This window comes from Miniopterus schreibersii, assembly GCF_964146895.1.
Source record: "Miniopterus schreibersii genome assembly, chromosome: 18".
Taxonomy (NCBI): Eukaryota; Metazoa; Chordata; class Mammalia; order Chiroptera; family Miniopteridae; genus Miniopterus; species Miniopterus schreibersii.
The window spans coordinates 1434968-1540443 of NC_138121.1; the positions used below are offsets into that span (position 1 = coordinate 1434968).

The 105476-nt window shown below is 58.9% G+C and overlaps 12 protein-coding genes and 1 long non-coding RNA gene across 22 annotated transcripts; 8 read left to right on the top strand and 5 right to left on the bottom strand.

Annotated features, from left to right (window-relative positions):
* Positions 1-2637: 2637 nt before the first annotated feature.
* On the bottom strand, positions 2638-5775 carry RPL28 (ribosomal protein L28). Of its 3 annotated transcripts, none has more exons than XM_081118659.1 (4): positions 5074-5775; positions 4626-4714; positions 4408-4531; positions 2638-2894 (listed from the first exon to the last, which is right to left on the bottom strand). In XM_081118659.1, exons 2-4 carry the CDS (start codon positions 4704-4706, stop codon positions 2686-2688), a joined length of 414 nt encoding a protein of 137 aa, XP_080974785.1. In that variant the 5' UTR covers positions 4707-4714; positions 5074-5775; the 3' UTR covers positions 2638-2685. The 3 variants fall into 3 exon arrangements, with proteins under 3 accessions (XP_080974785.1, XP_080974787.1, XP_080974786.1); XM_081118661.1 differs by having other exon boundaries at positions 4820-5079; XM_081118660.1 differs by having other exon boundaries at positions 5018-5074.
* A 684-nt stretch (positions 5776-6459) lies between these two features.
* On the top strand, positions 6460-9190 carry TMEM238 (transmembrane protein 238). The gene is made up of 2 exons (XM_081118662.1): positions 6460-7084; positions 9101-9190. The coding sequence occupies exon 1, from the start codon at positions 6544-6546 to the stop codon at positions 7075-7077; it is 534 nt and encodes a 177-aa protein (XP_080974788.1). The 5' UTR covers positions 6460-6543; the 3' UTR covers positions 7078-7084; positions 9101-9190.
* A 1242-nt stretch (positions 9191-10432) lies between these two features.
* Positions 10433-11291, bottom strand: TMEM190 (transmembrane protein 190; the record flags this gene model as incomplete). Its single annotated transcript, XM_081119001.1, has 4 exons — positions 11194-11291; positions 11065-11100; positions 10664-10789; positions 10433-10581 (listed from the first exon to the last, which is right to left on the bottom strand). Exons 1-4 carry the CDS (start codon positions 11249-11251, stop codon positions 10433-10435), a joined length of 369 nt encoding a protein of 122 aa, XP_080975127.1. The 5' UTR covers positions 11252-11291.
* Positions 11292-15252: 3961 nt separating this feature from the next.
* Positions 15253-18312, top strand: IL11 (interleukin 11; the record flags this gene model as incomplete). The annotated part of the gene is made up of 5 exons (XM_081118474.1): positions 15253-15274; positions 16549-16721; positions 16896-16982; positions 17104-17265; positions 18142-18312. The coding sequence occupies 5 exons, from the start codon at positions 15253-15255 to the stop codon at positions 18310-18312; spliced, it is 615 nt and encodes a 204-aa protein (XP_080974600.1).
* A 1804-nt stretch (positions 18313-20116) lies between these two features.
* Positions 20117-24717, top strand: GARIN5B (golgi associated RAB2 interactor family member 5B; the record flags this gene model as incomplete). The annotated part of the gene is made up of 10 exons (XM_081119002.1): positions 20117-20266; positions 20429-20583; positions 20678-20936; positions 21238-21262; positions 21461-21525; positions 21615-21718; positions 21795-21847; positions 21937-22013; positions 22499-23842; positions 24640-24717. 10 exons carry the CDS (start codon positions 20117-20119, stop codon positions 24715-24717), a joined length of 2310 nt encoding a protein of 769 aa, XP_080975128.1.
* Positions 24718-25248: 531 nt separating this feature from the next.
* On the top strand, positions 25249-26180 carry COX6B2 (cytochrome c oxidase subunit 6B2; the record flags this gene model as incomplete). The annotated part of the gene is made up of 3 exons (XM_081119588.1): positions 25249-25354; positions 25912-26012; positions 26111-26180. The coding sequence occupies 3 exons, from the start codon at positions 25249-25251 to the stop codon at positions 26162-26164; spliced, it is 261 nt and encodes an 86-aa protein (XP_080975714.1). The 3' UTR covers positions 26165-26180.
* Positions 26181-29554: 3374 nt separating this feature from the next.
* Positions 29555-36734, bottom strand: KMT5C (lysine methyltransferase 5C). 3 transcript variants are annotated; one of them, XM_081119612.1, is made up of 9 exons: positions 36612-36734; positions 34916-35134; positions 34607-34772; positions 34146-34255; positions 33295-33458; positions 33158-33177; positions 31183-31319; positions 30928-31097; positions 29555-30720 (listed from the first exon to the last, which is right to left on the bottom strand). In XM_081119612.1, exons 2-9 carry the CDS (start codon positions 35023-35025, stop codon positions 30215-30217), a joined length of 1383 nt encoding a protein of 460 aa, XP_080975738.1. In that variant the 5' UTR covers positions 35026-35134; positions 36612-36734; the 3' UTR covers positions 29555-30214. The 3 variants fall into 3 exon arrangements, with proteins under 3 accessions (XP_080975738.1, XP_080975739.1, XP_080975740.1); XM_081119613.1 differs by having other exon boundaries at positions 36663-36732; XM_081119614.1 differs by lacking the exon at positions 34607-34772 and having other exon boundaries at positions 36612-36720.
* An 8482-nt stretch (positions 36735-45216) lies between these two features.
* On the bottom strand, positions 45217-49617 carry LOC308548301. Its single transcript, XR_013997593.1, has 3 exons — positions 49527-49617; positions 48351-48626; positions 45217-47371 (listed from the first exon to the last, which is right to left on the bottom strand). It is a non-coding gene; the product is annotated as an uncharacterized lncRNA (long non-coding RNA).
* On the top strand, positions 47719-52956 carry TMEM150B (transmembrane protein 150B). Its single transcript, XM_081119615.1, has 7 exons — positions 47719-47979; positions 48374-48449; positions 48554-48613; positions 48695-48762; positions 49501-49628; positions 50472-50655; positions 52478-52956. The coding sequence occupies exons 2-7, from the start codon at positions 48382-48384 to the stop codon at positions 52684-52686; spliced, it is 717 nt and encodes a 238-aa protein (XP_080975741.1). The 5' UTR covers positions 47719-47979; positions 48374-48381; the 3' UTR covers positions 52687-52956.
* On the bottom strand, positions 52951-68624 carry BRSK1 (BR serine/threonine kinase 1). The gene is made up of 19 exons (XM_081119610.1): positions 68374-68624; positions 66474-66568; positions 66278-66363; positions 64234-64374; positions 61799-61915; positions 61685-61718; positions 61533-61601; positions 61136-61282; positions 60632-60663; positions 60150-60320; positions 59553-59650; positions 59233-59392; positions 58953-59013; positions 58154-58523; positions 57717-57765; positions 57416-57539; positions 56721-56925; positions 55360-55449; positions 52951-53626 (listed from the first exon to the last, which is right to left on the bottom strand). The coding sequence occupies exons 1-19, from the start codon at positions 68507-68509 to the stop codon at positions 53469-53471; spliced, it is 2343 nt and encodes a 780-aa protein (XP_080975736.1). The 5' UTR covers positions 68510-68624; the 3' UTR covers positions 52951-53468.
* Positions 68625-72037: 3413 nt separating this feature from the next.
* HSPBP1 (HSPA (Hsp70) binding protein 1) lies at positions 72038-78730 on the top strand. 3 transcript variants are annotated; one of them, XM_081117506.1, is made up of 8 exons: positions 72038-72338; positions 72672-72968; positions 74478-74682; positions 75011-75235; positions 75843-75998; positions 76115-76211; positions 76708-76819; positions 78417-78730. In XM_081117506.1, the coding sequence occupies exons 2-8, from the start codon at positions 72765-72767 to the stop codon at positions 78489-78491; spliced, it is 1074 nt and encodes a 357-aa protein (XP_080973632.1). In that variant the 5' UTR covers positions 72038-72338; positions 72672-72764; the 3' UTR covers positions 78492-78730. The 3 variants fall into 3 exon arrangements, with proteins under 3 accessions (XP_080973632.1, XP_080973634.1, XP_080973633.1); XM_081117508.1 differs by having other exon boundaries at positions 72193-72338; positions 72669-72968; XM_081117507.1 differs by lacking the exon at positions 72038-72338 and adding an exon at positions 72544-72599.
* Positions 78731-80771: 2041 nt separating this feature from the next.
* On the top strand, positions 80772-100870 carry PPP6R1 (protein phosphatase 6 regulatory subunit 1; the record flags this gene model as incomplete). Of its 3 annotated transcripts, XM_081120003.1 has the most annotated exons (24): positions 80772-81364; positions 88146-88378; positions 89957-90143; positions 90226-90363; positions 90462-90527; positions 91979-92091; positions 92181-92294; positions 92715-92877; positions 92978-93130; positions 93218-93358; positions 93875-93939; positions 94019-94134; positions 94219-94304; positions 94405-94494; positions 94575-94672; positions 95826-95883; positions 95969-96132; positions 98508-98683; positions 98764-98941; positions 99045-99115; positions 99226-99307; positions 99678-99788; positions 99871-99942; positions 100020-100870. In XM_081120003.1, exons 2-24 carry the CDS (start codon positions 88152-88154, stop codon positions 100021-100023), a joined length of 2673 nt encoding a protein of 890 aa, XP_080976129.1. In that variant the 5' UTR covers positions 80772-81364; positions 88146-88151. The 3 variants fall into 3 exon arrangements, with proteins under 3 accessions (XP_080976129.1, XP_080976131.1, XP_080976130.1); XM_081120005.1 differs by lacking the exon at positions 99871-99942; XM_081120004.1 differs by lacking the exon at positions 100020-100870 and having other exon boundaries at positions 99871-99946.
* Positions 100871-101552: 682 nt separating this feature from the next.
* Positions 101553-103522, top strand: TMEM86B (transmembrane protein 86B). Of its 2 annotated transcripts, none has more exons than XM_081120006.1 (3): positions 101553-101767; positions 102005-102251; positions 102845-103522. In XM_081120006.1, the coding sequence occupies exons 1-3, from the start codon at positions 101717-101719 to the stop codon at positions 103225-103227; spliced, it is 681 nt and encodes a 226-aa protein (XP_080976132.1). In that variant the 5' UTR covers positions 101553-101716; the 3' UTR covers positions 103228-103522. The 2 variants fall into 2 exon arrangements, with proteins under 2 accessions (XP_080976132.1, XP_080976133.1); XM_081120007.1 differs by having other exon boundaries at positions 101556-101767; positions 102008-102251.
* Positions 103523-105476: the final 1954 nt, after the last annotated feature.

Sequence of the window (105476 nt, forward strand, 5' to 3'; positions counted from 1 at the left end):
GGCGGGAGCAAAGATTTTTAAAAACTTGTAAAACTATACACTTCAAATAGGTGTATTTCACTTTGTGTAAAGCATATTTCAAGCCGATTTAATATTTTTAAATCATGAACTGTTTATCTAAAGTAGAGTAAAAGGCAAGTCAGTGGGACAAGAGCTGCAGGTCCCATAACTCGAAAGAACTAATCCAAAGAATACATATGCTCTGGCTGGGTGGCTCAGTTGGTTAGTGTCACCCCAATACACCAAGGTTGCGGGTTCGATCCCTAGTCAGGGCACACACAATAACCGTAACCCAGTGTATAAATATGGTTTATGCACTGTTCTGTATTCCACTCGACTTGAACACTTTGAAAACATGCAGCTCATTATGTACTGATAGGGACCAGTCCCCAAAATACGGTCTGAAAAGAGCAACATGTAGTTTATAGAACATGCTACCACTTCTGTTCAATTTCTAACGATTTTTGTTTAAAATAGGATGCATGTCTTTATTTTTAAAGAACTTTATTGATCTTAGAGAGGGGGAGAGAAACATCGATTTTTCAGTTGCCTCCTGCACCCAGCCTTGACAGGGATCAAACCCACACCCTAGGCATGTGCCTGACCTGGAATCGAACCCACCTGTGGTGCAGGGGATGATGCTCCAACCCAGCCACACTGGCCAAGCTAGATGTGTCTTCGCTTGCGTATGTATTTAACGCCTCTGGAACATCATATTAGAACCTGCAAATACATCTCAAGGAAGGAGAGCCTGGAACACCTTGTGAATGTTCCCTATTCATAAAGCAGACCTTTTTTAAACTTAGGAAAACAAGTTCCTACAAAGAAATGGCTCCCTCTCAGTCCTTTCTTCCCAACTCTCAGTTCTCTTAATCAGGACAACCAATGATAGAACATGCTTGTGTATTTTTCTGGGGAAACTCTAGCGAATGTGAGCAAATTTAAATATCTATTCTTCTAGCCCTGGCCAGGTAGCTCAGTTGGTTCCAGCATCGTCCCCATACACCAAGGCTGAGGGTTCAATCTCTGGTCGCAGCACAAACAAGAATCAACCAGTGAATACATGAGTAGAACAGCAAACCAATGTCTCCCCCCATCAGCAAGTCACACACTTTGCTTTCTAGACTTAATGGCAAGTCTGGAAGTCTGTCCCTATCAGCACTACAGCCCTTCCCTGCTCCTAGCTGTTTGGTATCCAACGTGGAGGTGTGTCTTACAGGTGTGCCATCCTTCGGGTCACAGGTTCTGGACCCACTGACCGTGCTGGAATATGGAACCTTTGCCGGTGCAGATGCCCCAGGACACTGGGTGCAGGGAGGCGAGGTGGGTGGGCCTTTGTCAGCACTGCCTTCACCAGGAGGGTTCTGCTAGTGGCCAAGGTGGTCATGGACCACATGTTATCACAGGTTGCGATAAACACCAAAAGACCCGAAACATGCAGGCAAGGACTTAGAGGGCAACGGGAGGGGTGAGAGGGCCAGTATGTTCTTTAGATGGGCAATTAGAGGAGACCCGAGGAGATAAGAACTGACACCCTGGACAAGATGCAGCTGCGGGATATGGGGACGCTAGAGGTAGCAGGTGGAGTGGAGTACGCAAAGAGCTCAGGTAAGGCTAGAGAAGCAGGGCCAAACCCGGCAGGGCCTGCAGGCAGCTGGGTGGCTGGTCCCCCAGGGGCTTCTGCAGCAAGACCAGGGAGCAAGTGAGAGACAGCCTGAGGCTGACAGATGGAGTGTGAGCACTCCCAGTTCAGCAGGAGGTAAAAAGTTGGCTGGTCAGGTCCTTAGACAAGAACAGGCTGCTTAAGGACATGGCAGCTGGTCGGTGGGAAGCCTGGGTGCCACATCCCTTCTGGGTGGCTTGAGGGCCTGTGCCCCTCCTCATGGGCACTCTTGGCCCAGAACCAGCAGCCACGGCATGATGGGGCCCCAGGTCTGTCCTAGGATATTCCTCACCTCACTCCTGTGGGGGTTTCTGGAGGGGCTGCCATCCGCCCCAGGACCACAGCATGGAGGGGGCCAGCCTGTGGCCTTCACGCTGGAAAGGGGCCACTTCTCTCCCAAATTCCATCACAAGTGTCTACAGACAGGGTCCCCAGACAGCAAACACCCAGATGGTAATCACGTCCACCTTCAAACAGCTGGAGGAAGGTGCAGGTGGGCGGATCTAGCCCAGTGTGCTGACCTCGGTCCAGATCCCCACTCCTTAGAAAATTTATTCTAAACGTTCACGAATCAAAAATTGTCATTTAAGGTCTTGAAGCTGTTATGTTCCAACAGTGTGGGATTCTGAGGACTTTACTGGTTTAATCTGCACTTTCTGATTAATTCTGGTCATCTCTGATGCGCTGAATGTAGGAATTTACACCAGCCCCCAGCCCACTGCCAGGAGCAGAGAGCCTAGACCTAGTCACACGCTGGGACTGGGCTCCCGGACCTGGCCCTGGTCCCTCCAGTTCCAACACACTTTGACCTGTTGGATGGGGGAGGGAGAGGGGGAGGAGGGAGCTCCCCCCCCCCAAGCTGACAGTTCCAGTGACATGGCCTAGGTCTGTCTCACACTCTCTCTCTCTGACACACACACACACACACACACACACACACACACACACACACACACGAAGCCTGGGAGAGGCAGTTAAGGAAAGTTGGCTGATACCTTTATTGTTTTGGGGGGAGGGGGTGCTCAGGAGCTCTTGGTGGGGCGGGCCCGCTTCCTTTTCACCATCACAGGCTTCTGGCTGCGCAGTATGGCGCTGGCCCTGCGGATGGCGGCCATGCGCAGATCCGGGCGGTACTTGTTCTTGCGGATCATGTGCCGGATGCTGCTCAGGGTGGCCCGGGCGTTCTTGTTTATGGTAGTCCGCACATAGGAGGTTGCGGGCTTTCGCTGGCCTGGTGGGGGAGAAGGGGGCCCCAGGGGGTCAGTCAGATGGCCTGGGCCTTTAACGCACCTTCCAGGTATGAGGGTACAGCACTGCCAGAACCCGAGCGCCATGGCTGTGAGCCTGGGCAGGCCCCAGCCTCACCTTCACACACAGATTTACGGGACACTAACAGTGACCACCAAGGCTAGGCCATGGGTACTGTACAGGCATCTCCCTGTCACTGTATCCGAGACACATCAATCGCCATCATCTCACTTTACAGAGAGAGCAGACACAATGGATGAGGGCCTCCACCCAAAGTCACAAACACACAACAGAGCTGTGGGAATCCAGGCTTCCTGGCTCCAGGCACAGCGAGGTGAGGGAGGCACTTGGCACCACGTTGGCCAGACAGCGAGCACTTCTACCACTGCAGCTGCCCTCCTTTCTCTGCTCCACCCCACCCCCGGGCCCAAGGTACCCACTCTGCACAAGGGTCTGAAATGCCAAGCTGGGGCCTGGCCCCGATGCTGGGGTGACGGGGAGTCAAGAAGGGCCAGTGGTGAGGAGCCACACAGGTGGAACTTGGGCTCCACTGCCCAGAATTCAGCCAAGGACCCTTTTCTCCATACCAGGGGTATGGCCAAGTCACTGACCCTGGAACAGGACCCACATTAACTGCTCACATCAGCCCAGTTCCTGACAGTTGGGGAAGGCCACTCAACAATCCAAGAAGGGAAAGTCTCTACAGGACCCAACACACCAGAACGAGGAGTGTGGAAACCTGAGAAGCCCACTGGCCTAAGTGACTGGGCACTCTAGAGCTGTGCTCCTAAGGACAGACAGGAGTCACCAAGATCGGGAGCTGGCCGGCAAATGGACACGGACGACACTGAACCAGATGCTGAACCCTGACCACAAACAGACACTGGTCATCATCAGGGACCTGAGAAAAGCTCATTCCTCTCTTAAAAACGGCAAAGAACAGAAATGGTGGAGGTACCATACCCCATGACTCAGAAAAGCCTCTGAATTCTCCAACATTCTCTAAGACACTAAAATGGCCCATTTGTGCCTAAGGGTACAGTTTATGAGGATGGGTTATCTGTTTGGGTCCACACAGCAAAAACGGGGTCAGCCTGCTGCTTCCTACAAGTGGGAGCTTGGGGGGCGGATCAACTACTTGCCTAAATTTTCCCACCAGCATCGAGATGGAGACATCCACCTCCACCTGGGCTGTTTGAAGGAATTAACCTTAAAACATCGGCTGGTGCAACCCTGTAATTTAATCCTAACCACCACCACCACCAGTACATACAGCTCAGGTTATTAATTTCTCCATTTTACAGAGGACAAAGCAGGTTTGAAAAAGACTCCACCAGCTGACAGAGGGCGGAGTGGCCAAGAGGTGAGCAGCGTCCCAGAGGAACATCCTGACCCCAGGAATCCTCGACTAAGTAGCAGAATCACTCTTGTTGCCCAACACTGAAAAAACCCCAGCTCCCTGCCCCGATGGGGGCCAAGCCGGGGGACACACTCACCGGATCTGCGCTTCATGACGACCACCACGCCTTTGCCGTCGGCCGCGGGCTCCACGCCCACGGTCTTGCGGTGAATCAGCCCGTTGTAGCGAAAGGAGTTGCGGGCCTTCAGGTTGTTGGGTTCCTGGGAGGGAGGACGTATGAGGGTCGGGAAGAGGGAGGGGGCCGGGCGCCCGCGAAGCCGCCCCCCTCAGACCCGGCGTGCGGGTCCCACTTACGGTGCTGTACGTCTGCTTGTTCCTCTTGATCAGGAAGCTGGAGCAGTTCCGCACGATCATCCACTGCAGGTGGGCAGACATGGCGGCAGCTGCGGAGAGAGAGGCGCGCGCGGGGCGATGTCAAAGGGAGCCGCAGGCCGAGGCCGAGCCCCGGGACCCCCCCAGGACAAGAGATGGAGGGTGTGAGCGGGGACCTGGCGAAGGTGGGCAACCCGAGGGCGGACAGCACCCAGGAACTTCCCAGGCGGGGCTGGGCGACCTAAGGCGGCGGGGCTGAACGCAGGCCCGGGACTAACTGAGGAGAACGTGAGAGCCCACAGCGCCGCGGGCGCCGGGGCCGGGGGGAGCCAAACACGCGAGGGACGCGCCGGGAACCGCTGGCGGGAACTAACACGGGACCGGGGGCGCAAGACGCGGCCACGCGGGCGGGCGGAAGGCCTGCGCTCACCTCCTCACGATGCTGCTGCCGGAGACGGAAGAGGCACGCAAGGGGCGGGGCGACGTCTTTAATACCGACACGCATTTCCGCTTAGCCTCTGGGCACGCGCTCGCCGTCTCCTGACCCCGCCTCCAAGGGCGGCTCGGCGACGTTCGGCTACTTCCGCCGGTCCGTCACACACCGCTCGGGAACCTTCGGAACTCCTCAGAGACCGGAGGGCGCGTTCTCAGACGCGGAGCTGTACCATTCCGGGGCCCTTCGTGTGTTTCCGTAACTCCACGGCTGGGTACAGCTAGAGCGGCCCCAAGCCCCTTTCCTCAGCGGCCTCTCCCCGGGATTGGTCACCCAGCGCTTGACACAGGATGAGCGCTCAATAGATATGTTTTAGGGTTTATGCTTATGAACGAACGTGTGAGTGTGCGAACTATTTAAGCCTAGCTCAAGGCCTCGGTGCTTCCGGTCTTCTTCGTATGCCCTCGGCTATTGCCGAAGAAGGCTCGCTCGGGCATCTCCGGAAGTCTCCGGCAACGCTCTTCGGAGAGGGTGGCCGCCTTTCTTATTGGCCCGTGCCCGATTCGGGCCTGTTCGGAAACACTCGGTCCCTCTCGGCCACACTAGGAAGCCTTCGGAACCCCCGCAGTCTCCTCCCGAGGGGAAAACAAACTCCAAGTGTTGGGTCTAGAGGGAAAGCGACCTTACTCCTCCAGGTTCGCACCCCGGGGAGCGTGGGTGTCCTCTAAGGGCGAGTTGTTCGGAGGGAGACCTGCCTGGGAAAGCCCTCGAGTCGTTCCTTCAGGGGTCCCGTCCCTGCCCGCCAGCGCCCCACCTCCCCTCGGGGCCGCTTCGTCCCGCCCGTCCCACTTCCGGGAATCCTGCTTTCGGTCCCCGGCGACCCCGCGGCTCCCCGGGGCGCCTGTGAGGGCAGGGCCGGACGAGGCCCCAGCCGAAAAAAGCAAAGCCGACGCCTGACGTCCATCAGGGCGCCGCGAGTCCGACGGCGGGGCGGCCCGTGACCGGCCACCTTCGTGCCGTCCGCTCGGCGGTGGCTCCCAGGACGCTCCCGGGGCAGGAGCGCGTGAGCGGAACCGCGGCCCCGCAGAGCCCGCGTCCCGAGCCCCCCGCGCTGAGCGCCTGTCCCGTCCCTATTTGGACACCGCCCGTCCCCCCGTGGTGCCTAGAAGGCCCCCGGAGGAGAGCGGAGCGGAACGGGGCCAGGCTTCCGCCCGCCCCGCCGCCTCCATCAGGGCGCCCCGAATGTTGACCGTGCTGCCTCCGCTCCTCGGGGCGCAGGGGCCCCGGGCCACCCTTACGCCTCGGCGCCAGGCCCTGCAAGGAAACCCCGGGCAGGGCCCCTCCAGAGCCGCCCAGCTCAGGTGACCCGGAGGCCGCGGGGCACACCTGGCGCCGGCCCCGACCCCGCCCCTGGACGGGCGGCACCCGGAAAACTCCCGGCCGGAGCCAGCGCGGCGAAGCAGGGCCATGGCGGCGGCGCCCGCGGCGTGCGCCTCGCAGGGCCCCCCGCCGGGCGCGCCGTCCCCGCCGGCCCGTGCGCCCGCGCCCTCGGCGGGCCTGGGCCGCTGCCGGGTGGCGCTGCTGCTGGCCGTGGCGCTGGACGTGGCGGGCATGGCGGCGCTGCTGACCGGCGTGTTCGCGCAGCTGCAGGTGCGCGGCCGCGACTTCGGCGACCTGCTCATCTACTCGGGCGCGCTGCTGGTCTTCCTGAGCCTGCTGGGCTGGATCCTCTGGTACACCGGCAACATCGAGATCTCGCGCCAGGAGCTGGAGCGCGACTACGGCCTGCGGCCCTCGGCGCTCGCCCGCCTGGCGCGCAAGCTCTCCCGCCGCTGGTCGGCGCCCGCCTCCGCCGCCGGCCCGCGCGCCGCGCCCGGCTCCCGGGGAGCGCGCCGCGGCGCCCGCGCGGCCCCGCCGCCCGGCGCCGGCTCCCGCCGCGTGCGCCTGCAGCTCGCCACGCTCGAGGCGGCGCCCGGGGCGCCCGGCGCCGGCCCCGAGTGAGCCGGAGGTGAGGCCCGGGGGGCGGGGCGGGGTGAGACCGCGGGGCGGCTGGGGGACGGAAGGAGGGAGGGTCCGAGGGAGGGCCGGGGGGAGCGGGGGCCGCGGGAGGGAGGGAGGGAGGGACTTCGGGGGAGGTGGGATTGGAGAGACACTGGGAAAGATGGAGACAGAGAGGCAGGGAGAGACAGGGGAGCCAGGGAGACACAGGACCCAGCCAAGATGGAGACGCAGAGAGTGGCAGAGGCCCAGAGGATGGAGAGAGGGAGCAGGCCTGAGTGCGGGCTGGGGAAACGCGAATGAGACCCTGCTCCCCCACCCCCACCCCAGGAGGTAAGGGACAGTCACTGTCACCTGGGAGGTCCCTTCCCGCGCTCCAGCCCCAAGGTGCATCAGGTCCCATTTAATCCCCAGTGTAACTGGGTCTCCGAGGCCATGACTCCTACCATCCCCAAGCCAGCCGAGGACACTGAGGCCCCAGAAGGTACCACCTCTTGCCCAAGGGCACACCGCTGGGATTCTCCTGACAAAAAGTCTAAAGAGATTTAAAGTAAAAGTGGGAATGACCAATGGAGGCAGGAGAGCGATGGCGGCAGGGACCAAGGCTCCTTCCCTCCCCTTTATCCCTCCTCTACCATCTGTTCCCTTTCCTAAACACACTCTTCCGCGTGCACTCCTCTGCTCAAAGGCCTGCTGAGGTTCCCCACGCCAGTCACTGACATGCCCGCCCCCCAAGTCTCAGCACCACATTTCCTGCCTTCTCTAAAGTCGCTTGGCCACGGGCAGCCAGGCGCTCACACCAGCTGGCCTCTGTTCGCGCTCTCGCCACCGCAGGAGTGCCACTGCTGTCTCTACAGAGAAAACTTCCCATGTGTCCTCTAAGATCCAACCCAACTACGCTGCCTTTCTCTGGGTCTTCCTATTGTGAGTTATCCATTATTGCTTGTATCATCATGTGCTGTGTCTGTGTGTGTTGGTTCTGTTTCTCCCAGCCAACAGGGAGCCCCTTGAGGGTGAGGCCCGGGTCTCTGGTGTCTATGTTCTTAGAACTTCCCAGCAAAAAGTTAACCCAAGAAATCAGAGGTTGATGGTTACCTGGATGGATGGATTGGTGGATGGGTGCGTGGGTGGACAGAGAGATGAGTGGATGAGTCAGTGGATAGATGGATGCATGGATGGGTGGATTAGTTGGTGTATAAGTGGATGGATAGATTGGTGGATTGGTGGATAAGTAGGTGGATAGAGAGATGAATGGATGAGTTGGTGGATGGATGCATGGATGGACAAATGGATAGTTGAATGGATGGGTGGAGGGATTGGTGGATGGATGAATGGATTTGTTGATGGATAGATGGACAGATCGGTTGATGGATGAGTGCATGGATAGATGGACGAGTGAATGGATGGATGTGTGCATGGATTGGTAAATGGATAGGTTGGTGGGTGGATGGATGGATGGATGTATGGGTGAATGGATGGATGGATGGATGGATGGATGGATGGATGGAATCCAGACACAGAATTCCTCCTCAATGGGAAGGGTGAGGTGCTCCCAGCACATGAAGGACAGAGAACTTGAATTTTAACGGAGGGTCCCATAGGTCCTGGCTCCAATGCCTCCCCTCCCACTCTGGGACCAAAGTTAGTTGAGTGGCCATGCAGACCCACCTCCACTCTTTGTCACTTGTCCCCTCTCTGTCTTCTCTGTCTCTGCCTGCCTGCCCGTCTCTGTTTCAGTCTCTCTCTGTCTCCCAAGTCTCTTTTTGTCTCTGCGCCTGTCTCTCCTGGCCTCTCATTCCCCACCTGTACCATGGTGTTCTGGTCACTTAAAGTCACACACACTCTGCAGCAAATCAGGGCATGAAAGGATGAGAAGCCAGTGAGCAAGTGGGTGAGCCAGTGGGTGAGGGGCTGAAGCAGGTGGAAAGGGCTTCCCCTGTGTCCCTTGCGCCCCTGGGTGGTGGATGCAGAGAGCACATGGATATGGGGTCCCCAGCAGCCACTAACACTGCCCTCCCTCCTGCAGACAAACCTGTGGATCCACCTGTCGGGACCTGACTGTAATGTGCAGATGCCCCCAACATCACGAGGCCACCAGGATGCCTACCTGTGCTCCTTTATCACCTGCATAAATGACTGCCTCCCAGCTCTGTTTGTCTGTCTGCGAGAGGGCCATCGCTGGGGCAGGGGTGCTGGGAGGGCCAAGTGGACTAAGTCACATTCACATATACTTGAGGATCCCAAAGCCACTGGGGACATAGGAGCCTGGCTTCACCAGGATCTGGAGCCCAGACTCACCCTCTCAGTCCAGACCTCCCTCTGCCCAGGCTCCTGTCAGTTTGGGACCCTCAGAGAAGCAGACAGAGGGACAAATTAGACTTCCAAGGTATTTATTGGGGGAAAGTCTCATGGAGGGGAGGTTGGTGTGAGTCTGGTGCTGAGAAAGGAGGGGAGGAAGGAAGGTTCAGGGTTAGGATGAGTCTCAGAGAGAGGAAGGGAGAGAGAGAGGGAAATAGAAACATCAATGATGAGAGAGTCATTGATGGGCGGCCTCCTGCATGCCTCCTGCTGGGGATTGAGCCCCCAACCCGAGCATATGCCCTGACTGGGAATCAAACTGAGATCTCCTGGATCATATAGGTCGATGCTCAACCACTGAGCCACGCTGGCCGGGCAAGATGCATCTTGAACTGTACCGCACTTCAAAGAAAATTTCTGCCAGGCCACTGGGGGCCTGAGAGAGCTGAGGTTGTCTGCCCAGGAGGCTCATACCCCATAGGGAACCCCGCTGTGCTCAGACATTGGTGGGAAGACTGGGAAATACTGGGTGCTGGGCACATGATACCATGTTGGTAGTTAGGCTGTCAGGCAGCGGCGCTCCCTATAGGAAGAGAGCTGAGGGGTACAGCCCCCTAGCTGTAGCATGCCCCCCAGCCCGGTTCAGGCTACCCCCAACTTCCCCATTTCAGACCCCTTCAGTCCAGACACCCCATGATCACCACCCAGGCCCCACCACTCCACCCACCCTCTCCCCAAACACGCACACACATTCCCTGCCTGGGGCTTCATCCACCTCTGGCTCCCATGGCTCAGAAAAGAGGCCATGTGTCTATATGCTATGTCTTTATTGAGGGGTCCCCCCAGGGGTGCCCCTAATCGTCTTCCCCTACTGTGTCTTCCCCTTCTGAGACGTCCTGGGAACCCTTCAAAGGAAGGGTGGCTGACTGGCTGCCCTTTTTCTTGGCCTGGGATGACATAGAGACGGATCTGGACGGCTGGTATTTGAACCCTGGGAGCTGTATACCCCGGCTCTTGACCCACCTGGCGGGAGGGGACGTGGAAGGGAGCATGCTCAGCCTTAGCCCATCCGCCTGCTCCTCTCGGGGCAGGGCGCCCACCCAAACCCCACTGCCACTACTCGCCAATACAAGAAGACCCCGAAGATCACGAAGAGAAGGCCCGCACACGTCCAGCTCAGCGCCCACAGGTGTTTCCTCCGCATATTCTCTGGACAAAGTTCAGACCTTTGAGACCCAGGGGTCCTGGCTGCCAGCCCCGTCCGCAGGGACCCTGTCTTACAGGCACTCACCGTCCGGCCGCTGGTGGTAGCAGATGCCATCTCGGTAGCAGCATCGTAGACGCAGACAGAGATTGGGGTTCTCAATGGCCGCCTCTCCCCCACAGTTCTCCCGGTTCCACACGTCTCCTTCACAGCCTGGGGGCAACCATAAGGGATGGCGAGGTCACAGGCCCAGGCGCAGAGGGCCACAGAGCCCAGGATCCCAAGGCCAAGTTCCCTGGGCTCTGCCTAGTGCTTACTCTATATGGACCCAGGATTCCAGATATCCAGCCTCCTCCATTAGACCAGGAATCCTGATCCCAGCCCCTCCTCCCTCAGACCCAGGGGTCCAGGCATCCCCTCCTCCCTTTGGACTCAGAGCCTAGTCTGGGCCCCCAGCCGTGGGAGCCCAGGATTCATCCACTGCTCACTCCACGGGTAGAAGAATCCCTGGATTCCATTCCCATCTGTGAAGGAAAATAGATGGTGTCAGGCACACAGTATGGAGGCTGGGGACGCCCCCTCCTCGGCTCTCTGACCCTCTCCCCGGGCCCCCTCACCTACTGAGCCCTGCATCAGCAGTAAGAGGCTCAAAGCTGGGATCCCACTGGCCGCCATGTCTCCTCCCCAGAGCCCTGGGGCCTCTGTGGTGAGAGACCTTGAAGGCCATCCCCCAGCAACCAGCTGGGCCCCGCCTGCCTGCCCACCCAGCCCCCAGGGTTCTAAGTTCTGTTGCTAGGGGCCCCTCAGCAATGGGGAAGAAGGAAGGGGGTGTCACACTAGGCCGGTCATGCCTGGTTGCTAGAGTTGCTTTCTTAGCAACCAGCTAGACCGGGCTTTAGGGTGGGTGGGGGTCAAGGCCTCTCCTCCTTACCTTCCAGGGGACCTGAGAGGTAGGCAGCAGAGTCCTCTCCAGGGAGCCCCTGTTAGTCACCTGAGGCCTGCGAGCAGCTCCAGGTGGCCCAGTCTTTCCCCTGGCAACCAGGTGACCTAGGGAGTCAAGGAGGCAATGGGGATCTGACATTGCTCAGAAGTCCCCTGCTCTCTGTGGCACTCAAGGCCCCCTGATGGGGACTATGTAAGCAGGTTGGCTTGGCCATGCCTGTCGGATGGATCTCAGGGCCCAGGGCTGAGGGTGACTCATGGGCGGGGAGACCCTTTCCCTTCCTAGGCTTGTCTCCCCACCTGCAAATGGGGAAAGGGGATCCAATGGAAGGTCTTCAAACTCCTGGCTTGGTCTCCCCCAGCGGTGGGGCCTGGGCTGGGAGCGTTCCCCAGTTCACCAGGAGTGAAACTCCATTCACAGCTCTGCAGCCAGTGGTGGGTGCTCAGCTGTCCTGGGGCAGTGAGTTTTTGTGTCCCAACTCGGGAGCTAGGGAAAAGGGGCCTGAGGCCCGGGACACCTGGGTTAGAGGGGCTGGGGGCTCAGGACTCCTGAGTCTGAGGGGGAGGGGCTGGGGTCAGGTCTGAGGGCAACTGTCCAGGAGCCCAGACCCCCTTTCTCGGGAAACCCCGGGAGGCTGACTACTCCGTCATCTATAAACATCCTGGTGGGAGCTGAGTGGGCCCTGGGCTGCCTCCGTCAGAGATGACACAGGTCAGAGGGGGCTCGGCAGGGGGCCGGGGGTGGGGGTCAGAGGGGTTGTGGGGCTGAGGCCGGGCAGCTGCTGACCGTTTCCTGTGTCAACATCATCTGGACCCATTTCCAATTCCCGGGATTCCTCAGGGATCAAGGAGGGGGTGGGGGGTGGGGCTGCCGGGCCCTGGACCGCGGCTTGGGACTGGGGGGGCCCCACCGTCAGGGCCCTCACCGCTAATGACAGGTTTGGGCTGCCTCTGCGGCCCGCCTGCTCCGTCACCCCCCAGAGGCCAGACAGGACCCCCCAGGGACAGACAGACGGACACACACACACACACACACACACACACACACACACACAGCCTGGGACCTGCTGACCTCACACCAGCCAGTCCCGCCTGGCCTGAGGGCCAGCACATGAGCGAGGACCCCGGGCTCCCTCCTCCTCAGGTCCCCGTGGTACCTCCCCACGGCTGCTCGCCGAGCGTCTGTCTCGTCCTCAGCTGCTCCCTCTGCACGGCTAGCTTTCACTGCCTTTGCATCTGTCTTTTTCTCACCTCGGGTCTCTGTGTTCTTTCTCCCTCTTGCCCTCCTTTCCACAGAAGTAGCCTGAGTGTCCCCAACCCCGGGGAAGACCCAGGAATCCTGAAAATACCCCCTCCTGTCCTGCACCCCTCCCTTCTCCCTCAGCCTCTTGGGGCCACCTGGGAGAAGATGGCCCCACAGCCCCAGGGCGAGGGTTGAGGCAGAGGGGAAACTGGTCCCAGCCAGGGACCACTGCCCCACCCCAGGCTCCTGACCGCCCCAGCAGAGCATTCCCCAAATTGCACTACAGTTTGCCTCCCCCTTTCTGGACACTAGGGTTTAGGATTCCTGCCTCCTGGGTCTGAGGGAGGAGGGTTTGGGCGCCTGGACTCCTGGGTTGATTCTGGGGCCTCAGGCTGTCCCCCCAGCTTCTCTATAGGTAGAGGGGCTGCTGTGACCAGATCCCTATTGTTGCTCTCAGACTGGCCCCAGGCCCAGGCCCCATCCCCTCAGGCCAGTCCACCCCCCAGGCTGGTGGCCTGAGTCACCTTGGCTGGCCCCCGCCAGTCTGGGGGGGGCTACGTCAGTTCTCCCCTCACTGACGCAGCCTCGGGCCCCCCACGCTGACTCAGCCGGAAGTAGGCCCCCTGAGGGGTGGATTCCCAGTGGTCAGAGGCCTGGGTCCCAGCGGGAGCAGGGGCTGGGGAGGGCCCCTGGGGGGCCGTGGCAGGGGTGGCCATGGCAGACCAAGAGAGAGCAAGCATGCTTACCTGGGGAGATGAGGTCATGTACCACCATGGGGGGGCTGTGACCTCACCTCCCTGGGGACCTGAGCCGTTGCCCCCCCAGTGCTAGGGGAATGACTCCAGCTGCCATCCAGCCCCAGAGCCCCCTGCCAGCTCAGCACAGTCTGGGGGCCAGGAGGGGGTTCTGCAAGGAGACTTTTAAAAAAATATATGTATATATCTTTATGGAAGGGAGAGGGAGAGAGAAAGTTGAAACATCAGTGATGGGAGGGAGTCGTTGATCGGCTGCCGCCTGCGCGCCCCTGACTGGGGGTCGAGCCTGCAACCCGGGCTTGTGCCCCACTGGGGTCGGAACCTTGAATGTCCTGGGTCCTAGGTCTTGACTCAACTGCTGAGCCACGCCAGCTGGGCTACAGGGACACCTTTGGAAGTGCCTGTCACCTTTTGCCTTCTCATTCCCATCTCATCTTTCTGTGCCACCCTGGGGGATGGGGTGCCCTTGGGGACTTGGGTTCTGTCCCAGTCCCTCACTGGCTCTGCCTTGAACCCCAGGGCCACCTCTGCCCCATACGCCTGGCACTTACCACCTGTGTGCCTGTCAGCATCTCTGTCCCTGAACCGTCTCCCCCCTTCACTGAGCCCTCTGAGTCCCCATCTCCGCAGGGTGTCCTCCCTGCCCTGTCCCCTCCAGCTCCCCGCTGAGCCACGCTCGGCACCTCCCTCGCTCTGTCTTGCTCACGGGCCACGCGGGTCTCGTTGCATCTTCCTCTCTGTCCCCCCGAACGTGTTAAATAAAACCGAAGAAACCAGCAGTGGCCCACATTCATTGAGAGCTGGCTGTGTGCTTTACACGAGTGAATTCACCTTTGTGCGCATCGAGGCGTTTGGGCGTTGGAGGCGGGCACACAGCCGTCCCCAATCTCACAGGGAAACTGAGGCACGGAGGGGTTGAGCCTCGCGCCTGAGGTCCCACCTCTGCTGGGTCTCTCATGGTCTCTGTCTTGGTCCCCCGTCTCTGTGTCTGGCTCTCTCTCACCTCTCTGTCCCTACCTGTCACCTGGAGGAAGGCTCTCCCTGGCTCTGTCCCGCTGGCTGACTCCTGGCCCCGACCTCTGTGTCTAGGGGCCTCTCCCTCTTGGCAGCCCTGCCTTGGTGTCTCTTCTCCGTGAGTGTCTCCTGGCCCCTGCTCCCCTCTCCCTGAGACCGAGTCTCTGCCCGCCTTGCAGAGGGGGTCACTCGGTCTCTCCAGGCCTCAGGTGCGCCTCCACCTCTCTCCCTGACCCCTGACTCCAGACCCTCCCCTCTCTGAGCCCCGGGCCCCTCTGCTCGGGGAGCCTCTGGGCTGCCTCCGCCTCTCTCTGCATCTCACTCTCCGCGTCTCTGCCCCAGTGTCCCCATCTGCCCGGGTGACACTCTCATCCTTGCCTGGGTCTCAGTCTCTCTCTCTCAACCCCTGCCCCTCGGGATCGCCCCCCCGAGCCTCCAGCTCCCCAGGCCCGCCCCTCTCCGGTGCGCGTCACCCCTCCCCCTGCCTCCCCATCTCTGCCCACCCGGGTCCAGGGGACCCCCCGCCCGCGGGCGGCCCCAGCCCCTGAGCCGCGGTGTCTGCCCCGGCGGCGGCCGGCCGAGGAGGTGGAGGGAGGGGACGCCAATGACCTCACCAGCCCCTCTCCGACCCCCCCTTTCCCTTTCAACTTTTCCAACTTTTCGTTCCGTGCCCTCCTCCGAGCGCGGCGGCGGAGCCCTGCGCGGCGGCCGGCTCCGTCTGAATGGAAAAGGCAGGCAGGGAGGGTGAGTCAGGATGTGTCAGGCCGCCCGCCCCGCGCCTGCCCCCCGCCGCCGCCCCGGCCCCCTATATAACCCCCGGCGCGCGCGCTCGCTCACTGCGAGGCCCCGGCTGCGCACCGCACATGCCTCCCCGCCCCCGGCCCAGGCCCAGCTGACCCCTGGGGCTCCCCCGGCAGCGGACAGGGAAGGGTTACAGGCCCCCGGCTCCCTGCCCTCTGCCCCGGGGAACCCCGACCCTGCGGGGACATGAACAGTAAGTCGGGTCGAGTTCGTGGGGTTCGGCGGGGAGGGAGACGGGCAGGGAGGAGGGAGGGGCCGTCGGGGGGAGGGTGCGGAGCGGACGGACGGCGGCATCGGACCGCGGGACGGGAGCGAGAGGGAGCGATGGGGAGGCGGGCGCGGAGGGGGAGTCTGGGAAAGTCGGAGGCCCGGAGTGGGACGGGCAGAGGGCGGGGTGGGGGCCCGGGGTCGGAGCCACGGCGGAACGGAGGCGCGAGGACGGACGGGCAGAGGCGGCGAGGGGACCCCCGAGGGCCCAGGACCCCCAGGCAGACAGCGGGGACCGGAGCGCGCTCAGCCAGGACCCGGGGAAACTGAGGCAGAGGCCGCGAGGAGGCGAGAGCCAGGCGGAGGAGGGGGCGTGAGGCAGGGCTGCAGACGGGGACGGGAGCCGGCCGCACGGACGGACGGACGGACGGACGGCGGCGGGAGCGGCGCGGGGGGCGGGCTGGGGGTGTGCGGCGGGAGCGGGGCGGCCCGGGGGGCGCTGATTGGCTGCGGGGGCCGGGGGTGGGGCGGGGGGGATGGGCCGCGGGGAGGCCGCGGCCGGAGCCGCAGCGCTGCCCCGCGGGGTCCGGCTCTCCCGCCAGGTGCGCCCCGCGTCCCGCGCCGCCGCCGGCCCTCCGCGCCCCACCCCGGGGGGTTCCCGGGGAGGAGCCGCGGCCTCTGGGGCTCCGGCCCCAGCTGCCTCCTCTGTTCTCAGTCCGGCCCGGGTTCCCGGGGCCCGGGGAGGGGGCAGGTTCTGGCCTGTGCCTCCCCCTCACGCCCCGCCCCGGGGCCCAGATTCCGGCGTCCGGGGGCGGACGGGAGACGCCCGGCCCGTCTACCCGCCCGGGGCCGCGTCTGCTCCGACGGGCGGGGCAGCCAGAGCCGGGGAGGGAGAGGGAAGCCCGCCCCGGCCGGCAACCTGCCCCGGGCGCTCCGCCCTGGGCGCAAGACCCCCGGGTCCTAGTCCCTGCGGCCAGCGGAGCCCTCCGCCTTCTCCCCCACCCCGGCAGGTGTTTGCTGCCTGGTCCTGGTCGCGCTGAGCCTGTGGCCAGATAGAGCCGCTGCCCCGGGGCCACCTCCCGGCCCCCCGAGGGCTTCGCCAGACCCTCGGGCCGAGCTGGACAGCGCCGTGCTCCTGACGCGCTCCCTCCTGGCGGACACCCGGCAGCTGGCCGCACAGCTGGTAGGAGGCTGCAGAGGCTGGGCGGGGCCGGACCCAGAGCGACGGGGGGGGCACCTGGGCTCCCACAGGTGGCAGGCACGGAGGACCGAGGAGGGTGAGGCCCGTGGTGCAGGATGGAGGGACCCCCAGAGCTGGGCAGGGTCCCCCTCATAGCTTCTTTGCCCCCCCCCCCAGAGAGACAGATTCCCAGCCGACGGAGACCACAACCTGGACTCCCTCCCCACCTTGGCCATGAGCGCAGGAGCGCTGGGCGCCCTGCAGGTAGGAGCGGGAGAGGGATGGGGAGAAGGGGCGAGCCGGGCCCTGGAAGGGGTCCCCGGGGAGCTGGGGCCGGAATGGGCATGGGCCAGGGGCCCCTGACCCCGCACGCCCTGTGCCCTAGCTCCCGGGGGTGTTGACGCGGCTGCGGGCAGACCTGTTCTCCTACCTGAGGCACGTGCAGTGGCTGCGCCGGGCGGGGGGCCCTTCCCTGCGGACCCTGGAGCCCGAGCTGGGGGCCCTGCAGGCCCGGCTGGACCGGCTGCTGCGCCGGCTGCAGCTCCTGGTAGGTTGCCCCTGCTCGGGGGCCCTCGCCCGTCCCCAAGGCCCCGTGGTCCTGAGACCCCGAGGCCCCAGACTCCAGAATCCTGCCAGGAAACTCCTAATATCACCCCAAAAACAGAGACCCTGTGATCTTGTGACCCCCAAACTCCCACTCTGAAGCCCTAAGACTTGACAGTGCAAACCCTCACCCTGAAATGGAGACCTGGGCCCCAATACACCAAGTCCAGACCCCAAGCCCCGGAAACGGAACCTCCAGACCCCGAGATCCCCGGATCCGGGACTAGAGACCCTGATGGCAAAGCCCAGACCTCAAGACCCTAGACTCTGAAACTACAAGACCCCAGGTCTTGAGCCTTGAGTCCCTAAGACTTCAGATCCGGGTTGTGAGTTCTTGAGACCCCAAGGTCCTGATCCACAGAACTAAGACCCTAAGACCCCTGGGCTTGACCCCAAAGACCCTGGACCTCAAACTCCAGCTCTCAGTTCTGAGACCCCACACTTGAGACCCCAGCCCTCGCCCAGGAGTCCTAGAGATCTAAGACCCGCCCCTGAGATCCAGGCCCGGCCCGACTTGAGTCCACAGCACCCACCCTCACCCAGCACCAGGATCCAGCCCCGATTCTCCAGACCTTGCCCTCAACCCCCTGGACATGGCCCTGGAACCCCAGCCTTAAGATCCCCACCTTTTGGAGGCACAGCCTCCGTGTTCTGAACCCAATATTCTGAACTCCCAGCCAGACACCCACCCCACAGACCAAAGACACTGGAAATATGTAACTGGGACCCCTTAACCTGATTCAGCAGAGGCTCCAAACACTCCTTCTCAGACCCCTGCTGCACCCCTGGCCTGTAGCTAACCCTCTGTCCTCTCCAACAGATGTCCCGCCTGGCCCTGCCCCAGGGGCCCCCAGACCCACCGGCGCCCCCGCTGGCCCCGCCAGCCTCAGCCTGGGGCGGCATCCGGGCTGCCCACGCCATCCTCGGGGGGCTGCACTTGACCCTGGACTGGGCGGTGCGGGGCTTGCTGCTGCTCAAGACTCGGCTGTGACCCACCACCCAGAGCCACCAGCATCCTTCACTGCCAGACCTTATTTATTTATTTATTTTGGGACTGGGGGCGTGGCAGCCAGAGGACCCCCCTTCCCCATTATCTCCCCCTAGTTAGAGACAGTCCCTCCAGGAGACCCGAGCAGGGACACCTGTGCCTTATTTATACTTATTTATTTCTGGGGATGGGTGGGAGGCAGGTGGACTCAGGGGTTCCCAGTGGGAGGGGACTAGGGTCCCTGATTCTTGGATCTCTAAGAAGTCAGGCCGCCGTGTCTCCCTGGCCCCCACTCTCCCTGAGCAGGAGCATATGTTATTTATTAAACTATTATTTTTTTGTGTTGGGGTGGGGAGGGAGGGAAAGGAGGCTTGGGTTTTTGTACAAAAACATGAGAAACCTCTGTGAGATGGAGAAGGGGGAATTAAATTTGTCATACACATCCATTCGAAGGCTGTTTCTATGGGGGCTGATGGCTGGGGGCTAGACGATGGGGCCCCTGGGGCAGGAAGAGGGAGGGACTCTGAGTGGTCAAGGCCGTGGAGGAGAGACCATTGGTGTCTGAGACCCTGAACCCTGAGGGGCTGGGTCTGAGCCTCACCTCGTGCCCAGCACTTCAAAGGCATTCAATAAATATTTAATGGAAGCCCCTGACCAGTGTGGCTTAGTTGGTTGAGCGTCGGCCCCATGCACCAAAAGTTCGCCAGTTTGATTCCAGGTCAGGGCACATGTCTGGGTTTTGAACTTGATCCCCAGTAGGAGGATTGCAGGGAGCAGCCTATGTATGATGTTGCTCTTTCATCGATGTTTCTCTGTCTCCCTCTCTCTAAAATCAATAAAAACTTTTTTTTTTAAATTCTAGACAAAATATACCAAAATATTGACAATAGCCACCTCCGGGTAGAAGGTGTGGGGTGGGATTGTGTGTGACTTTTATTATTTGTGCTTGTAGTTACTCTCCAGAATTTCTACAGTGCCCATGTATTTTGCATGACATTGTCAAAAAATAATGAACACTATTTTTAGGTTAACAGCATACCAGTCCCCCCAAACCCCCTCAAAAATAAGCTCTCAGAAAGGGACAAGAAGAACCATTCACTGGGCACCTGCTCTGGACTGTGCCTTAAGTGTAGGGTCTTACTCACATGATCCCCTGGATCCTCCAGTACACCCCATTTACAGATAAGAGAAATTGAGACTGGGGTTCAAGGTTACACAGCTAGAGAGACACAATTGTGATTCTGCCAGAGGCCTGGCTCATTGCAAAGGGTGTGTTCCTTTCTTTACAACTCAACATACAGCAGCTGTGACCACGGACACAAATGCATTTGATATGGGGAAACTGAGGCTCTGTGGGGGTATGGGTATTACTCAGCATCTAGAGAAGGGTCAGTCGTGAACAGGGGCTGTATTCAGGACTCCTTAGGTCAGAAACCCTTTGGTTAACTATCCATCTGCAGCATCCCAGACAGACCCTCCCAGGGGGCCCTGTCTTGTCACCAGTATGAGTCTGGGGAGGGGCCTTCTGGTTCACCCTCCACCCCCAGCCCTCAGGACTCCAGGCGAGAAAGGAGCCCTTGGCCCCAGGGGAGTTCCTAGGAAGAGTCCTACCAGTGTCCGATGAGGTCACAAAGCCCCTCCACGGAAGGCTCCTCCCCCAGGCCAGGCAGACCACCCCGCAGGGCCATGGCCAAGCCCAGGGAAGCTCCACTGGCTGGAACCGCTGAGCTTGGGGCCAGGGCCCGTGGGCTGGAGGGTGCAGGGTCCCTGACTCCATGCCCCGGTTGACCCCATTTCTGCAGCCGCCATGAACTGGCTTTGGAACATCAGGCGCACGGACCCACTGCCAGGCCCTCCGAAGTGGGTCCCCATCTTGGGCCAGCTGCAGAAGACCCTCCAGCAGGCCGAGTACCTGCCCCTCCACCCGCTGCCCATGTTCGAGAGTAACTTTGTCCAGGTTCCCAGCTCCCTGAGCCTCGGGGGTGGAGAGGGGCAGAGTGACAACCCCGGGCTGGGAGGGCTGGGGCAGCTGGGGGCTCCGGGCTTTGGAGCTTGGTGTGGAGGTGCCTCAGGAGCATCGAAGGAAGGAGTGGTCTCAGCCCCTCTCCCTGGCCCCCAGGTGACCAGCCGAGGCGCCCCAGTATACGTGCACCACAAAACCAACCGTCTGACCATGGGTGTGGCCGCCTCCCTGCCTGAACCGGTGCTGCCGGACCTTCTGCTCATAGCGCGGCCCTCTGAGAGGAGGGACTGCTCCAACCTGGTCCTCACCAGGTGCCTCCATCCCTCAGACCCCCGCTCCGCCGCCATCTCCGGCTTTACCTCCCCAACCTCCTGCTCACCTCCTCCCTCTCCTGCCTTCCCCCAGGATGATCCCTCTGAACCTGGTCCACCTCTACGTCCACAACCTGTCCACCTGGTGCCTGAAGCTTCGCTTGGTCACAGGCCGCAACTACTACCTGGAACTGGATGCCCCTGACAGGGAGATTGCGTTTCTGTTTGACCGCTGGGTCAGTCTCATCAACCTGCTCCAAGAGCCGGCCACCCACTGGGCCCCCAGGACCCTGAACACACCCCTCTCGGACCTGGCCCAGGTGGCACCTCCTGCCTCCACCTGGCACCTCCAGGTGGGACCATGACCACACAGACCCCAGGGGGCAGTTATGGTTCTAAATTCCAAAGGGAGCCAGGACCAAGAGCCTGGAGTCCAGGGTCCCCAGGAATGGGGCTAGAGGCTGGGTCAGCTGATCTGAGGGAGGAGGGGCTGGGGACTGGGTCAGCTAGCCTGAGGGAGGAGGGGCTGGGGGCCTGGTCTCCTGGGCCTGAGGGAGGAGGGGCTGGGGGCCTGGAGTCTTAGGCTGGGTACTGACGGAGGTGTGGAAGCCAGGAAGAGGTTGCCCCTCCTGACTGTCCCCTCTTGGTCCGCAGGACCAGCCCCGCACCAGACGCCCAGGTGAGCAGGCTCAGGCGTCCACTGGGTTGGCTGCATCTCAGCTTCTCCTGCACCAGGCGTGGGCGGAGCGTCCAGCACTGGCGTCCTTGGTTCTTCCCTCCTGTCCCTGGCCAAGCCCCCCACAAGGCTCCTCTCAGCCTCTCCCACTGCCCTCCCCATCAGGGACACCCTGACACAGGTCTCCCCCCCTCTTTTTAGTTATGATTGCTGATCGCACCTTTCCTTACAAGATGCTGACATCTCAGAAACAGAGGAAGGCCAAGGTGAGCAGGTCCCGGCAGGCCGGGGTCTGAGGGCCCGAGGGGCTGCACCTCCTCACCGCCCGCCCTCTCTCCCCCGTCCCCCCCGCCAGACTCCGAAGGCCAGATTCAAGTCCCAGGCTATGGGCAACTCCTTGCCTCTCATCTTGTCGAAGCTGGAGCATCCTGACACTCGGAAGAGAGCCACAGAAAAAAAGTAGGCTTGGGGCCAGGTTGCCGGTGGGGTTGGGTCATGGGGATGCTAGCCATGTCTCACCGAATTGTGCCTGTAGGTCCCACCCAGATCCCTGCCTTCGCAGCTCTCAGACCAAAATCTCCGTTTCTGGTGAGCACACCCCTCCCTCTGCCGCCAAGAACGGGCCTCAAGGCCCTGGCCTTTCCCCTGAGAGCTCAGGCTGCTTCCTTCCCTCCCAGGGAAGCCCAGCATCACCATCCGGACCATCTTCAGCATCTTTTCCAGCACCATCAGCCAAGATCTGTCTACTCCCAAGGCATCTATAGGCTGGGGGCCAGGAGCCCAACTCGTAGATCTGAGGGAGGAGGGCTGGGGGGCCTGGATCTGAGGGAGGGGGGGCTGGGGGCCTGGCCTGGGTCTGAGAGGCTCCCCTGGTCCTGACCATCCTTCCCCTCACCTCCCTGCATCTCCAGGGTTGCTCACTTGAATGTGATAGAGCAGTGGTCTTTGATGGTTTAGTTGGGACCCATTCACATTGTGTCTTGAACAGACCTGACATGTCCTTGCTGGTCTCTGATGATCAGCAACAGGATCTGGGAGCCCTGATGAATGCTGAATCTAGCTGCCTGCCTTCTAGCTCCTTCCACCAGGCTACCTACCCTCCCAACCTCTACCTGCCTACCCCCTACTCCCTTGTTCCCAGGCAGGGCAAAAAGGCCAGGCAGGGCCCTGGGCTCTATGCAGAGGTCATGGCCTCCGCCCTCCCAGAAGACCCCCTCTGTCCCTGCTACCTCTTGGAAGGCTGCATTCACCCTTGACCAGTCCCAGAAGGTCTCAGCTGAATGTGCTCCATTTCAGAAGGCCCCAGCTGGACCCGCTGCTCTCCAGAAGATCCCGGCCATACCTGCCCCATCCAGGAAGACCCTATGTCTACCGGATACTCCCAAGAAGACCATGTCTCATCTTGTCCCAAAGCAGAAATCTCTGTTCCTACCTACCCTATCCCAGAAGGCTCTGAGCTCCGCCACCCAGTGCCAGATGACTTCAGACCCTGCCAGTTTGGCCGTGTTGTCTGCAGGAAGTTGTGTTGGGAATGTGCTTGAGAGAAGCCAGCCTGAGGGGAAGACAGAGCCATTGATGCTGTTGGGCACCCAGGAGATGGAGGTCATGGAGGTGCGGGCCCAGAAAATGTCCCTGGAGCTGCCCTTCAACACCACCAGGAAGGAAATGAAAGAGGTCAAGATCAGCAAAGCCCAGGAGATCACCCTGGACGGCTTGAAGGGCAAGGGCAAGCTGGAGGACAAGGTCCTCAGCATGAAGGAGGAGAAATTCGTGGACATGCCCAGCCTCAAGTCCAGGGTAATGGGGCAGCTGAAGAAGTGGGTCAAGATCAAGGAGCTAGCCGTGGAGGGAGCCTCACAGAAGCAAAGAAGGCCCCTCTCTGTGGAGGAGCTCACCATCACCAAGATGATGATCCTGGCCAATTCCAAGGAGGAGCCCTTGAGATCAAGACCGCTCAGCCTGCCATCCTGTTTCTTGAACCCCCAGGTGTCTGCCACGTCAACAATGGGCTCAGAGTCTCTCAACCCCAGAGAGGTGGTCATGTTGGAGGGGACACCCGTGGTGTTCAGAGAGCGGTCCCAGTTGGGCCCCTGTGCGAAGGGGAGCGCGGGCCCACGGGTGGAGGAGACCGTGCATCCACCGGCAGAGGTAGAGGCAAAGAAGCTGCCCTCAGACCAGAGGGGTCCTTCCAAAGTGCGCCTCCGCTCCAAGCGTGCTCCCAGAAGCCCACGGAAGGAGACAGTCTACCAGGAACCCATCCCTCTGCCCGCAACGACATGGGAGGAGGTTCAGTCACCCATCTTGCCGAGCCCCATCTCATTGATGGAGGCCAGGAGGTCCCAAAAGCCTAACAGAGAATCTCAAGAGACCATGGAGATGCCGGACCAGGGCCCCCTGGCCAAGACGGGGTCGTCCTTGGAGATGCTCGGGCCCAAGATCTTGGGAATGAAGAATTTGAGGAACATGGCCAACAAGATAGAGAAAAAGAAAAAGCTGAGTATCCTCAAACCTTGGCCCAGGTATTCGGGGAGAAAGGACCTCTGGAGTTATCAGCAAGAAGGTGGGGACAAAGACTTGAATGGGGTGGGCTTAGGGGGCACAGAAAGCAGGGAATCACATATTGCAACCCTTGAAAACACGGTCAGTGAAAGTAGCCAGACACAAATGCCAGCTCCATGGTGTATGATTCCACTTGTATGACGTCCAGAACAGGCACATCCATAGACACAGAAAGGCGGTTAGTGGTCGCCAAGGGCTGGGAGGGATGAAGGAATGGGGAAGACTGCTTCATGGCTATAGGGTGTTTTTTTTTGGGGGGGGCGGGTAATGAAAATGCTCTGGAACTAGATTAAGGTGGTGGTTGCAGGACATTGAGAATGTTATTAATGTCCACTTTGAAATGGTTACAGTGGTAAATTTTATGTGAAGTGTGTTTTCCAACTACACGGTATACACAAAGGGGAATCGGAGACCAACTCTGTCCCAAGTAGTTTGCTGGAAAGGGCGGGGGGCCATGGAGAGGCCGCTGGTGTAGGACGTGGGACCAAGAGGGGCCTCTTAAGAGGAAGAGATATTCGTGCATTTGGATGTTGGGGTGAAGGATCCCGAGTCAGGCTTGATCAGCGAGGCAGGAGGGCGAGAAGCCTCGGAGGGACGGGGAGGCGGGTGGAGGACTCCTTCGTTCGACACGTGCTTACTGAGCGCGCACTGCTTTCTCTCCAGCGAGCACCTTTAAGTTGCCGGGACTCAACCTCAGTCGCTAAAGCGTCCAGAGGAGCCCAGCGTGGCCAGGTAGCCCCTGACACCCTCAGGCCCGCCTTACACCTGGCGCTGAGTCCAGGCGCTGGAACCCCACCAGTGCTCTTTGCTCTTCCCCACAGGCCCCAGGCGCCATGCGCCCCTATTGTAAGAAGCAGGGTGCTGAACAGGCCGGGCAGGGGGAGCTCCCGCTCCGGTAGAGGCCAGAGCTATCTATACATTTATATATTGGGGGGCGGGGGGCGGGCCGGGGGAGAACTCACGGGGTGGCCCAGCTTTGCAGAGATTAAAAGCCTGAGTCTGAGACGCAGCAAGTGGAGCCTCGTGCCTGTGGGTGCGCACGGAGTCCCCTGGAGGGGCGGTCGGGCTGGAGGCTGGGGGGGGGGCGGGAGGAGGGGCCCACGTGGATCCCGCCCCGCGTCCCAGACCGTTTTTTCTGCAGCGCAGCGGCTCCCATTGGCTGGGGTCCCGGGGTCCCAGCCAATACGGTCGAGGGGTCGTGGTTTCCCTGGGCTGGGACCCTTGAGGCTCAGAAACGCCAGGCACCCGGGACGGAGCCGCAGGCACAGGCCACCCAGTGACGCGCTGACATCAGCCTAGTGAGGACAGGACGGGTGGGGTGGGGGCTGGGTTTCGGGGTGGGGGTCGGGAGGGGAGTGCGAGTTGGAGCGAGGGGCGCCCCCTGGGCCCCACGGAGCCCCTCCTCCCCGCAGGAGCTGCGGGCTCAGCGCATGTTAGACATCGAGAAGCCCCCCAAGGGGCGATGGTCCACGCCGCCCTTCGACCCGCGCTTCCCCAACCAGAACCAGACCCGCAACTGCTACCAGAACTTCCTGGGTGAGCCCTCGCGGGCAGAGTAGGGGGGCAGGGTGAGACGGGCAGTGAGGAAGGGGCGCGCCCCAACTGCAGAGGGGCCGGGACCCGCGGTGGGAGCCGAGGCCGTTGGGATGGGGGCGGAGCGAGCCGAGACTGAAGGGGCGGGGCCTGCTCGCGGGGGCGGGGCCGGTCCATGGAGGGGCGGGGCGATGGCGGGAAAGGCGGGGCCTGGCAGGCGGTGGGCGGGGCCAATGCGGTAGAGGCGAGGTTAGAGGGAGATGGGGCGTGGCCCGGGGGTGGGCGGGGCCTGTTGAGAGGTGCGGCTGAGTCCTGCGCGGCGGGACGAGGGGGAGCAGGGTCCCCGGAGGGGAGAGAAGAGAACGGGTCTTGGGGAGGCGGGACCTATTCTGGGAGCACCTGACCAAGCCGTGAAGGGGCGTGGCAAGGGAGCCCCCCGTCTTGGAGGGGCGGGGCGAAGGACCGGCGGCGCGCGGCCGAGAGGGCGGGGCCAGGTGAGGAGGGCGGGGCGTGCAGCGCGGCCCCGCCCACCGCCCGCCCCGCCCCGCCCCGCCCCGCAGACTACCACCGCTGCCTCAGTAAGATGAACCGCCTGGGGAAGAGCACGCAGCCCTGCGAGTACTACTTCCGCGTGTTCCGCGCGCTGTGCCCCATCAGCTGGGTGAGGGGCACGTGGGCGGCGGCCGGGGCGCGGGCGAGGGAGGCGGGCCCGCTGGGCTGGGCTGGGCTGAGCGCGCCCCGCCGCGCCCCGCCCCCCAGGTGCAGCGCTGGACCGAGCAGGTGGAGAACGGGACCTTCGCGGGCAAGATCTGACGGTGCGAGCGCGCGGCTCCCCCGAGGGACCGGCCCCGGTGGCCCCGCCCCGTCTCCCGGAGACCCGGCCCCCGCCCGTCGCTGGGCCACCAATAAAGCGATGTCGTTGCCGCCGTGTGTCTGCCCCGTGCGCCGTGCGGGCGGCAGGTCCTCCCGGTGGCCGCGCCCCGGAGCCGACCCGACGGTTCTGCCGAGGAGGGAGGGGCGGGAGGACCGAGCTCCGCCAGGGCTGGGGTGGCGGGAGCGCCGTCGGGTCCCAGGTGGGAGCAAGCGGGCCCGCCCGCCCCCCAGCTGCAGCAGCGCCAGCCCGCCAGCCCCGGGTCGCCCCAGGCTCTCCAGGGCGCCCACCTTCCGCCGCCCGAACCCTCCCTCCCTCTCCTTCCTCAGGACCCCTTCTCCTCTTACCTGGACGGCCTCCCAGACCCCTCCCAGGCTCCGTGCCCCTCTGTCCCAGTCCACCCCATCTCAGGTCCTGAGGGGACTCATTTGTGGACCACGCAGCACTAACCCACCCCTGTCCCTCCTGCCCTGCTCCAAACTTTCCCCGGGCGCTCCGCCACTCCCCGGCCCCCATGCGACCCCTTTTCCCTCAGTACATCTCACTCCTGCCAGGTGAGCCCCCTCCAGGGTCCCAGGCATTGCTGGCCTGTCCTACAGCACCACCCACAGCCAGGAGGGACCCTCTCCAGACCCTTCCAGACAGCTCCAGGACACTCAGAGCTCCCGCCTGAATTATTCTTTGTTCCCACCCCATAGGCCGCTGGGTCTTCCCCCTGCCAGGCTCTCAGGTGTCAAATCTGAAATTCCTTCTGATCCCAGACACCTCCTCGAAATGTCATCTCTCCAGCCACCTCCTCCCCAGGCCCCAGGCTGAGGAGTGACCCTGGACCGAGGAGCATGGAGCGGGTCCTACCCCAGACAGCCGGCCATGATACCTGAAAGTGGGAAAATTGGACTCCGCAGTTTCTGCCTGAAGCTGTTGGACCCCCAGCCTGAAGCTGTCTCACGAGGCCCCGCTCCACCCCAGGGTTCGAAGGTGGCTGTTACTAACCCTGACAACTTTCTGGGTGACCCTGGACAAGCCTGTTGACCTGTGTGCACCTCAGTTTCCCCAGCTGTAAACAGGATAATGCAGAGTCCGGTGATCCAGAGGGACAGTGGGAGGGGCTGGGTGAGCTCAGGGGAGGGCCGGCTCCATCCCATCCCATCCCCTCACCCACCTCGATGCCCTCATCACCCCCACCCAGGGCACACCCCAGATGTGTCATCTCCCAAATAGTTCCACCCCGAGATCTTGGCCCCCAGGGATCCTCTCTGGGACCACGACCTGAGAGGCAGGGGGATGAGTGAGGGCATAGGGTGTGCCTGGGCCACAGACCTGGGAGCTACAGGAGGGGACCTCCCGGGCTGCTGCAGGAAGGAAGCAAGCAGTGGTGCCACGCAAACAAGGCAGCTCTGTCACAGAATGGGGCGACGCTGTCTGAGCACTCGGTGAGGTCACCCAGGTAGCGTCTAAGCACAGGGCTGACACCTGTGCAGCCGTGGCCAGCCTCTGGATCTCACCAGAGCACGTGCCTGGAGTGCATTTTGCCCCGTTGGCCAGCAGCCCCTCCCAGCTTTCTTTCCTTCCCTTTTGGGCCCAGGATCCTCCCGGCCACCATCCCTCAACCACTTCTGGTACATTTTTAAAAATATATTGATTTCAGAGAGAGAGAGGGAGAGGGAGAAAGAAACATCAATGATGAGAGAGTCATTGATCGGTTGCCTCCTGCACGACCCCCACTGGGGATGGAGCTCACAACCTGGGCATGTGCCCTGACCGGGAACTGAACAGAGAACTCCTAGACCATAGGTCAATGCTCAACTGCTGAGCCACGCTGGGCAGGCTGGGACATTTTTGTTAATTTTAATTTTTTGTTAATCTTCACCCAAGGATATTTTTTTCCATTGATTTTTTTTAGAGTGGGAGACATGGGTGTGAGAGAGACACATGGATTGGTTGCCTCCCACACGCATCCCGAGCAGGGCCAGGGATCAAACCTGCAACTACACTTCTGGGACATTTTTTAACTCCCTGCCCTGTTCTCCCTGTGGCCACCAGTGCCCTATAGATGCCTGAGCCTGGGCCAGACCCACCCAGCCTCCAGCCGGCTGGACCAGCACCACCACAAACTCCCAGCCCTGAACTCCAGGTCTGAACACCTCTCCACAGCTCTCCAGCCAGCATTGCCAGCCATGTCCTGAACCCCCAATGTCAGCCTCACTGCCCTCCAGCAGCCTCCCAGGTCAGAGGAAACTGAGGACACACAACTTGCTGCACCCCCAACCAGCATCCCTCCTCCCCCATCGCTCATCCCCTCCCAACCTCCCTCCATCTGTTATCCCCCTCCCCTCAGAATCAGCTCCTTCCTCCCAGTCTAGACTCAGGTGCTTCCTGGTCAGAATCACAAAAACATTCAGCTGCCCTCTGACCTTTGCTCCAGGAACCCTCCCACTCTTGAGGCACCCTCTCTCCCTCTCTTCTCCCATCCCACCAGCTAGCTGTCCCTTGGTCTCCAGTAGGCGCAGCTCCAGCCTCCCTGGTGTCTGCCTTTCCTGAGGACCCCAGAGCCTGGAAGAGGGTTTGAGTCCCAGCTCTGCAGCTTCTAGCCATATGACCCCAGACCCCTGGGCCATTCCTATAAAATGTGGTTCACAGCCCTGGCCCATGTGGCTCTGTTGGCTGGGCGTCGTCCTATGCACTGAAAGGATACCCCAGTCAGTGCAGTGCGTGTAGGAGGCAGCCCGTCAATGTTTCGCTCTCACATGGATGCTTCTGTTTCTCTCTCTCTCCCTCTCTCTCCTCCCCCCTCCTCCCTCCCTCCACTCTCTAAAAATCAATGGAAAAATATCCTCAGGTGAGGATTAACAAAAATAAGTAAATTAAATAAATACAATAAAAAAATTAAAAAAGAATCAATGAATGCATGAATGGTGGAACAACAAATCGACAGCCCCCCCCAAAATCAATTTTTAAAAATTAAAAAGATACTGAACTGGATCTGAAGACACAAGAAGATGCGTGTGGTCCCACAGGGCCGGGCCAACCAGGATGACAAAGGTGGGCTGTGGGAGGAGCGTCTGACTGTCGCCAGCCCTGTTGCCTCACTTGCAAAGTGGGGAGAATCCTCCGCTGGGAGGGTGGTCTTTCCATCCCTTCTCAGTGTGATTTGTAGGGTGATGGGACTTGGGCATTCCTGAGTCATTACCCCTTCACACTCCCAGAGCTCTCAGGGCCCAAAGCCTGGGCTGCTTCCCCTGGGCCTGGTGTCCCCAGCAAGGCTGAGGGTCTCACCCTCCTGATGGGTATCCCCTCAAAACATAAGCCAAAGCGAAAGACTTCTGAAGGTGAAGCTTGTAACAAGGTTTTAATAAAATAAAAAGTTCAAGTGCTTCCAATCCCCCAACATATCCCATTCTGGTGTGGGGGAGGGGAGGGAGCCCCCACACCCCAGTAGCACCAGGGATAGCACCATGAGAAAGATGAGGTCACACCCGGCCTCCCTGAGACCCACAGGGGTGGTGAAGATGCATGGACACCCCCCACCTTGCCCCCCACCTCAGACAGTCGCAGAGCTGAGAGCTAACACACTCCCCTCCAGGGGGCAGTCTCCAGAAACTGCTACCCCCAAGTCAGTTCCCCTTCTCCCGAGGCCTGGGCTTCTGGGGAGATGCCAGGGGTGGCCCCCACCCCTTATGGCTTTACTCCCTGGGCAGGAGAAGGTGGTGGGGAAGGGAACGGCTTCTTCAGTCCTGAGGCTGGGGCTGGGGGACAGAGGGCAGCAATGGCCAGGGCTCCCTGCTGGGGTTGGGGTGGCTCAGGGGTCAGCAGTCACAAAGGGTCAGGGGTCCGATCCCTGGGGGTGTCCAAAGCAACCTCACCCCCAGGTCAGAGCTGTGCTGGGGTCAAGGGTAAGCTCCCTCTTAAGAGGCCCAAGAGCTCCTTATGGAGGTCAGTGAGTCCCGAGAATTCGGGGCTGGGGAAACCAGCAGGGTGCCCCGTCCCGCCCATCACGGCCCGTCACCATTCACATCTAGGTCAATGGAGCCGTGGCTGACCACCAGCCGCAGGCGCTTGGGTGGGGAGAAGGGTACAAAGGCGAGGGCCTGCTTGGGGATAGGAACAGAGCCTGGTGTCCCAGTGGGTGTGGGGCTGGGGGTGGGAGTGGCAGGAGGGGCTGGGACCGCCCGGCTCAGGTCCACACGCAACACGTAAGGCAGCCCATAACGCCGGGCCCAGTGCCAGTCCTGCTGGGGGGTCCAGCGGGTGCGGGGGACAGAGCCCAGGGCGACCAGGGCCTCCGCCTGCAGGCAGCAGTGGGGGCCACAGCCTCCCCACCGGTGCAGGGAGACACGGGCAGCACGGAGAATGGGGGGCATGGGGGCCCGCCGGGGCTGGGGGCGACGGCGCCTCCGGGGTCGTGTCCATAGTTGGGGCTGCGGTAGCCACTGGACCCAGAGGGGAGAGGCATCAGGGCGGGTGCCACAGGGCAGGAGGCGCAGGGGCTGGCAGGTGGCTGTGTAGGTGGGGGAGGGGAGACAAAGAGTGACCCTGTGAGCAGGCCCTCTGGAAAGGGGGATACCTCCTGCTCTGGCCACCTCCTCCACCCCACAGGGACACCCAGGAACAGGACAGGAGGGCAGAGAAGGGATGGAGACTGGAGGGTGGGGGGAGCAGCTAATAGAGACAGGCTGACAGGATGGGGCCCCTGCCCTGTGCTCACCGCAGAACGGGTCCTGGCGCAGAGGAGACTGGTGGGCACAGGCCCAGGGGCTCAGCCGACTGCCCAGGCTCTGCAGCAGCCTCCGCTTGGTTTCCCGGAGCTGGTACTTGTCCAGGGGCTGCGGCGGCAAGGGCTTCTGGGGCCTCAGGCGGAAAGCTCCTTCCCCTTTCCTGGGGGATGTCAGCTTTGAGGCTGTCCTTCTGGGTTCATGAGATCCCCAGGTCCCTCCTGCCCGCCCCCCTGCTCCGGACCCACCTCTCGCAGGTGTAGCATTCACAGTGCTCGTTCTTTTCACCAAAAAAACCTTCCCCGTAGAAGCAGGTAACCTCATCCCCTGGCTCAATATCCCGAAGCACCTTCACACAGGCTGCGTTCCCATCTGCAGGCACAAACTGGGGGCCCGGCTGCTTAGTACCCTGGCCTCCCTGGCCACCCGGTCCCTGAGGGTCCTCCCCTGGCATGGACAGTGGCGAGGAGTCCCTGGGAGGTGGCCACCCTGCACAGGGCCTGCCCTTTTCACGCAATCTGACCACTTGCTGCCTATGGCTTCCTCCCCTCCTGCGGGAAGATGATCTAACCCCTCCCTGGCAGTGCACAGCAACCGTGCCTTCCCACACACCTGCCCCAGCTTCTGCAGCCAAGTCCCATCCCCCTGACCCTCCTAACCTGCTTCTCCCTTGTTCTCTGCCAGCCTGCACCCTTACAGCCACCCCTCTTCCTGGAGGCCACTCCACAGCCCCATCCAGGCCTGCTGCCCCATGGCCCCCACCTGCCTGCTGCTCCTGCCTCCAAGGTACCTGTCTGAGAGGGGCACGACTCCCACCCACCCATCCATCTATCCACCCACACACCCATCCATTTATCCACCAACCAACCCATCCATCTATCCACCCATCATCCATCCATCTACTAGAGACTGACACAAGCTTGAGAGTGGCCCTTGCCACCCACCTGCCTGACCCCAAGCCAACTGGTCAGCGCCTCCCGAGGAGTGCATGGTGTCCTGCATCCTACTCTTCTCTGTCCCAAGACTCTATCTGGACCCAGCCCCTCATCACCTCTTTCTGTTATAAACCAGGTTACACACCAGCCTCTTCGTGGCTGCCCTGCCTCCAGTCCCTTCACTTCCTGCCAAGCCTCCAGCTCACCAGCTGGTGGGACATCTAAACACCTAGCTGTTATTCACTGACCCCATGGGGCAAACCCGAGCTCATGCCGCATCTCAGACTGGAGTCCCCTTGTGGGTCATGCCTCCTACCCGTCTGGGACACCCTAACATATCCCTGTTTTCCTATAACACCTAGGAAAACCCTACTCCTCCTTCAATGCCTGCTCCTGTGCCCCAGGTGGCTGCCACCTGCCTTGGCACAGAGCCTCTCACAGAGCCTTGTCTTGTTTTCTGACCTACCCAGCGCCTGTGCATAGGGCCAGGCCAAGGCCAAACCAGGGCCAGACCAGGGCCACATGTATGTCATCCACCCCGAAATCCATGTAATTACGGAGGCCTGCAACCACAGGCACACTTCCGACAAGCATCAGTGTGCACAGTGCACCCGATCCTCTTAACCAGCCGGGAGGCACCAGTCTCCCATCTCAGAACTGGGGCCCAGGACAGGCGGAGCCAGGGCACAATCCCAGCTCTAACTCCAGAGCCTGGGACCCCCGTCATGCCTCAGGGCTCCAGGAGACACAGGTGAGGCCCACAGTTGGCAGGGAGCACCCAAGGGGCTGTCTCTCCTCCATCGCCCCTCTCCTGGGCTCCACCACAGAAGCAGCAGGCATCAACCCTGCCTCACTCCCAACCCCACTCCCAGTGCAGGGAGCCCTGCCGCCCAGAGGTCCCCCTCCTCCTCCTCCAGGGCTCTCAGGCCTCATTCCGGGGAGCATGAATCCGCAGGTTCCTGCCACTCAGTCCCCTGTCCCTGTTTTCACGGCTGCACCGGTGCTGCCCTGCGAGGCCCAGGGCTCCAGGCCCAGGGTCACCACAGGCCTCCCTCAAAGTGGCCCAGCCCCCACCTCGGTTCAGCGAGGGAAGAACACCGCCAGCAGGTGGCAAACCGTGTTCCAATGTGACTCCAGCCAAGACCCCTTCCCCCCTTCCTCCCTCCATCCCTCCCTCCCCACGGTCACATGGGGAGACCGTGGGCAGTTTCCGGCTACTCGCAGACCAGAAAACCCTCCCCTCCTCATTTCCCACGCGCCCACTCCTCCCGGGGCCCCCAGGTCTCACCTTGCAGTTGGGTTTGCAGTCTGGAGACAGCGGAGGGAGGGTGCGGACAGGGGGAGAGAACAGACTGTGAACGGAGCCATAGGGTGGGGGCGTCGCCCTCCCTGGCCACGCCCCTCACTAGACCACGCCCCACGCACCGTGGTTGATGAAGGCGGCGGGGCCGAGCCACAGCTGGGCGCTGCGCTTGCGCGTGGAGTACATGATGCTGAAGTCGTTCTCGCCCGCCCGCAGCAGCCCCTCGTCGGCCTCCCGCAGCTCCGCGATGCAGCCCACCAGCAGCTCCAGCTTTTCGTTCTTCTTCCTACCGAGAGGCCGAGGCCGGGCGGCGGCCGTGAGCAGCGCCGGCCTCCCTGACCACCCCCGCGGGGACTGGACTGCGGCCGCCTCCTAACTCTCTACACCTGCGGGGCTGGGCTTCCCATCCAGAGGGCCACGCGGCACGGCCTGCATCCGCTCCCCTCCCCTCGGCTCGGCTCCTCCAGGGCTCCCTCCTGCCTGGACTCAACGCCCCGACGGCCACCGACGGCCCCTCTAGACCAGGCCCTCCAGTTCCTCCTCTCCGTTCCAGCTAAAGCCGGGCTCCCCTGAACACCTACAGTTCCTCGGCCGGCTCCTGAAGCTCAGAGCAGCTGTGGTCAGTATCTGCATGCTCGCCCGGCTACCACCTGCCTTCCCGCTATACTGAGCGCCCTTCGGCCCAACCTGCTCACTGTCCTGCCCCGTGGCACCTGGCACCTGCTACGAGGCAGGGCTCGGGTCAGAGTAAAGAAAGGATGGCACAGTCCCTGGCCAAGGTCTGGCCTTGGAACCCTGGGGCCACATGGGGGCATCATCCCCCCCCCCCTTGGGCTGTGGTGTTCAGGACCAGGACCTGGTCTCCTGAGCAGGAACAGGACATCTCTCTCCTCCTCCACCCCTCCCCTGATAGGGACAGAGGTCTCACCCAGCCACCTGGAAGAGCCTCCTGTCAGGAGTTCTGCCTTCTTACCAAGCTCGGGTAGACACAATCTTGGCTCCATTCCTCTCCATGGAATAGCGGGTACAGGGCAGGATGGTAAAGCCGCTTTCAGGCAGGAAGGCACGGAGGTAGCGATAGATCTGGGGGAGGTGGGGGGGTGGGCAGGGTGAGGTGGCGGGGCAGGGTCGTCCTCGGCCCTCTCTCTCCTGGGCTCTAGTCCTGTTCTGCCACTGACTCGCTGTGTGGTCTCGGGGAACTCACGTCCCCTCTCGGGGCCTCAGTTTCCTCATCTGTCAAATGAAGAGGTTGGACTCCATCTCAGAGGGCCCGCCAACTCTCCTCTCCTAGGATTCCCTGAGCCCCGTCTCAGATGGTCCCAATAGCTAGAAGGTCAGGGAGCCCCAGGAGGGCTGCGCTGAGGGGCACAGTGCCAAGGGGGCTCTGAGGTGAGGGAAGAGAGCACACGGGTGAGTGGGGAAGGGCGCCCTCACGTGGGTCTTGAGGGCAGCCTCCTGCCGCGGGCCCCGGCTCTGGAAGTAGTGGGTCATCCAGCCTCCCAGCGTCAGGGCCCGGTATGCAGCTTCCAGGTCCCGCTGCCTCAGGAAAGCCTCCAGCGCTGAGCGCAGGTGGTGCTGTCGCCGCAGGGGGGGCACAGGGCTGGGGGAGAGGGCATGCCTGGGTCCCAGGGCCTCGGCCTACTCCCTCCGGGCCTTCCCGGGCCAAGCCCCCGCCCGCACTGGGGCTGTGTGGGAAGGGAAGGAATCCCAGCCCTCAGTCCACCCTCCCCCAGATGGCCTCACCTGACATTCATCTTATGGGTGCGGAAGCCCAGGTAGGGGTCCAGGACCAGGCTGGTGGCCAGGTCGTCGTTCTCGCACAGCTCTCGGGCTGTCACTCTGTCTGGCCCCATGGTGCCCCACAGACCATGCTGCCTCAGGCTGAGAGTGGGGAGGGCCTGCACTTGCTCCAAGCCACTCAGAAGCTGTACGGGACTCTGTCACGGCCTTCCGTGTCGTCATCTACACATCAGGGGGCAAAAAAGCTCTCAGTGCAGCTGAAATGCAACAAGTACTTCTGACAGCGGGGCGGGGAGGGGGCATGGCCCCAAACAAGTGACAGCAGTCCCCTTCGTTAGCGTCTCCTCCTCATGCTCTGGAGCCCAGACACAAAGGCCGCACACGCACACACACGCACACACCACACACAGGCCACACACAGGCATACACACACGCGCACACACACACAAGGGGAAGGCTGATAATGACTGAATGCCAGTCCGAGATACCCTAAAGGCTTAGCCCAGCGGGAGCTGGGAGTCAAGAGGCTCAGCCCCACCTCTGGCCCTCAGGGAGGAGAGAGCCAAGGCGCTCCCCCACCAAGGGCAGGTTGTTCCTCCCTCCACCCAGTCTCCACCTCCCCTCCCCAGCAGCCCTGGGAGTCTACGGGAGGCCCTGGGTGAAGCCCCAGGCAGCCTGGGGGGGAGGGAGCGGAGGAGGGATCCCAGCACCTGCTCCTTCTCCAAGGATTCCGGGGGAGGGGGGGCTCAGAGGACAATGCGGGGGCGGGGGGGGCGCGGAGAAAAAAGGAACGGTATAGGGAGGCAGAACAGGTTCATAAAAATGGGAGAAAGAAGGGATTAGCAAAACGAAACGAAACAAGACCTCTAACCCTGGCCCCGGAGGAACTGCTGGGCACCCACACCGCGGGCTTCAGGGAGAGTCCATGGGAGAAGCAGGGAAGGGGGGCGCTAGGCGACTGGGGAAGGGGTCTGGAAAGAGCGGAGGGCTGGGGAAGTCGGAGGGCGCTGCGGGAGGGCGCCGGGCGGGCGGAAGCCCGGGGGGAAGGGAGTCAAGACCGAACGGGCCGCGCGGAGGGGAGCTGAGGCAGGGCAAGGTGGGGACCTGAGCGCTGCGGGGAGGGGCCGGGGAACCGGCGGGGCACCTGGGGTCGGGGGGAGGGAGAGCGGAGAAGGGCCTGGGGTCCGGGGAAGGTCCTGAGAAGGGAGGAACCGGCGCGGGGGACCACAGCTTAGGGGCTTGGAGGAGCAGCGGGGCCGGGGAATCCCGGGGCTCCTGGGGGGAGCGTGGGAAGGCCGCGAGGACAGAGCCTGGGGCCCTGGCAGCGCCCCGGGCAGGCAGGGGGGGTGCAGCGAGGAACTGGGGGAAGCAGGCGGGCGCCTGGGGAGGGCCAGCGGCTCCAGGGACCTGGGCAGGCAGCGAGTGTGCAGGGAGGGGGCCTGGGGTCCAGGGAGGGGCCTGGAGCCTGAGGGCGACCCCGGGAAGGCACAGGGTGCGGGCAGGGGACTGCTGCGGAGGTACAGGGACGGCTGTGCGCCGAGACCCGCAGGGCGCTCGCCTAGGGGCCGAGAGGCGTGGGCGCCTGGACACGAGGGGCCGGGCCGGGCGGGGGCAGTCGGGGCTGGGGCGACCGGGAGCCAAGGCGGCGCGGGGCGGGGGCCGAGGGAGCTCAGACGTCGGGCCCCGCGCCGCCCCTCACCCGCTTCTCCTCCTCCTCCTCCGGCGCCCGCGCCGCCGCCGCCGCCACTACCTCCCACAGCCTCCTCCAGCGATCCTCAGACTCGGCCGCCGCGCCTCCCGTCTGCCTTACCGGGCCCGCCCCGCCACGGCCACAGCGGCCTGCCATTGGCCGAGGCCGCCGCCACTCTCCAGTTGCTGTGGAGCTCGCGCCTCTCCCATTGGCCGAGCTCCACTCTGCCTCTCCGCCCGCCCCCACAAAACCCTGTCATTGCCCCCACAAAACCCCGCCGCGCCCGCGTCGTCCCTCAGCACCGCCAACTGCAGCGGTTGGTTCCCGCCGCTGTCCTTCCGACGCTGCCATGGAGACGTATCCCCGCCCACGACCCGAAGTCGGCGTCCTCATTGGCCAGAAGCGCCGTAACTCGGGGTTGGGTCAGGTTATTCGGGTCCAAGTGGAGAGAAGGCGGGCTCCGCCTGCTCCCAGAACTTGGGTGTGATTGGCTTGCCTTGGGAGGGCTCATCCTTCCATTGGCTGAGGCCTCCGCCCGTCACCAAAAGTCGCGACCTCCCTATTCTTTCTCTCCTGTGAAACCTTTGGCCGCCAGAGGCAGAAGGCCTGGGAAGACTGGAGGGATGAGTGCGCGCGCACCTCCGTGCCCCGCCCCGCCGCCCGGAGAGGCTGCGGTTGCCAGGGCGACAAAACTTTATTGACAACCCTGTCCCGGCACAAAGGGCTCTCACTCTCCCTCCTGGATGACCTTCTCTCCCCCAAACACCCCATTTAATTTCGGGAGTACCCACAATAACAGGTCGGAAAAGGAGACAGAGAAGCTTTGGAGAAAGCCCTGACTCAAGAGAGCCTCCCATGGGGCACCCCCCCCCCAATTAGTATCCCCCCCCCCTCCCTGCGCCAGTCTTAGAGGCAAACATAATTAGCAATGCATCCTAATTACGCCCGGAATAATAAGCTCCGCGCTCGGAGCAGGTGGGCTTTGTTTGGTCGACGGCTGTATATCCTGCACCGAGTAGGTGGTTTCTCCGCGCCGTCGCTCTGTGTCATTAGGGAAGTGGCTTGCCCTCTCTGGGCCTCAGGCTCGCAATTGTAAAACAAAGACCACACAGCTCCTTCGCTGAGGGGGTCCTCCTAACACCTTCCCAGGTGTCCTCCGTCCGTGCTTCCAGCCTCCCACCCTCCATTATACTATTCCTTTCTCTGAGACACACCCAAACCCAGGCACTTCACCCCCCTCCCCCCCAAAAGAATGGCCTCAGCTCCAGGGGAGAGAAGCACCCTCGGCCAGCAGAAAGGACTCTCCGCAAAGCCGAGCTGTCCAGAACAGCCCCCTTGGCATGCCTGAATCTTGAGAGATTTACCCCTTCCACTCGCGGGTGTACACCTCGCAGGAACTCTGGCAAATGTGAGCAAGATAAGCCCAAGACTGCTCCGGACAGCAGCGTTGGTAACGGTGAAAAACTGGAAACGGCTTAAATGTCCATCGCATGAGGCCTGGATCAATGGGTCGTGGCGTGTTCATACCGGGGACACCGTGCGGCAGTGACAGGGGGCACGGGCACCCACAGCACCTACTGCTGGTGGCAGACGTCTCCATAGTCAAATGCAGAAGTTGTGAAACACAGAAAACAAGGGTTGTGTGTGGATCCATGTAACTGTGCACAGACGTGCAAGGGTGTGACAGAGGGGCCCTAATGGTGACCCCAGGGGAGGGGCGGGAGGCAGGCAATCAGGAAAGCTACAGGAGACACTGCTCTGTCATTTTTTGTCTGTTAAGCCCGGAGGTGGAAACCATAAGGTCACTGTGTTCACTACCTGTTCTTTTTCTATGTGTCAGAAATATTTCATCATACAAACCAAAGTTTGACCCCACTCCCACCCCAATTCCACTTCCAGGCTTTTTAGTCTAAGGAAATAACTGGACAAGTGTTAAAATATTTATAAAAATGTGAGTCTGGGCATTGTTTAAAAAAAAAAAAAAACACCTCGGGAAAAGCCTGACTGTCCAACAATAGAGGATTGGTTGGGTCAAGTACAGCATCTCCGCCACTTTACAAATGGCCTTGTGAGGGGTGGGCTATTACCCCATTTTACAGATGAGCAAAGAGAGGCTGCCGGAAGGGCAGTAAGTGGTCATCGGACTCTCAAGCTCTGGGCTTTATCGCACACACAGGATCCAACTGGTTCTCAGCCTTCAGAGAGCAGCACCAGGGGCACCTCAGAAGAGGTGGCCCAGCGGCAGCCGGCAGGTCACCTGGCAGCCGGGTAGGGATGCAGAATCTCGGACGCAGGGCTGCAGTGCCCTGGCTGGCTGGGAGCTCAGTCGGTTAGACCATTGTCCTGATACGCCAAGGTTGCCGGTTCGATCCCCGGCCAGGGCCCAGACAAGACTCAACCAGTGAATGCATAAATAAGTGGGACAACAAATCCATGTTTCCCTCTCTCTCTCTCTCCCCCTAAAAATCAATAATTTTTTTTTTAAATGGAGCTGCCAGCCCTGGCTGGTGTGGCTCAGTGGTTAGAGCATTGGCCCAAGCACCAAAGGGTTGCAGGTTCCATCTCGGCCTCTGTCCAGGTGGGTGCAGGAGGCAGCCAACCCATCCGTGTGCCTCTCTCACATCGATGTTTCTCTCTCTCCCTTCTCTCTCCTTTCCCCACTCCCCTTCCCTTTCACTCTCTCTGAAATATAATGGAAAAAATATCCTCAGGTAAGGGTTAACAACAATAAAAAATGGAGCTGCCCTTATATATGATCCAGTGATTCCACTTCTGGGTATATATCCAAAGGAAATGAAATCAGGATTTTGGAGAGATATCTGCACCTCCCCCCCATGTTTATCGCAGCATTATTCATAATAGCTAATATACAGAAACCATGCATAACCCATGGACACAGACAATTGTGCGGCGGAGGCCTGGGGGGCAGCAGGAGTGGGGTGGTGGGGGACAGAGGGGACAAAAAGGGGACATCTGTAATACTTTTAACAATAAAGATAAATTTTTAAAAAAGAAAAAAAGGACATGGAACCACCTAAACGTCCCTCAGTGGGTGAATGTATAAAGAAAATCTGGTTAATAGACACACTGAAATATCACTCAACTCTGAGGAAGAAGAAAACCCTGCCGTTTGCAACTAGATGGACCTGGAGGGCATTATGCTGAGTGAAACAAGTCAGACCAAGAAACACAAATACAGTAGCAGTACCACTTATATGTGGAATCTAAAAGAATATCGAACTCACAGAAACAAAGAGTGGAATGGTGGTTACCAGGGGCTGGGGGGCTGGGAAAATGGGGAGATGTTGGTCGAAGGGCACAAATTCCCACCTATACGATGAGCACATTGTGCGGATGCCATTTACAGCATGGTGATCATAGTTAATAATAATAGAGTGTGTATTTCAAATTTTCTAAGAGAGTAGATCTCCAGTTTTCCCCCTACACACACTAAAAAGAAAGGGGTAACTATGTGAGGCAATGGATGTGTTCATTAGCTTTATTGTGGTAATAATTCCACAGTGTATACATAGATCATCACATTGTACAACCTAAATATATACAATTGTTTATTGTCAATCATAACTCAATAAAAGTGGGGGGAAAATAAATGGTGTGAGGGGGAGTTATCTCTCTGTTTTCATGTGTTACTTTTGTAATAACAAAATGTATATAATAATAGAATAAAATATAAGTATTACATAGTATATGTTGTTATACATGTATCTCCATCTATATATACCTATGCATATGCATACATACACACATCTATCTATATCGTCATCACCATCATCACCACCACCACCATCATCACCATCACCATCACCATCATCACCATCACCATCATCACCATCATCACCATCATCACCATCATCTCCATCATCACCATCATCACAATCATCATCACCATCACCACCACCACCACCATCATCACCACCACCACCACCATCACCACCATCACCATCATCACCATGCTCAAAACTCTACAATGGATTCACACCTTAGTACCAGCCTCCAAGATCACCCTCAGCCACCACCTCCAGTTCTAGGATTCACACCCTCATGTAGCTTCTTCCACATTGAACAGGGCTGAGCTGTGTAACCAAGAGCATATTACAGAAATGAGCGCATGTTCAAGGCTAGTACATCAAAGACTCGTGGCTTCCTCCTTGCTCTTTCTGAGATCATTCCTCCGGGGGAATTTGGCACCATGTCAAGGACATTGAAACCACCCTATGGAGAAGTCCACAAGTCAAGAAACTGAGGCCTTGTGCCAACAGCCAGAGAGGAACTGAAACTTCCTGCCAACATTTGGCAGTCATGTGAGTGAGTCAATGAAGACCAATCTTCTCTCTGCCAAGCCTCTAGATGACTATGCCCTGATTGACATCTTGCTGAGAGCCGCTCCAAGCCAGACCCACCCAGCTTAAGCTGCTCCCAAATTCCTCACCCACTGGAACCAAGGGAGATGATAAATATTTATTGTTGTTTTAGGCAGCTGTAGTTAATTGATACACACCTAGATTAAAATCTGACATCCTTACAATGCCCCCCCCCCATTATTTCTCTGATCTTATCCTTAACTATTCTCCCCATCGCTGCTCACTCTGATACAGTCTCATTGGTTTTGTTGCTGGATGCTGAACTTCCCTCATGTTAAGGTTTTTCTCTGTGGTTACCTCTGCTAGGAAAGCTTCACCCACAGATACCCTCTCTTTGAAGTCAATTAAAAACAATTTTTTTTAAAGAATTTTTTATTGATTTTTTAGAGAGAGAGGAAGAGAGAGAGGAAGGAAGAGAAACATCAATGAGAGAGCAAAACATGGACTGACGGCCTCCTGCATGCCCCCTACTGGGGATCCATCCTGCATCTCGGGCAGGTGCCCTGATGGGCAATCCAACCGGAGACCTCCTGGTGCAGGGGATGATGCTAAACCAACTGAGCCATACTAGCTGGGCAAAATATATTTTTTAAATTTTTAATAAAATCTCAGAGTACCTTGTTCAAAACGTATTAAGAATTTTTAGCCTGGCCGGGCATGGCTCAGCAGTTGAGCGTTGACCTAGGATCCAGGAGATCTGGGTTTGATTCCTGGTCAGGGCACATGCCCGGGTTGTGGGCTAGGCAGCCGATCAATGGCTCTCTCATCATTGATGTTTCTGTCTCTCTCTCTCCTCCTACCTTTCCTCTCTCTGAAATCAATAAAGATATGTTCAAAAAAAGAAAAAAGAATTTTTAAACGGCGACAGCAGGACATTAAACCAATGTGGGACCGTGGGTGACTGTATGGGTCGCGCGCCTGTGAGGTTGGCGTTGCATAGCACATACCACCCCAGCCTGGCATTCTATATTTCACTCTTTGTTCATTGTGTTTCTCCCCAGCTGGAAGGTAAGCTGTAGGAGGGCAGGGGCCCTCGCCATTTCACAGCTGAGTCTCCAACTCAAGGGCAGTGCCTGGCTGGCACGTCATTGGCATTTGATAAAGATTTGCAGAATGATTAAATAACAACTAAAGAAGTCTGATCCGGGGGGCTCTGGGGGGCTGGGTGAAAAAGGTGAAGGGATTAAGAAATACAAATTGGTAGTTACAAAATAGTCACAGGGATGTAAAGTACAGCATAGGGAATATAGTCAGTAATATTGTAATAACTATGTATGGTGGGTTTTGGAAATATCGGGGGATCACTTTGTAAAGAATATAAATGTCTAACTACTATGCTGCACACCTGAAACTAACATAATATTGAATGTCAACTGTAATTGAAAATTTTTTTAAAAAAGAAGTCTGATCCTGAAGGAGAGAAAGTGCCCTCAGTAGTGGGCTGTTACTTGTCCTGGCTGGGTAGATCAGTTGTTAGAGTGTCATTCAGATGCACCAAGGTTGTGGGTTTGATCCCTGGTCAGGGCACATACAAGAATCAACCAATTAATGTACCAATAAGTGGAACAACAAATCAATGTTTCTCTCTCTCATCAAGCAATAAATAAAAATAGGAAAAAAAGAGCTGTTACTCATAGAACAGGAGCAAATTTTTGCAAAGTCTGTAGGACTGGTAATTCAAATATATGAAGGATATTTACATCTTATTATTAATAAAAAGACAATTATAAAAGGGGCAAAAGACTTGAATAGACATTTCTCCAAAGGAGATGTATACATGGCCAACAAGCACATGAAAAGATGCTCAACATAATTAGTCATGAGGGAAATGCAAATCAAAATCACAGTGAGCCCTGACTGTTGCGGCTCAGTTGGTTGAGCCTCCTCCCATGCACCAAGAAGTCACTGGCTCGGTTAGATTCTGGGTCAGGGCACATGGCAAGCTTCCTGGCTCCATTCCCAGTAAGGGTCATGCAGGAGGCAGACGATCAATGATTCTCTCTCTCATCAATGTTTCCCTCTCTCTCTCCCTCTCCCTCTAAAATAAAATCAATAAAAACATATTTTTTTAAAAAAAAAAGTGATACTAGTGTTTACACTCCCTAAATAGCTATAATAAAAAATCCAGATAACACTGATCGGGTAGCTCAGTTGGTTAGAGCATCATCCAGATATGCCAAGGTTGTAGGTTTGATTCCTGGTCGGACACATACAAGAATAAATCAATCAACGCATAAAGTGGAACAACAAATCCACATTTCTCTCTCCCTCTCCCCTTCCTCTCTCTTTCTTAAAAAAAAGAAAAGAAGAAAGAAAAAAGACGAATAATACCAAGCCCTGTTGAGGATGTGAGAAATTGGAATCCTCATGCATTGCTGGTGGGGATGTAAAGTGGAAAACAGTCCAGAGGTTCCTCAAAATGTTACCATATGACCCAGAAATTTTACTCCTAGGTATATATCCAAGAGAAATGAAAATATATATCCACACAAACACTTGTACATGAATGTTCACTGCATCATTAGTCATAATAGCCAAAAGGTGGAACTAACCCAAATATCCATCATCTCGTAAGTGAATAAACAAAATGTGGAAAGGAAATTCTGACACCTGCTACAACTTGGATGAACCCTGAAAACATTTTCCTAAGTGAAATAACCCAGAGGTCACCAGTTGGATTCCCAGTCAAGGCTCCTACCCAGGCTGTAGGTTTGATCCCCAGTCGGGGCTCATATGGGAGGCAAATGACCAGCGTTTTTCTCTCTCTCATTGATCTCTCCCTCTCTCTTTCTCCCCACACACACTTCCTCTCTCTCTAAAATCAATAAAAGATTGATTTTAAAAAGAGAGATTTTTTAAAAAGAGAGATCTTAAGGTAGACCTAAATAAATTAACATATATACTATGTTCATGAATTGGGGGTGAGAAGGGAGGTTGTGGGGCAGAAGATTTAAGGGCAGTGAAAACTGGGTCATTCTATTCCCATCATTTCCCTTCCCAATGTGGAAGTGGTAAGGGGTGGGAACGCAGGGGTGGTGAGTAGCAGAGATCATCAGCTCAATATATTTACTTATTTGCTGAATGTAATTAATCTCGACCACGTCAGCCATTGTAACTGTCTCCTTACAGGTTTGCTTCCTCCAGGGTTCGAAACCTCTTGAGGTCTCAACTGTGTGTTTTTAGCATTCAGAATCTGGGTGAAGAGATTGAGAGAGGGGAGATGTGTGTGTGTGTGTGTGTGTGTGTGTATAATTGGATGATGTGGTAGACAGAACAATATAACCCCAAAGATATATTCACCTCCCAATCCCTGGGACCTGTGAATATTACTTTATATGGCAAAATATGTGGTTAAGGTAGGGACCTTGAGAGGAGGACATTATCATGGATCACCCCAGTGAGCCCTACAGGCCACCACATGTACCTTATGGGAGAGATGTAGGTGATTAGACACAAAGAGAAGAATGAGGAGAGACTGGAGTGATGTGGCCACAAGCCGAGGCAACCACCAGGAGCTGGAACAGGCAGGAAGTCCTTAGGGCAGGGCCTGCCAACATCTTTATTTCAGCACAGCAGAACTGATGTTGAGCCCTGGCTGGGTGGCTCAGGTGGTTGAGATTCGTCCTGTACACCAAAAGGTTGTGGGTTTGAGTCCCAATCAGGACACGGGCGGGAGGCAACTGATCGATGTTCCCCTCCCATAGCAATGTTCCTCTCTCTCTCTCCCCCCCTTCCTCTCTCTAAAATCAATAAAAAACAAACTGATGTTGAAATCCTGCCCACCAGAATGGGAACAAATATCCATTGTTTTTCAGCCACTTTGTTTGTGGGAATTTGTTACAGTAGCCACAGAAAGCTGTTACAAATGGTTAAGTGGATTGGATCAATGGAAAGTGGAAAATTGAATTGACTGATGGACTTCAGGGTATGTGGGAAGAGGGATCTGAGAGAATGAATTAATGAAAGAATGCAGGTGCATGAGAGAATACTTCAGTGGATGGATAGAGCCTTGGAGAGCTGGAGGATAATCTGAATAAATGATGACTGGGTAGAGAGGCAGGTGGGTGGATAGGCAGATGAAGTACTATTTGGATGAATGCATAAAGGCAAGAATACCTGCCTAGATGAATGTTACCGGAGAGCCACCCAAGTTGGAGGAGGCTCTCCCCTCCTGGGGTTTTGTCATGCTCATGAGAAAGAATTTAGGCGAGTGACAGAAACCAGTGTTGAAATAAAGCAAGCAAATTTATTAAGGAAGCAAAGCAAGTGAATTCATTAAGAATACACTTGGCATAAAGCACAAGCTAGCAACTCTGGTAGTCTGAGCGTCCCACCTGGTGGGGGTTCAAGGGTTTTATACTTTTCTCCCCTATAGTTTTCAAGGTTCTCCTGCTGGATATATTGGGTAACAGACTAGATTTCAAGATCCCCTTTTGCACGCTGTGGCTTTCAGAATTTGTGAGAATACCTGGCTATTTTATCTTGGGAAGTCCCAGAACTCTGACTTCTTTGTTCAGTGGGTGAGATAAACTCCCCCTTCCCCATCCCCTTCCCCTCCTCCTGCCCTAGCAGCTATCTGTCCTGACTAACAAATGGATGGTTGGATGTGTGGACATGTGGGTGGGTATTCAAGGAGGAGGAAGCATGGCATGTTGGAAAGTACCAGATTTCAGAATCAGACCATCCTGGGTTCTGACCTCAGCTTCTCCACTCTGTAACTGAGTGACATTGGACAAGTATGGTAGCCATGGGGTGCTCCCTTCAAGAAAGAATCCATCACCTAGGAAGAGTGAATTTGGCTGACATCCAAACAGTAGCTGCAAGTACAATGTTTTTGGTCTGAGGTCACTTTCTTTTCGAGCAGCCCTCAACCAAGGACTAAGCATAGTGGTGGTGGCGGCAACCTTGTCATGGCCATTTCCATCCAATGTGGGACTTCTCTGAGGGCAATCTTTTTTGTTTTGTTTTGTTAATCCTCACTGGAGGATATTTTTTCCATTGATCTTTAGAGTGGAATGGAGTGGAGCAGGGGGCGGGGGGGGAGGGGGAGAGAAACATTGATGTGAGAGAGACACATCGATTGGTTGCCTCCCAAATGTGCCCCAACTGGGGCAAGGAATCGAACCTCTAACCCGGGTACGTGCCCTTAACCGTGACCCTTTGGTGCACCGGCTGACGCTTTAACCACCGAGCCACACTGGCCAGGGCAAAAGCAATCTATTTTTGAAAAAAACTGAGACCACATTCACATAACACAAAATTCACCACTTCAGCCCTTGAAGGTATATAATTTAGTGGCCTTTAGTAGTTACACTGCTGTGCAACTGTCACCTCTTTCTAAAGCATTCTCAGCTCCCCAAAGGAAGTGATTAAGCAATCACAGACCGCTTCCCCTAGCCCCTGGCAGCCACCCATCTACTTTCTGTTTCTACGGACACGTGCAGACGGGAAATCTTAGCACTTTATCTGCCCATTGGGCTGGGCTGGGTGGGCTTTTGCAGAGCTGAGCCACGGTCTGAAGCTCTTCCTACCAGTGACTACCCCCCCTCTCCTTTTATAGGTGGTTGACCCATGTCCCAGCCTGAAGGCTTTCACTGCCTGTCCCTGTTCTCTGTCCCCTTATCTCGCACTGGCATTCCCAATCAATTCCTTGTATTTCTTCCTGGAGGACCTAGTGACACAACAAGACTGTGCAGCCCAGGTATCTACAAACCAGAGCAGCCTCTAGGCCTGCACGTGGCTCTTTAGCAAAATTCATCGGCACCTGGAGGACCCAAGGGTTTCAATACCCAACTTTATGTAAAATATCCGGAGTGGACAAATCCACAGACACAGAGAGCAGTTAGGTCGTGGCCAGGGGCTGGGGGGAGGAGGGATGGGGAGGGGTGGTGCTCAATGGGGACCAGGTTTCCTTCTGGGGAGATGAAAAAGCTCTGGGGCTAGATGGAGGTGCTGGTTGCACAACACTGCATGTGCTAAATGCCACTGAATTGTATATTTTTAAATGGTTAATTTTATGTTTTGTGAATTTTGCTACGATTTAGAAAAAGAGGGGGGCTACTGAGGGAGGAGACAGTTCTTGGGGGCTTAGAGTCCTGGGTCTGAGGAAGGAGGGGCTGGGGGCCTGGACTCCTGGGTTTGAGGGCGGAGGGGCTGGGGGCCTGGGGGTGCAGGTGGAGGCTGGGGCTCAAAAAACCATGTGGGGAGGTGGGGCGAGGGGGAGAAGGAAGCAGGAAATTGGAGGGCTGCCCTGTGGAGAGAGCAGAAATGGTCCTGGTGCAGGAAGGCAGTTGCTTTCTGGGAAGGCTTTCAGATGGAGATGTCCTCACTGAGGTCTCCCTCCGTCCGTCACACCCACCCACGCATAGCCTGCTGGGGAACTCAGACCTAGTGGAGGAAGGGAGAGGAGGGAAAGGGGACAGCAAGTTGTGGGGAGGAGGCAGGGTCACCGGGCCCACCCCCAGCAGCCCACCCCATGACAGGAAGCGCACTGAGGAAGGAAGTGGACCCCCAGGCCCAGATCCTGGGTCTCAGAGGAGGTGAGAGCTGGGAAGTGGACACCTGGGGCTAGAAAGGAATGCATTTGTTCCAGAAGGGACCAGGGGTGTGTGTGGGGGGGTGGATTTCTGGGTGCCCTGGGGAGGAAGGCTGGAGAGTCATAGACTCTGACTTGTGAGTCCTGGGGAGGATAAGGGCTGGGGGTTGGCAGGTTGAACCTATAAAGTGAGAGGAAGGAAGTTGGGGGCCCCCTGATGCTAAGGAGCTGCCCGGTTCTGAGCAGACTGGAAGTGGCACTTTGGGGGTGAGGTCCCTACAAAGTAGCAGCCAGACTCTTGTCCTGACATTCGAGGTCCTGCTGGAGTTTCCAGCTGGACTTTGCACTACTGAAAGCTGCTGCCCCGCGGAGCCCCACCCCACACCCCAGCCCTTCTTCCTGGGAGCCATTCACCAGCCCCAGTCGCCCCAGGTCCTGAAGAAGAGCCGGAGACCAGCGGGTGAGCATCCTGGGGGAGCCCAGCGGGGGGCAGTGGCGGGACTCTGAGGGTGGGTGAGGGGAGGGCCGCTGGGGGAAGCTTCAAGATGGGGGAGAAAGGATATTTGAAAGATAGGGAAAGTGCCCCAGGCTGAGAGCTGGCACAGCTGACCAGAGCCCCCCTATTGGCCTGTCCCCCCGGCTGGCCCCCCCTCTGCCCGTGCTTCTGCCTGGGGGCCAGTGGGGGTCTCAGAGGCAGGCAGGCAAGATCTAATACACCTGGACGCTTGGGGCTGGTTTCCCACCTGACAGAGAGAGAAAAGGGGGGGAGGGGGAGCAGACGGAGCAAGGAGTGGAGGAAGTGGGGGGACAGGCAGAGAAAGAGAGGTTCACCGGCGGCCTTTCCTCCTCGGCAGGGCCGGGCATGCGGGGCTTCCTGTCCCTGCTGCCTGCCTTCTTGGCCCTGTGGGCCACCTCGAGCATCTGGACCGTGTGAGTGCGCGCGGGGTGCGCGGGGCCCGAGGGGGCGGCCGGGGCCGGGAGCGGGCGAAGCCTGGCCGTGGAGCCGTGCCCTCTGATGTCCTCCCCTCCTTCAGTTTCGCGATTGCGGTGGCCAACCAGACTGTGAACCTCACGGAAGGCATCCCCTACATCAGGTAGTTATGGCGCCTGGAGGACCAGAGGGAGGAAAGGTCCCGGCTTCGCGGAGCCCCAAGGCGATCCCTTGTCTTCCCCAGTCTCTGCGGGTCGTACCCTCCTCAGAGCTGCATCTTCAGCCAGCTGCTGAACATGGGAGCTGCGATGGGTAACTGCCCCAGGCCCCCCTCCAGGGCGGGCCCCCCCCTCGGACCCAGGCGTCCGGGCCCCTGCCCTCCCCCTCGGACCAGGAGCCCCGGCCCCCGCCCCTCCCCCTCGGACCCAGGAGCCCCGGCCCCCGCCCTCCCCCTCGGACCAGGAGCCCGGGCCCCCGCCCCTCCCCCTCGGACCAGGAGTCCCGACCCCAGCCCCTCCCCCTCAAACCCAGGGGTCCGCGCCCCCTCCTCTCCCCCCTCAAACCCAGGGGTCCGCGCCCCCGCCCCTCCCCCTCGGACCCAGGAGCCCGGGCCCCCGCCCCTCCCCCTCGGACCCAGGAGCCCGGGCCCCCGCCCCTCCCCCTCGGACCAGGAGTCCCGACCCCAGCCCCTCCCCCTCAAACCCAGGGGTCCGCGCCCCCTCCTCTCCCCCCTCAAACCCAGGGGTCCGCGCCCCCGCCCCTCCCCCTCGGACCCAGGAGCCCGGGCCCCCGCCCCTCCCCCTCGGACCCAGGAGCCCGGGCCCCCGCCCCTCCCCCTCGGACCAGGAGTCCGCGCCCCCGCCCCTCCCCCTCGGACCAGGCGTCCGCGCCCCCGCCCCTCCCCCTCGGACCAGGAGTCCGCGCCCCCGCCCCTCCCCTGAGCGCGGGACTTGTCCCCCACCCCCGGGCCCCCGGCCTCTCCCACGCCCCACTGCCCTTCCCGGAGCCGGGTCCCGCCTGGTCCTCCCGCCCACCTCCCTCTCCTCCCAGCCGCCTGGATCTGCATCGTCCGTTACCACCAATTCCGGGACTGGGGCGTCGGAAAGTGGTTTAACCAGGTGATCCTGTGGTCGGGACTCCTCTGCGCCCTGGGCACCTCCGTGGTGGGCAATTTCCAGGTGAGACGCAGTCCGCCCGCCGGAGCCTGGGACTACAACTCCCAGAACCCCCGGGCCGCCGGCCGCCGCGTTGGGCGGCTCCGACCGCACAGCCTCCTGGGCCGTGGGCGCTGGGCGGTGGGCGGTGGGGGTGCGGGTGTCTCCTCCCGCTGTCTGCGGGGAGCGCCGCGGGGGAGGCTCTTTGTCGTTATTCCGTTGCACCCTGGGAGGTTGGGGTAGTCCCCTGTCCTCCACCCCCGTTAGTGATGAAATGACTGATAGTCACGTATCCTTAACGCCTCGCAGCGGGGAGTTTGCGGTGGGTGTTGCGTTCTGCCCTATTTTATCCACCTGCCCCAGGACTCTGGCTGGGTCCTTCCCGGCCACATCCCAGGGAGGTTTCTTCATCCGCTGGTCCGCCATGGTCGGATGTGAACCCAGATGCGTAGACTCTAGAACCCACGTTCTTTTTTATTTTATTTTAATTTTTTAAAAGATATATATCTTTATTGATTTCAGAGAGAGGAAGGGAGAGAGAGATCCAAACATCGATGATGAGAGAGAGTCCTTGATTGGCTGCCTCCTGCACTGCCCCCTGCTGGGAGTCAAACTGCATCTTCTGGATCATAGGTCCTTGCTCAACCGCTGAGCCACACTGGCCTGGCGGGGACAAGAGATTTACATGCCCACTCTCACAGAGCTGACAATAGCCAATGCACGGTAATCAACGTAATCAACAAACCGGTCACTGGGCATGGCAGTTGTCAGTCTCTGTCCATGGGGTTGGTCAGGGCCCTGTCCCCGCCTGGTGGCCCTGGCCTCTCCACAGGTTTTCCCCTCAACTCTCCCTGCTCCTCCTTGCAGCAGAAGAACCAGCAGGCCACGCACCTGACCGGGGCTTTCTTCGCCCTCTTCGTGGGCCACATCTACTTCTGGCTGCAGCTCCTTCTCTCCTGGAGAATGAAGAGCCTGCCTCAGCCGGGGGCCCCTTGGATCGGGCCACTGCGCCTGGCCCTCTGCAGCATCTGCTCCATCCTCATGGTGGCCAGTATCCTTATGAGGCAGAAGTCAGGGTGGCTCTTCACTGGGGTGGGTCTGCTGTGTGCGAGTGTGGATGCCCCCTCCTTTCTCAGCCCCCTCACAGCACAGTCCTCAGAGAGTGCCAACCCAGGGCCACACTGCCTGGGTTGGAGTCCCCCATTGTCCACATACTAGTTGGGGGAAGCTCTGCTGTGCTTTGTTTTTTTTTTAACTTCTTGTTGCCTAGGTTTCCTCCTCTATCAAATGCAATTAATAATAGCGCCAGCCTGGGGTTGTAAGGAACAAAGATGATGCATGCGAGGTGCTTAGATCAGTGTCTGGCACGTAGTGGGTGACCAACAAATATTGGGAAGATGCAAAACCAATCATGTAACGTAGCCGCTCTGTCGGGCTTCATGCTGGCTAAGACTGGAAACAGCTTCAGACAGGAGGAGGCTCTTGGCTAAGACCCAACATGTAGTTCAATGGTGGGGTTCGCCTCCCAGCAAGGGCTCTCAGGGGCAGTCTGTGTGTATCTCTTCTCAACTGCATGTTGGGTGATGTCATGTTAGTAGCTTGAAATGGCCACAGTGGAAGTATTTACACCAGAGGAAGTGCCAAATGCTACAAATCCGAGCTGGCTGTTAAACGTTTACCAGCACACTACTGGATGGCACCTCATTTCCAACTCACTTCTGAGTCACCCCAGAACCCAGCCCAGCATGCCTCTGGATGAGTCAAATCACTGTCTGAACCTCAGTTTCCTTGTCTGTAAAATGGAGTTCCTTTTATCGTACTGATGATTGTCACTGCTAGGTAGAGAGCTCTGAGGAGGAGGGGCTGCAGACTTGGCCTTGGCGACTGCTGGCCTTTGTGGGGAGGATGATGGAAAGGAGGCCAAGAGGACACTGGCATTTCCAAACCAGAGGGAACCCAGCTGAGGTCCTGTGCTGCCTGCATTAAGTGGATCCATTCATTTTGAGCTGGTCTTGCCAAACCAGCTTTTGGGATGGTGTTGGACTTAGGGACTGCCTCCAAATCCTTGAATGAATGAAATAATGTTTAATCTGATCTTGGAGGAGTCAGAGCTGGCTTGTCCGAGAGGAGAAAGAGTGGTCCAGTGAGGAGGGTTCCAGGGAAAAAGAGGCATCTCTGCTAGGCTGGAGCTTGCAGTACGTGTCACCGATGGTTAGGAAATGGTTTTAAGGAGCTGGGTGGAACCAGGGAGCCGGAGAAGGAACAGGAGAGACCCACAGAGATGCAAGGCCAGGGCAGATAGAACAAGACCTGGGTGACCAGCTGCTCACAGGCATGAGGGAGGTGGCGAGGGTGATTTGGGGCACATGAGTGGATGGTGGGGCTGTCATGGAGGTGGGGGCACCCAGAAAGAGGAAGATATTTTAGGAGGAAGATTCAATTCTGTTTGGGAGTGAGCAGGAGGAGCCTGTGGGCCTGAGCCTGGTGTGGGGCTGGGTGTATCTTTAGGAAACTGTGTGTTTGGAGGTAGAAGCAATGTGCCTGGTTGTCTGACCGGGTAACTAGGAGATGGTGGAGCCTTCAAGCGGTCAGGGAGGCTGACGGGAAGATAAGAACCTTGTTCTAGAATATTGAGGACATCATACAAACAGATGGGACCTGCAGGGGAAAATATTTGGGAAACAGTTTGAGATGCAGACAGGATTGGAGGGCATCCTTTGAGGGTGTCTGGGAGCCATCAAGGAGGGTGACCAGCCAGAGAGGTCATGCCCATCAGCACAGGGTGAACATGTCACAGGAGGGTACCGACGTGGGGCATCCAGTGGGCTCCAGAATCTTTCCCCTGGTGGTGTGCCCTTGACTGTGGTGTAAAGTGGTCGTCCTCCACACCAGCCTGCTGCGCTCCCACTCTGCTGTCTGCGAGTGGGCAGTGGCCATGCTGCTCTTCATGCTCTTTGGCCTCTTGACCGTGGACTTCTCCAGCCTGGAGGGCTGCACCCTGTGTCTCCTGCCTGGCCCCAGCCTCAACCTACAGCCTGCCTCCCCCATCTCCCTGCAGGTCCCGCCGTCCCAGGCGCTCTGACCCAGGCCTTGCCCTCGCTGGCAGAGGAAAGAGAGGCCGATCCCGGACCCCACTGTGCCCCCACTGGGGACGAACCTTCAGGGATGAACCATTGGGGATGAACTTTAAGGGATGTGCCATCGCTGCCTCGCCCGGAACCTCGTGGTGCACATGTATGGCGGGGCGTAGGTCGGCTGGCATCTTTGTACCCTTCTGTCCCTGACATCTGGCCCCACCTCTGCAGTCGGGGCCACCCAGGAAGCGAGAGGCCAAGGCCAACGAGCTGTCCCTGATCAAGGCTATTTATTGTTATTAATTTTTTTTTTTTGTCACCGGCGGAATCAGAGACACGGACGCAGGCAGGATCACGCGAAACCAGAATTCCTTCCGGAGAGCAAATCCGTACAGAAGGTCATGGGGGGAGGGGGAGGATCCAGGGAGGGGGCCCAGGAAGGGGGAGTTGGGGATGACACAAGGACAGATGGCCCTGTCCCTCCGGATCTGCTAAGCCACCCCAACCAGCCCCCGTCCCTCCCCCACCCCATCCCGCAGAGAGATTGACCAATAAATAAAATAATAAATTAATCAATAAATAAAATAGAAACAGCTCCCACCCCCAGTCCCTCCCCAGAACCACCCCTCCCCGTTGGGCACGGCCCCTCAGCCCCATCCCTGCAGGGCAAGGCCGGGTTTGTAGTGTCTCCCCCTCCCTATGTACTCCTTGGGCCCTATTTACAGATTCACAGTTGGGGGGCAGGGAAGGGGGGTGGAGGGGGCTCCCCTCCTTCCCCGGCCCCGTGGGGTCAGGGCAGAGGGGTCCCGTTGGTGGCCAGGAGCTTCTTGTCCTTAGGGGGGCCTCGGCGGGGAGAGCCAGTCAGCTCTGGGTCTGGACGGCCGGGCGGGGGCTGCAGGTTTCGGGGTGGGGTGCTGGCAGGCCGGGTCTGCGCCCCGTTCTTCTCGTCTGTCGGGGAGGAAGCGGTCTGGCATGGGCTCCAGGGCTATGGAGCCGGTGTGGAGGTTCCTGCCATGCACGGGTCATGCTCAGGCCCAAGCCCCTGGCCATACAACGTGAGGAGACAGTCTCATACTGGTCACCACAGTTTGCTAAGGGGCAGTGTGTATGGCAACAGGTAAGATTCGAGTACTCGAGGTCACGGTCAGAGGGTCCCACTTCCCTTCCACTGCCCTGGTTGTTACGGGGACTGCTTCTTGGCCATGGGGCCTGGAGCCCCTACAACAGGTTGTTTTTGGGGGGTCTCAGGCCCTCCCAGACAGGTCGGCCTGCCTGGGATCACCTCTTTATGGAGCTGTACTTCCCCAGACTAGGGGACTGCAGTTACCAGTGTTCATACAGCAATTGCTATAGGGCCCAGAACAGTGCCCGAGGTCCCCTAGCAGGGACCGGCCCCCATAAGAGTCACTGATGACTGGAGTCTTTGTTGTCATAACCACCAATATGGCTCTCCCCTAGGCAGACCAGAGGTCACCTCCTGCCCCATTCCCTTTTATAAGTCACCTGGCTAAGCCCCCAGGTGCCTGCTGGTCCTTCATCTTTGAGGGTGTGCTCTTTTGGGAATCCTGGTGCTAAGGCCAGCTTTCTTGGAAACCAGGCCTAGAAAGGGTCAAGGGCCCAGCAGAGACTCAGAGGCAACTTTCTTCACTTGCCACTGGTAACACTTGGGGCCAGGGAATGCCTTGCTGTGGGGGCATCCAGTGCACCCTGGGATGTTCCCCAGTATCCCTGGCCTCCAGCCACAAGATGCCAGTAGCATCCCCTTTCCCCCGAAATTGAGACAAGCAGAAAGGTCTCCAGACATCGCCAGATGTCCCCTAGGGGCTGCGGTGGGCCAAATCGTGCCCCCCTCCAAAGATGCCCACCTCCTCATGCTGAGAACTAGGACTATGTTACATTACAAGGCAAAAAGGACTCTAGCTGTGACCCAGAGGTGAACAGGTTATTTGGATTATCTGGCTGGGTCCATAACAGAACCTTTCCCAGATGAAGTCAGTGTCACAATGAGACATGACCTTCAAGGAGGTGCCCCGTCATCAGCTGTAAAGATGGATGAAAAGCAAAGGAATTCCTACCTGTGGCCTCTGGGAAGGCAGATCTGGATACTCCCAACCCCTAGCCCCCAGAAGGGAGTGTGGCCTGGCCCTCCAGACACCTTGATATTAGCCCGTCAGTTCTGACTGGGAAAATGGGCCCCAGTCTGGAACCACTACTCTCGAGCAGACTTTACCCTGGGAGTTGACCTTCTCTGGTGACAAGGCCACCCAGGTGTCTGCCCTCATGGCTCAGGTCCTATTTGCCTGCTCTGTTTCTCCCTAGGACCTATGGGACCCCTATTCCCACCCTATCTCATGAGAGGAGCTGAGCAGGGCTCTCCTCACTTAGGAGTTCTGGTTATTCCTGGTTGCTAGGGAATTCCGCTCCCTGACAACAAGGCTAGCATCCAGGAAGCCCTACCCCCTAGAGCACAGAGCTCATGCGCCCAGGTGAGGCCAAGTCCTAGAAAGGGAACAAGCTTACAGCCCTGCGGGTGAGGCCTCAAAGTGACAACAGGTGGGCCTTGCTTTCCCACAGCTAAAGTCTCGCCTGCTAACCAAATGCTGCAGCACTTGGTCACCAGGGAGTTTCCCCTCCACCCCACAGGACAGAAGACGAGACAGCCCCATACCCCAGCCTCCCACCTGCCAGGGCCTGCACAGAGGGCTGGTCGTGAGTGCTCAGCAACTGTGCCTGGATGGTCTCCACCACACGTTTGAACCGACGGCTGGGACCTGGAGGGGGCAGGGAAACAATGACTTGGAGATTGACAACCAGTGAAGCCCGATCCCTGCACCCAGAAAAGGACTCCCCTTCTCTTGGCCCCAATTTCCCCCGGGGCGTCAAGCCATCATTTGCAAATGGAGCTAAGAAATGTTGGACTTAGAATAAAAATGGGTGTTTTCTATTTAAATAGTTTCTGCTGGAGGCTATGAAGAGCCAGAAATGTAAGAAAAATCAATGGGAGGAAAAAAAATCTTAAAATTGAGAACCTTCTGCCTATTAATCTTTTTTTTTTTTTTTTTTTTTAAGATTTTTCATTGATTTGGAGAGGGAGAGGGAGAGGGAGAGAGAAACATCCATGTGAAAGCCAAACATCGATCAGCTGTCCCCTGCACGCCCTCTTCCAGGGATTGAGCCCAAAACCCAGGCACGTGCCCTGACTGGGAATCGAACTGGCAACCTTTCTGTGCCCTGGATGATGCCCAGCCAACTGAATCACACAGGCCAGGGCTGCCTATTAGTCTTTAAGGAACAAAACAAAGAGCCATAATTCACTTTGGTGGTGTAACACCCCAGTGTCCCACAGCTGCCCAGTTTAGAAACTGGGAGCAAGCTCATCTCCCAGTTGTGACATATTAAGATTGGTGACAAAGACAGCAAACAGAGGTTTCCCTTGTCCTCCAAATTCTTGTTATCAGGACTCAGGAACCAAGCAGAATTGGAAACAAGGCATTTCCGTGGTTCTCATCTCTTGATTGGTCGAGGCTGCCTGGAGTTTGAGGCTGCAGCTGAGTTTGCAGGAAGAAGTGCTGCGATCTATTGGTAACATCTGCTCTGGCTGCGGGAACGGCCTGGCCCGAAAGCAGCACCCTGTGTCCTTGCTCTTCTGATATATAGTCTTAAAGTCATAGGAAGAGCCAGGTCAGGAGGTCCACCTTGAGCCTAGCTCTGTCACCGTGTGCAGGGCGACTCTGGTCAAGTCCACTGACCTCTTTAGAACTCAGTTTTCCTCTCTGTCAAGTGGGTGATTACTAACACATCAAAGGAAACAGTGCAAGTGAAGCACCGGGCACGTTGTAAACACTGTGTTACACGGTTAAATGTGGATGAGAAAAGGGGAAAGGAGAGGACGTGGGGGCCTGAGTGGGGGGGGGCTCGCAAGTCAGGCCCAGCTGAGCACTGTCTCCTCCTACCCCACGCTGCCCTCCTGGGCTGCTCTATCTCAGCGGAGTTGAGCATCCCAAACACGGGGCTGGGGGCAGTCCAGTCCAGCGAAACGTACCGGAGATGAGCGTAAAGGTGACAGAGTAGATGCCGCCGCCGCCGCCACCGCCGCCATCCCGTCGCGGGGAGGGCTCCGGCCCCTCGGAGGAGCTGATGTCCACCTGGAAGCGGACGGGCTTCTGGAAGACGGAGGGGCCGCCGCTGGCCTTGTACTCGGCCCTGAAGCTGGTCTGTGACAGCACACTGTGACTCAGGCTGGGGATCTGAGAGAGGCGGGGAACACGAGGACGGGTGACCCAGGGAATGCAGAAGCAACCCTACATCTGCCCTCGCCCAAGGACTACAAGTTCCATCAGCCACTGGGGCAAAAGTACAAGGCAAGGCATCGGAATGCCCCACTGCCCCCTGGGATTTGTAGTCTTCCATCCTACCAGGACTAGGTTACACAGGGATGAATGGCTGAGGAACAGATTCCCAAAGCGATGGAAGGGGAATGTCAACTCACCAGTCCTCAGGGGCACTAGTACGTGGAGAACTGTAACGCGGGATCCTATTCCACCACTTCCAGGCCCCAGGACACAACCAACCTCCTGCCTCCCTGCCTAGACGGTCACCAAACCCAACTGGCTGGGCAAGGACAAGCCCCACCGGTGAGCCGTAGGAGGAAGGCAGGCGGGTGCCAAGGTGAACCCCAGGGGCTGCTGAGACTGCAGTTCTGTGGCGCCCGGGGTGTGCGGGGACCCAGCTCCTCACCGACAGGAAGGCATGGACGATGTCCGCTTTGATGCTGCTGAGAGGTTTGTCCTTTAGCACGAGGAATATTTGTTCTTCTTTGTCCAGGGAGATAAAGTTCCCGAACCAGGAGCGCTTTGCCAGCCTGAGGAGGAGGGGATGGTGGGAGGAGGGTCAGGAGGGGTGCTGCGGAAATGAAAACCCCCTCCCCTCCCCTCCCCTCCCCTCCCCTCCCCTCCCCTCCCCTCCCCTCCCCTCCCCTCCCCTCCCCTCCCCTCCCCTCCCCTCCCCTCCCCTCCCCTCCCCTCCCCGTCTCACTCACTCCGGAGAGGACTCCGGCGTCAGACTGGACATCTCCTCGGCGGTGGGGACTGGGGAGGGGAGAGCATGGTCAGCACTTGTCCACCATCCTCACGAGCAGCACACAGGCCAGCAGCCGCCTCCAACCAGGGGGTCCACACCCAGCGTCTATGCACCGCGCCCAGGAGCTGAACCCCAAACAGCAAGCAGCCTAATGCTCCTTCCAGGGATGCGGCCCACCCAGGCCACGCCCCTGGGTGGGGCTTGCGTGCCGTGAGCCAATGGGAAGGCGAGGCGCAGCACCGAGTGGGCGGTCCTGCAGAGGCGAGGCTCCGCTTCTCTCCGCCCAGTATCTGCATCTCTGCTCACAACTCGGCCTCATCCTAGGACCTGGGAACCCCTTGCTCCCGCGACCCAGATGTCAGCCCCTAGCCCCTGCGCCACCAGGGACCCCCGTACCCTGCATCTTGCGCCGGTGGAAACGCGGGGAGCCCAGGAAGCTGTTGCGGATGGAGTTGAGACGACTCCTCCAGGCGGCTCCCCCGACGCCACCGCCGGGGCTGGGGGGCGGCGTTGTCCCCGGGGTCCCGGTGGGGCTGGCTCGGGGAGTGTGCAGGGGCGAGTGCAAGGGGGTACCCCCAGAGGAGCGCGGGGAGCCTGGAGGGCCAGGCAGGGGCGTGGAGCGGGCACTGGGGGGTGGGGGCTGCTCCCCGGCGCCCCCACCCCTGGGGCCTCGAGAAGGCAGCGTCTGCGTTTTGGAAGTCGGGGAGCCCCCTCCCCGAGCCTCATCTCCAGCCCCGGGCTCTGGTGAGAAGGAAAAGACCGGACTCTGCGGAGGAATGGAGCAAGGTGAAGATGGGCTACACCTCCCAGGAGGCTCCAGGCGCCCACTCTTACTCACTCACACAGGCGGCCCCATGAGGGCTGGACCTTGCAGTCCTATTATTTCCCCCCAACCCCTATCGTTAGAGGAGAGCAGGGATTTTTCCTACCATGCTCACTGCTATAAACCCAGCAGTGACTGGTGCATAGTAGATGCTCAATTAGCTTCTGTTACATGAGTAAAGGCACCCTATGAGGTGGGAATGGACAATGAATGTACTAAAATACTAATGAAGTCTTGGGTCTTTGGCCCTTTGGGGACAAGGGGGCAATATCTCTAAACTTGATGGGAATTGTAGGTTCTGCTGCTTGATCTTTGCTCCCCAGGGTCTTCACCCCCTTACCCTTTCTCCATTCACTGGGGGCCTGGCCTTACCCGAGGACTGCTCAGAGGACTGGAGGACAGGCCGGTGGAGGCTCCACTGACACTACGGGATCTGTTTCCAGGATAAATTTTTAAAAATCAGAAAGGAAAGGTTTCAAAAGGCTCAGATGTTCTTTCCTTCCACACTCCTTCAAGATGAGGAAATGAGGCCCAGAGAGGGCAGGTGGCTTGGCCCAATCACACAGCACCTTGGAGGTGGCGCTGGGGTTAAAACCTTGAACTCCCTCCCCATCCAGAATTGGGGATCCCACTGCAGGGGCCAGGTTCCCACCTCTGACTGTGCTGGGCCATCTCCAGGGCCCGCCGGGTGGGTACGGGGGAGCCGCCACCACCAGCATCAGTGATGCTCAGGACTTCCATGGACTTCCGCTCTGGCCGCCTTTTGCCGTGTCGGCTCAGCATGGGCGAGTCCACACGCTTCCGAGGGGGGTCTGAGGGCAGATCGAAAGACTGATTTGTCCAGCTGTATGTGGCACTCAGACAAATGGGGAAACTGAGGCCCCAGTAGAGAGGGGTTTTGACAAGTCATATCCTACAGCCCCTTCCCCCCCTCGGGAATCCAGGGCCTGGATTCCCAGCCCTGCCTCTCACCAACATCATTCCGGGGAGGCAGGTCCTGGTCCTCACAGCTGGGGTACCGCTCCTTCCGATCCAAAAGCAGATAATATATCATCTTTTCTTGGTTCTCCCTATGGGGATAGGAGATGATTGGGGGTCAGAGGTCAGGTCCCAGAAGTAGTCTCATCCCCTCCCTGCAGCTATGGCTCTCTGGGGGTTGAGTCCATCCAGTAGCTCTATCTACAGTTCCATTTTCCTAGGTATCAAAATGGTTGGTTCCTTTGTCTTGGTGTACATCTCAGCCTCACTATACTAAAAAATGATAAAATTATCTAACATGTGAACGCTTACTCTATGGAAGTACTATGGGAGGCACTGTCTAAATCTGCCTCAACATCTATTAATACTTTTCAGCACCCTTTGGGCCTTTTCGCTGCTGGTCCTACTGCCCCCTTGTGGTTCCTCTGGGAACTTAAAACTCCACGCGGGAGTTTTAAGCCATTATGTCCGGAGAGTCTGCGCCTGAGCGAGGCTAGGCGTGCCCCCATCCCGTGGGCCCTCCAAGGAGCTAGGGCAGTTGGCCTGCCTGACCTGGGCGAGGTGCATGGGTGACGGGGCAGGGTGTCTTACTCCTCGCTGCGCAGCTCTCGGTGCAGCCGCTCCCGGTCCCTGAAGCAGCCCAGCGAAGCCATGCTCTCCAGAACATCGGGGTCCAGCTCTCCATTCGACGGCAGGCTCCGCATGGCCACCCGACGGCCTGGGGCTGGCTCCAAGCACGGGTCCGGTTCATGTTTCCCGCCCCTGGGGAGGGGGAGAAACATCATAGGGAACCCGGACTTGAACCCTCACCTTCATCCGAGTCTCAGGGGTCCTGGGTCCTGGGTCCCAGCCTGCGCCTTTCTGGGGAACCCAGGAGTCTGGACCCCCAGTGCCTCCACCCATGTCTTCTCCCCTAGGACCCAGAGGTCCAAGCATCCTACCCCTCCTCATTCAGGAACCTCGGCATCCCACCCCCTAGCTGGCTCTGGCCCTGCTGCTCTGGGGGCCTTTGATATTTGGGCCCCTCTCCCTTCCTGCCCCAGAGACCCAGGTGTCCAGTCCCCCATACTCACAGGTACCAAGGATGTTTCTGAATTTGCTCCAGCTGTGAGGGGGATGGGTCATAGAGAAACAGAAGTGAGGTCGCATTGTCACAGCTGGATGCAATGAAAGCTGATGGGGTGGTATTGGGGGTCCCTAAGAGTGCCTCCTCCCTCCCCATCACCAAGGGCAGGATGACAGTTTATGTATCCCCCCGAGAGGCCAGTGAGCGCATCGCCTTGCGCACGCGCAGTCCGACTCCTGTGGACCAGCCCGGCCACATTTCCATGAGCAGTGGCACGCTGCCTGGGTGGGCAAATCTGCGCAAGCCCCCTCCCACCGAAGGCGGCATCCTTGCCTTTCCCAAGGGGTAGGTTCCCAGGGTTGCAGGCTCCCGGGGGGGCTCTTCTCCCAGCCGTCACCCCGGGCACAGACAGGCCGGTCCTGGAGGCCCATCCTCAAGACTGCCCTAGGGATTCTGTCCCTCATCACCCACTGTCCCTTCCCCTGTCCCGATTCCGGTCCCCCCAACTCACGCTGAGCCTTTTCTCGGGCTCCACTTCGATCATGCCCCTCAGGAGGCTCTGGCAGTCTGGAGGGATGAAGTGGGGCATATGGAAGACTCCCCGTTTCACCTTCTCCAGCAGCTGGCGGAGGTTGTCATCATCGAAGGGCAGAGCGCCCTGGGTGACAAATGGTCGGCTGCTGTCCCCAGGGCTCCTGGCTGCCCCACCCCACCCGGGGCACCCCAGGACCACCCCACAGTTCTGTGACCGAATAGTGAGCTCCTGGATCTTGGTCTGCGGGTGGGTATCCCCTCCCCCAATACACGCCCTTTCCTGATACCAGGTAACTATGTGGGGAGAAGCCCTGGGGTGATGTGGGGCCAGGGGCTGCTCTTGACCCCGGGCGGGAGGGGTGAGGGCGCCTTACCACCAGCAGCGCGAAGAGGATGACACCACAGCTCCACATGTCAGCCCGGCGCCCGTCATACTTCTCCCCCTGGACGGGAGCAGGCCCGGCCCGACGGTCAGGTCTGCCCCCGGCTCCCTCCACCCGCTGCCCTCCGCCTGCTCCACACTCACCTTAATCACCTCTGGACACGCATAGTGGGGGGACCTGTGGGAGAGACGTGGCGTGAGCCTCGGGCCGGCTTCTCACCCCTCCCCGGGCACTCGGGAGGCCGGGCCCGGACTCACCCGCAGCTGGTCTCCAGGAGGCTGTCCCCCACCTGCAGGGACGCCATGCCGAAGTCTGCGATGCGGATGTTGTTCTTCTCGTCCAAAAGCAGGTTCTCGGGCTTCAGGTCTCTGTGGCTGAGACAGGCAGGTGGGGCTCAGGCCTCCTGGAGGCCTAGGCCCCCCCATTCACCATCGCTCACGGGGGGGACGCGCCTGGAAACCTTGATGACAGACAGTTTCGTACATGCCCCAAAGTAGAAAGAACAAAGGGAAAGTCCCTGTACCCGCCTATCCCCTGGCTGCCCCCCATACGAACTCAGGGTGAAGCTCTCATCTGCACCCCTAGGCACGGTCTCCTCTCACTGGATTCTTCTGTGAGAGAGCCCAAATGTCATTACTATTTTACCCACAAATATCTGAACATGTATGAAGTGAGTTGAGGTAAGCAGGGCTGATACTGAGCTGGCTCTTTAAATATTGAAATATTTCCTTACTGAGTAATAAAAAAATACTGCCACCCAAGCTGGTTACTGATTCTTCCCCTGGGACACACTCCCTATCTTCCCCCAGGCGAAACTCCTCAAGATTTAAGGGTTTAGCCCGGCCAGGCGTGGCTCAGCGGTTAAGCATCAACCTAGGATCCAGGAGATGGAGGTTCAATTCCCAGTCAGGGCACAGGCCCAGGTTGCGGGCTCGATCTCCAGTCAGGGGTGTGAAGGAGGCAGCCGATCAATGACTTTCATCACTGATGTTTCTATCTCTTTCTCTCCCTCTCCCTTCCTCTCTCTGAAATCAATAAAGATATATCTAAAAAAAAAAAAAAAAAAGATTTAAGAGTTTAATATCTGGGGGGAGGTGGGGCCCAAGGATTCCACAGTTTCTGTGGGAAGTGGTGGGTAACTGGGTGCTACTGGTCATTAAATATATTGATATTGCCCCCTAGAGGTCAGTGTTTTTAATGTTAGGGTTTTGACAGTCTTGTCAACAGGGAGGTGTCTACAATTTAAATGGGCTACCTTTTTATCACCTGGATTTACCCTCAAGTCTGAGCCCCTCCACCCTGATCCCCAGAGCAGGAGGGGTGCAAAGAGATGAGGTTGAAAGATGAGCTGAAGGCATCCTTTTTTTCACTGTAATTAATCATAAAAATACTGCATATGTAATATCTTGCTTTGTGAGCTCAAGGCAATCCAGTGAGGAAAGGACAATCTTTTCATGTGGGCGTTCATATGCCAAAAGATGCACCTCAACCTTTACCTCGCACCATATACAAACATTAATTTGAAATGGATCCCAGGCCTACGTGCAAGAGCTAAAACTATACAACTTCTAGAAGAAAACATAGGAGGAAACCTTAGCGACCTTGAGCTGGGCAAAGATGTCACAAATAGACAAAAAAGCATTAACTATAAAAAAAAATTTCAACAAACTGGAGTTCATCAAATTTTTAAATTTTGCTTTTTTTTTTTTTTTTTTAAAAAAAGATTATTCCCATTTAAAAAGTGATTTTATAGAGAAGAAGGGGGAGAGAGAGAGATTAGAGAGAAACATCTGTTGATTGCCTCCCGAACATGCCCTGACTGGGGATGTAACCTGCCATCTTTTGGTGATGCTCCAACCAACAGAGCCACACAGGCCAGGGCTAAAACTTTGCTTTTTATAAAACATTGTTATAAAAATGCAAAAGCATGTCACGAATGGGAAGAAAATACTTGAAAAATATACATCTGATAACAGATTTGTCCTTAGGATAAGTAACTCTTACAACTCAATAATAAAGACAGATAACTCAATTAAAAATGGGTAAAGGATCTGCACAGACATTTCTCTGAAGAAGATGTATCAATAGCCAATAAGCACACGGAAAGATGTTCTGCGTCATCAGCCGTCCAGAAAATGTAAGTCAAAACCACAGTGAGATCCCACTTCACACCCACTAGGATGATACAGTCAAAAAGTCAGACAATAACAAGTGCTGATGAGTAGAGAGATCGGAACCCTTACAGGCTGCTGGCAAGGACGCTGAATGGTGCAGCTGCTCTGGAAAACAGTCTGGCACCTCCTCAAAAGGCTAAACACAGAGTTACCATACGACCCAACAGTTCCACTCCTAGGTACGTACCCAAGAGAACTGAAAGCATAGGTACACACCAAAACCTGTCCGTGAATGTCCACATTATCCATAACAGCCCCAAAAGAGAAAGAACCAAAGTGTCCATCAACTGGTGAATGGATAAACAAATACGGCTAATGCACGCACTGGAATATTACTCAGCCACGAAAAGGAACAAAGCACGGACACCTGCTACAACATGTATGGAACTTGAAAACATTTTGCTAAGTGAGAGAAGCCAGCCGCAAAAGGCCACATGCAGTAGGGTTCTATTTCTAGGAAATGTCCCAAAAGGTGAATCCATAGAGACTGGAAGCAGATTACTGGTTGTGCCCCTTACCAGATGGAGTAGCTGTGGCAGAAGTCCAGAGCTGACACGATCTGGCGGAAGAACTTCCGGGCCTCCTTGGGAGTTAGTCTCCCCTTCTTTACCAGGTAGTCAAACAGCTCACCTCCAGAGACATGCTCCAGAACCAGGTACCTGAGGGACATGGAGGGGGCAGAGGGCTGGAAGGGGCATGTGGAGGACCAAAGAGCCTGGTCTCCCTCTTCCATCATTCCCTTGACCTCAGCACAAGACCTCAACCCCACTGGCCCCTGGAGGCAGAGAACCCCAATTCCCATGAGTCCCTGGGAGGATGAGACTCCAATTCCCATGGGTCCCTGGGAGGAAGGGATTGCAATTCCCATCAATCCTTGGTAGAGACTCCAATTCCCATCAGCCACCGGGAAGTGGAAACTCAATTCCCATCAGGCCTGGGCAGCAGAGGGACACCCAGGTCAACTTCAGGGGTCAACACTTTGACTTATAGTTGTCCTCAGGAGATAAGGCAATCAGAGGTCCCACTTTTCCTAGGAAATAAAGCCCCCTATTTCCATCGGCCTCGGGAAAGCTGAAGTTCTGACTCTCATTTGTTTCTGGGCTGTAGGTAATGGAATTCTCATCTGTTCTTAGACAATGACATTTGCAGTGTTTGCCGCTTCAACTGTCAACTTCTGGGACGTAAAGACTACAATCAACCCTGGGAGGTAAAGACTGCAACGCCCATCAGCCTCCCAGAGGAAGAGACTCCAGTTCCCATCAGCCTTTGGGAAGCCAAAATTTGGTTGCCATCAGCCCTGGGCAGCAGAGACTCCTATGTCAACTCCAGGAGTATTAACACTTTGACTCTTGGTTGTTTCAGGAGATAAGGCAACTGTTAGCACCTGGAGGGTGGGGACCCCCAATTATCATAGAATTCTGGGAAACACCCATTAGCCTCTGAAAAGCCACTAAGCCTCTGGGATGAAGAAGCTCAAACTCTCCCTAACTCTTGGCAATAATGTTGGCAGTGTGCACCAATCTAAGTCAACTTCTGCGAAGGAAAAGAGGACAGCTCCTATCAGCCCCAGGGAGGTGGTAGAACTCCCAACTCCCATAAAGCTCGGGGTCCTAGACTCTAAATCCCACGAGGCTTTGGGAGATTAAAACTCTCACTCCCATTAGCCCCTGGGAAACAAAAGCTCAGTTTCTGTGAGCCCTTGGTAGGCTGCGAGTGGCCCCATCTGAGTGTGAGTGATGGCACCTGCAGCCACAGCAACACCTGGGGAAGTCCAAGGACTCCAATTCCCATGAGCCCCTGGGGCCACTGCAGCTTGCTGCCTGGGAAACCCGCCCCAGCATCTGATGGGTGTTGGAGCCATTTCCTCCTGGGCACTGTGTGGCCGGGTTAGCAGGGCTGTCCCCTCTCCTGCGGCCCAGCTGTCCCTTGGGTCACCAGAGTCCAGACAAAGGCCCATTGTCTGAAGCCTGGACAGCTGGACTCCACCCCCAACCTTCCTGGGGGGCGGGTAATTGACTTCGAGATAGGGACTCAGAACACCCAAGGAGTCCCATTGTTGGGGTGTCCACTCATAGTGCCCAGAGTCATGTTGGGGGCTGAGGGCTCCAGTGCTCCAGAGTGGGGGGTTGGGAGGAGGCAGGAGACGCTGGGCTCCATGGCCTTAGCAAACCGAGGAATCTGCTCTTAGCTGAGGGATCCCGATTATCCAGTCAGTATAGAGTGTACCCTGAAGTTCAGGAGGGCTGGACATGGGCTAGCGGGCAAGGGGATGGGGTCAGCCACTGTCCCGCACTCAGGGCGTCTCAGGCCTGGCAGGCCTGTGGCTGGGGCACATTATGCTCTCGGCATGTAGCTGGGTCAGCGTGGGGACAATCAGGGGTAAGCATGCATAGGGGAGTGTCCCTGGGCAGTAGGGAAGGGACTGGGCCTTCAATGGCCCAACCAGGAGACCTCAAGTTTCCCCAGGCCCCTCAAGGCCTTGTTTCCAGAATGGCCCCACCTTAGGAACTCGAGAAGGGTGCATGGGGTGGGGTGGGGGGCCGGGTGTCTATAAATACCTACAAATATTTCTTGTTCTCGTAGACGTCGTGGAGCTTGAGGACGTGTGGGTGTTCGATGAGCTTCAGGATGGCGATCTCCCGCTCCACCTGGGGCGTGGGGAGGGGCAGTGAAGGTGATGGTCACAGAGGAATGGAGGTCAGAAAGGCCTCGCCTTCCCACCCACTCCCAAAGCGACCCCCTCTCCTCACACACGCACCTTCATCAGCACCGATTCCGACAGCTTCTCCCGGTTCACGATCTTGATGGCCACCTTCTGGCCCGTGATGCAGTGGACCCCGAGTTTAACCAGTCCTGGGGAGCAGAGTTGAAAATGTGGGGTGTTCTTCTATAGCATCCTACCCCGCTCTGGCTCCTGAGACCCCTTTGCTGCCTGTGTCTTCCTCCTTCCCCCGCTGGCTGTTTCAGAGCGGCCCGGGGCACCCTGACCTGACGTCCTGTGGACCCACAGCCGCCATGCCCACACCCAGCTCTCCCCACCCGCTGCTGCCCATTTCTGTTGCTCCTGATGGCCCACCCACAGCCACCCTTGATTCTCACCCCAATCCTCTGACCTTGGGGGGCCTGTGTAAGTTCATCTCTCTGCTCTGTCTCCATAGTGTGGTCTCCCCCATCTGCCTCCAACCCTCTCTCTCCTTCAACCCCGCAGTTCCCTGAATTCTCTGAGCTTCAGTTTTCTGGAGACTCCATGTCTCCGAGGAAGACAATTTCATGTTCACCCCTTTCCCAAACCATGCCCTCCGTTTTCTTCCAAACCCTGACCCTCCAATCCCCTTCTTTCATCTGCTGCTCACTGCAGCTATAGCTGGGAGCAGGCAAACCCCAAGGGTATGTCCCCTCCCCAAGGAAGCCCCAAAGCCACAAACCCATGAGTCCAGGCCCCCAGCCCCTCCTGCCTCAGACCCAGGAGTCCAGGCCCCCAGCCCCTCCTGCCTCCGACCCAGGGGTCCAGGCCCCCAGCCCCTCCTGCCTCCGACCCAGGGGTCCAGGCCCCCAGCCCCTCCTGCCTCCGACCCAGGGGTCCAGGCCCCCAGCCCCTCCTGCCTCCGACCCAGGGGTCCAGGCCCCCAGCCCCTCCTGCCTCCGACCCAGGGGTCCAGGCCCCCAGCCCCTCCTGCCTCCGACCCAGGGGTCCAGGCCCCCAGCCCCTCCTGCCTCCGACCCAGGGGTCCAGGCCCCCAGCCCCTCCTCCCTCAGACCCAGGGGTCCAGGCCCCCAGCCCCTCCTCCCTCCCACCCAGGGGTCCAGGCCCCCAGCCCCTCCTCCCTCAGACCCAGGGGTCCAGGCCCCCAGCCCCTCCTGCCTCCGACCCAGGGGTCCAGGCCCCCAGCCCCTCCTGCCTCCGACCCAGGGGTCCAGGCCCCCAGCCCCTCCTCCCTCAGACCCCAAGCCCATGGCTCCTTCCCTTAACTCAGGAATTCAGGTCAGCAACACCTTCACACTCTCGTCACTAGGACCTGAGGTCTGACTGTCCCCCCTCCCCCCTCCGGCCCAGGCCCGTTTCAGGGACGCCCTGGCCGGTCCCCAGGACACAGGTGTTCAGCGCCCACCCCACCAGCAGGAAGGCGCCGTGGCCGGTGGCCAGCGATTAGCAGCAGCACAGGAGGAGCCCCCGCCGGCACGGCTGGGGGACTGCCTCTCACGTCCGCCCTCCGCCCCGCTCCCGGCCCCGACGGAGCGGGAGGATGCCGCAGGCACCGCCGCCCCGGCCTCCCGCCCGTCCCCCCGCGGCCCTCGGGCCGGAGGGCAGTGCGGAGCGCGGCGGCTTCCCGGGCGCGGCGCGGCCGCCGCGTCACCGGCCTGCGGCTCCGCTGCACCGAGCGGCTCGGCTCCCGCGCCCGGCCGCCCTGCCCGCAGCGCGCGGCCCCGCCAACCTCCGTCCCGGCCCCCGGGCCCAGGCCTGCGGCGCCCGCCGCCGGGACCCCGGAGTCCGAGACCCCTCCGCCCTCCCTTCTGGGGACCAGGCCGCCTGCACCCCAAGCCCCTCTCCTGCGCGGGACCGGGGGTCCGGGCGGCCGGCCGCTGCCCTCGGAGCGCCGGAGTCCCGCCTCCGCCCCGGCGCCCGTGCCCCCGCCCCGGTGTCCCCTCCCCTGGCTCACCTGTCTGTCCTTTGCCCAGCGTCTTCTCCAGCCGATAGGGGCCCACATACTGGGCGTGCTGGGGTGGGTGCGGGTGTGGGTGCGGGAGGTGGTAGGCGGGGGAGCCCCCACCTCCCTCCTTGGCCCCGGACGACATGGTGCCCTTGGTCCCGGCCCGACCGGCCCCCCGGCCGCCCCCCCTGCGGCCGGTCGACCCCTCTCTCCGGTGGGGGCCGGCGACCGCTCCGTCCCGGCCCCCCCGGCTGCCCCCCACCTCTCCGGGGGTCCCCAGGGGGCTGGGCTGGGCCCCCCCCCAGTCGGCGGGCCGCGGAGCTGGGGGAGGGGGGGCGGGCCCGGGGGGGGTCAGGCCCCGGGAGTCAGCATGGCCCGGGGGGGTGGCGCGGCCCCCCCTCCCCAGCGCGCCCCTGGCCGGCCCCCCTTGCTGTGCCTCCCCCCGCAGGGGGGGTCTGGAGCGCGGGCCGGCGGATGCTGCAGGCCGCGGCCCCCGCCCCCCACGCGCCCGCTCTCCTCCGCCTCCTCCTCCTCTCCGCCTCCCCCCGCCACCTAGTCCTTTCTCTCCCGCACGCTGACATCACCATCCGGGGACTCCGGGCCCTTCCCCAAAGTTAACCCTTTCGGAGGGGGGAGCGGGGCAGGGGGCGGGCCTGGGAGCCGGGGGGAGGGCGAGGCGGCGGGTGCGGGCGGGAGGCGGCGCGCCCGGGCTGAGGCTGCGGGGATGCGGGATGCGGGCGGCGCGGAGGGAGACGGCGGCCCCGCACAGCCCGAGGGGCAGCGAGGGGGACCCCAGGCGGGGCCACGCGGGGCGGGCGGCGAGGGGCAGAGGCGGGAGGGAGGGAAGGCGGGGAGGGGGGCGGGGAGAGCGCGGGGAGCTGTGCGGGAGCCGCGGAAGGCGCCAGGTGGGGAGGCAGGGACGGGCGAGGCGGCAGGTGCGCAGCCGGGGGGCGGAAAACGGGCGCGGGGAAGGCGCGGGGAGAGGTGGGAAGAGCTACGGACAGACGGACGAAGACGGGAGAGAAGGGTGCGCAGGGCGCGGGGCTGATGCCTGGAGGACGGGGCCGGTGGAGGGGCAGAGGGGCAGAGGCAGAGGGAAGGAAGGAATTCGGGAAGTTGCTGACCCGACTCGGAAATTTCCGTTTCTCCAGGCCCCGGAGCACGCCCGCCGGGGTCCCCTTTCTGACTCATATCCCCCCACCGCCCAGGGCAGGTGTTTTCAAAGCAGCTTGGTCCCATAGGTGCATGTAGGATCCCCTGTGTTCCCACAGAAACTTCCAGGGCCCCCTGAGGGCCCTGTGCATTTTTTTTGACCACTGGGTGTTCTCTGTGCCCGCCACAGGGTCCCTAGATTCTCATGTGCGCCCCGACCGAAGCGTATGTCCCCACCATAGCATATCCATGGGTCTGCTCAGCTAGATTGTCTCACCATCCAGGACTCCCCTATACCAGGTTCCCAAAGGCGTGAGGCAGCCATGTCACCCCAAGTCCCCTACAGAGGGTACCCCGGAGCCTCCAGCCTCCCAGTCAAACACCTGCATGCCGTGAACCGCCACTGGCGCCAACTCTGGTGCAAGTGGTGAGGGCCCAAAAAGATCCCTGCCCTGTGGGGCTCCCGTTCCAGCGGATGAGGCAAGTGATAAAACCACATAAACAAGCAAAACGCATGGTCCGTTAGATGGTCCTGATGAGTGCTGAAGAGGAGACTGACGCGGGAAGGGAACAGGAAGTGTTTGTTGAGCGCAGTGTTTTAGATACAGTGCCAACAGGAAGCTCGAAGGCCGAGTGGGATCCTGCCTGATGGGTGTAGGAACATTGAAGGGGCCAGTGTGGCTGGAGGGGAGTGGGGGTGGGGGGTGAGACCAAAAGGGGTGAGGAAGCAGACCTTGCAGGGCCTCCCAAGCCCTGGTTTACTCCTGGTATTTTGTAATTATTAATAGGGCCCATTTTCATTCTCAAGTGTCTTACCAAAAATGAAAAATTATATGAGCACCCTACTTAGAGGTCATTGCAAAGGCTATGGCTTTTTTAAAAAAATCCTCACCTGAGGATATGGTTATTTATGAGAGAGAGAGACAGACATCCATGTGAGAGAGAAACATCAATTGGTTGTCTCCTGCACCCACCCAGACTGGGGATCAAACCCGAAACCTAGGTATGTGTCCTGACTGGGAATTGAACCCACAACCTTTTGGTATATGGAAAGCTTCAACCAACTGAACTACCTGGCTAGGGCAAGGCTGTAGCTTTTATACAGTACCTGGGACCACCATTTATGCCATTAACATTTTACCTATATTCATATATATATAATGTTATATACAGTTACATGTGCATATATACTATGTATAATTTTATATGTATTATGTATAATTTTATATGTAAATATATATTATAGATAGACTTGTGCATAGATGTATGTATGGTAGGCCCCCAAAGATGTCACATCCACATTCCCAGGACCTGTGAATATGTCACCTTATGCGGCAAAAGAGACTTTGCAGATGTGACTTGAGATGATCCTGGTTATCTGAGTGGCCTTTAAATGTAACCACAAGAGTCCTTAGGGGAGCGAGGTAGGAGGTTCAGAGTCAGAGGAGATGGGGCCACAGAGGCCGAAGTGATGTGGCCACAGTCTAAGGAATGCAGATGGCCTCTACAAGCTGGACAAGGCAAGAGAACAGATTCTCTCCTGAAGCCTCCCAAAGGAACACAATCCTGCTGACACCTCGATTTTAGCCCAGTGGAAGTCCACAAGTCCAAAGCCCACTTAGGACTTCTGATTGCCAGAACCATAAGATAATAAATCTGTGTTGTTTTAAGCCACCAAGTTTTTTTGTAATTTGTTACAAAATAGGAAATGAACACAATAGGGTACCCATGGGCCCAGACTCCTGTCTGATAGTTATCCTCCACAGTGCTACAAACACACACACTCACACAGGCCCATATGTTTGTATTCCCTTCTCTGTCCAAAATATCACCCTGCACAACCCAGTCCCAGCAGCTCAATACACCTGAGACTCTGGGCCTCAACTAAAGCTGGAGAGGGGGCTCTTATGGAAGACTAGATCTAGGAGTTCATTAAGCCCACCCAAAGCAAACACCTCTGCATACCAGGCCTGCAGGGGCTCGTTCCCAGCCTTGAGCTCTGAATCTGGTGCGTGGAGGCTGCGAGCTTTCCGAACAACCTTGCCTGGGTATTTTGCTTCAAGAACCCCCCTCCTCTGCATCTGGCAGGACACAGGGAAGATTCTACTAGGGAGAGGGGGTGATCAGACGGGTCTGCATAGGGGCTGCTGCATGGAAAACGGGCAGATGGGGAAACTGAGGCCAAGAGAAGGGGTGGGGTGCGTCAAAGGCTGCCTAAGTCAGACATTAGGGGTGAGAACCCGGGGCTCCAGTAAACGATGGGGTAAGGGCTCAAATGAAGAGGAAAAGGCCCGCAGGTGAGGAACCAGCGCAACCTGACAGGAGAGGGCGGGGCGGGGCCAGAGAAGGGGCGTGACCGCGGCAGGGGAGGGGCTTACCGGGAGCGGCCCGTGCACGGGGCGGGGCTTAGCTGGCAGAGGCGGAAAGGCCTAGAATAAGGGCGGAGCCTGAGGCGGCGGGGCGGGGCATAGTTCAGAAGAGGGCGGGACATGGGCGGGGCGGGCCAGTTAGAGGCGGGGCCAGGCCGGGGAGGGGCGGGGCGTGCTGAGGGCAGGGGTGGGGGCTGCCGGGAGGATGAAGAGACCCGGCTCGCTAAGGGGTGGGACCCGGGGCGGGGCGGGGGGCGGGGCCGAGCGCCCCACGGCTAGGTGGGAAGGGCTTAAGGGCAGGGCGAACGCCTCAGCCCGAGCGTCGGAATCGGGCGGGAGCACCGGAAACTTCCAGACGAGAATGCGTATTTCCGGTCAAGATGGCGGCGCCCACTAGAGTCAGGTGCGGGCCAGTCTGTCTTCAGTAGCGGCGGCGACTCGGAGCCCGGGGAGGTGAGGTCCGCCCCGCTCGGGCTCCCTTCTTCCGAGAGGAGGGAGGGAGGAGATTCGTTGATATGACGACCCAACGGGGAGCTTTGGAGGCGGGACAGTGGCGTTGCTAAGAGACGGGCACGCACACACTAGAGTTAGGGGAGGGGGTTGCTACGGTGCTGGGGAGAGTGGGTGGGGCCTGTTGCTAGGGAGGAAGGCGGGGCTTGTGGCTTTGGGGACGGGTCCCGCGGGCCCTGAGGGAGGAAAGGGGGCTTGGTTGAGGTGCGTGTGGGCAGAGTGGCTCGGTGTCATGGGGGGCCTCCGAGCCTCCCTAAAACGCCACCTTCTCAGCAGAACCCCAGGAGTCGACCCGTCGGGACGCCAGAGCTACCTCCGCGGTGACCACCCCTACCCCCAACACATTATCCGCTTCTGCACAAACAGCCCATGGCGGACCAAGGCTCGGGGGGCAGCCGCCTCCCCCTGGCTCTGCCCCCGGCCTCCCAGGGCTGCTCGTCAGGGGGCGGCGGCTCCTCGGCAGGGGGCTCGGGCAACCCGCCGCCCCCCCGCAACCTGCAAGGCCTGCTGCAGATGGCCATCACGGCGGGCTCTGAGGAGCCAGACCCCCCGCCAGAGCCCATGAGTGAGGAGGTAAAGGGGGGGGCGCGAGGAGCCGGGGGGGGGGGCGTGGGGCGTGGGAACAGCTACCTCTTGGGAAGCGTGGCTTGGGGAGCTGGGAGCTGGAGTTTTCCTGGTTGGGGGGCGGGAGCCCGGGTGTGGAGGCGCAGTAGGCTGTATTTGTGCTAGATGGGGTTCTCGTAGGCTGAATGAAGGTCAGATCTCATAACTGTCTGAGGGGGCAGACCCCTGGGTCCTATGCTGGGAGGTAGAATAGCATCGTGGTAGAAAGAAAAGCAAGGGCTCTCCAGCCAGACAGTTCAGCCAGACAAGACTGAATTCCGCATTATCCAGCTGTGTGACCTTGGGTATATCACTTAGTCTCTCTGAGCCTCAAGTTCCTCATTTGCAAGTTGATGATGTTAAAAATAATAACAGCGCTTCCTAGGGTAGTTCTGAGGTTCCAGTTTAAGTAGGGCTCCACACTGGGCCTGGCGCTTAGGCAGCCTGGGGTTCATGCTCAATAACAGCACAGGCTGGCTCAGTTGGTTGAGTGTCATCCATGCACCAAGAGGTCACCGGTTTGGTTCCATCGGGGCACATGCCCTGGTTGCGGGCCAATTCCGGTGGGGGGGCGTGTAGGAGGCAGCCGATCTAGGTTTCTCTCTTATCGGTGTTTCTATCTCTCTCCCTCTCCCTTCTCTCTGTAAAATCAATAATAAGTTAAGAATGTGTTTTAAAAAAGAACACCAGCTCTATCGGCAGACTGCTTAAGTCTGACCACAGGCTTTGTGAATGGCTGACTGTGTGATCTTCGGAAAGTCACAACCTTTCTGTGCTACATCTCTGAGGTGGGGATGACAGGAATACTTCATAGGGCTATTTTGGAGATTAATAGCAATATTTGTTATAATGGCACTTTGTTAGTGATAGTGGTTACTGTACAGGCATACCTCGTTTTACTGTGTTTCATGGATGTTGCCTTTTTTAGAAACTGAAGGCAGGACCTTCCACCAGCAAAAAGATTAGGACTCTCACCCTGGCCAGTGTGACTCAGTGGTTAGAGCATTGGCCTGTGCACCAAAGGGTCTCGGGTTCAATTCCCGGTCAAGGGTACGTACCTGGGTTGCAGGTTCGATCCCCAGCCCGATCAGGGCGAATGTGGGAGGCAACCAATCAATGTGTCTCTCTCACAGCAATGTTTTTCTCTTTTCTCTCTCTTCCTCTCGTTCTCTCTCTAAAACAAACAAACAAAAAAACAGCCAACAAGCTCTAATCTTCTCCTGCCCCATACCTGCTTCTCCGCAGTCTTCCCATCTCCTAGGTAACTCAGGACAGACACCAAGGAGTGCTGCTTCCTCTCTGTCTCCCACCCCATAGCCCATCTCTCCATAGATCTAGTGTCTAGACCAGCTGTGAGTAGAAATGAAGCTTGATATGTGTTGATTGAAGGATCAGTCAGCTCTCAGATGTTGGCAGTTGTTATTAATGACTTATTCATGAATTAATTTATTGACTAGCTCACCCCACCTTGTCCCCCAGCGGCGCCAGTGGCTGCAGGAGGCCATGTCGGCTGCCTGCCGGGGCCAGCGGGAAGAGGTGGAGCAGATGAAGAACTGCCTTCGAGTGCTGTCCCAGCCTCCACCCCCCTCAGCTGTCGAGGCTGAGCTGGCCATGGACCAGCAGGAGCGCGAAGGGGCCCTGGAGCTGCTGGCTGACCTGTGCGAAAACATGGACAATGCTGCAGGTACACCCTGGCTCACCCCAGGCTTGTGCCAGCTGCTGGGTCATCTTCACCTCCTGGTCTCTTTTTTGTCTTGCCTCCTCCTTAGTGCATGTCCTGCTGTGGCTCAGCCCTTGTCCTTTGTCTTGGCTTCCTCTCCAGGCTCCCAGCCTCCAGCCTTTTCCCCTCTAGTCTGTCTGACTCCATTCCCAGATGGGACTTTCCTGTCCCTCTCTGTTCGGTCCCCATGCCATCAGGAGTAAGGATGGCACCTTCTCTCACCCCACCCAGACAGCCTGGGGGGGAATAGCTCTGCCCATAACACTGGCTCTGTCTCCTCTCTACGGCACAGACTTCTGCCAGCTGTCGGGCATGCACCTGCTGGTGGGCCGGTACCTGGAGGCAGGGCCCGCGGGGCTACGGTGGCGGGCGGCACAGCTCATCGGCACCTGCAGCCAGAACGTGGCAGCCATCCAGGAGCAAGTGCTGGGTCTGGGCGCCTTGCGCAAGCTGCTCCGGCTGCTTGACCGGGACCCCTGTGACTCAGTGCGAGTCAAGGCCCTCTTCGCTATCTCCTGTGAGTATCCTGGGGCTGCTGGGGAGGGGTCTGGGTCCCCAAGGTCTGGAGCTGGCAATGGAGGCAGGCCCTGTAGGGATCTGCTTGAGGGCAGAGGGAGAGGGGCTTCATTTGTTCATTTACCCCCAGCACTTGTCAGGACTCTGTGCTGGGTGCTGACACCAGGGTGGTGAGCTTGCCAACTCGATCTAGTCAGAGAGCCAGATCTTAATGACACAGGACTATCACTCAGCTTGTCACTTGTGCCCATCAGGGTTTTCAGCCTCAAGCCTGTTGACATTCCCAGTTGTATCTCAGTAAAAATATACTTAAAAAAGTAATGCTTGTGAAGAGCAGGCGCATAAAAATTGATGATTGTGATGATGCTGGTGAAGATGATGATGGTGGTAGTGGTGATGGTGATGATGCTGGTGATGCTGGTGGTGATGGTAAAGATGATGCTGGTGAAGATGATGATGGTGATGGTGATGGTGGTGGTGGTGGTGGTGCTGCTACTGGTAAAGATGGTGAAGATAATGATGAAGATAATGGTGATGATAGTGGTGGTGATGGTGGTGACGATGGTGGTGACCATGACCTTAAGGCCCATCCTCTCTCCTCTCCCCAGGCCTGGTCCGGGAGCAGGAGGCCGGGTTGCTGCAGTTCCTTCGGCTGGACGGCTTCTCTGTGTTGATGCGGGCCATGCAGCAGCAGGTGCAAAAGCTCAAGGTCAAGTCAGCATTCCTGCTGCAGAACCTGCTGGTGGGCCACCCAGAACACAAAGGTGGGGTGGCTGGGGCAGGGAGCCTCGGGTGGTCCTGGAGGTTGGGTGGTAGGGGAAGGGAATGCACAGAGGAGGGGTGGGGACTGTCCCTCTGACCCTCGAGTCCCTTCCCTTAGGGACCCTGTGCTCCATGGGGATGGTTCAGCAGCTAGTGGCCCTCGTCCGGACAGAACACAGCCCCTTCCATGAGCACGTGCTTGGAGCCCTGTGCAGGTGTGCTGGGGCCCATGAGAACAAGTTCTGGGGCGGGTACCTCCACCTCCCAGAATGGTACCGCTAGGCTCCGGCTTCCTCTTTCCTGGGACCCAGGAGTCTGGGGCTTTCCCTTGGGGAGTACTGGCCCTCTCTGAACCTGTTTCCTCACCTGTAAGGGGAGTGACACAGCAGCCCAAGGAGGAGGGGGGAGGCTCTCTTTCACACCCCCACCCACCACAGTACAAGCGGATTAGTGTCTGAAAAAAGTGATAGGAGGGAGCAAATGAGTGAGCCGTGGCAGCCTTGTATGTGGAGTTGGCTCCAGGCCAGGCACTTTGTGAAGTGCTGTTTTATACAAGTCCCTGGAATGGGGTGGGGCAGCATGAGGTCCATGTTGCAGATGAGGAAACTGAGGTCTGGTGTGGGGAACTGTCTTTCCCCAGCTCCTTTGGTAGCACTGGGAGGTGGGCCTATGTTGAGGGAGGTCCCAAGAACTGCTCTCCTGCCCCTGCAGCCTGGTGACAGACTTCCCCCAGGGTGTGCGGGAGTGCCGGGAGCCAGAGCTGGGCCTGGAGGAGCTCCTTCGACACCGCTGTCAGCTGCTGCAGCAGCATGAGGAGTACCAGGTAGGGCTGGCAGAGGCCTGGCCTAGGGCACTCACCCTGGGGTCAGCAGGCGTGCCCTGCCCCATCCCTGCCCTCCCGATCGCTGTGGTCTGTTCTCCATGCTGTGTTTATGTTTTATCCACGTGTCTCATCACCCATGTGCCTTGTGCTGTCAGCAGGGACGAAGGAGGAACCCTTTCTTAAAGGGTTAATGAATTCATTTAACTATTATGCAGATTATTTATATCACATTCAAATATTCAGTAACTATATGTTAGGCCAGTAAAGAACAAATAAATGATAAATAGCAACCAACTAAATAAATAGATAAGTAAGAAATACATGATAAATAACAACTAAGTAACAGTGATAAAACTGGCTAGTGAAATAGATAAGTAACAAATCAGTCATAACTCATTAGGTATTTAATTACATAGATATTAATTAATGTATAAGTGATAAGTAGCTCAGATATTTAAATAGATAACCACAAATAAGTGATAAGCAACAACCTGTCCCTAACCACCCAGTACCTCTCCCAGTTCCTGTGGCTTTCCTGAGATAGTCTGTGCACAAATGAGCACGCGTGCCTGTAAATTGCTGTCCCCTCCCTTCCTCTGTGTTCTGCCAAGTCAGCCTGTCCTGAGCTCCGAGTGCTCCTTGCCAGCACCCCCGGGTGCACACACCGCTTTCCTCGTACAGCTGCACTGTCACCACCCTTGTTGACGGACGCGCAGGTTGTTCCCACTCTCTGGGTACTAAAAACACTGCTAAAAGAATAACCCTTCATGTATGTTACTTTATATGCATGAGTGTGTGTACACAACAAATTTCTAGGAAGGAAAGGACAAGTTAGGTACGATAAAGGTGAAGTCACAGGGTGAAGGGCTGTTTCGTCAGCTGTTGCCCAGTTGCTCTCCTTAGAGGTTGAACTGGTCCATAGTGTAGCCACCAGGGTGCCCAACATCCTGGCCAGGAGTGGCTGGCCTCAGACCATTGGACCTTTTTCCAAGCTGATGGGTGAAGCCAGTTGGCATTTGCGTTTCTCCCAAACGAAGTTGGGCATCTTTTTCCTTTCCTGTTAGCTGCTCATTCACATTTTGCCCCGTTAGCTGTGGGGTGGTGGTTTCTGCAGTTGATTTCAGTATTGACCATGTCATCCCTGTGTGAGGAGTCACAATTATTTTTCCGCCAACTTGGTTTTCTTTCATTTTGTTTCTGGCATCTTTTTGCTAGGCAGATACCTTGTATGTTTATGCGGTCCAACCCATCAGTGCTTGCTTTCTTGGTTTCTGGAGATTGGCTCGGTGGAAGGGGTTTTAAGTAGGGATAAGTAGTTGAGTTGTGTCAGCGAGTTAGAAAGAGCCTAGGGGGCTAATGTGGGGACAGACCAATGGGGTGCGGCTAGAGGCTGGGAGACCTGGGGTCTAGTTCAGGAGTCCAGACATGGGTGAAAAGAAAAACAGTGAGTCATGGATCTGAGCAGAGGTTGGAGAACCCAGGGAGGCTTCAGGGGCCCCGTGTCCGGGAGGGAAGAGGAGCTGTCTTTGGGTGCAGCGCGCCTTGGAGGCAGGGGCGAGCCTCTGCGCTCAGGGGTCCTGTTCTTGCCCCAACCCAGGAGGAGCTGGAGTTCTGCGAAAAGCTACTACAGACCTGCTTCTCCAGCCCGACGGACGACAGCATGGATCGGTGAAACCCCGTGGCCCCTGGCCCCCTCTCTGTGGGAACCGTAGGCCTCCTGCCTCCCAGCCACGAGGCCCTCTCCCAGGGGAGAGCAGGGCCTTGTTGGTGCGGGGCGGGGGCGTGCCAGCTGGTCTCTGCTCAGCCCCCTGGAGGGGCACTGAGAAAGGCACCCCCTGGAACCCCACCTCATGCTCTCACTCCATTACCCCTTATGCTTCCACACGTCTTCCAATAAAGGTTTTGCTCTTCCTCCTTCGCTGCAGCCTTTGCCACCACCTCTGGACGGTGCCTGGGGAGGGGAGGAGGGGCTCAATGTTAGGGGGTCTAGGGAGCCATGAGTGGGCGGAGCCTGGGAATAATAAAAGTGCTGCTCCAAAACTCAGAGTCACTGTCTCCTGTCATTTACCCAGCCTCCCTTGAGAGGGAGTGTGAGGTACACCCATTCTTCTTTTTGGCCACCCGTTGTGGGATTTCTCCTCTATGTAGGGAATCCCCCAGGTTAGGTTTTCGCTCCACAGGTCCTCAGGCTGAAGCCCTCTTCTTTACCAGCATCCCCTGTAGGGGCACATCGTGGAACTTTAGCCCCCCAATTGGAGCCTGCTGCACAGCATGCTGGGGAGCACGTGCACCAACAGCTGGCGTGGCGGTGCTGCTCAGATGGTGGAGGCCTGTCTGTGCCTGGGGCAGGCCCCTGCTTGGACGTGGGGTTCGTTCCCAACTCCAAAGCATGGAGCCTTCTCTCCAGCCTCAGAGATTTGGGGTGGGGTGGGGAACTGCCTCACTCCTTTAATAAGTTGTTTTGTATATTAGGTAAAGGAAGTTCCACCGTTTGCAACCAAGGGTCTGACCATTGTCACTTTTTAGACAAGGAAGCAGAGCCCAAGGTGGTTAATCCATGGCTGAGTTCACAGAGCCAGGACTCAGACCTGGGCTGATTCCCAAGGCGGGCCCCTCCACCTTGTATCCTGGTTTCCTAGCTCCGTCTGGTGCCACTAATACCTCTCCTGTGGAATTTACTTGTACTCCTGGGATTTTGGAGGAACCGGTTATTTTCACCTGTCTTCCCAAATTCAGGATAAATGTGGTTATAGGATCCAAGAATTGGATTTCAAATGCCATGTTTATTACTTGCTGCTACTTCACTCCAGCAGTAGTCACTCTTGTCCAAGTGTTCACAGACAGTACTGGGCAAGCACTGACCTCTGCTTGCCAACAATCACACCTGCAGCTCCAAGCTGTGAACGTGCCTCAGGCCACTGAGGTTGCAGTTGTCTGTCACTGCAGTCCCCACCTGATGCAAGGACCAAAAAAGTATCACATGCAACAAATACACTGGAAATAACAAGGACCAGACCAGACATGGCTGGAAAATCAAATTATGGCCATGGGGTAATCAGCGAATGCAAGAGGAAATGACAAAGATTAAGGCAATTAGAAGCTAACAGATGTAAAAGGAAAAATGTACTCAAACATGATTCACTAAAATGCCTCTGAAACGAAAAATGTAACTCTGCAGGTTAAAAGTAAAAGTTGAGTCCTTACACAGATTTACTTGCCTTACTCTTAACAGTGGGCCTGTAACATGGGCAAGGGGTGGCTGTGAAAGTTGGGGAAGCTGAGGCTCAGGACCTTGCTGAGTATATTATATATAGATATCTTTATTGATTTCAGAGAGAGGAAGGGAGAGGGAGAGTTGAAACATCAATGATGAGAGAATCATTGATCAGCTGCCTCCTGCACGCCCCCGACTGGAGGTCAAGCCCACAGCCCGGGTATGTGCCCCGCCTGGGAATGGAACCGTGACCTGGATGCCAGGCTGATGCTCAGCCGCGGAGCCAGGCCCGGCGGGGCTCTTGCTGAGCGTTGATGCCAGGTCTGGGGGAACCTTTCCAGTCGGTGCCCTAATAGAGGATTCTTTGTGCGGCCACTGGCAGCAGGAAAGGCTGGGTCTGGGCAAATGCCTGGCGATGGGACTGGACGAAGTCAGCAGCTGGACTCTGGAGCCAGAAGAGGAATATGAACGGACCGGACCGAACGGCGAACGGCTCCCGCCTGCAGCGAGCGGGAGGAGAAACCCCGGAGCGGGATTTCCTCTGAGCTTTGGAACGGAGTCGCAGGGCGGGCGGGTGTGTGCAGCGCGCCTGCGCACTGGGATGCCTGGGTTTATTCGGGGAGACCGTTGGCCACAAACGGCGCAAGCGCACCCGAGGGGGCGGTGTTCTAGGTGGGCGGGGTCTGGAGAGGCCGGGCGCACGCGCACTGCCGGGCCCGGGCGCCCGCGGCCTCGGCGCACCGAGACGACCGCGGGAGGGCGTGGTCTCCTGCGTGCCCCCGCGCGGGGGGGATTGTGGGATAGTGGCGGACCGGGCCGGGCGTCGGAGGCCCTGAAGCCGACTGCAGAGCCGGGCGACGCTGCGGGAGTGGGGACCGGGAGGCGGAGGAAGCGCGCCCGAGTTCCGTCGCCGCCGCTCGGCGCCGCGGCCTGCTCGGACTGCGAAGGAGGACGTCTTCCCGACCTGTCTTCGCTTTGCCGCGGGGCGCTGGGCCGGGAAGACCGGGGAGACCGGGGCGGCTTCCCCGCTGAGGGCCTGCGCGGGCCTCGCGACCCCGCCGACCTCCCGCAGCCCCCGGGCGGGCGCGCGCCCACCTCGCCGGCGACCCCGCACCTCCGTCCGCACGCAGCCGGCGCGGACCCCCGAACTCTGGAACTCGGTGCGCGAGCGCCCCCCGTAGGCCCGAGGGCGTCCGCGCGATACCCCGCCGCCCCCCGCCCCTCGCCCCTCACGTACCGGGCCCCTGAGCAGGGCCAGAGCCGCCAGCGGCGGGGCGGGGGGGGCGCCCGGATGAGCCCCGAGTGCGAGGAGCCGCCGCCCCCCCGCGCAGGTGAGCGGCCGCCCCGGGCTGTCCCCCAGGTCAGGTACCCCGAGTCCCGCACCCCGTCCCCGGGAGCCCCGCCTGTACCCTGGAGTCCACTCTACCTTTCTCCTCGGACCCTTCCCTGCTCCTGGGGCTACCCCCATTCTCGTCCCTCAGACCCCCAAGTCTCTTAGACTCTTTTTTCCAGCCCCCAAGTACCTTACACTCTTTTTCTCAGGACCCCAGTCTCTTCCCCGTAAGTCATACCCACCCCATCTCCTCCATGGGTGCCCCTTGACCTCCCCCTGCCCCAGCTCACCTTCCCCAATCTCATCTCCCTCTGGACCCCGACCTCTCCCTAACCCCCAGGACTCAACCCCACTCTCTCCTCTGCTCCCCGACCCTCACTTTTCCCTCCTCAGACCCTTCTGGTGGACACCCCATCTCCCCTCCTCCCCTGTCCCTTGCCATAGACTCCATGGCATCTGACTCTCACCCTTGGGCTCAGAGGGAGTGGGGCTTCCCTTCTCCCTGCCTAGGCTCTGCTGGGCTCGGGCTTCTTGTGAGCTGGGCTTTGGAGGTGCTTCCCATTCTTAAAGATCCGGCTTGCTGAGGGCAGGGCGGGGAGCCTGGGGCTGGGGCCCTAGGAGGGGGACCAGCCCTGGGAGACACCCGCAGAGCCAGACAGTCACAGTTACTGGCCGTGGGATAGAGGTCACTCAGGGTGCCGTGGGAGAGAGGCCCAGAGCTGAGGCACCCGTGAGACTGGCTCAGCAGGTGGGGTTTTCTCTCTAGGAAGGATGAGTAGGTGTTGACAGACGATGCTGGGCAGAAGGGCCTTCCCTGTGGAAGCAACAGCAGTTGCAAACATGAAGGCGGGAACCCTGGAGCCGGTCTATGCACCTGGAGCACAGATGTGTTGGGAGGAAGTAGCCAGGATACCTGGGGGTGTGTGGGGGAGGCTGCTTGTCCAAAGTGCCCTGGAAGACAACCTGGTGGGGTCTTTCTTGCTGCTCTTTGATATATCTGTACCTCTTTGATATATCTGTACTGAGGACGCACAGGTCATGATTACTTCCAGTCTGAAAAGCGAGGTGTTTCTGCCAAGAAAGATAGGTTGTCAGGTGTGGTTTGGGGTTGAGAGTTGTAAGGCAACATTGGGGGGGGGGGTCAGGTGGTGCTGACCTCAGCGCTCCCCTCCTAGGCTGCTGCTGGTGGTTTGCGCAGTATTTGTAGAAGCCTGTAGAATGCAGGGCACAGGTAGCTTTTAGGGTTCTTACTTGGTTTGCGATTATCTAGGGGGTGATTGTGTCCCCCAAAGGAACACTTGACATTGGCTAGACATGTTTTTGGTTTTTATATCTAGCTGGGGGGATGTTATAGGCATCTGATGGGTAGAGTCCACAGCACTGTGTCAGTAGGGCCACGGTGGCTGCACCCTGCTCTCTCACTCGGTGTGACGTAGTTTTGGCCTATCTGCTCTGTTGCAACCCAAGAGCGGCTGTGTGTGGTGTGTTTTTATTTACTTTCGTGGTTTTAGTACTTTTTGTCAGGCCCTCTGCTGTTTCTTTCCATCAGGAAAATGCTTGTTCTGCCCCTCAGCCCCAACAACTTTTATTCAGGACCCGTGATGAAGCGACTTTACTTTTTATTCATCCATCAAGTCCCTCTAGCTGTGAGCCTACTCTTGTGCTGGGTCCTGGGAAACAGGCACCTGGTCGGGGAGGCAGGTGACCAAACAGGCAGATGCTGTCACAGAACCCTCAGATGCTGTCACAAGGTGACCACGGAAGCTGTGGAAGTGTGGAACAGGCCCCCCGACGCAGTCAGGGGAGGCTTCTTGGAGGAAGTGGTGTCTGTGCTGAAGCCTGAAGGACCCAGGAGGAGCTAGCGAGGTTCGGAGAGGAAAGCGGAGGGAGCAGCTGAGCAGGGCAGAGGCCAGGGCGCAGAGGAGCAGTCAGGTGTGGCAGGAGTGTTGAACGCCATGTGGGTGGCAGGCAGAGATGAGGTGAGAGAGGCCTAGAAGTGTTTGTGACAGTGAGAAGCCTTCCTGGTGGCCATGGGCTCCCCTGGGCGCCTCTGCTCCTCAGTGGGCAGGGTCAGCGCTGGGGGTGGGGACACGCCATCCTTTCAGGGCCCAGCCAGGGGTTTCACGATCTTCCCCTGGGAAGTGTGGTCAACTGCGAGCTGTCTCAGGTGAGGAGCCGAGGCTCTGTGGGGTTAGGTCCCCGTCTGAGGCCACTGGGGTTTCAGTTTGGACAGGCAGGACTGGAACCCAGGCCTTTCTGATGGATCACTCACTCTGCCCCTCTCTTTTCCCAGGTCCACTGCAAAATCTGTATGTTGTGCTTTTTCTTTTTTCCTTTGAACCCACAACCCATCCCAGACACTGTACTGAATGAGAGCTTTTGGGCCTCTCCTCAGTGCTTGGCCTGGTGTCCCAGCCTCTTCTGTTTCCTAATTACTCCATCCTCTGGGGTTGGCCCAGCACAGCCACCTCCCTTAGGAGAGTCTGCTTGGGGGTCAGAGGGCAAGGCACCTAACTGGGGACCCCCCAGGCTTTCCCAAGCCACAGTGAGGTCCCAGGCTATCCTCCCATGTGGCCTTAGCCAGGTTCTTCTGTGGCCTCCTCTCCCACGTAGGTGTCCTGCCGCCTGCCTTGCTGGGTCTGGCTTGGGTTGTATGGCAGCACACACACGAGATTCTGCTAACATTTTCCTGTCCATGGAATCAGAAGTTCCCCATCCCCTTTCCAGATTTGGCTGAGAGGTGACAGTGGGTTGGGAGAAGTTAGAGGAAGGTGGTCTTGCTGCCCTCTGACCTGCCAGACCCTGCAGGGGGCTGGGGACTGGCTGCCCAGGAATGGATTCTCCCCTCTGGGCTCGCCTGGCCTGTCTCATGAGAGCAGCTGGTGGCCTGTGAGTAGAGATGGCTGAGGGTGGTAGCAGTCAGCAGGTCCCAGATAGCCTCTCCCAACACTGGAGCGTCTGCTGAGCCTCTAGGCAGCTCAAGTGGCCACCCCGGAGGCCCTCCCAGAGGTCTCTGCGCCCTTGACCTCCACTTCCGGGTGCTTCAGGGCCAGGGCAGGTGAGGAGGGGGTGTCAGATAAAGGATCTGCCCACGGTTCCCGGCAGACAGAGCTGTGTGGACTCTGGTGGCAGCTCAGTGACGGTGAGGATGGCTCTCTGGCAGCTGCAGGAGGGCCCTGTCTGAGGGACAGGAGCCCAAGAGCCACACAGCCACGCGAGACCCGAGGCAATGGTGCAGAGTGGCAGAGGAAGAGGTGCTCTTGTGTCTAATGGCTTCCTTTCTCGTTTACAGTTTCCCCTTCTTCCGTTGGCAGTCAGTCTTGGTTTTCAAACCGTCGCTAAAAACCAGTGGTAGTCACTTCCGTTTTCTTGAAATTTGCTACAAGTTGAAAAGGGTGGGGGCGGCAGGGAGTGTGGCGACCGACTGAGTATTTGAATGACTTGAGTCACTCAGGCAAACGGGGCGCTGTCTTTCTCCAGGCCTGCTCTTTTGTTTTTAGCACTATCACCCAGGGGTATGGTGGTCTCCTTCCCTCCTACTACAAGTGTCCGGGCCTCAGCATGGCCTCAGGGACAGGCAGGAAGGGGCCGGCACCTGCCAGGCTCTTGCCTATCACCTGCCTGACCCAGCTGTCCTCACAGCGTGGCCCTTCCTGGCCTGCAGTGCCTCGTTTCGCAGACAGGAAGCGAGGCTCCTGGATGCCAGGACCCTGGCCCAGGCTCACCCACTAGAGGGTGAGAAGGAGAACCACCTCTCCTGTCGGCTCCCAGGGCTGCCAGCAAGTTCCATTAAGCAAGAAGGTGGGGCTGAACCAATAGGACCTGGGGCTGGAGTGAATTGAGAGTTTGTGGCAGGGAAGTTTTCTCCCTTCTCTTTTTTGTGTGTTCTCTTTTCCTGTTCTATATCTGCACTCTCGTTCTGTGTAGAGTTGAGAAGTGATGTGTGTAGGGTACCATCTACCACTTGGTCCTTGCAGCCTCCTGATTTTCAGAGGGGCGACCTGAGGTCCTGAGAGTTTAAGGAGCCACCTGGGTGGTGAGGCCCCTGGATCCACAGTGTGTGCCACCCAGCCCACCCCCAGTCTTGTTGCAGCAGCACCCCCCCTCACTGTAAATCTCTGGAAAGCCAGCTTTGGGAGGGAAGTCCATCTGCTGTCCAAAGCAGGTGGGGACTTGGGGGGATAGCCTGCACCTTCTAACCATGTGCTTTGGAAGTGGGTGGGCCTCTAGTCAGGACAGCGGGGCATGCAGCTGGGATCTGGGATCTGCCTCTTTGCAGCTGGGGCTCCCCCTGTGGGTCCATGTCCCTGCATCCATCAAGTGGGTATAAAAACAGTGCTCCACCTCATCATCTCAGTGACATGGTACAAAGTGCGCCACGCGGATACACAGATTCTCTGCAGGGTTGGCTGGGCTCTGCCCTGCCCCCCACCTGGGGGGGCTACCTAGCTGCGGGGGACCGTGATGTGAGGGAAGGAGGAACCTGGGTGGGCTCCACCTTCCTGTGCTTCAGTTCTGTGGGCAGCTGGCGCCCAGTCAGCAACGGATGGCAGGCCATGGAGTGAGGCCTGGCCCCGCAGGGTGCTCAGAGCTCTGGTCTGTTTGTTTTGGTGACGGTTTTTGTTGAGATGTAATTCATACACCGTATGATTCACCCATTTATAGTGCGCCGTTCAGTGGCTTCTGGTCAGCCGCAGAGTTGTGCAGCATCACCACTATGGGTGTTTTAGTGGAGGTGTAACTGACAAGGAAAATGGTATGTAATTGGTTTTAGAACTTTTGGGGGACTTTTTTTGAACAGCCTTTTCCCAAAAGGAAACCCTGTACCTATCAGCAGTCATCTCCCTCAGCTCTTGAGAACCACTATATGCTCTCTTTCTCTGGATGGAGTCATGCCGTATGTGGTCCCTGGTGACCCCTTCGCTTGCTCTGCTTGGCGGCCTTTTGGGCTCTCTGGTCCCCTTATTGCCACTTTGAAGTCTCCGATGTAGAAACAGATGTTGTTCTTACAATTTCGAGGTTCTTGTAGCTCCAGGTGGTGGTCCCAGCTAAGGTTCTGTGCTAGGTGCTGTCCCCAGGCACTGACGGCGGCCTAGTGAAGAGGGTTCTGTGCGGTTCCATCTGCATCCAGCCCAGGCATGTGTAGTGCACAGGATCATTCCTGTGGTAGTGGATGTGCTGGGCAGGTTGGGACACACTCCCGGAGGTGGTGGACGGAGGTGGGCAGGGGCCCTAGTGCTTTGAATGTGGAGACTGGAGAGCCCATCATGGGGCTTCGGGCTGGGAACCAACTTGAGACACTCAAATTTGTGGCTCAGAAAAGTGGCCTGAATGGGGGTGGGGTGAAGGACTGGGACAAGTTCCTATGTGCAGTAGGATAGGACCCCGTGAGGTGCTGTGCCCTCCTGCCTGTACCTGCTCACGGGCTGTCCTCCACTGTCCAGGCATGGGCAGCCAAAGCTTAGGAACAGACATGAGTCCCTCGGGATTGTTGCGGATTTAGAACCACTTGTTCCTGGTCACAGCCAGTAGTCAGCTGGTCGGCTGGGGTGATTGAGGTGCCTGTGGAGGCTGGAAAGGACAGCTGGGGGCAGCGGTGTCTTGAATGCACTGGGGCTTAGAAGGCTGGTCACCTGTGCCCACTGGCTCCACCCAGCTGCTTCCCGAATCAGCGTCTTTCTCCTTGGGCTGTTGCTTTGTCAGTGGCTGGAGCACTGTCCATGGCCAGGGTAGCGTGGGGCAGAGAAGACTCGGAGGGCATCGTAGGAGAGGGACTGGCGTCTGCGGGCCTGGAGGTGCCCAGGAGGGGCGTATCGGCCTCTTGATCTTTCCGCAGTGGCCTCTACCTTAGGTGGTCTTCGTGAGGCAGGTGACAAGTGAGCTTCAGTCAGCGCCTGTGCTGGGGTGACGGCAGCCCCTCAGTCATGGCCATGGGTACAGCACTCAGTGCATGGTGGACTTGTGGAGCAGCTGGTGGTCTGGACTGAGGGGCCTATAGGTGGCGCTGACTTCATGTTCGTCAGGGGCTTTGGCCTGCCTGGCACCTAGGGAGCACTCGACAGGAGATGCTCCTAATGCCAGTCAGCTACCTGTGCCAGGTGGGCTGGGCCACTGCCAGGCATGCAGGGTAAGAGCCAGGGCACCATCCTTCAGGTGGTGGGAGCTGGCTTGCCCTCCCTGCTGAGCCGGTTACCCCATCTGTCTTACATCTTTTGGGCCCATCAGTGGCTGTTCTAGGAGGACTCCTTCCCATTTCCCTCTTCCCTGTCCTGGGCTGTGGGTGGGTAGGGGTTTGGGTGTGTTTGTGTGTGTGTGTGGCATCCAGGCAACAGCACAGACTTCCCTCTGCCTGCCGCTGCCCCACACCCTGCACCACGTGGCAATTTGTTGGGCTAGATGGTAGCTGCACGCTGGCTGTCATGGGGCACGAATTTGTCCAGCAAACAGATTGAAGCGAGTGTGATGGCAGGGGTTCCAGGATGAGCACAGCTCTGGCTCCGCCCCTGGGGCCCCTGTCCAGATGTGGGGACAGTGAACACAGGCGGGACCATGGTTGCTCCAAGCACGACATCAGGACTCTCCCTCACAGGCCCTGTGCACGGTCCACGCCAAAGGGCTTTCTCTGGGCCTGGGGGCCGACAGTTGGGCAGGACAGTTCACCTCAGGTGTGAAGGCACCCCTGGACCTTGGGTCTGGACCAGAAGCACCTGGAAGCGTCATCAGGTCTGGTGCTTGCTGGGCTGGGTGGCGGGCTCAGTAGTGAAAGCCCCTACCCACAGGGCGCCATGTTTTGGAAGTTTGACCTGCACACGAGCTCGCACCTGGACACGCTGCTGGAGCGGGAGGACCTGAGCCTGCCCGAGCTGCTGGACGAAGAGGACGTCCTGCAGGAGTGCAAGGTCGTTAACCGCAAGCTGCTGGACTTCCTGCTGCAGCCGCCACACCTGCAGGCCATGGTGGCGTGGGTCACCCAGGAGCCTCCAGCCAGTGTTGATGAGCGTCTGCGCTACAAGTGAGCCACCTGTTCTGTGCCAGGGCCCCTGGTGGGGACAAGGAAACCAAGGCAGAGGAGGCTGGGCCCCTGGGTGCAGACCCGCAGCCTGTGCCCCAAAGCACTCGTGGTAGAACTGTTTAGGAGTGTCTTTATTACAGGTTTTGCAGACAGTCTCCAGTGGGGGCTGAGTAGGGCCCTCGGGGGCAGCATCTAGCTGGTCTTGTTCCAATGTACCCCACCCCAACCGCAACCCCAGATTCTTTTTCCTGGTGGTCTTTTCAATTGGATTTTTGTTGAGATGAGTGGAGAATCACAGCAGTTGTGAGAGAGAATGCAGAGCTCCCTGTTCACTGCCTGCTTTCCCCCTGGCAGCATTGTGCAGAGTACAGCAATCACAGCCTGGGTGGTGGCATGGGACGGCCACAGGCCCTGGTGTGGTTTAGAGCAAGTTCTCTTAACTCCAGATGACATCTTTTTACCTGTAACTCTCTTGTAAATTTCCCCTTTTTGGAGCATGAATGGGTGAGGTCTCCCCATGCCCGGCCTGGTGCCAGGCTGTGAGCAGAGTTGGCACGGGCCCTAGGTGGGCACCGTCCCCTCCTGCACCACTCCTCAGCCCTTCTCTCCCCGCTGCCCCAAGTCACTCTGTGGGTCCTTAGGGCCCTGGGGTGTGCTGGGGGCCGGGCTGTCAGTGGCCTGTTGGGGGTGTGATTGGCATGGTCTCCATAACAGGACTTCTGTTTTCCCTGGTCTCCGCCGCCCTTCTCGGGCCCGCATAGTCCATCCCAGACATGGGCTCCCTTCTGGCTCACCTTCTCATTCCCTGGTGCCACCCCCTGCCCAGCCCCCCTGCTCTGCAGAGGGGCATGTGGTCCTCATCCTGCTCTGCATCTTCTGTGCCTGGAGGCCTGAGCCAGGTGGTACAGGGTGTGGGCTGCCCCTCGGTGTGCCCTTTGTGAAGTGGGAGGTCAGTGAGGGTGCAGGGACTTCTGGCAGGGTCAGCAGAGTCCTCCGTGCCTCCTGATGTCCATCTGTCTCATATACCTGCTCCCACGTGCGTCTTTTCCCTGCTTTGTTCTGACCTCTGTTCATCTTTCCCCTCCCAGCATTCCCCCTCCCTTGAGTGTGTCCTGTGGCCCCAAAGACTGGGCTCTGGCTCACAAAAGCAGGGAGACACAGAGGGAGCCCCCATTTTTACCTCTATGCCCTCCTGGCCCCTGGGTCCCTGCCCTGCTCCAAGGGACCCAGGGGAGGAGGCACACAAGACCCCTACAGTTCACAGGGTACCTCTAGCAGGTGTGGTCACCCGGGGCCTTGGTCACTGCTGAAGAGGACGGCCCTGGAGCCAGTGTACAGAGAAGGGGTGAGGGGCGAGGTTGGGTTTTAGAGAGATCACCTGGATAGACTGAAGGGGAAGCTCTGACAGTGACCTGCTGGGGCAGGGCCATGGGGACCGGCAGGCAGGTGTCCAGGAGGTGACAGGCTTGCCTGGTAGAGGTCAGGAGGGTGGACACAGGGAGGGGAGGATGGCCCCACCGGCCCTCCCCCTTATCTGCTGCCCTCTCTGGATGTGACAGCCCCCCCGCCCCTCCCCAGGTACCCCAGTGTGGCCTGTGAGATCCTAACCTCAGACGTGCCCCAAATCAATGACGCGCTGGGCGCGGACGAGTCCCTGCTGAACCGGCTCTACGGCTTCCTGCAGAGCAGCGGCTGCCTCAACCCGCTGCTGGCCAGCTTCTTCAGCAAGGTCATGGGCATCCTCATCAACCGCAAGACCGACCAGGTGCGCCCGGGCCCGGCGGGCGGGGGCTGGGGCGGGGGGCCGGCGCGGCCGGGGCCTCCATCTGACGCGCCCGTGCCCCCAGCTCGTGGCCTTCCTGCGGAAGAAGGAGGACTTTGTGGACCTGCTGCTGCGGCACATCGGCACCTCGGCCATCATGGACCTGCTGCTGCGGCTGCTCACCTGCGTGGAGCGGCCCCAGCTGCGGCAGGAAGTGGTCAACGTGAGCTCGCGAGGGCGGCGGGCGCCGGGAGGGCGGGCGGGCGGGGCGGGGAGAGGGGCGGGGTCGGAGCCGAGCCCCGCCTTGTTTCTCACCCCAAGTGGCTCAACGAGGAGAAGATCGTCCAGAGGCTCATCGAGCAGATCCACCCATCAAAGGACGACAATGTGAGTGTCCCCTTCCTCCCTTCAAAGAGGACAGGGAGCCTTGGGAACGGTGCGCCCCGCTGCCCACGCCCAATGTAGGGGCAGAACAGAAAGGGGTTCACATGAGGAAGGTTCTGAGCCAGAAAGTTGGCCTGTCCTCCCTGAGCCTGCAGGTCTGGTGAAGGTCCTCTGACTCGGGCTCTGTTCCCTGTGCCCTTGCTGCTGCCCTTCCCGGGCGGTCATCCTCTCTCCCTCCATGCCAGCTCTGTACCTGGACGAGTCCTGCTTGTCCTCCAGAAAATCCACCTGGGGCCCTGCATCCTCACCAACGTGTCCCCAGCCCACAGTGTAGGGAGTCAGCACCCAATGCTCAGCCAGCCCCCATCCCAGGAGGGTGATGGCTATCCAGGCCTTTGTCAGAGGGACAGCGGTACCCACTGTGAGCCTACGTGGGTCTAGGTTCTGTCTGTAGGTCCCAGGGCTGCTGGGTCCAGGGTCCAGGGTCCAGGGTCCAGGGTCCAGGGTCTACCTGTGGGCCCTGTTGGGTTAGACTCAGCATTCCGCTCATGCTTATTTCTTGCTGTTTTTTTTTTTGTAACCGCTTTGTTGAGAATAAGTTATGTAGTACACAGCCCTCTCCCCCCCATTTATAATATGGGATTCGGTGGTTTTTCTTTTTAAATGTTTTTATTGATTTCAGAGAGAGGAAGGGAGGTGGAGAGAGAGATGGGAACATCAATGATGAGAGTCATTGATCGGCTGTCTCTTGCACACCCCCCGCTGGGGATTGAGCCTGAAACCTGGCCGTGTACCCTGACTGGGAATCCAGCCCTGACCTGGTTCATGGGTTGACGCTCAACCGCTGAGCCACGCCAGCTGGGCTTCAGTGGCTTTTAGTATATCCAGTTGTGCAGCCATCCCCACGCTGGTTTTGGGATATATTTCATCACTCCCTATGCCCATTAGCTGTCACTCCCTCTCCCCTCATGGTTCCCCAGCCCCGGCAGCCACCAGTCTGCTTTCTCTCTCTCGGTTTGCCTCTTCTGGGTGTTTCGTATACATGGAATCATACAATGTGGGGCCTCTTTGCCTTAGCACTGTGTTCTGTGTGTATCCGTGTCAGTGCTTCATCCCTTTCTGATGCTGAGGAATGTTCTGCTTGTGGGCAGAACACGGTTGCTTACCATTCAGTAGTTGGTGGATGTCCCTTTTTTGGCTACTGAATGTCGCAGGAGACATCTGTGGGATGTCTCCTTTTCCAGGAAGCCTCCCCTGGTTTCCCCTTTCTCTGTGTCTTGAGCTTCCTCCTTCGGTACTTGTATCCCTGTATCTGTGCCATTCTCCTCCCTGTCCCTAAGAGCCAGGGCCAGTTGGTCAACTCATTGGTGGGGGCATAGGGGGGGTCCCGACACCAGGCTTTGGAGGGCCCCACAGCCAGACTGGGGTACTCAGCTCTTTCTCCATCTCCCCAGCAACATTCCAACGCGTCCCAGTCCCTGTGTGACATCATCCGCCTCAGCCGGGAGCAGGTGATCCAAGTCCAGGACAGCCCGGAGCCTGACCAGCTGTTGGCCACCCTGGAGAAGTGGGTTTGCCAGCGCACCCTGGCCCAAGGAGGGTAGCTGTCCTGGGGACCTGGGTCCCAGGCCCTTTACCCTGACCCCTTCACTCCAGGCAGGAGACGATCGAACAACTCCTGAGCAACATGCTGGAGGGGGAGCTGAACCCGTCCGTGCTCGTCAGTGGGATCCAGGTGCTGCTGACCCTGCTGGAGCCCAGGAGGCCACGGTGAGAGGCTACCTCCCAGGCGGTTCTGCAACTCCCTGAGGACATGGCCTCCTTTCAGGGATGGAGGTCACGGGACATGACCTCCATAGTAGTGTCCACTTCACAGTGGTCACTGTGGTCTGAGAGGAGAGTGCTCCTGTTCCCATCTGACAGCCAAGGAAACAGGCCAGGTCAATTAGCCATAGCTTCCAAATCCAGGGTCCCTTGGGCAGGTTACTGCCCAAATGCAGTGGTATGTCTACCCTAGGGTCCCAGGGCCCCCGGCCTGGGTGCCTCCCTCTCAGTCCCTCCCTTCACGTCCTGACCAGGAGCAACTTCTCTCTCCTTTTCAGATGTGCTCTGTGCCCACGCACATGCCCACGCCCACGCCCAGGCTGTCTGGGCAGCTCACTTGGCCCTCCACTCTTTCCCCTGCTGCAGGTCTGAGTCTGTGATTGTGAACAACTTCTTCAGCAGTGTGGACGGGCAGCTGGAGCTCCTGGCCCAGGCGACCCTGGACAGCTCTGTGTCCAGCATGGGTGCCCTGCACGCCCTACGCCCCCGGCTCAGCCACTTCCACCAGCTGTTGTTCGAGCCCCTGGAGGTGGGCTGGGCAGGCGGGGAGTGGCGGGAGTGGTGGGGAAGGTTGCTCCTTGGTCCTGGCTAGCAGTGGGCCAGGAATCGAGCCTCCACTGTGTCTGCAGCTGGAGCCGCTGTGCACGACATGGGGCACCCTGGACCCACCCCTGGGCAACACACGGCTGCATGTGGTCAAGCTGCTGGCCAGCGCCCTGAGCGCCAACGATGTGGCCCTCACCCAGGAGCTCCTGGCACTGGACGTGCCCAACACCATGCTGGTGCGGGGGCGGGGCACTGGGCAGGGTGGGGTGTGTTGGGCGAAGCCTCAGGGGTCTCTCCATGCCAGCCTGCACCTCACCCCCCAGGACCTCTTCTTTCACTACGTGTTTAACAACTTCCTGCACACACAAGTGGAGGTGTGTGTGAGCACCATGCTGAGCGCTGGGCCCCCTTCCCCTTCTGACAGCATCCTCGAGGCACCTGCCCCAAACCCTGTCGTGAAGCACGTAAGCTGGGGTGCCCGGATACCCCTCCTTCCCCAGGGGTGGGCTCTGCCCCCTATCTGTTCCTCGCCTGTTGTGGAGCTAGTACTTGGTGGGTGACTTCGCGTCCTGGGTGTTGGGGGCTTGGCCTTGTCTTTAGGTCATGTCTGGGGGAAACAGAGGGTGACCTGCAGGGAGGTGAGTGGACACGCGACCCTAGGATAGTGGGTGTCCTGGGAAGGATGCTGCCAGGGTGACGGCTGCTGCAGTGGACAGGGATGCTGCCCTGGGCGTAGCCAGGGCCCTGGGGGAGGAGCTGTTCAGAGGGAAGGTTGGGGTTTGTGGTCTAGATTGAGTAGGACTTGGACAGGCGAATGATGTTTCTGGGGGAGCAAAGCGGGGCGCACAGGAAAGGGGGCAGGTGTGCGTGTGTGGGCTGTTTGCAAGGGTGTTGTTCAGAGAGTGAGCAGAGGCTTGAGTCCAGACCCTGGTGGGGGCTGCCCTGTGGGTGGAGCGTAACCTGGCTGGTCCCTCCCCCAGCTGCTGCAGCAGTGCCGCCTGGTAGAGCGCATCCTGACGTCCTGGGAGGAGAATGACCGTGTGCAGTGAGTGTCCTGCCTTCCTTCTGGGCGGGGAGGTGGCATGAGCAGCCTGTGTCCAGCTCCGGCCTCCCCTTTCCTTCAGGTCCACAGGGGGCCCACGGAAAGGCTACATGGGCCACCTGACGAGAGTGGCCAACGCCCTGGTGCAGAACTTGGAGAAGGGGCCCAATGCCGAGCAGCTGGGGCAGCTGCTGAAGGGTGAGGTGGGCCTGGCCTGCGGAGGGGGGGTGGGGGTGGCCTAGGGCTGCCCTCACGCCCTTGTCCCTGTCCCTCCCCGAGCAGAGCTTCCCGCCGAGCAGCAGGAGCAGTGGGAGGCCTTCGTGTCGGGACCCCTGGCCGAGACCAACAAGAAGAACATGGTAGACCTGGTGAGGCCCCTGCTTCCAGCTTCTATGTTCTCAGCTTCCCTGTCCTCACAGCCTCCCCTGCGGCCACAGGCCCTCACAGCCCTGTCCCCTGCCCGCCCAGGTGAACACCCACCACCTGCACTCCTCCAGCGACGACGAGGACGACCGGCTCAAGGAGTTCAACTTCCCCGAGGAGGCCGTGCTGCAGCAGGTGGGCTGCGGGCTGCAGGGGTCCTGGGCCCCGGCTCTACGCGCCACCAGCCTCTGACCTCCACCCACCGACCCCCGCAGGCCTTCATGGATTTCCAGATGCAGCGCATGACCTCGGCCTTCATCGACCACTTCGGCTTCAATGACGAGGAGTTTGGGGAGCAGGAAGAAAGTGTGAAGTGAGTGTGCCCCTCCGTGAGGCTGCCTGCCGTGTGGCTTCTGCTGTCCTTCCTGTGTGTGTCCTCCCTGGGTTGCTGGAAATGTGTGGGATGGGCCCCAGAGGCCAGGGCCACCTGTTCCCCCTCCAGAGGCCTTGGGGTGATGAGATTTCTTTTTAAGTATGTTTTTATTGGTTTTTAGAGAGAGAGGAAGGGATAAGTAGAGAGAGAGAGAAACATCAATTGGTTGCCTCCAGCAAGCATCCTGACGGGGGTTTGAACCCACAACCTGGGCATGTGCCTTGACCAGAAATCGAACCCACAACCTTTCAGTGCACAGGACACTCAACCGAGCCACCTGGCCAGGGCAAGGTTTCTTTTCAGTGGCCAGTTCTGTGTGTTTGTATTTGGGGCAGCCGCATTTCATCATCGCCTCTGGCATTGTGTCGTGAATGTTATTTATCCCCTGAATTTTCTGCCACAGGCATCTGTTTCCTTTAGAGTGAGAGAAAAACTGAAAACTGAGTAATGCTTTGTAAATTGTGTGGGCAACCTTGTGGCCACACCACGTAGACCTCGAGGGGGAGGCACCCTGGGAGGAATGCAGGACACTGGGTTGGGGCACCAAGTGGCTCTTCACCACCCACCTACCCAGGGGCCTCCTTTCCGCGCCTGGTCCTGCCACTGTCAGCCCCCGGCCTGGGGCAGGTCACTTGGGTGGGTCTGGTCTCCTTGTGTGCACCTCAGGGCTGAAGGATCTGGCAGGTTCCGAAGGGAGCCTGCCCTGCAGGGCCCTGAGGGAAGTGCCCACTGAGCGGAAGAGGTCACTTTTGAAGAATGAGCCCTGATGCCCTCAGGCGGACGGTGGGGAAGCAGATGGAGAAAGGCCCTTTTGGCCCCTTAGGGAAGCACACAGGGCATCCAAGGGGTGGATCCAGGGACACAGTCCCCTTGGACACCTCTGGATGAGGGTTGGGACAGGAGGGCAAAGGGCAGGACCTCAGCTCTACAAACGTCCACAGGTGATGGGCATGCGCTGCTAGTGTTCGCTTGGTGTTAGTGAGTGGGGAAGTTTGCAGGGACGCAACTGAGAATAGTGAGGGTACAGGCATGGACGGAGCAGTGGGAGACAGCCTGTCTCAGCGTCTCCTCCCTGCCCCTGCTGCTTTCCCAGCGCGCCTTTTGACAAGACAGCCAACATCACCTTTTCCCTCAATGCTGATGATGAGAATGTGAGTGCTGCCCCGTCCTCGGGGGGGGGGGGGGGGGGCTGTGGGCAGTACCGCCCACCCCACCCTCCACCCCTGCACCCTGCAGCCCAACGCCAACCTGCTGGAGATTTGCTACAAGGACCGGATCCAGCAGTTTGATGACGACGAGGAGGAGGGCCAGGGCTCTGGGGAGTCTGATGGGGAGGACGGCGCCTGGCACAGCAGCCAGCTGGCCAGGGGGGCCCGCCTGGGCCAGCCCCCGGGTGTGCGGTGAGTCCCGCTCCCACCCCCTTTTCCAGGAGCAGTTCTCATTGGCTGAGTGAATGAGAAACATGGGAGAATGGAGTGTGTGTGTGAGTTGGGGCATTCTGAATTCTGAGTGATAGAAACCCAGTTCCAGTGGGTTAAGCTACAACAGGCATAGGGTATCAGCTTGTGTGTGGCTGGAACATGAGGCTCCTTCAGGTCTGGCACGATCCAGGTGCATCTGCAACCAGTATCACTCCTTCACCCCTTGACTCTGCTTCCCAGTGTGAGCGCTCATGCAGGTATTCCTCATGATGGGGTAGGATGGTCCCATCAGCTTCTCCTCCTAATTTCAGTAAAATGACAGGTGTGGGCCATCCCTTCATCACAGGCCCAAGGTCAGGAAGCTGTGACCAGCCCTTTGTGCCAATGTTGTGTTATTTGTCTCCATACTGGCTGGCCCAGCATCACTGGCCATGTAGGTTTCCTACTGGGGACAACTCAGTGCTTGCGGCAGCCTCTGCCCCTGGAGCTTCTGATTGCAGGACTAGAGGGTTTTACCTCTTTAACAGACGTATAACAAGCGCAGAGGCGAGTGTGTGAATCCTGAGTGTGTGGCCACATGGGACCATCCCCGTACCCCGGAGGCTGCTGCCTGCCCTCTGAGGGTGCCGCTGTCCTGACGTCTTCTCTGTAGATGGGTGTAGATGGCTGTGGCTTTTCTGCTTGAGAGGCCCTCGTTGCAGTGGGTGTGGTGGGCTCATTGGCCCTCAGGTGTCCAAGGTCGTGGTTCACCCACGCTCTCCTAAGTTTGCATCGCTAGCTCTCACGGTGACATCTGGCCCATTCTGCGTGGGGCGGGGTCCAACTTTGTTCCCTTGCTGTGGGATGCCGCTGTCCCAGCAGCACTGTTGAGGGTACTGTCCTTTCCCCACACTGGTCCTGGCACCCTTGCTGGCAGTCACTGGACTGCATGCAGGGTTTATCTCTCCTCTCTTTCCTGGCCCCTTGGCCTGGACATCCCTCTGTACGCCGGGACTACCAGTCATGGTCACTGTTGTGTTGTAGTGTTTTGAGATTGGGAGATGTGAATCCTGCCGCTTTGCTCAAGGTTGTGTTGACTATTGGGTCCCTTGAGATTCCCTGTGAGTTTTGGGATCAGCTTGTTGGTTTCAACAAGGGAGCAGGCTGTGCTTGCTGATGGGGCCTTGAGCCCCTGCTTGGGGGCGTGTGGCTGTTGGAACCATCTCCTGTCTCCTGGTCTATGAGCGTGGACTGTGTTTCCATAGGTTAGGCTTTTTAAAAAGTATGTATCTTTATTGATTTCAGAGAGAGGCAGGGAGAGGGGAAGAGAGAGAAACATCAGTGATGAGGGAGTCACTGATCGGCTGCCTCCTGCACACCCCCAACAGGATGGAGCCCACAACCCGGGCCTGTGCCCTGACTGGGAATCGAACCACAGTCTCCTGGATCCTAGGTTGATGCTCGACTGCTGAGCCACGCCAGCCGGGCAGGGTTGGGCCTTGTTAATGTTCAGTAGTGTTTTGTAGTATTCAGAATACGTTTTATGCTGCTTTTGTTAAAGTTACTCCTAAGTGCTTTATTCTTTTCGATGGAGCTGTGAGTGGAATTGTCTTCTCGGCCATTCTGAGACTGTCGCAGTGTACCACCCGCAGTAGGTTTTTGGATGCCGACCCTGCGTCCTTGCTCTCGCAGAACGCACTCCCCTGATGGTTGTCTCGATCCCCAGGATTTCCTCACTCAGAGTCGTGCAGTCTGCAGTCAGTTTACTCCTTTCTCTGTTCTGGGTGTTTTTTGTGTCACTTTCTTGACCACTTGCCGTCCAGGATGGTGTGGAGCCGATGTGGGAGGGGCCGTCTGGTTCCTGATTTTGGGGGACTGGGTGTGGTGCGAGTGGTGAGTTTGGAGCTTCCCTTTTGGGTTCGAGAAGCTCCCTTCTGTCCCCCGTTTGCCAAGTGCCTGGTGTATTTTCGGTGATGAGCAGATGCACTCCTGTGGGGGTGGGGGTGGGGGTGGCCCTCGGCATGTGCTCGGCCTTCTTGCCGGGGGCAGTCGGGCTCTGTCCCAGGTCTCAGCCACGTTAGCACGGCCCCACGTGCCAATGTTGCTCTCAGCCAAGGACACGGTGGTGACAAAAGTCCCCTGAATTTGTTGTTGGGGGAAGAGTCCCCCCGCGAGGTCGTTTGTGCAGGAGGGTCTGTGAGGGAGACGGGTGGCCTTCCTGCCCTGGTGCTGGCCTGGTGCTGTCACACTTGGGCCTGGGCCGACCTGCCTGTCCCCCGTCACCTGTTGCTCCCTCGTCGACAGGCCTGGGGCTGGGAGGTGGGCAGGCGCCTCCCGCTCGGCCCTGCCCTGCAGCTCACGCTGGTGTCCGGCAGGAGCGGAGGCAGCACCGACAGCGAGGACGAGGAGGACGAGGAGGACGACGGGGACGACGGAGACCAGGACGAGGGGGAGGATGGGGAGGACGGCCCGGCGGATGGCCAGGACGGCCAGGCGGCCCGCGGTGGGGCCGGGCCCTCCCCTTTCCCCAGCCCCGGCCCCCAGCCTCCCGGTGAGTGACTGTCAGGGTGGGCGTGGTTGGGGTCGGCGCTGCGCCGCCTGCCCGCTCACCGCTGCCCCCCTCTGCCCCAGGCCCCGGCTGGACAGCCGCCTTCGACCCAGTGCCTGCAGACACCCCCACCAGCCCCCGGGGCTCGGGAGGGGAGGAGCCGTGCGCTGGGCTCCCCACCCCTCCAGGGCCCCTCGGCGTGCCCCAGGGCCTCCCTGCCCCAAGGCCTGCCAGCCCTGCCCTCGGCACCCCGCAGCTCAGGTGAGGCTCAGAGGGGACACAGGGATACGGGCACCCGTCCTGGTTCCCTTAGGCTCTGGGGCCAACCCAGCCACCTCCTTGGGCTGCTTCTCTTGCCTTCCAGGTCCCAGGACCCCACACCCTCCTCAGCACCTCAGGAAGCCTCAGACAGCGGCAAAGTAGCGGAGCCCTCAGGTCAGCCATTGCCCACCCTGCCCACTCCATGCCCTCCACCCTCTCCCTCTGTCCCCGGGCCTGGAGGAGCTCGCTGAGTCCCATGTCTCGGGCCTCTTTCTCCCACACAGCCCCCTGCCAGGCCTTGGTCAGCTTCAGGGACTTCCAGGCCACACTCAGAGAGACAAGCTCCGTCCCCAGCTCCTTGGACAGGTAACCTGCTGGGGAGCAGCTTCTGGGCGGCCTTTTGGGGGAGGTGAATAAAGCCTGGCCTTAGGATTATCCCGGGCCCCAAGCTGCTCCAAGGGGCCTCTGTAGGAACCGCCAGGGGTGTGCCTGTGTCACACAGGATCCTGGATCCCAGGCCACCAGCTCAGTCCATGGGCAGGAGGGCGGCTCCCTGAGGACCAGGAGGGGACAAGGAGCGTGCAGAGCCATGTCCCAGTCACCCTGGAGTTCCTTCTAGGCCCGATCCTGGGGTCTGGATGTGAGGCCCTGGGCTGTGCCCTGCATCCTTGCTCACAAGGCTTCCTTCGAGGGCTCCAGCAGGGTATAGGCCACTGACCCCACCCATTCCCCACAGGGCAACCGGAGACCCTGCTACCTCTGTCCCAGCCCCTGGATTCCCCCCACCTCCCCAGACCGTGGAGAGGGAGAAGAGCCCAGAGCCCTTAGGGCTCCCCCAGAGCCAGAGGTGAGCATGGGGTGGCCTCGCTGCTGGTGGGGGGGTCATTGTGGGAGGAGGCACGGACCTCTCATGCCCTCTTTCCTGACAGTGCCCAGACCCTCCAGCTGCCTCCAATGCCCAACGGCTCTGCCCAGGGAGGGCCAGTTTCCCCAGGCTCCCAGTGAGTAGCAGAGACCAGGAGGCTGGGGGGGTGGCCGGCTGGCCGGCGCCTCACTCCGTCTCCCTCTTGGTTCCCAGGTGACTGCCTGGTTCTGGTGATGGCGGCTGAATCCTCACCCTGTGCGTGGACCCTGCCTGGGCGGGGTCAGGGTGGGTCCTGCGATGGCCTGTTGCCCTGTCACCCCATCCCGTCTTCATCCCCACCCCCATGTTCTCTCCTCTGGGCTCCAGGAGGCTGGTACCAGGGAGACAGGCCCCACCCACCCCCATTTGCACTGAGAAAAGAAATGATGGAGTTTTGTGTCCTAGAATAAAGATATAGAGTCTGGTAGAGAGACAGGTGAGAGAGAGACAGAGAGAGGCCTATATTATATATTATATGTGTGTTGAGGGAGGAGGGGTAGGAGAAGAGCAAGAAGGAAGCCAGGCCCTGGGGCAGCGGGAGGGAGGGGGGTGGGCCTTCACCCCATCCCAGCAGGGCTGCGTTGGGGTCCCCTAGATGCTGCCCACCCTCCCCTCCTGCCATGCCCACACCCACACTTGGCCTTTCAGCTCATGTCTACCTGGAGGGCCGAGTGGGGCCGTGCCTTTGCCCAGCCCCACATCCGGACCCTGCACTTTCCCTGGGGCTGGGAGTTAGAGGACTCTCCGCCTGGCCCAGTGGTTCTGGGGCTGGGGTCCCCATCTGAGGGCGCCTCACTGGTGACATTCCCATGAGGCCCTGATACACTCATGAGACCCCTGCGCCTCCCACACACCCTGTGGCAAGGGGTTAGGGGGTCCGGCTGGGGTCCCCTCCAGTGCCTGAGGTCTAGGGTCCAGCCAGCTGCCAAGTGCCCTTGTCCCAGCTCCTCCTCGGGCTGGTGAGTGCACGCCCTGCGAGCTTCTGTTTCATATTGCAGATATAATAAACAAAGGAGGACAGTTTAGCTCCTGCTGCTCAGACCTTGAGTTCTGGGGTGTGGGTTGAGGTGCCTGAGTATGGCCCGGCCTCGCCTGGGACCTGGTCACGAGAGCCGTCGCCACGGGTCCCTAGTCGCCCCAGCCCCTGTGTCTGCCATGTCTACCATTCAATCCTCATTTGCCTGGCCATGGAGGGGACCTTGCAGAAGCCACATGTCCCAACCCCTCTCCTCTGGTGGAGCAGAGAGTGGTGGGAGGTGGGTCACCAAGGAAGCCAGACTGGCCTGTGGTGTGCCCAGTAGGTCCATACCTTCCAAGGGGGAAGTTGAACAGATGGAGGGCATTCACCAGACACGCACTCACCAGACCCTCGTGGGAACCCTGCCATGTCCAAGGCTGGGCCATGGGCTGGTGGTGACCTGCCACCAGGAGGGCTGTTGTCATTGGCACTTGTTATATCAGGAAGTGTCCCTGAGGAGGCCCTGGGGTGGTGCAGGGTGGTACAGGCTCCCACAGGGAGGGAGGCCCAAGTGTAGAAGGACCCCGTGGCAAGGGGGGAGGGGTTTTTGTCCTGTCCCTTGCTCTGGGTGGTCCTCCACCGAGCACAGGATGGTACCCATCCCCCTGGGAAAGGAGAGCGGGGACTGTAAGGGGCATGTGGTGGAGGGGCAGGAAACCAGGGGGCAGGGGCACCTTATCTGCAGGTGCCAGGCAGGGCTGTCCCTGGGTGGGGCGGGGGCAGCATCTCCCTGGGCTGCTATCAGTCCCAGAGTCCACAGGACGCTCCCGGGTTAACGTGTAACCACACTGTCCTGCCACCCCCAAAGCCATTGGTGCCCACACACAGGCCACTGTGGGGGTCACAGGCTGACATGGACGCCCGGAAAGAGGGGCTGCCCCGAAATCCTCAATTCTCAGCCCAAGTGAGAGCCCCCCAAGTGTGGGAGAGGGGCTGGGCCTGGGTGCTGAGCAGGCTGGAGGAATGGGGGATCCTGGCCTCCCAGGAGGAAGGGTTCTGGGGTGACTGGGTGGAGGTGGGGAGGCCAGGTAGGGCCTGACCTCCGGGGCTGGGGGCTGGTGGGAGCCTCATGCCGGGGGCCGGGGGCCGAGGGCTGGGCTGGGCTGAGCTCCAGCGTCTGAGCCACTCCCTTGTCCCGAAGCAGCCACACCTGGGCAGCCTGAGCCCCTTCTTTCTCACCTGCGTCGCCTACTTCCTGCTCTGGATCCCTGAGGACCCGCCGTCCTGGGTGGGCGCTCTGGTCAAGTGCCTGCCTGTGCTATGCCTGGTGGGGCTCCTTCGGGCGCACTCTGGCTCTGGCAGGGCCTACAGCTCTCTACTGCAGGGGGCCCTGCTCTTCTCCGCGCTCGGGGACGTCTTCCTCATCTGGCCCCAGGCCTTTCTCTATGGTGAGCAGAGTCAGCCAGCGGCATTGTCCCTTTGGGACCCCCCACGCCAAGGGTTCCTGGGTTAGGGTGATTCCCCGAGCAAGGTGGCGATCAGAGGTCCTGGGGCACCTTCAAAGATCCTGGGGGAGCACAGTGGCTGACACATACCCAGGCCCCTGCCCTGAGGGAGCTCCTAGCCTAGCAGGTGTGAGCGGCTGGCAGGAAGGAAGGAAGGAGAGTGTGGGGTGCCGGTGTCACAGTCTTGAGTAGAACAGTGTTGCAGAGAAGGGGTCGTCTTGGTGGGGGAGTGGAAGGACAGACGGTCTAGGCAGAGGGACCAGCAAGTGCAGAGGCCCTGAGGTAGGGGTGTGCCCGGTGTGTGCATCCAAACAGACCTGGGTGCTGAAGCCAAGTGGGAGCAGAGCAGGTGGGAGTTGGGCAGCTGGGAGCTGAGTGAGGACTGACCCTGCATGACCTAAGGGCAGGGGGAAGCTGGGCCACCCAGGAGACCTGGTGGGACCTGGTGGGGGTGGGGGCTGTCATGTCCCTCAGGCCGTGGCCGAGGAGATGCAGGGAAGCAGGTCTCACTAGGTGCCCCACCCCATGTCCTCCAGGCGTCCTTGCCTTCGGCATGGCCCAGCTGCTCTACTTCTGGGCCTTCGGGCTCAGACCCCTGCGGCCAGGCCTCCTGCTGCCCATCATCCTGGCCTCCCTCCCGTTCTACGGCCTCCTGCTGCTGCACCTCCCACCTGACATGGTCCTGCCGCTGACAGCCTACGCCCTGACCTTGTCTGCCATGCTGTGGCGCGGCCTGGCCCGGGGCGGGAGCGCCAGCTGGGGTGCCCTGCTCTTTGCCACCTCTGATTCCGTGCTGTCCTGGGATACCTTCATCCAGCCCCTGGCCCACGGCCGCCTGCTGGTCATGGCCACCTACTACGGCGCCCAGTTCCTCATCACCCTGTCGGCCTTCCAGAGCCCCAGGCTCAAGACCAACTGACTGGGGGCCCCAACAGGCCAGCGTCCATCAGCTCCCCTCCTGCAAGGACCTAGACCTTCCAGATGGGGAACCACCCTTGGGGGCTGGAACCAGGCTCCCAGACTCCCGTCTGCAAGCCTCTGTCCACCTAGAGACGTGTGCAGATTTATGAGTCCACTGCCCCACCTTCCCTCGGTTCTGATCCCGTGTCGCCGGCCCCCTTCCCACTGGCCCTAATCAGTCCCTTTGTTACCTGAGTAAAGGGGGCAAGGAAACAAATAAATAGGCGTCTCCTTTGTTTGGGGAGGGGCATGGGGCATTTTTTCTTTCTTACAATGAAATTTATCATTTTTAAGTGTACGATTTGGTGGCGCTGATTACATTCCCAGTGGTGTGCACGGGCTTTTCTGTTCTCGTGGGAAGGACACTGACCGTGAGATTCGCCCTTGGGCCATGTTATCATATAGAGTGTGATGCAGTCTTGTTGGCTGTAAGCACAGGGAACTTGCCGGGGCCCAGGGTATGTGGGATGTGGCCTGCCCCCTCCCGGGGCCTTTGATGGCCGAGGGATTCATGTGCCCATCCTTGGGATGATTTTACAGATCTGAGGCCAGGAGGAGACTGGCCCCTGTGTTTCTGTGGCTGTTGTCACAAATCACCACACACTGGGTGGCTTAAGACACCAGAGGTTAGTTTTCCACAGTCCTGGGGCCAGATGTCCAAAGGCTAGGTGTTGGCAGGGCCACACTCCCTCCCAGGCTTTGGGGAGGGTCCTCCCTGCCTCTTCCAGCTGCTGGTAGCCCCAGCCATCCCTGGTGTCCCTCTGGAACGATGCATCCATTTCCACATGGTGTCCTTCTGGGCATCTCCCAAGGACATCAGGCATGAATGCCGTGGCACGGCCTGGAGAGGGGCAGGTGTCCCGGGCGGCGCACCCTGCTCTTCACAACCTCAGATGCCATGTTGGTCCTGGATGCCTTCATTCAGCCCCTGCCCCACACCCGCCTGGTGGTCGTGACCACCTGCTACGCTACCCAGGCCCCATGGCCCTGTCCACCAAGAGTGGGAGGCTCAGGACAGACTACGTGAAGGTAATAAATTGAGCACCTTCTCCCTTCCTGGTGCCTGTCCCCCAGCTGCTGGTGGCCGCTGGTAATCCTTAGCTTCACCGGGGTCCAGTCCTACAGAGCAGCAATCACCTGCTATCAGTCAGCCCCTTAAAAACATGGGTCCGTGGAATATTACATGGCTCTAAACAGGATCGAAGTTTTGTTCCGGGCAACAAAATGCACCAACTTTGAAAACCTTACCCCGAGGGCAAGATGCCCATTCCAAAGACCCTTCTTACAGGGTTCAACTTCTGTGGGGATGCCCGGAATGGATGAGTCAGGAGGCAGAGTGGATTAGTGGTTGCCTAGGGCTGGGGTGTGGATGGCAGGATTGGGGGGGTGAAAGCTTAATGCAGAGACTGGATTCTGGTTGCCCCTCCTGCAGTGGGTAGTAGTTAAACATCATGATAGGACTTCGAGAAAGTCCACTTTTGTTGCTCAGGGCCAGCTGGTAAGGCAGGCAGGTTTGCTCTTGGGGGACAGGAAAAGAAATCCCCATTTCCTCCCCTCTGCCCAGTGAAATCCGTCCATCTCCAGATCTTTAAAGGGTGTCCTGGCTGACAGCATCAGGGAAAAGGCAACTGTGGCTTTGCCAAGGACCTCCAGGTTGGTGGCAGCTTTGGGGACTGAGCTGGAGGGCCATGATGCCACCAGGATGATGCCCTCCCCCCTCCCAGTCTTGCTCTGTTTCTTCCTTCAGTCCGTGAGAGAAGGGAGCCAGGAGCCCTTCGTCCTGCAACGTGGCGAGGTGGCCGCATTGTCCCCAGGGTCCTCTGATCCTGGCTCCCCCCAGGTGGCTGGGAAGGACGCCCAGTGATGGGCGAGGTGGGCGTCTGGGCTGGTTCACCAGCACGAAGTCAAGGAGGACCTAGTGGCAGGCGAGGAAGGCAGGAACGGAGTGAGCGTCGCTGACGTGGGCTCAGAGAGCGTGACGCACACAGTCAAGCCCAGGCTCAGCTCCGAGTCCGCGCAGGTGCCGACTTGGCCCCGCGGCGGCAGAGAGGAGCGGGCTTGTCTCTGCCCTGGAGAAAAAGGACAGGTACACAGGCACACGCAATGTCCCGAGTATTATAATCAGAGATTTGCTTAGGTAAGCTCGCACAGGAGGGCGTGGTCGAGTCCCGGCTCGGCCAGAGGTGGGCGAGGCCGTGGGCCTTGGCT

Bases quoted from the DNA above. Each gene is read 5' to 3' on its own strand.
- RPL28 (XM_081118659.1), bottom strand. From the start codon at position 4,706: ATGTCTGCCCACCTGCAGTGGATGATCGTGCGGAACTGCTCCAGCTTC. The intron at 4,532-4,625 runs GTAAGTGGGACC...CCTCCCTCCCAG, and splicing joins ACAAGCAGACGTACAGCACC to GAACCCAACAACCTGAAGGC. The intron at 2,895-4,407 runs GTGAGTGTGTCC...CTCCCCCACCAG, and splicing joins CGTCATGAAGCGCAGATCCG to GCCAGCGAAAGCCCGCAACC.
- TMEM238 (XM_081118662.1), top strand. From the start codon at position 6,544: ATGGCGGCGGCGCCCGCGGCGTGCGCCTCGCAGGGCCCCCCGCCGGGC.
- KMT5C (XM_081119612.1), bottom strand. From the start codon at position 35,025: ATGGGGCCAGACAGAGTGACAGCCCGAGAGCTGTGCGAGAACGACGAC. The intron at 34,256-34,606 runs GTGAGGGCGCCC...CACCTCCCCCAG, and splicing joins AGGCTGCCCTCAAGACCCAC to ATCTATCGCTACCTCCGTGC. The intron at 33,178-33,294 runs GTGCGTGGGGCG...CGCTGTCTCCAG, and splicing joins CGCCGCCTTCATCAACCACG to ACTGCAAACCCAACTGCAAG.
- TMEM150B (XM_081119615.1), top strand. From the start codon at position 48,382: ATGCGGGGCTTCCTGTCCCTGCTGCCTGCCTTCTTGGCCCTGTGGGCC. The intron at 48,450-48,553 runs GTGAGTGCGCGC...CCCCTCCTTCAG, and splicing joins ACCTCGAGCATCTGGACCGT to TTTCGCGATTGCGGTGGCCA. The intron at 50,656-52,477 runs GTATCCTTATGA...TGTGGTGTAAAG, and splicing joins CTCCATCCTCATGGTGGCCA to TGGTCGTCCTCCACACCAGC.
- BRSK1 (XM_081119610.1), bottom strand. From the start codon at position 68,509: ATGTCGTCCGGGGCCAAGGAGGGAGGTGGGGGCTCCCCCGCCTACCAC. The intron at 59,651-60,149 runs GTAAGACACCCT...CTATCCCCATAG, and splicing joins CGAGAGCTGCGCAGCGAGGA to GGAGAACCAAGAAAAGATGA. The intron at 57,540-57,716 runs GTGAGTGAGACG...CCTCCTCCTCAG, and splicing joins ACGCCGGAGTCCTCTCCGGA to GCTGGCAAAGCGCTCCTGGT.
- HSPBP1 (XM_081117506.1), top strand. From the start codon at position 72,765: ATGGCGGACCAAGGCTCGGGGGGCAGCCGCCTCCCCCTGGCTCTGCCC. The intron at 74,683-75,010 runs GTACACCCTGGC...TCTACGGCACAG, and splicing joins AAACATGGACAATGCTGCAG to ACTTCTGCCAGCTGTCGGGC. The intron at 76,820-78,416 runs GTAGGGCTGGCA...GCCCCAACCCAG, and splicing joins AGCAGCATGAGGAGTACCAG to GAGGAGCTGGAGTTCTGCGA.
- TMEM86B (XM_081120006.1), top strand. From the start codon at position 101,717: ATGGACGCCCGGAAAGAGGGGCTGCCCCGAAATCCTCAATTCTCAGCC. The intron at 101,768-102,004 runs GTGAGAGCCCCC...CTTGTCCCGAAG, and splicing joins ATCCTCAATTCTCAGCCCAA to CAGCCACACCTGGGCAGCCT. The intron at 102,252-102,844 runs GTGAGCAGAGTC...CATGTCCTCCAG, and splicing joins GCCCCAGGCCTTTCTCTATG to GCGTCCTTGCCTTCGGCATG.